Source organism: Centruroides vittatus, unplaced genomic scaffold, assembly GCF_030686945.1.
Source record: "Centruroides vittatus isolate TY-2023 unplaced genomic scaffold, ASM3068694v2 contig_1114, whole genome shotgun sequence".
Classification (NCBI taxonomy): domain Eukaryota; kingdom Metazoa; phylum Arthropoda; class Arachnida; order Scorpiones; family Buthidae; genus Centruroides; species Centruroides vittatus.
Genome location: NW_027120716.1, coordinates 92,207 through 236,385, shown reverse-complemented (window position 1 = coordinate 236,385; position 144,179 = coordinate 92,207). Strand labels below are relative to the sequence as shown.

Here is a 144,179-nt window from a genome sequence, read left to right as displayed (position 1 = left end):
CCACTATTCAAGTAAACAAATTGATCCCTTTTGTTCGTTAATAGCATTCATATAAGATTATTAATTATCCATATCTGAAAATGATAAAAATTAATGTGTCAATTCGGAAAAAGTTGAAGAAAATCATCGAATAGTGTTGCTTTATAGATAAATAAATGAACGTATCAGTTTCTGCGGGCAATTTTCTCGAAGAACATCAAATTCAATAAAGTACAAGCAAACTATTCCCAAACATCAGGTTCAATCAATCTATATTTCAATACAAAGCAGGTCACTGTAGACCTACAACAGCTTTTACAGATGCCGAGCGTGAACACTGTCAAGCCATGATATAACAATAGCTTTTAAATCTTATTAATTCTTAACTTTTTTTAAATTTCTTCTTTTTATCTTTCGTTTGATCGTGTTTTTGAAAAATATGGTTATGAGAAATGGTGTTTTTGAAAGAATAGTTGAAATTAATGAGTTTTCCATTAAGTCCAGAAATAAATGTCGCTGGATCGTTATTCGATATTGAAGTTTACATAAAAAAGTTTATTAATTATTATTGATTTTTTAGATGGAATCAATGGTACAAAAGCAAAAACAGAGTTTTCTTCTGTCGGATTTTATCGGAAAAAAATAAGAAATAATGAAGTGTTAAAAACTGATAATTAAATATCTAATATTCTATTGTTTGTCTCTTTAAAAATTAAGAAAAAAATTGATATTTTTTCGATCTAACTGAATATTTTAATTGACTTTACGGATATTTTATCGTAATTTTCTTATTTAAATATATTAAAAAATGATAAAAATAAATTTCTAAGTTTAATTTTTTTTAATTTTTAGATTATTTTTAAAGCATTAAAATTTATAATATATTAATTTAGCTTGAAGTATTCTCTTCCTAGTAATTTTCTATCTTGTCGAGTCTCTGAAGTAATTTCCTTTCTGAACTCTAAACAATGTAGCTGATCCATTGTAAATTTTATTATCACAAAACTTTTAATCGTATCTAAACTTTATATAATTTTTAAAAAGATCTCGTTTGTAAGTTTAATATAGTGTAAACTAGACGATATTTAAACTTTCTTCTTGTAATTCTCATAATTCATCATACTCCATATCAGTCAACAAAATGAAAATTAATGATTGTAATCTAAGCATATCAGTCTTATCATATCAGAAAACTCTCCTTATTACTACAAAAATGCCAACATTATTATAAGTAAAATATAAAAAAGACGAAGAAAAAAAGTGGCATCATTATTCAATCCTTCATCTAAAAATTTTAGTACCTTAAATTACTTGTAGCAGTTATTATTACTCGTATAATGAATACTTGTTCCTTATACTATTTTTATATTATTGAAAACATTCCGAAAATAATTACTCAATCGAATATTTCTCTTTCCATTACTTTCTTTCAAGGTAAGAAAAAAAGAAATTTGTGAATAGCTTACGTTTTCGAATTCAACTATCAATGTACTAAGAAGAAACTCATTAGTGAAGATTTAGCAGTTACTAGGCAATCAATCACAGAAGATTAATTAAAGAAGACAAGCCGCGTGACGTCGACAGCTTCATAAATAACGGTTTATTGAACCTAGCAAAAGGAGCAAAACAGTTACGTTCCGCAGTAACATTCTTCCACGTTTCTTATGACCAAGCTTTTGGTGCGCCAAGTAGATAACTCCATTCTTCCCCCTTTCGGTTGGGCCACATATCATTCTCTTGACTATAGACTGGCCATAAATTGTATTATATCTCTCCGCTAGGATTAACTGAGACCAACAATAGTTTCCTCCATTTTCTTTTCATCAAATGATTCCAGTACAAAAACTTGGTCTGGACATCTTCAGTCTTTGATCAAATTTTCACTTTGTACGCTTCTTACCTCTACGCAATCTCGTCTAACTTACAATAAAAAAATAAAATAAATAATCAACTATTAATCATCTTTTCAAATAAAAGTCAAATAAATCAACAAGCAATAATAAGTTCTTGCTCCACGTAATGATTACCTTTCTTAAAATATGAATTTTCTAATTTCAAAATGACTTTCTGGCTCACCGTAAATTAATTACTTTTTCTTTAAAATATTGGAAATTTTCATTAACTTCTGATTAAAAATACTCTACTCAGTAATATAGATAAGATTTTTTTTTAAAGGATTCACTTCATTTATTTTGCTTAACAAAATACAGTATACATATACACCAAATGTTTTAATTCTATTAAAATATTTAATAAGTTACTTCGTCCAAATGTCAGAAATGCAATTATAAACGGAATGAAAAATAATTATATTAAAAATTTAAGAAAAAAAGAATACATCCAAACTAATATAAACATTTTTCTTACAACATTTCGTTCCTTAAATCAAAATATTTTTCATCTTCATACAAAAATAAAATACATTTCTAGATTAAAAAGTAAATAATATTTTACATCTAAACGAAAATTATTCGCATTTTTTAAAGTTTAATTCCACTTATAAACTAATCTAACTTCGATTTTTAATTATTAAAAGAAGTAAAATGAATAATAAATAAAATTAACTACTTAAGCACACTTAAAATGTTTATCAATAATGAAAGATTAACTCTCACTATGACTTTTTAAAGCAGTTTTTCGACCTCTCAACTTTTCTCAATTGTAAACTACTCTTATATGCGAACGTGTAACAAAATTCGGTTGACTCTTTACGAGATTTTAAACGCGAGTAAATTATTCGAATCGATCTGAACTCACAAAAAACCTCACTTCAGACAACATTATTACTTGTCAACGAATACACGTCATATATATATATATATAGAGAGAGAGAGCCACGTGACTAAAGAGCGAGTAAGAAAAGAAAGTGCAATGTGTGGCTCATAACTCACGGAACAGACTCTAGTTACAACTGGCTATAAATCTCCAACCTATTGCCCTCGACGCCATCTGCGAACTGCAACCAAAGTGACGAGTGAATAATGCATTGGAAAAACAGTTTCAAATGTCTGATAGTTTGAGGGAGAGCAGTTACTGTCGATACTTTCAACCGGCCAAATCGAGTTAACTTCATTAAAAACAGTTTTTTTAAAAGCTCACACCTTATCGAAACTTGTTTCCAACCTTCAGAAGTGATTCGTGTTTGCAAAAATCCATTAATATGTATCACTGGCGAGGAGTGGAAACAAGTAAATAAGTATGCATGCCTTTCGATTTGTAAGGAGTTTTTTTTTTAATTTTTTTTAAAGAAATTAAAATTATTAATCATAAATTATTTATGTACTTTCAAACTAATTTTTTTAAAAAATTCGCTTCGATAGTAGATTATTTAAAAACATTAAAAAAATGCGGCTTAAAAAATGATATTTTGCATATTTAATTTCGACTTTATTATACACAAGAATAACGAGATGACAAATCTAATCTTTCAGAGAAATGTAAAATATTCTGAACTGTAAATAATCTGCATAAAAGTAATATTAAAACATATTGTTTTTCGGCTCTAGATTACTATAATAAAGTGAGAAAACTTGGAAAATTTCCAAGTAATTTATATTCTAACAATTTCATTAATGTAACATAGGCCTACATCACTCGTAAAATAAGGAAACACCGGGAAAAGTTTCTACTATGGGTCAAATTAAATATCTCTAATGAAATTTATAAGATATATTGTTTTTTTAAGTTTTATAAAAATAAATATAATAGGCTAATAACAGTATATTAATAACAAGAGAGCATAAATTTCATTTGTGTATGACAAACAGTCATTCGTCTTTAATAAAAATCGTAGAAGATATCAAAGAAAATATTAATTTAAGTTTATTTTTTCTTTTTCAAAAAGCAATAACTAAGTAAAATCTAGAAAGGAAAATATAATAAAGTACTTTTATCATACTCTGTAATTTTTTTATCATCGGGAAGATTACAAAAAGAAATGTTTTTCCGTTAAAAGCCTTTGAATGTAAGCTTTGTGTAGTTGGCTTTTTGATGACAAATATTTATAACTATGTTATCCTTTTATGACCCAACTTGGAATAACTCTAGCGTGGTTGCTAATGTTTCCCTTATTTTTATTTATTTTTTTTCCCCAGCAAAACACGCGTTTTGTGGCCGTGTAACAGAGGATAATAAAGCTGCGAAAGTAACTATTTCTCTTAGTGCAGTAACGTTAATTACGATACTAAGAACGAAACGTCCTTACCGAAAGATCATTCTGAACGTAACTCTTTTAAGTGACTCTTCTTATGGCTACTGTTTCGATATCGCTGTACTAAAAACTATAGTTATTTTACGATTCTTGTTTTGTCAGTAAAAATAAAGAAAATACGGTGTTATGAAGACGACGTAAATGCTCTTACTATTCTAAACATTTACAGTAAAGTCAATATACCGAACATACGTGAAGTGATCTATTTTCTTTTTACTTTCAAGGCTCTGTTATCTCTCTTATAACTGAGGGGAAAGTATAGCGATCGGTCAAACACTGATCCTTCCAAGACTTTTACATTTTTGAATTCAGGTGGACCTCGAGAAATGCAAACAAAAATCGGTTTTGTTTATCATCTTTGAAGCTTAATAACTCCTGTGCTTTTTGTCAAAAATTTCTGAAATTTTGCAGGAAGGTTTGTGTATTAGAGGGATTGATGCTGTTAAATTTTGGTAATTAAAGGTCGACGGGGTGGAGAGATAAAGTGGGTTATGTGTTGTATCTCGAGTAGGGTCAGGCATAATGACGATTTTACTCGTTATTAGCATTTACAATTTTTTTTTTTTTTTTGTTGTTTATATAAAATCCATCCCTACTTTCAAAAATTAAGCTTCTTGCTATTTTATAATAATTAAAAATATGAAAAGTTTGTAATAATAAAATATCATAACGGATGGCGCCACATACGCAGTTTTAAATGTTGCCGGGAAAGTTAAGCAACTCGTTGCTGGATTTTTAGAAATGCTCCTCTGTTGTTATTGCAATCTTCTTTTTAAATTTAATTACGTTTCGCTTCATATTTTTTTGCAATTAAGCACTAAAATAATTTTAAGATCATTTAAAAAATCACATCTTTTTTGTTGCATTTATGAGATTTTTTAAAATTTATGACTAAGTCTATTAACTGTTCTTCGGGGAGAATTTGATTAGTTTTGATCGTAAATTCGAGTAGGGATTTCGATACATAACTATGTCGTAATTCACAAAAGGAAGCGATATCAGTTGGTTTAAAGAAGACGTCTCGATTCTCCAGAGATCTTAAATGTCAACGATGTTCGGGTGAAGAAATAAAAAGAAAAAAACAAAACCAAAAAAAAAACATTGCTAGAATTATGGATCTGTAAACTAAAAAAATTTTGACACTTTTAATATTTACAGAAATTTATGATAATTATATGTAAAAAACTCGATGCAGTATTTATACATAAATTCTTTTTAAACTACTTTTTTGTGCACAGTTTCGTGAATAAATTTTTAAAAATTGATTTTTTTTTTTGTCTAATCTATATTTTTTAACATTATTTTATAATTTTTGGATTGTTATAATGCTTAATTGTTAATAAATATTTTTACAACAGCATTTACTGGTTTATTAAGTTAATTATAGTGAGAAAAAGTTTTAAATTACGTACGAGTATAACCTTGAAGCGATTTAAATTTCACAGCACTTAATGTAAAATTATTATAAAAAAAAACTTAAATTTTATACAGTTGAAAATTGTTTATATAATTAAACAATTTATAAATATACGCATTACTTTATTACTAAATATAAACGTTCAAACCTATATATCTAATTACAAGGATGCACTTGTATACAATTTATTTGTATCTGATATTTATATGGTACCTTAACGGCTATAGGCAAAACCTCGAAATTTATATATCCTATATACAGTAGTTTATACAACTACATCACTGCTGAAGACATCGATTAGTGTCAGTCAGTGAAGTATTCACGATTGATAGATACGAAGAGAAATCATGCCGAATTTTTAATAAGTATAAACTATGAATTTTGATAAAATTTCTCGTCTATTTACTTAGTTATTTCTATCTCTACTAGACATAAACAAATAAACATTATATACACGAATATATTAGTCTAATTGTTTAAATGAGATCAATAAAAATCAAAGCAAACTCTAAAAAATTAATTTTTTTTTCAAATGGAAATTATGAATCTTTATTTATTTACGAGACGTTTTCTGTTTGACTCTCAATCACTTAATTTTGTGTACACAAATGTCTACATTATCCTCAGGACAAATTTTTTATTTTATTTTATTCAATTTTATTAAGTAATTTTTTAGTGTTTTTTATTATAAAATTTTGTCCATTAAATTTTAATTTTTTGTGGAAAATAAGCATAAATTAAGCAAATTATTATTATTATTTTATTTATCATTATTTATATAAAAATATTTAGAAAATAAATTTTTAAATCCGTATAATTGACTGAGTTACCACCTGTAAGACAGTGATGAACATCCAAAGTATTTCTGACGGATGATTAATTATCTTGGTAGTTTTTATTTTCTGATTAATTAGAACGCATTCATGAAAGAGTAAAAGAGGAAGAGAAGAGAAAAAAGTAGAAGTTAGTGTATTTTTAGAATTACAAACTCCAAAGAATAGACTGGCTTCATTTTTTCTACGGTTTCAGCAAATTAAAAAAAAACCCTCTCGTTTCCCTTTGGTTTTGATGAAACTAGAAATCGAAATGTTTAATTGCAACTCCAATTATATATATAAAAAAACAACAAAAAACAAGAGATTCTTTTTCCTTAAGTTTGATTATCTTCAAAATAACGAATTAAACTCTTTGAAAAGTTTTTTCACTCACATAAACTCGATAAGTTTATAATTAATTTTAAAAAGAATTGAATTTCTAAGATATAAACGGTATAATTATTCTAATGTGCCTATTTATATTGTTTTTATATTATAATATAAAATATAAAAACATAATTTATATTATACTATACTGTATTTTTATAATTTAATAGTATAATACTTTATAATTAATATATAATTATTTAAAATATTTTGGAAAAACTATAAAAAAAAGACAGTAAATATATTAAGAAATTTTGAATAAGATATTGAAATTTAAAAGAAAAAGCCTATTGTAAAAATAAAATATTTAACAAATTATTAAAATCAACCTCCAAACAACCTCCTGTTTTATTTTAATCTTACTTGATATATATATATATATAGGCCTATATATATATATATTATTTAATGATTAAAAATATATTACTTATTATATAATTATTATTGTAATAATAAAAACTTTATATTAATTAAAGCTCCAATCTACTATTCGATATTTTCTTTTATAAAAAGGAAAAAGAAATCGAATGAACTGAATTAAAAACAAAAAAGATATCAGTTCATTTCCTCTTCATGCATCATTTACAAATATATATATATATATTTTTTGTTTCATTATTTATCGGAGTGAATTTTGATAACTTCTCCACTCACAAAAATAATTGAAGTTGTGCAATAATAATTCGCAAATAAAATTGTCAAGCGGGAGAAAGTTATTCACTTTAATGCCGAACAAATGATTTGTTGGCGAATGAATATTTCCAGAGCAATTTCAACAGATGAAAGTCGTTAATTAACGAATTGTCGTAGCGTGAACAATAACAGAACGAATCATTTTGCTTGTTGTCATTATGATAGATGCATTCACTTCCAAAATGACGTCCTGTTTTCCTCGTAAATATCATTTAAGTCGCGATACCTTTAACGATTTTTACCTTCGACTCGTATATCATAATAAACTCTTAATAAACAAAGCAGTATACATACAAAATTTTCTCATTTACTACACTTAAATTTCTTTTATAAGTTATATGTTTGTCAATTTTAACTTGTTTTCGTGTACGTTCAAATTACAAATTTTATTGGTTCCAATCTTACATTATATAACGAATATCTGCACAATACATCTTACGTTGTGTCTGACATGACACCATTGTGAAATTTTCTTAATATATAACATTATCTGCGTGTAGACTTATCATTCTATTTTTTCAATTTATATTTACATAGTGAAAATTAGTGTTTTTAAATCAATAGATCGCCACTCCTGGGAAATTTCAAACCGACTTCTTGAGTAATATCGCCGTCTTTATGTATGTAAAAACGTGTCAATAAGTAGAAAAAGATTAGTTTGATAGTTAGATTTTTTTCTGTTATCAGAATCTATAATCGAAAATTCCTATATTGTATTTTATTTATTCGTCTATTTAAATAGTTATATATTATTAGAAACTGTTTGCGTAACAGCAAATAAGTACGTTCTATACGTAATAATATCACCGGAAGCTTAAGGATTACAATGACATATTTACGTAACTACTATCGTTATTTAGTTACTTTTAAATATTTAGACATAGATTTCTTTCTTTTTTTTTATTCTTAATATTTACAGAACAAGCAAAGGATGTTCAATTTAATTACCTTACAGTAAACTCGATTTATTTATTTTATCCGATAAGCTGTTCTTTCAAGCTTGATATATCCACATATTTATGTCATACATATACTGTACTTTTACTAAAATCCTTTTTTAAAAAAGTTAATATTAAAGTTTAAACTTTTATTTTCTTCTGCTAGTTGATCTACCTAAAGAAGAATATCTTCCATCATTATCTAGGTTTTATTTAAAGCTCATTCAAACGACATTCAACAAAAATTGGCATTATTAAATAATAATATTTCATAATTCGTATTAGCGGCGTGCCTTTTATCTTTCCTTCAAATACGGTTATCAACTAACCTGGGGCAAAATCTGATATCCATTAGCATGATCCGGCGACAATATGGAGCTTTGGTCTTCCCAAGATAAATAAATGACGACAGCGCCTCGCGGCCATTTCTCGAACTATACAACCAAGGGACAATAATTACGTCAAGCGAGTCGATCGACTCTGGTTTCCAAGTTAACAAAAATCCTCATCGCTACCAAACAGAAAAATAGAATTGTTCTAAGTAAATATCGCTACGAAGGATTTTCTATAAAGAAATCGATTTTGCTTATTATCTTGCAAAAATCAATTTTTTTTCTTCTTCGCAAAATTATAACCAATCGACTATTTTTTGGTAGTTTCTTTTTTTTTCGATGTAAAACACTCCATTTATTTTTCTATTCTCTTGTTACTGTAGGATATTTTCTTCCAATTTCAGTATTTTTCCAATTTCTCAATAAGTATTTTCATCCTTTCTCTTTTGCGATTTTCGTTTCTTTAAAAAGGAAAAAAAAAAAAAAAATCCTCAGAAAACTAAATCCCGGTGAGAGAAAATTTGGCATTCTGAGTATCTACATGAGTGGCGGAAGATTTATAAAAATATCTAACGGGATTCTTTCGATGTTATTACAGAAATATACTAAAAAATATGCCAAATTATCTTTACAAATTGAAAATTTTAATGTTTATTTTTAAGTTTCGCCCATATTTTTCATATAGAAAATTATTTTAAATATTTGAAAAACGTCCTAAACAGTGAAAAGCAAATAAAACCGAGACGACTAGAAAGACGAAGAAATTTAATTTTGTTAGCTTTGTAACCGCAACACGTGCTTCTACTCTTATTAAAGCATCTCCCCATAACGGTCTCAGGGGGTGCAGTAACTGATCAACACTTGTCCACAGACACGCTACGTGAACAGAATAAATAACATACTAAGTACAGCATCCCCGATAAGCGAATGATATCACTCAAAAGTAAAAACTAAAATAATGTTTCCTATTGTAATATAATTCAATCAACAATTCTTTGTAATCTTCACGTGGTATATTAATTAAAAACAATTTCTAAATAACAATTTACCTTGTAATTTGAAGTATGTTAAGAAATTTTTATTCTACTTCAGTTAATTATAAAATTAAACATATCCATTTTCAATCCGTCTTTATATTCCGCCTACTTAAATATATTCCATTATAATGGAATATATTATATGTTTATATACTGTATATACATACAATAGAATCTGTAATCCCATTATATATAATGGCTTCTACATTAATATTTATATACATAATACATTTATACTATAATTGATAGTTATAAATCAAATTTAAAAACTATTTTAATGAGGAGAAGAAAGGTTGAAATATCCAAAAATGTTTTTTTTTTTTAATTATATTGTTATTTTAGTTTACAATATAAATCAATAAGAAAACTTTGAATATTTTAAAACTGATTATGACTACCGATTCTAAGATAAATAGAAGTATTATTAATACCTGTGGCGGATCTACTATGAAACGAATAAAGCTTAAGCTTCAGGACTCCTAATTCTGAAGAATCCCCGAAGCAAGTTTTTTTGGGTGTTGTCTTATTGTTGCTGGTTCCGAAAGGGGACCCATAACAGTTCGAGTTTCAGGGTAGCAAAAATGTAGATCCGCCTGATAGGTAATGAGGTAGTGAATAACATCTCTCATAATCCCAGTTTGTCCGGGACAATCTCGAATTCCTCTTGTTTTTAACCCTCAAAAATAGAATAAAATTTTAAATAGAACGACATTATGGATCTTCTAATGCGATATAAATAATTATTTAAAAAATAATCTGAGTTTAGCCATTTTTAGACTGATTTCTGTCCGGTTTGGGAGATAAACAACGTATTTATTCTACTCAATTCAATAAAACCGGATTCATATAATTCAAAATCTATTTATAAATTAATTTTTCGAAAAGAAAACGTGGAGACTAAATTATCTAGACTCAATTTTAAAGAAAAAACAATTCCCTTGAGACATAAGAAGAATAAACAACGATTTTTCAAAGTTAAATCGATGATAATGCTTAGCAAACAAAATTAATAAAAATCATCAATAACGGAATTTTATCAAAGTCGCGTTCAATTTTGTAAGCAAACAAGAATGAATGTTAATTTCAGAATGTAAACATACCATTAAAGTTCCATTAAACGAAACGTTTTATAAGCTATAAAACCGAAATGATTTGCTAACAACTTTTAAAATGGCATTTTTCAATTTATTCTTTTATTCTTTCGTGAGATATTTAAATTGTTTTATTGTAGCAATATTCAATATTATAATACACTAAACATAAATTTTATTTTACTCTAAATAAACAAATTAAATATACAATATACGGCCCGTTACGTTTTATTTATTTAAGCATTACAATAAGATGTATAAACATTTACAGAAGCAACTTAAAGTTTAAATGCCCGAATCCGTGTCATTGTTACAAATGTAATGAGATGGAATATTTATTAAAATTATGAAGTTTGTATAATAAGATAAAGCGTGTAATTCTTTACGTTTACGTATTATCTCTGATTCCGTAACGTTAGATAACGCCGATGTGTAAACAATATGAGATTTTCTTACTGTCCAACAGTATCGACAGTTATATATTTCCATTGTGGGAATATAACGAAATGAATATTTGTATTAGTTGTTGATTTAAGCAGTATTCGTTTCTAAGTACAGTTGTGGAACGAAGAGATTATGAAGGAGTGAGTGCTTCCTAATTTACATGCAAATAGAAATCTTATTTGATCCAATCCATCTTTATTCTTCTTCTATACTGATAAACGGTTGCTCTGTTATTTTATTCACGTTCAGAAGCTACTTCGAATCGAATGGAGATTTTTGTTTGGAAAACGACAATCCACTCAAATTTGAATTTCTCTTGCGTTTTTTCCATTATTTTGCCAAAAACCTCATTCCAGGTTTACATTTCTTTCTCTCTTTCTTCCTTCCACTCTTTTTTATTTATGTTTTTCCTTTTTATTCTTTTATTCCAACGACGACTTTTTCCCAACAACATCATTTCTCACGACTGAAACGTGCAATTGATTACTTTTATATATCTGTATAGGGTCTATCTGTGCACCATTTTAATAATAATAATAATAAAAGGTTATTTTTGAATTTTAATGATTGTTCTCGACGTAAGGCACGTAACTGATTGTCTCTTTACTCGATAAATTTTTCACGTAAAACTGATTACTTTGCAATTCTTGCAATTGTTTCACGAATAAACCTTTTGAAATTTCTAGAATAGAACAATCTATTGATTATTCAATGAATTTTTTTAAATAATTCATTCATACCATCGATAATCTCATTGTATTACAAGAGGATGAGCGCCTTTCGGGTTTCTACAATATTTTTTGTATCGATCTTTTGTTGGTTTAAATTTTAAAATGCAGTAATTCTGAATTACGTTACGTATTTTAAACATGCCAAACATCTTTATCATCCAATTTAAAAGTTAAATTTTGTGCGAGTCGTTTATAAACTTATATATTTTTCAACTAAACTCGTCGTAGCCGATTACAAGTTTATTCAATATTCAATCGATTCTAGCGAAATTAATTAAATTTACGGAATTAAAAAATAGTAAATGGTACCACATGCAAATATTTTATTCTTAATTTGTCTCGAATGAAGAATCAACCGTTTAAGTATTAATTAATGAATGACAGTAATTAAAATTAGTTTAGAAGAATGTCATTCTGGTAGCCATATTTAACAGACATGGCCTCTATGAAACGCTTTTAAAACGAATCTATGGTTAATTAACAATTCAGAGTTTTCGAACTAATCGTTGATTAAAATTAATTACGTCATTATATATGCTGTTACTACTAACTTGTAAGTTGGAAATTTATAGATTAATTTCCGGAACGATTCGGTTAGTTGTTTATCCGAACGGGCTCGATAATTCACCATAAAAATTCCTTAATTAGAAAAGAATGTTTGATTCTTTAACAAGACAGTAACAAATTATTCGAAATAAAACTGGCCTATAAAGTTTTACATATAAACAAAATTATATATTTACAGGAGTAATGCGTGATTCAATTTGAATCGGCGATAAATTAAATTACGGTTTAAAGCAATTTGATTTATTTTAATCAATTTTCCGTATAAAATCAATCAAATTTAGCTTCAAAAGTGAAAACTTTTAATTATCCCTATTTAAAATAACTTATAAACTGATTTATGTGAATTTTATTGATGAATTTTCTGCTTTGTTTATGGTAGCCATGTTGATTTCAGAGAACGAATGTCGAATCTTTCAGATCAACTTACATTATGGATACTTTCTAACGAATATAAGAAGCATAATACGTAAATATAAATATAGTATAACGATACGTTACCACAAATGTAACCATAATAAACATATATAACTTAAGCTGCAGCTTTCTAATGTTTCGCTTCTATTTTTTAATGATCCGAATACCATTTTACGTGTGAATGTCGGACGGTATTTTGCAATAAAAATATGGTAATAAATGTGTGAATATATAAAATTTTTAAGATTAAAACCTTATAAATAATAATAATTTTCATAAATTCGGGCGTTTAAGCGAGAATCTAAGTTTTTACTTTTTAAATTTTGAAAGCACAAAATGATTTCATGTTCATGAAATATAAAGCTAATACACTACAAAAATATAAATAAATTCATTAATAAATATAAAATATAAATAGTAGTTTAGTTATATAAAAGATGGTTTAATAAATTAGTCATAAATAAATTTGTTAATCAGTTAATAGCATCATAAATAACACACGTGCAACACAGGTACATTAAAGATACACTACTGTATTTAGACATCATGTAGAAACGTATTTGTGAAAATCTTTTGTTTTAAAGTTATAAGAGATGTTCGTTTTAATCTTTTAATAATGTGATGCAAATCGTGCAAAATAATTTTAATGTAATAGACAAAATTATTGTAAAAATTGTTTTCATTTAGTCACGAATGCATTGGCCGAAATGGCGTCAGTCTGAGGACTCCGGAATCATATCCAAGTGAGCAATCCCAAAAATTTCTTCCGGATTATCTGTCCCGAATACGTTAGGTCCCATCTCTCGCATCCATTTTAGTTTTAATGGGTCTGGATAAAGTAGTTCCCTCAGTGTCCATAGTGCAGATAGAGCAAAACCGAAAAAAATCGCGAATACATTTAATATACGATCAATTCGTGAAAAAAAAAATACGGCTAAAGCTGATGAATTGGATGAAATTAGGATTAACCTGCTAATATTAACTTTATGTTAAAACAAAAGAATAACAATTTATTAATTTTGAATTTTATTCTTATAAAACACACTAAGTCACAAGCGGATAAAGCTGACCATTATCCAAAAACAGATGGATGAAACAAAAACAAAACTTGATATATTTATTGATTTATGTTGGACAGAGCTAAATGTAGATGTTGCCTTTTTATCGTTATGAGTATTTTGTTTTGTTTTTTAGTCATTACGTAAATAATGGGCACCGATCAATGTTGCCTTGATCGAACACAAAATATTTTTAAAAGTTGAGGAAAGCCAAAAATTAAGATTTATTTGTTTTTTTTTCCATTCATTTTTACCTCTTTTCTCCCTCTGGGCATTAAGAGAGCCATTTTCCATGTCCATCATAAATTCGGGAAAGTTCACAACGTTGGCAACTGACTAGTGAAGGAAATAAATATATTTTTTTATTGTTTAGCCCACATCTTAACTGAATTGTTTCATTTAATTTTAATGATTTTTGTTTCAATATTTTAAAAAAAAATTTTTTTTACATTTTTTATAATTTTAGCACGAACATTTTTTCTATTGTTTTATCGGATTAATTTGATTAACCAATAAAAGAACAATTTCAAAAGTGCCTATTGGTAATTAGTTATTTTTAATCATTTACTCTATCTTAAATTCTTGCAAACATTTTTCATTATTTTTCAAAATAATTTAATTAAACCATATTATAATTTAATCGATGTTTTTAATGTTATTTTCATGAAAAACTGCCCAATTAAAAATCTTTAAACAGGTCCGTTACAAGTTCGGGAAACTAGAAATGGAGCACCCAAATGATTAAAGGAAAGGAAATCGGGTGTCTAAATTTGTAAATTCCAAGATTTTCGGGCCTTTAATTGTTAAGCTACATGAAAAAAATCGAGCGATCTTAACACTATATGACGTTGAATTTTATTGTCAATGTAATTTATAGTACTGTAATTTTAGCATTTCAATTATGCCATACTTGCCAAAACACAAGTTGATGTTGCTTTTTTATTTACATTTTTTAATTAATGGAATATTAATTATTAAATATTTTTAAAACTCTTTGTACCTTGTGGGCATTAAGACCGTTTTTTTTTACCAGGAACTTCTTAGGTTTGGCTCACAGTAAATGGTGTTTCTGGGAGCAAAAAATTTATTTCAAATATCATTTCGGTTTGAATCTTTTACAAATGAATTTTAACAGAATAAATATGAAGAAATATGAGTTCTAAGTTAGTTGTTCCCGCCATCATCTATAGATATTCAAAACCATCGTTTTATTACCTACTGTGACCGCTTGATAAATACTTATCTCAATTTTGTGCAGTAAAAATGTAAATTTTATAGTACGAAAACGATTTTATAAATTCGAAAATGCAGTTTAAGTCTTCAGATAATTAAGTTAACGTGGCAGCAAAATTGAAAGAAAAAATTTACTTCAAGATTCAGTAGTAGTTTGAAAAAAAATATTTCTTTTATATGAAAATGAAACATGTATTTTTATTCATTATAAAAATCCACAGAAGAAAGTTTGATTATTTAAACAAATTTTTAATAACAAATATCGCCAATATAACATATCTTCTAAAGTGTTATTTATGAGCTCATAACAAACAATTTAGTTTGCAGATGTCTTCGCGCCTATTTTTAAGAATCTTTTTAAAACAATTTTCAATGATCTTCTTAAACTTTATCCTGCGATATTGCCAAAAAGTATAGTGTTAAGTAGGAAAATTCTTTTGGTACTAGAAGTCATATCAATTCATCTGTAAATACCATCTAGTTCTAAAATTCTTATATATATATTTCAACTTTGTAGTATGTCTTTAAATTGATTCAGCCACGGACTAGGATAGTGTAATGTTATATTCCCAGAAAGAAATAATGTCTTAACGTTTTTAATAACAGATTGCTAACACGTGAATATGCTATACAATTGCTTATCGCACAAAATCTTTCGTTTCAAGTTTATATATTATTAATTAACAATCAGTCGTTAAAAATGTTATTGTCGCATGCAGACGTGCATTTGAACATTGTTTAAATGTTCCACACCCTAAAAAGATTTAATGATTGGAAAAAAATTCTATAAGAAAACTCTCTGTGTTCTGACATTGCATATTAGCACATTAAAGAATTGCAATAAGATTTCATTGATTTAAATCTTTTGGCACTTGGCTGTTATTACTTTTATTGTGCGCCTAGCCGAACCCACAACGGGCCTTAAAAATGGCTGATGGCTCTCTCATTGCCTAAAGGACGAAAAAAGCAATATATATATATATATATATATATATATATCGAAAATAAAGTTGATAAGCGAATCTCAGATTACAATAAGCAAAAGTTTTGTAATGCTATTTAATTTGTGTTTTGGGACATATTGATTCGGATAATATTAAACGACTGATAGCAATACCTCGATTACAATAAGCGGCATTTATTGTACCATCACAATAGAACCCCTATAACACGGTAGATAAGTTCCGTGTTATATGAGCCCGTGTTATGGGAGTCTACTGTATATTCTAAATATTAATATTTCGACATTTTCTATACGAATTAAAAACATCTAATTATATACAGTAATTATTTTACACATTTAATGTAAAATATTCTTAAATATTTATACTATGTATACCCGAATATTGAACGAAATATTTCAATTGATATATTTATTTCAAATATTGAACAATAATGACTTAAAATATATATATATTGCAATTGCAATAAAAAATACATTCAATATCTATTTCTATTTGCATTTTATACATATATATCCAATACAATAAAAAATAAACTTTCGCTGCCCTTTAATAAAAAAAGAAAAAATTGTTTTAATATCTTTTTGTAATATAAAATTGATTTAATGTTTTACTTTAAAGGTTCCTTTTAAACTTTTTTGCCTGTGGGCACTTTTTAGCAAGCCTATCGTGGGTTTTGCCAGGCCCAGAATGGAGCGGCCTGGCGGTGAAGGACGGGCACGACGTATCTAGGACGGACCATACCTCGAAGAATTCCTGGGGTTTTTGGATCTGTCTGGACTCGATCCTGGGTCCCCAGAACGGTAGAACCTTAACCACTCTGCCATTTAGCCCTGTAAATTGCTTTGAAGTAACGTATAAAGTATGTTTGATATGTTTAAGATAAAAGTTACCTTACGTCCATCAAATATATCGATAGTATCAGTTAGACGTACTGTACAAGATAATTGTGTTTGCTTTTTTCTACTTCTTTTTCGTTCTGAGCGCAGTTTAAAAAGTATCATATGCAAATTAGCAGGATATAGTTTATCTCCGGTAAAATCCAAATCTGGCAATCCTCTATAAAATATGACCCACTTCAATGGATGGACAGAAGGCCGAGATGTCTTAGGAATACACATACCGTTTTTTAGAGCCCAAGTTAGATACTCACGGAAAATTCATAAGCTGTTTGGCCGGAAATACGGTGCTCCCATCCCATAGTTTATAACTTTCACCTGTAGACGGTAAGACGACATTTTTTTATACTCATCGTGATTTAGTTAGGCTCACAATGGAGACGTCGAGCGCTGAGGGAACATGACATATTCATATCAAACCACCTACGAAATTTTCCGAGATTCGAATCTTGACAGCAGTCTGACACTTTAGCCATCTGGCTGTTCCCATCACGAGTATGGCCGAATCTATTTCAGCCTTGTTAAAAAAGATGAGTGTCAGCAGGATAGAGTTTAAAATTTTCAATATGTCTAGCTGAACGATAAAAAATTCTGATTATTAATTAGAAAAACTAATTTACAACTTAAGATAATTAATTCTCAAGCATCAAATTTATAATATATATAAATCAGCGTAAAATCAGCATAATAAGCCCCCCTAAAACTCTCTGTCTGCTCTATTCTCATACGAGTCAAACTCATATTCGTATTCACTACGAGTTTGGTCAGGTCACAATAGGACGATTGGGGGTGAGGGACAGAACCCGATGTGAGGTTGCCGACAGGGTGCCGACTATGTCAAGAGGGTCGAGCGGTCGCGAAGGGTCGTATGTGGGCGATCGGCACTGAGACAGACTCTACGGTTACAAGAAACCGTTTATTTGACACGAAAGAAGCTTACAAGATTTCCGCGATCTTGGAAGTTCTAGGTCGGCAGCAGCCTCTGGGTCTTCCTCTCCTTTCGAATATAGTCTCATTTTGAAGGAGTGTCCCTAGGTCGCGAATGGCCAGTTCCCTCGACGACTCCGCGACTCCAGGACGATGCGGTCGACTTCCGTTGATGGAAAGATGTCGATCCGAGGTCGGGAGACGGAGACGAAGATGGGCACCAGACACACACACAACAATAGATCCGTCACTTGGAACTTTCGGGAGAAGAAGCCGTCGCGTCCTTGAATTCTCAGGTTTTATCTGTTTTCCTCCGATTCCGCTTTCCGATTGATCTCTTCTCGTCAGCTGGTGACAATTCGAAACCTTTCGGGGGCGCGGGAGAGGTCAAAATCGAAGTTTAATTCGTTTCCCACTCGGAGATAGACGATCTACGTTTTCCCATTGTTCTATTGTTTAAAAGTTCGCGTCGTTTTCTTTAAGAAAAACTATTTCTAACTTCTATTTTTTTTTCCTCTAAAAATATAATTTTTTTCTAAAAATAAATGATTTTAACGCGAATTTCAGTGAGGTTCGGACCTATCCAGAGCCTCACACCGATGTAACCAGTTAAACCACTTATGAAGATTTCTAAATTCACGATCAATCTCGAAACTTTAGTATGACTGATTGACACTTTAAGCTTTGGTCACCCGGCTGACTGCCGAGACGGTTAATGTGTCAATCTTCCACCCTGGGAGACTCCGGGCGAGCAACCCCAGGAATTTTTTGAAGTGATCTGTCTTACAAGTTAGATATGTCGGACCTACTCCCTGCCTTAGGCCGGATGGCCGAGCGGTTACGGTGGCAGCCTACCGCTCTGGGAAACCCGGATCGAATCCGGACGGGTCGAGAAATCTCCAGGAATTTTTCGGGGAGTGGTCCGTCCTGATATCTCGATTTCCGTCCCTCACCACCCGGCCGTGCTGTTCTGAGCTTGCTAAAAGAGGCCCTCTTTGTGCCTACAGGACGGGGAAAAAAAAACACACGCAGCCAAATTGTGGGCCAAGCCGAACCCCCAAGACTAAAAAAAAATCCTTCAAACTGCCCACAAGGCTGAAAGTCAGAAAATAAAAGAAAAAGCTGTCGAGGCTTGACTTTTCCCGAACAAAATTATTTTATATTCATATAATTAGAAAAAAATCGGATAAAGATAAAAATGCTTAATAAATTTTTGTAATTATGAAAAAATAAATTTAAATACCAGTTAGCTAAAATTGATTTAAGTATAACAAATTTTTGATTTAGAAATTTATAACGGATATAGTGGCGCTGCGATCATTCTCTTCACAAGCATGGCGGACATCGTTGTCGATTCTGATCGCATAAAGTCGATAGGTGACGTATTAAATAACGTTAATGTACCTCTCAAAGCTCGATTTCGCGCCCTTTTTACTTTAAGGAATCTTGGAGGAAAAGGCGCTATAGATCAAATAGCAAAATGTTTGTTACAGGATCAATCTGTACTACTAAAACACGAATGCGCTTACTGTTTGGGACAGATGCAAGATAAGTATGCTATTCCAGTATTGGTAAAAGTGTTGGAAAATACTTCTGAAGCGCCTATGACGAGACACGAAGCAGGGGAAGCTTTAGGCGCTATTGGGTGCACACAAACCAAAGAAATACTGAAGAAATATACGAGTGATCCTGTTAAAGAAGTGGCAGAGACCTGTCAGCTTGCACTGGGAAGAATAGAATGGAAGAATAGAGATTCTCATGAAACTTTAATGCCTAATCCTTTTCAGTCTGTGGATCCGGCACCTCCGCATCCTCATACCGACGTTTCGGGACTGAAAGACATCCTCTTGGATGAAAATAAATCGTTATTCGAAAGATATAGAGCAATGTTTACCTTAAGAAATTTGGGAACTGATGATGCTATTTCTGCTTTGGGAGAAGGTTTGAAATGTGAAAGTGCATTGTTCAGACACGAAATTGCATTTGTACTGGGTCAGATCCAGAGTACGCTATCTGTCGGCTGCTTGACCGAAGCGTTAGAGAATAATAGGGAAAACGAAATGGTCCGTCACGAGTGTGCCGAAGCTCTGGGCTCCATAGCGACTTTGGAATGTTTAGAAATTCTTCGTAGATACTTGCAGGACGAGAAAAGAGTTGTTAGAGAAAGTTGTGAAGTCGCTTTGGACATTTTAGATTATGCTAATAGCGCAGAATTTCAGTATGCAAATGCTCTAAAACTGCAAGCTTGAAATTTTGAACATTTAAAATGTGAAATTATGCATTAATAAAAACAAACTTTGCTTTAAGTACACTAAAGTAATTTTGTATTTATATTTGTATTTCAAACACTTGTTACACTAAAAGTATTCTATTTCCCATTATTTAATCAACTTCATTTTTAATAATGAAATTTCTTTGTTATATTATTGTTATGTGATTTAAATATTGAAATCAAATAATTTTGTAAAAGACAACTAAAAATTAATAATGTAGATGAGCCTAAAACTTTAGTTTATATTTTAGATCAATTTTCAAATTTATTTACATAACCAATCAGGTTCCAGTCTATATGCAAATTTAATTAGAAAATCAGGAATTTAATAGTAAATTATTTCCTTAGGATTTCGATAAATCTTCAATCATTCTCCAGTTTCTAATGTTACTCATTCAAATATTATATATATATATTATTATATGTATATGTAATGTATTAGTGTTACCTGTACAGTGTGTAGATTGAAAATAATATGTTCAAAATCATTAGAATGTTTCAAGTAGACAAAAAGTAATTTTAAGGAGCTGCAGTCTTGACTGTAATAATACATAGTCAAAAACAGCCAAATGTAAATAGAGTATATTCTTGTTAATCCGGCTTCTCAGTTATCATCACCTATGCACCTCTATTTCCATGAAAAATAATCATGTCACATCTTATTTTCCTGCATATTGGGCAACAATTTGAAAAATATTGCAAACAAATTCCCACTGTCTGTTGTCTGTTCATATTTTTCCTTAATCTCGAGAACAGAGTTAGATGAAAGACAAGACCAAACATGGAAACTTATTAACTATAAGTTTCAAGACCAATTAACTATATATGAACTTCCTATGAAAACCAGAAGTCATGTTATTTTAATTCAAAATTTCCCTCAAAAGCAGTTAATACGTGACCAGCACGACTCCATTGACATGCCATATTATTTGCCCACCTGCCTCCAAAAAGAATCAGTACTGAAAGATAATGGGTCACATCATCCTTTAGACAGGCTTTAGGCCTGTACACTCTAATCTGTCACCCATCCATGCATGGAATGGCTGGATTAGCAAGAGTTTAGGGTACTAAATTCTGTTAAGCACACAAATTGAAATATTCATTGAAAAAATTTATATTAAATTATGGTTATAATATCACTTTTGTTTAAGTATTAGTTTGAACAGTAATAAATTATGATGAAAATTATTATTCAAAATTTATTTTGTATACTAGTACTTTTTTATATATTAACAGGACTTGTTATACTGGAAATTATGGATGCAGATATTTAGTCTTACAGATCAGACAATGTTTTTTATTTAGTTCACAGGTGAACTAAATAAAAAGATCTGTAAGACTAAATATCTGCATCCATAGTTTCCAGTATAATAAGTCCTGTTAATATATAAAAAAGTACTAGTATACAAAATAAATTTTGAATTATGATAGAAAGGACACAAAGGCATAATAATTAATAATTATTATTCATTGAAAATTTTTTGAAATTGAAATTGATTTTCACAAACTAATTGTGAAAATCAATTTCTCCAATTATACAAGTAAATATATTTTGTTAGTTTTTTCTAAAAGAAAAAACTTTCATTCATGGATTTTTGTTTTAATATACAATTGCAATCTGCATCAATTTTTGTTCTAAAGTCTAGATCAGTGGTTCCCAAAGTGGGTGGTGAGTAAATTTAGAAGGGCAAAAAGGAAGCAAGTAAACACTGGACGCAAGGTACTGAACGGTGACCATAGGTGAGGGTTGGAGTCACTGACCACCTTTCCCTTTCCTCTGTTAAAATGGATAAGATAAAACATTGCATGTAATGATTTCCAGATGTGGAAAACAATGTAAGATAAGGACACATATTATGTGGTTTGTAGAAAAGTTTTTCTAAGAATATTTCCAAGCCTTTCTCAAGAGAAAATTTTTGGGTTAGAAGGCATTGGGACACGGAGGTGTTGGGTATAAGTTTATGGCTTGAAAAGTTTGGGAATCACTAGTCTAGATAATTGAATATCATCATACAAATCTGTTTTTATTCAATACTTTGGAAACAAATATCGTATTTCTGAACACTATTTTGTACTATTGTCGACATCAATGAATTAATATTTTGATCAGCAAAATCAAGCCACTTCAGAATTTAAGAAATACTGTAATTTGAATATGAAAAATCATAGTGAAAGAGAAGTTTCCTTATGGATGTATCTGCTCTACAGAAATATCCATAAAGGAAAATTTCAATGAATACACATACTATCATAAAATAAATTTAATAATTGTTTATTAAAAAGGGTTTTTTTAATGATTTAAACCATTTCTGTATATTTGAAACAAAATACCTTTGAAATTTAATCTATACACTGGTATAAAAGCAAGGTTGCATTTATGCAGATACATTACAAGAAATTTATCTTTCCTCAAAGAAACTGAAAAAAAAAAAAATTATATATATATATTTTATTGGAATTTATTTCTAAAATATTTGAAGTGATTTTTATTGATATAATTGAAAGAATTTGATCAGTAACTTGATACCAGATTAGTTCCGATAAAAAATAATTTGCTTTAACCACAAATTGTAGTAGGATCCAGTCTATTATTCCATTGCACTAATTATTATTTTACAACTATAGAAACAAATCATTTGTTAACATTTATATTTATTTTTAGAATAGGACAGTTATGATTTTGTACTCTACTCCTTAGTTTTATTAGTGAAAAAATTTAAACAAGGTCAAAAATAATAGTTTGAATAAAATTATGATAAGCATCTCAAATTCATGTTATTTTATATACTAACTAATTGGCCAAACTACAAGTTTACAAGTTTAAAAATGTAAGTTCCAGTTTATAAAAAAAAATTAAATATTTCATATTTTTATCAGATGAAGTGATTAAATATAAATTTAAGCATTTTGACAAACAAATGGTTCATAATATACAAATTTAAACTTTTCTCCAAGAAATTTTCTTCATTCTAAGGTCTTAATTCAATTTTTTTTTTTTTTTGATATTCTGATTTGTTGAATGATAAATATTTATTATAATAGAATATTGAAACATTCAAATAATGAAGAAATATAATTGTTTGCAGCAGTGGAACAACGTTAGATTTAATAAATTTTAGTGATTTATCAAGGTATCTAAATGGACAACCAAAGTGGCAGATACATACCTTTGATCTTTTGCCACATAGCTGTGGCAAATGTGTCGTAGCCACGTGCCTGACACTCTAAGGAACTAATTTGAATCGAGATTGGATTCTCAAACTCTCATGTCAAAATGATATATCCAAATGAACAATATATGAGCTTGGCTATGGTCCACAATAGGGCTTTACTAAAAGACCCTTTTAATGCCCACAGATTTGAAAAAAATATTTACTGATTATAAATTTTGGTGTATGTGACCAATCTAATGAAATCTTATATTTTCATCTGGCTTCATTACAAAAGAACTAAATAGCACACAAACAAGGAACAAAATGAATGTTTGAGATGAAGTTTGAAAAGATTTAAAGAAAGGTTAAGTTCATATTTTGTATTTTTAGTTATATAACATTAAATTACAATTAAAATATATTTTAGAATATACAGTTGAACTTAACTAAAATAGACTGTATTTAAAAAAGGTCAAGAAAATGCTAATCTCTTGACATATAAAAGCATATAAATCAAGAATTTGGATTTGTAGAATCTTAATCTTTAATGACAACTAAATGAGAAATATTTTAACAATTTATAAACACACAGTACAGCAAAGTAAAATCGAACTGTGTTAAAAAGCTTGCTTAAATATAGAAATTAAAAAATGGTATATAACTGACAAGGTATATGGTTCAAAATGTTGCCAGTCTCATTAATTACTAGTTATTGAGTTTTTACCTAGAGCAGTGATTCTCAAAGTGTGGGTCGCGACCCCCAAGGGGGTCGTGAAAAATATTTGGGGGGTCGCTGAAAAATTGATGCCAGATCAATTTTTTCAAATATTTTATAAATTTACTATGGATTCATGTTTAGAAATAATAGAAATAAAAAATATATAAAATAATTTTTACTTAAATAAATTGCACATATAAATAATAAAAATAATATAAATATTTAAATACGAGCCTAACCCCCTCCCACCGGGATGTTTTTCAAAGGACTCCTGAACACTTATTCTTCGGGGGTCCTTTGAAATTTTTTAGTGCATAAGGGGGGTCGTGGTCCAAAAAGTTTGAGAAACACTGACCTAGAGTATATCATGTTATAAAATGATAATTTATAAAGTTGGTTTTGTCAATATCAGAAATGACAAGCAAGCTGTTAGTACCAGTGTTTGAAGCAGAGCAATTGTCAAATAGAAAAAGCACCCTTTGTAATCTTGACTAGAATGTGAGAAACTTTTCTTGTGATGATAAAATTTTCTACAACTAGACAAAAAATTAGAATATTCACCTAACTGAAAGTTTAGTGTACATTTTCTCACGAACGACACAAAATACAAAACTTTTTCGACACTACATAAACAATGTCTGTGTATATTTATTATACCCTTTAATCAGACAAATTAACTCAAACATGTTTTTGTTACAAAAGGAAATGAAATGACAAAAAAATAGAACAACAGTTTGACCATGACAAAAAATTAGATTAGCTAACTGTGGGTTAAATATAGGAAATACAACAAAATCTTATTATTTTGTGGCGTCACTATTTGCCATAATCACTGCTTGCAATCTGTAGCAGATTAATGCTGATTAATCACATTTGTTTTTAGTGATGCAGTTCCAAAATGTATTGAATGCAAGTCACTAGTTCTTCTTTAGAAGTTGGGTATTGTTCATTATTTATTTATTTATTTATTTATTTATTTAAGCATTCTGGTACAAAGACCCTGATGCAGGGATAGAACAAAACAAAAGTATACATAATCTTATAAAATAACAAAACATATTTCAGATATATTCATCAATTGTAATAACATTAATAATTTATAAATTTTGCAATTATCATTTTAAACTAAATCCAAATCAGAAAATAAAACTTAAAGAACTACTTGGGAGAACTATCCGAAAGAAATTAGCAACCAACAGAGCTAAAACTTACCTAGAAAAAGAAAAAAACAGCAATTCAAACCAATTGTTCAAAAGAAAATCGGATAGTCTCCCAAGCAGTCCAAGCAGCCACAGATTAAATAGTAGGCAGACCACGCCCCAAAACGTAATTTACATAAATAAGCACAGCTTTCGCTTTAAGCCTAAAAAAACAATGAAAAAGAAATCGAAAATCAAATATACAATAAACATTATGAAATAAACAATTTAACCCTCTTTATGAAAATAAATACCTTAAAGAATAAATCAAAATCAGAAATAACTTTTTTAAACTGATTAAATGAAAAATTGGGAACCCCAAAAGTCTCCTCACGTAATTTTGACAAAAAAGAACAAACAGCAATAATATGAAACGCATCCAATGGTAAGTCCGCCACACCACATATGCAAATGTCCCTTCTGTAATTACATAAAAAACTTAATGAATTACATCTTATTTGCATTAATACGGCCATAACATTAGAAGAAAAATTACTATTATAAATAGAACAATCAAAAAAAGGTTTATTCAAACTCTTATATACCATGATTCAACTTCAAAATATAATTATCAAAATTATTTAACTTTAGTAAATAAACACTATTAAAATCTTGTAACAGATTATCAAAATCAATTCCGTTCCTTGAACAACTAGCCCACCAATACTTCGACAAAGGCAACTGAACATGTTTCACAACATAACGCAAACAAATCTTACTAAGGCGTTCTTCATTTAAACTCAACGTTCTAAAAATCCAATTAACAGATTTGTTCAGGATCAAACAAGACAAAGGAATCAATGAACATTCCATAGACACTAGATAACTAGGAGTACACCTTGGAAGCCCGTACATTCTCTTAACAAAAGTAGTTAATACCGTATCCAAACTCTCCGCCTGAAACCCCCACACCTCCGAAGCATAAAGGAGAGATGAGCCCACCACGGCATTAAATAACCTTAACCGATCCTTCAAATTACACAACTTAGCAGACTGACACATATGAATAACTTTGTCCATTTTTATCTCAGCATTAACTTGACAAGACCTCACATGAGTATTAAAATAACCATTACTTTTAAAAATTACACCTAAATACTTATATTGAGATACAACCGAAATTGGAACACCTCGAAACCACCATTTGTCAGCCTTAGAAGCCTTACCACCATTTCGAAAGACCACAATTTTTGATTTAGCAAGATTCAATTGTAAACTATTATCGCTTAAATAAATATCCAGAAGGTCAATCGACCTCTGAAATGACCTCGGAGAATCCGCCACAATTACCACATCATCCGCGTACGCTAATACTTTAACAGACACACCACTGACAACTATACCATCTCCGCCGGAATCATCAATACAATTTAATAAATCATTTTAAAATAAACTAAAAAGAATAGGGCTTAAGATACAACCCTGTTTAACACCCTTATCAGAAAAGAAAGGCTGAGAACAAAAATTCCTCCATTTAATCCTAACATTCGAACCACTATATAACTCTGCCAATAAAGATACAAACTTAAAGCTTAATCCAAACTTTAATAATTTCCTCCATAATAAATCCCTATCAACAGAATCAAATGCTGATGCTAAATCTATAAAAAAAGCATAAACCTTACGCCGTTTCCTACTTAATGTCTTAGAGATAACAGTATACAGAATAAAAATATTATCAACAGTAGAGTAACCTGCACGGAAACCAGCCTGACTCTCTGACAGAATATCTCCCATACTCAACCAACTTATTAACCTGTAATACAAAACTCTACAAAAAATCTTAGAAACGCAGCACAACAACGAAATACCTCTGTAATTAGTAAGCACAGACCTTGAGCCACCCATAGGCACCGGAACCAATAAAGAACTCTTCCATTCATCTGGAATAACATCAGTTCTCAAAACCTTATTAAAATTATCTAATAAACAGAGAAAAGCACTATCAATTTTCCAAAATTCAGTAGGAATACCATCTATTCCAGGAGCACCGCCAACAGTCGACTTACTTAAAACGACTCTAAGTTCCTCCTCCGAGATGTAAGAATCCAATATTTCGTTTGACCAAGTCACACAATCATTAAAAACCACTAAATCAACATCATATGGACTTTCAGAGCCATAAAGGGAGAAAAAATAACTAAACCAATCAAATAAACTAATATTAACCTTAGCATAATTTCCCCTTGCTTTACATAAATTCCAAAATAATCTATTATTTTTATAAAAATTTTTAACATTTTGTAACCTTTTACAAAATTCTTTCTTCTTTGCTAAACATAATTTTTTTACCAAACTTCGGTATAACACAAAAACTCTCCTCTGAGCCGGCAAACCATTTTTCTTGAACTCTAACCAAGCTCTATTTCTGGCTCTAACCATTAATCGACAATCCAAGTCAAACCAATCATTAATTCCAACCATAGTCTTTTTCCTTTGAGTCAATCCCTTCACTTTGGCAAAATCCAATATCACCTTACTTAGCTCCAACAAAGATAAATTGGGGGTCTGCTCCAAGCAACGCCACAAATCAGCGGACAACGACTCCAGCTGACCACTGTCCCAGAAAATCCTCTGGTAACAAGTACCAGAACCGCCCAAAGAATCTATGGCACGATCTTCCAAATAAAGTACTATCGGGCAGTGATCAGACCAAAAACAACTCTCTACTCTAAAACATTTAATACAGTTCCACACAGAAGGAGTAACTATTCCCAAATCAATTACTGAGGACCCTCGGTTGAAAACAAAAGTAAACTCTCCCGCTTCATCACCAGAAGCATGACCATTTAAAATTATTAGATCATTATCTGCACAATACTCAAGAACTTTCCATCCTCTCACATTCATATTTACATCTTTGGAGGCTCTACTTCTCTTATTAACAGCAATACCACTACTATCACATATATTTGTCGAAATCACATTATCGTTACCAGTCCGTGCATTAAAATCACCCAACCAAATCCAATTCGATTCGTCGACCTCAAACCTGGACAGTACATCAAAAATTTCTTGCCACCTTTGTTCCTGCATATAAACAAAACCAATATTAAACTCTCCTAATGGTAGCAGAATATTAATCAATACAATATACAAGGTTGTTCAATAAGTTTTGACGTTCAATAAGAGATGGCGCTATTAGGTTTGTCGTTTTATTACTCTAAAAATAGTACTACTTTTTTATAAACACCTGTGAAGTTTCATGTAGATCTGTCAACTCATTTCTATATTTGCAGCTGTTCAAAGTTGACGTGTCAGTGTATTTTTTTACAATGGAAAAAATTGAATATCGTGCAGTGATAAAATTCTTATTTTTGGAAGGTGTAGCACCAAAACAAATTTATGAACGATTGGTAAAAGTGTATAAGGACTCTTCACCTTCAATTAGAACAGTAGAAAGATGGGTTGCTGAATTTAAACGTGGCCGTACAAGTCTCGAAGACGATCCATGTGAAGGACGTCCAAAAAGTGCATCAACACCAGAAATCGTAGCAAAAATACAGCATATGGTTTTGGAAGATCGTCGATTAACTGAGAGAGATTTAGTAGAAGCCCTAGGGATCTCATTAGGCAGTGTGAGCAATATTTTGGCTGATGTTTTGGGTTACAGAAAGCTGTGTGCACAATGGGTGCCACATTCGCTAACTATGGAACAAAAACACATTCGAATGCAACTTTCTCAGCAACATTTGGAGCGTTTTAGAAAAAATAAAAAGGATTTTGTGCATCGTTTCATTACTATGGATGAGACTTGGGTCTACCATCATGATCCTGAATCAAAACAAGAGGCTAAGGAGTGGTGTGAACCCGGTACTTCGGCTCTGAAGCGAGTTAGGGTCCAGAAATCAGCCAAGAAGGTGTTAGCATCAGTTTTTTGGGATGCAAAAGGAATTTTGTTCGTGGATTATCTCCAAACTGGTAAAACAATAAACTCAAGACTATTATTGTAATCTTTTGGACCAGCTGGATGTAAAAATTCGTGAGAAAAGACCTGGTTTACAGAAGAAAAAAATCATTTTTCATCAAGATAACGCACCCTCTCATACAGCTCAAAAAACCATCGCGAAAATCAGTGAATTAAAATACGAATTGTTGCAACATCCTCCCTATTCGCCAGATTTAGCTCCCTCTGACTTCTGGCTGTTCTCACATCTCAAAAAATTCATGCGTGGGAAACGATTTTCATCGAACGAAGAGGTAATAGTAGCCGTGGAAGCGTATTTCGACAGTCTTCCAGATTCTCACTTCAGGGATGGAATCCATAAATTAGAAGATCACTGGAACAAGTGTATTGAAGTTCAGGGAAATTATATTGAATAATAAAATGTATTTCAAACCATAAAATTGTGTTTTTTTTATCGAACGACAAAACTTATTGAACAACCTGGTAACTATCCCTATAAATAATATTAAATTTCAAAGATGATTTAATACAAAGCAACCAACCAGCCATAGGTCTACCCCTACTGTAAGCCCTCAAAGAATCACCAACAATACAATGATATTCTCTTAATTCCTCCCAATAGCATCTGCTCCCACCCTTAATAAACCAAGTTTCCGATAAAAAGACCACATCATACTTCAATAAATAACTCCAAAAAGACCGCGGTTTATTACCAATCCCAGCACAATTCCACGCCATAATAGAAAACACAGAAGACATTACTGGTTGCTATGAGATCGGCACCACCTTAGCTGATACTTCATCGACTTTATACTGAACTCCATCTACCAGTAACTTATCATAACTTAACCGAACACTTCTTGCTCCTTTTTCCCTTTTTTTCTTCCCAAATACCCTTAGGTTGTATCTAATATCCCGCAAACGTTTAGAAAAATCATCATACACAGAAACATTAAGATTCCGATTCTCAAATACAGTCTTTTTAAACCTCAATTTATCACTAAAAGACCCAAATTGGCAGATCACTGGTCTGGGTTTATCTCCAACTCTCTTCCCAACCCGATACGCGTTTACAATATGCAGCGAAGATAAATTTAATGTATTAACCGCAAAAGAATTAACAGTGTCAAATATTTCCAAAGACGTCTCCTCTTTCCTCTCTTCCAATCCGTGGATAACAACATTGTTCATCCTTCTCTGATTATCCATAACATCCAGTTCTCTCTCAAAAAAAGAAAATTTTGTGAAAATTTTATCCATATCCAACGAATACCCAACACCAGTTACCTCCCCTCCAACCTTTGACTCAACCTCCCCCAACCTCATCTCGAAGTCAATCAACGCCTCATCTACATTCTGAAGCCACTCTGTCAGATGATCCAGTCTTCTGATAAATTCATCAACCTTACCGTTCAGCGAAACATGCAATCGCAATAAAAGCCTAACTCCCTCTGCCACATCAAAATTTGAGTCCTGTAATAAGTTCGCAATATCCTCTTCACCAGAAGAAGTCTCACCCCTAAACCTAGCTGTTGATCTTTCAGGAACGGTTGGAGAAAAGGTCTTCCTCTTCCGAGCTTGGGACATAATTATAAACTAGACTTACCTAGAAAAAGAAAAAAACAGCAATTCAAACCAATTGTTCAAAAGAAAATCGGATAGTCTCCCAAGCAGTCCAAGCAGCCACAGATTAAATAGTAGGCAGACCATGCCCCAAAACGTAATTTACATAAATAAGCACAGCTTTCGCTTTAAGCCTTAAAGAATAAATCAAAATCAGAAATAACTTTTTTAAACTGATTAAATGAAAAATTGGGAACCCCAAAAGTCTCCTCACGTAATTTTGACAAAAAAGAACAAACAGCAATAATATGAAATGCATCCAATGGTAAGTCCGCCACACCACATATGCAAATGTCCCTTCTAGAAAAAGAAAAAAACAGCAATTCAAACCAATTGTTCAAAAGAAAATCGGATAGTCTCCCCGGGTATTGTTCATTAAGTTGTTGTTTCATGATTCCCGACAAATTTTCAATGGGGTTTAACTCTGGGGAATTGCTTGGCCAATGCAGGATTGCAATCTATTGTTCTTGTAACCAACTTTGTGGTATGAGAGGATGCTCCATCTTGTTGATATAGAAATGTTTCCTCAACTAAATCCTCTGTTGATGGTATCATAAATGTGTCTAAGATGTCTTGATATGTCTGTACATTGGCACGTTCCCGAAGAATGTACAGTTGTCCTACACCGTTACACTCGTGGATCTCCAGGTCATGACAGACAATGCAAACTTCAAGGATCTCTTCACACAGTCTTTTTCAAAGGCCTCTTTGGTTGCTCTCTGTACACATGGGCCTCGGTCATCACAGGAGAGACAAAACAGGGATTTGTCATCGACGAGAACGTTGTTCCAGTCGTCTTCTCTCACGAGCCTCTCTCTGCACCATCTGACACCCACTTGTTGCTTTTTTGTTAGAGATGGCTTTGTTTTGGGAACACAGCAGTTGAAATGCAAGTTGTGCAACCTTTGGCATGTGGTTTGGCTTCTAACGTTCATTCCAATTGTTCTGCATTGTGCATGCAAGTTGTTTAACGCTTTTACAGTAGTTTCGCACATCAATCCTTCTCAAGTTTCTCTCATCTCTTGCAGTCGTTGGTCGTTTATGTCCACATTTCTAGCATGTGTTAGTTAAAATTTGAACAGGCTTTTGTTGTTTCAGTTACTCAAGACTATTGGCTGTGAGCACTTTACATAATTTGCAATTTCTTTTTGTGTTCTTCCTGCTCTGTGCAAGGCTAACATAGTATCTTTAGTTCTGTTACTGATGCTGCACTTATACTCCATGTTGTACTGTTATACTGTGCTGCTTAGCAATATGCAAATTTGCATCACAATTTAGTTATTTATGGCTGTTTTTCTGGTTAATTTTGCTAATATTTTAATATTTTGTCATGGTCAAACTGTTATTCTAGTTTTTTGTCATTTCATTTCCATTTGTAACAAAACATGTGGAGTTAATTTGTCTGATTAATGGGTATAATAAATATACATAGACATTGTTTATGTAATGACAAAAAAAGTTTTGTATTCTGTGTTGTTCACGAGAAAATGTACACTAAACTTTCAGTTAGGTGAGTATTCTAATTTTTTGTCTAGGAGTTGTATACACAAGTGTATTAAGCTTAATAATAGTAATCTATGTCTGGGAAATCTAAAAACAACCCTCCTATTGGCTATTATCTTTTTGTTTCCTGGTTGAAGATTGTTAAATGAAAACAATCATAGTGTTTTTAAGTTCTTACATTAAGTTCATTTGTTTTCTGATTGTGGTGAATTTAACACATTGACAGAAATGCATTATTGAGTTAATCTAAATATATAAAATTACTTGACCTGACTGACTGACTGACTGATTCATCATTCCCCAGAGCAAACCACTGAACATAGAGGTGAAATTTGGTACACAGGGTACGTCATGAAAACGCACACTAAGAAGGAATTTTTGGAAATTTCTCCGCAGGGGGAGAGGGAGAGGATTAAGGCTTAACCTGAAGAACAGCTTCTACTGTACTATTTTATATGTGATATTTGTTTTCAACAACGTTTAGTCTTCATTGAGTACTTAGGCATATTAAATTGATAACATTTCAGACATTGTTATGAATATTTTTATATATTTTGATTTTTTAACCAAATGTTTGAACTGTTTTAAATTCGAATTTGTTATTGCATATTGGTTCGATTATAGAACAATTGAAAATGTTCCAGAAAATTAATCAAATTGAAAAAAGTTTGTTTGATTCTCGGCAATTCTCATCATTCTCAGCGGTAGGTGTTATATAACAATTACTATGGTTGTTGAAATACTGAATATAAATGGTGTTTGCTTGCAAAATCCGCGTGGGCGAAGTCGCGGGTAACAGCTAGTTATGTATAAAACGACAATGTAAAATGGATATGTTTCCCATTGTAATTTATATGAAGAGTAGATAGAAATAAAAACAAACATTTGTTCACAATTACAGATTGAAATAATTTCTAAGTTTGCTTTCATCGTTCTGTTAAATTTTGATTTCTACAAATTTGACAAAATATTTTCTCTTCACTGGAAAAACAGCAAACATAACTTTCAAATAACATGTAAAATCAGCTTAAGTAGACAAAACCATAACAATTTAAACATAACCAAACTTTGCACTCCCAAATTAAAAGATAAAACTTGTTGTCATTTTCTCTCATTTCTATTTTGTTTATAAGGTGATCAGAGTTGACTTTTCATCAATAAATTTTTGCCATGCCTCAACATTAGAAGTGCATACCAAGAATTTGACAAACATATAGTTTAATTCTGTATATAATACCTTTCTTGCATTTATCAAAAGTAAATAATATTTTACTCAAAAAATGCACTAATTGTTACATATTCTGCATTCACCTTTCCATGTAAGAAGTGTCATTTTATCATCTTGTCCGACACATTTACATGCTTAGCATCAATCAGGGGCTGATGCTAAGCTTTGATATGCTTCACAAGACATACATCTGTTCAAGGATGTGTTTAAGGGGTGACATACCTTCAAATTATGAACCTGATTAAATGAACTTTTAATAAGATTTCAAAGATATAAGAAAAAGATTTAGAAAGAAAATTAATATCCTAATGCTAGTTTGACTTGTTTTTGTATTCTGGAATTCAAATTAAATTGATAACTATTTTTATAAATACTATTTATAATATTCTCTCTAGCTTTGGTTTTAATATGTGAGTGTCTGCCATAAAAATTTTAAATTTTATCTTGAATCAATTGTATGAAGTATATTTAAAACATTTAGGGAGCTTGGAATATATCATGGTGTTGTAATCAAAATCATCATGATGACAAGTACTGTACATTAAGCAGTAATTTTCTCTGTCTTAGCATTATGAAGCATTGACAATACTGTAAGTGATTCACACATTTAACAAGAATTTCTGGGAAGAATTCAAAATTAAATAAAACAAGACCCATTTCATATAATTATTTTCATCTAATAATATATGCTAACAAGATATTAATGAAATTATTTTATTGTAGTAGAATTTATATTATGAATTATTATTCAAATACTTAAAGTTCCACTAGAATATCACCAATAACTTAATTTTAGTCCATTTAATGCTACTAATAAATGTTAGTTATGTTAAATACACATTTTTATTTCTGAGTTTTTTAATCAATTTAGATATATTTTTAAAAATTGATGTGTGTGTTACATATATACACACACACACTTTTGCTGCTGATTGACATGATTTTAAATTGTTATATCATCCCAATATACAATAATGTGATTTTGCATCATTCAGATGCTGGAAGTTTTTAGTAAATTATGCAAACATTTTCTGAATGTCATTTATTACTACCTGGTAGGGCAAGAAACATTTTAGAGATTTTATTGCATGGTTTCTTACTTTTCCAAAACACAGAATGGTTTTTTATCATGTTGTCCTCTGTTATGTGTTGGTGACTCAATTTTGCATCAACACAATTCCATAAAGATTGCAGAAATGAAAACATTTTTTAATTTGTGTATAACAGTGACATACTTTATGAAAATAAATAAATAAATTGGTATATTCAGTGCAACTTTTTTCAATGACAGCAGCAAAAGTGTTAACTGAAAAATAAATATAATTAACAAAGCATGCAGAAAAAATCATTTTTTTTTTATTTTAAGATACTAGTCTACATGTGGCAAAAAGATTTGTGCTTTTTATATTTCACAGAATTATTTAAAAAAAGCAAAATAATTCTCTACTGCAAATTATTATGATGTTTTAAAACAGTAAAATTAATAATGAACACAACTGAATTATATATTTAATCTAAACCATAATTTCTAAGTACCTAAACAAGTACATGAACTATCTGGCAATATAAATTGATTTGAGTACTTTGTCTTATTCATGTTTATGTTTCTTACAATTTCAACCAAAATGCAAAGCTTTTTTCTTATTTCATCTTTCCACAAATATTGAAAGACAAAATATTAACTGCAAATTATTGACTAGATCACTTTAATAAAATATAAGTACTTCATTGGTATTTGTAAGTTACCCATATAAAACTAGTTCATGTTACAATATTAAATATTTCTATATGAATTTGGGTTAATGTTTTTGATTTCTAATAATTAAAATTACCTAATATGAAATTTTTTGGACAACATTTTATAAATTTTAAGTTCAAACAAACAGTAATTTACATATCTATTTCATTAATCTTATTTATATAATTAATCTTAGAATTTAATATTAACAGTTAAAATTTTTTGTTTGCAAGATTTTTACTCTATATGAAAACTGAAGTTTTCAACTAAATATTTTGTTACATATAAATGCTATATTCTTATTTCCATATCAATAAATTTCTATAATAACAATGATTTTTAGACTAGAAATTCTAATGGCACAGTTTCATTTCATTCAAGAAATTAGGCAGTTTCACAATCTAATGATTTAGTTTTTAATGATGTTTAATGATCAAGAATTCTCAAATTTCCAGAAACTATCTTGTTTTCTAGTATTGCACCTGGAGGGATGTCAATTCTATCTCCATGATTGGCAATAATAATAACAGTACCCTATAAAAAGGAAAAAAATATATATATTACATTCATTATTAAATTTTAAACTTAGTATAATTATTAATATAAAATTGTGCAGTAGACTGTAGGTTCTCTCTAAAATACTGCATTTAAATGAATTTTTAAATTTTCTAACACCCAATAAAAATAAAACTATATTGTTACAAGTTCTTTTACACTCCTCAAAAGTGAAATTGCATGTAGCCATGTGCAAATTGCAGGACTGGTAGAAGTGATTGAGAAATACAAATGATTAAAAAAAAACAAACAAAGATATGCAACAGACACCTGTTTAATTTGGTAATGAATATGGCCCATGGGCAGCTTTAGACTGCTATAAGGCAAGGAATACTATCAATGATGCACTTAATGATTACCTGAAGCATCCCTTGACAAGCTGCGTTCACTGCACAGGTCATCTACAGTATGTGGTGGTGGTCCCTGGTGCACCTCTCATCAGATGAGGTTCCATAGGTGTTCAATGGGAAAGAGATCCAGCTGGCCAGGAAAGGATATGAATTCCATTCAGGTTGGTGAGAGTTTGCCATGCAATGTGCAGTCGGGCATTGTCTTGCTGGAATACTGTGTCAAGTGCAGTCTGCATCAGTGACTGAACCACAGGCCTCACAATTTGTATGACATACTGATCTGCTGTCAAAGTACTGGAAATGTGCACCAAGGCTGTCTGCTGATCAAACATGATGCCTCCCAAACCGTGATACTTAGTGAAAAGGGCTGGAATGTAATGTTTCCTCGGATACCACCATACCCATCTGTGGCTGTCATTCCTCCGCAGACAGAAGTGAGATTCATCTGTAAACAATACCCAATGCTATTCAGTGGTCCAGTTATGACGATGACAACACCACACAATTCAGTCATGTCAAGCAGTTAATGACATCCGTGTTGCTGGTTGCTATGCATGCAGCACAACTTCATGCAACCTGTTGCAAATGGTTTGATTGGTCACAGATGCCCCCACTGTCAATGGGTGCATCTGTGACCAATCAAACCAGCTGTGACAGGCAGCTTCAGAGATGTAATGTGACATGGCAAATGGGTCCCAACAGGACCAGTCAGTAAATCTACCAGTCTATCAGACTGTTGTGTGCCAGCGAGATTTACTCCATCTGACATATTTGCAGATTTTCCTGTGTCCACCATGTCACAAACCTCTGGATGATACGCAAGTCATTCCCAACACACGTGGCAACTATGTACATTAACAAATCAAGATCACGCAGCTCCAGGATAAGGTCTCATTCCCCAGCCATTAACTGGTGGTATTCAGCTCATGATGGTACTCATCTCCGAGACATTTTCTGCGCTTCTTTGAAAGTTCAACTGCTGCAAACAGTCTTTGATAGCATTTACAACCCAAGCCAGCTGCTGGTCTTTAAAGCCCAAACTGGGTACCATATGACTCAACGTGTATGCAAACTTAATCATTTGCATATCTGTCACATCTATCAGTCCTGCAATTTGCACATGGCTACATGCATTCCTTTACGGTGTTGAAATTTCACTTTTAAAGTGCATATATAAATTAATTAAATGAATTAATTTATTCTACTTTTGATTTTGGGAGGCACTATTATATAAAATGCTACAGGTGTATGTTTTTGTGAGTACTATGGTTTACAAATATGCCTGGAATACCAATAATACTTTAAATTTTACTTACAACTGGAAGTTAACAATAAAAATATCTACAATCTATTCAACTAGAAAAAATGAAATAATTTAGCCTGAAAGTTTATATGAAACAGCATGTTAATAATGAAGATAGTCTTCATGTAAATGGAAGAGAACATTTAATAATAATATATTTAAAAACAACAAGTAAATTATACAAAATGAAATTCTACAATAAAAGTTTACCTTTAAAGAAACTCCTTTTCCAAATGTTACATCTCCAGAAACAGTTAAATGATCTAATTCCAACATATCTGGGATACTAGCAAATCTTCTCAAGAATTCTCTTACCTATAAATATATCATATACACAAAATATATACATAAAAAATTTTGTTTTTTGTTTGTTTATAAATGTTTTAAAATTAATGAAATAAAATTTTTACTGATTTCATCATCAACATTTTTATATGAAAAGGAAATTTTTTAACAGTGAAATCACAAAAGATTGTTTCCTCAAAACACTATCAGATAAGTAAGGAAAATTTGCTATTGTAAAGAAATATAAATGAAAGATTATCCAGGAATCAAATGAATTAAATATTGTCTAGAATAGTGTTATCTGAAAAGTAGATTAAACTATATGAATTAAAAATGGCATGTTGGAGTATTAATAGATGGAAAATGAAACAGATAAAGAATATTGAAATTTTTTTTGTTTCATATATTCAGTTTGGTTTCAAATGTTTTCAAACAAATTTGAATTGCAGATAATCTTTTGATTTTATGTTTTATATATATATATATATAACATCAATTTATATATAAATTTTTTCATTTTATCTATATATATGATCTTATTCGTTAATAGACCATCAAATAATGTGTTTATGCTGTTAACATAAATATAGAACTTACGGGAGAAAAAAATATTTATGTACAAGTGGAATTTTATATTTAAAGAAATTTTAGTTCCAAACAGTTTATTTGAATAAATCTAAATATTAGTGATGATTTTAATGAAAAAAATAGAAAAGATTAAATGTGATAGATATTGAAGGTAATATTAGTTATTTATAAAATTATAAAATAAGAAATTCAAAAGATGAAAAAGTATCAAGATTGAAAAAAATATATTTATTTGTGAGAAGAGGATTTTATATAATAAATGGAAGAAAATCTGGAGATAGAATATGTATTATCCAATGATGTCAGTTAGTGAATATAATATAGTTTCAGAATTTATAAATTTCAGATAACATGAAAATATTGAAGGAAGTTCTTTGAAAATTACTAAAGTTGTCATCAATTTTTTTAATATTGATATTAATTACAATGTAGGAAATTAAGATATATTGAAAGATGCAAATCTTAGGAAAGTAATATATTAAGATGAAATTACAATAGACTATTGAAAATATGCAGCAGTAATGGAAGAGAAGTTAGTGATTATTTTTAATAAGATACTACAGCATAGCAATTATCTAAAATTATCCATTCTGAATTGACGGTCTTTCTTAATATCACATCTCTTTTTTTTTCTCTTAATATTTCCTCTACTTTATTCTGTGATCTAAATTTAACATAATTCCACTTAGAATTATGTTATACTTAAGACAGGTAACTGTTTAGACATCATTTTTTAAACACCAGCTACTGCATCAGAGTTTATAGTAAGCCATTTTCTGTATCTTTTCATTGAAAATCTAACAATATCACACACACTACAAATTAACTACTTTTAGGGCTTTGATAAAGCCAAACTTTTATCCATTCTTCATTATTAGTGCTTAGAATAGATAGCATTACTCCAAAATTGTTTTCCCCAGTAATGTCATTTCTGGCTTAATGTAAAATTACATACTAAAACTCTCACATCAGCATTACATTAAATGCTTGCTACAGAAAAACTTGTGTTATCATAGGCCAATTTTCTGTCAGAATTTTAAGACTTTCACACCCAGTATCAAAGCAATTTTAGGTGACAAGAATAAACAACATTAAAAATAAAAAAATGGAAAATTCAACAAAAAATATTTCATAGAATCAAATAAAGCACACACATACAAAACAGTCCTAGAAATTAAATAAGAATCTTTACATGTGCATTCAAATGCAGTAAATGAAATACTACTATAATTAAATATTTCACATACACATACAAACATTAACCTTAATTTAACACCAGTACACTTTAATACAACTTTCACAAATGTTTTCAATCTAATAATAGGTCTGCTTAAATATTTCACTGGAAAACTATGAAACCAAGCAATAAAATATCTCAAGAATGTTTCTCACACTTCCAGATAGTAATAAACATCATATGAAAAATAATGTGCACACCATTTATTAAAAAATTCAAGCTCATAGATGACACAAACTTGCATCATTTGCACATTGTAACAAAGATCACATGAAGCAAAAATTACATCAACTAGCAGCAAATGTGTTGATTTCTATTGACTATTGAGAAATAATATCTTAAAATTCTATTTAACTTACTTTTGAAAAATGATTATCACCTAATTTAACTAGTGGAACAGTAGGAAATGCACGCAAAGAATTCATTGTCAATGAACCATAACTCATATGATATAAATTACTCATTACTAAAAGAAGATCAGAAGTTTTTTTAACCGGAAGAAAACGACTTCTTGGAACATTTATACCTGAAATATAAAAAAAGGTTAATTATTTTAATTATTAAACTTACTATTAAACTGTTTATTTCAATTTTTAAATATGAAGTATTGTGCATATTGTAATTCAGACTAATAAAATATTTAATTGATATTTTTTAAAAGGTTTTATTAAAATGAACAATGCTGTTATATAAAATCAGTAACAAATACATTTCTGGGATTGTTACTTTATCTTCAGTAAAAAAAATAGTACAGTGGTACCTTGGTACTCAAACATAATCCGTTCCAGAAAGAGGTTCGAGTACCAATATGTTCGGACTCCAAATCATTTTTTCCCATTACAAATAATGTAAAATGGATTAATGCGTTCCAATCCCCAGTTGATTCGCTAGTATTTTTTTATTGTTTCTTTATTCTTTAAAATAGTCGATATCGTCGACTTAGCCATAGAATATTGGACAGCGAGATCCGAAACACGCACTCCATTTTCGTGTTTAGCAATGATTTCTTTTTTCAGTTCGATTGTTGTTCTCACTGTTTTCCTTTTCACTTGACCACTTTCACTTTTATTCTTCTTGGGACCCATGTTTAAGGGCTAATAAATCAAAAGAAAAGGATGCTAATCCAAAAAATATAGCACAGCGTAAGTTAATGTGCATGCGAAACAATGACTGTCTCATAAAGATTAACAACTGCCATATTATCGGGCTAGCAAATGGCTATAGTAATATTAATAATTTAAGATAATTTGGTACTAGAGTTAGGCGTTAGGAGCCATCTCTTGCTAAATTTAATAATTTAAATAAATTTAGGCCTAACTGGACTGTCTCGTAACTGACGCCGCAGCCGTGGCGTCGGCGTCGACTTAGCGGGCTTTTCTGTTCGAGTACCAAAATTTTGTTCGGAAACAGGGGCATTTTTTTTCGAAATTTTTGGTTGGGTACCGATTTGTTCGGGCTTCGAAACGTTCGAGTACCGAGGTATGACTGTACAAATAATTTACATAACTAATTTTTAATGTTTTGAATACTTAAAACAATAAAAACTATCCTGTCTTAAAATAAAAAATACAAACTACTATAATAAAATATCAAGACTCAACTGTGATTAAGAATTATTATGAACTATTATACAGTATATAAATTTCTTAACTGTAAAAATAAAAACCAATAATAATTAATACATAAAACAAAATCTTTATATTACTGTAAGATTAAACTTTTCAGAAAAAGGATCAGAGTCAAAATATATCAAAAACATTTTATTTTTATTATTATAAATATTGGGTTGTTCGGAAAGTTCGTAGCGATTTTTAAGAGAAATAAAAGAAATTGTTTTAATACTAAAAATATACTTTTATTCCACTATGTATGCGCCATTGTTTTTAATGACGTGTTGCCATCTATGGGGCAGCTTCATGATACCCTCTTCGTAGAACTTTCCAGTTTTTTCCGCGAAAAACTGATCCACGTGGTTTTTGCAAGCTTCCAAACTATCAAAGTTTTTATCATGAAGGGAATTTTGTAGAGAACGGAACAAATGGTAGTCCGACGGGGCAAGGTCGGGTGAGTAAGGGGGGTGGGGTAAAACATCCCAGCCTAGTTCCAATAATTTTTGGCGTGTTCGTAAAGACGTGTGAGGTCTGGCATTATCTTGGTGAAACACAATGCCTTTTCTATTGGCCAGTTCCGGACATTTTTCTTTAATTGCCATGTTCAGCTTATCCAATTGGGAACAATACTTATCAGAATCAATTGTTTGATTCTGTGGAAGCAGCTCATAGTACAGGATTCCTTTCCAATCCCACCAGACAGTGAGCATGACCTTCTTTGGATGAAGACCGGCCTTTGGAGTTTTTAATGGTGATTCATTTTTCTTACCCCACGATCGTTTTCGGCTGATGTTGTTATAAATGATCCACTTTTCATCACCTGTCACTAAACGCTTCAAAAAAGGGTCATTTTCATTTCGTTTTTCAAGAGAATCACAAATGGAGATGCGATCCAGTAAGTTTTTTTCCGTTAAGTCGTGAGGTATCCAAATGTCATAACGATTCACGTATCCGAGCTTCTTTAGATGTTGAAATACAGTACTGTTTGATGACTTCACTATGTCTGCAATCTCTCGAGTTGTGTAATGAGGGTTTTCATCCAATAATGCTTTGATTTGGTCCTCTTCAATAACAGGAGGTCTTCCTGAGCGAGGAGCATCTTCAAGGCTGAAATTACCCGTTTTAAATTTTGCAAACCACTTTCGAACAGTTGATTCTGATACAGCACTCTCACCATAAACATCACATATCTTTTTTGCTGTTTGTACAGCATTTTTGCGTTTACGAAAAAAGAAAAGAAACAAGTGTCGATAATGCACGTTGTTCGCATCCATTTTTGCAATGAGCCAAATTAAACGCTATTTGAATAATCTTAACGGTTTTTTTGTAACGGACGCGTCTCAAGGTCATTTATCGTAATATTCATTGGTTTGTACAATTCTAATCATTTTCGCGTCAATCGGTGTCTCAACTGTCGGCTATCAAAAATCGCTACGAACTTTCCGAACAACCCAATAAATTACAAACAAATCTGGCATTAAAAATAATGTATCATCTTATAACAATAATTAAACAAAAATTCTAAAATTGTTCAAAATTAAAGATACATTATTCTTCATAATACTAATCAAGAGTATGTACTGTACATAGTGTAACTGTAGACCTATCGTGACATTCAACCAGTCTTAGCTTATTATGAATTCAACCTACATTGAATGCCTCCACTGATTATGCCAAATTTGTTGTTGTCTATATAAAGGAAGTTATTTACACAATCTGCTTAGCTCAAATTTAGTACATTTGTAAAAAATTATTTTATAATTTTGCTAATTCTGAATATTTTACATTCTTTTATCTGTTGTCATGATAATACGTTAAAATCTTATTCCCCAAGATTTTATATAAACAAACATCTCTCAAACCTGATAAATTTGTATTACACCAAACTACTGGATTCCATTAGGCTATTTATCTGCATTTTAAATTTAATTAATTTCTAAATAATTTGTCCTAGAGGTAGGCATTAGGTGCCATCTTTTATTAAATTTAGTAATTATAATTAAATTAAACAATTTTTGAAATGTTCTGGAAGAAAATCTGTTCAGAGTGGGACTTGAACCTGCAACTCCTGCTTACCTTGTGAATGCATTGCCAGTTACGCTACCCGGACTTCCAGGTATATTTAACTATGATATAACCACTAACTCTCTCTGGTTACTTACTGTTCTGATTGGGGACACCTTCAGCACCCTCGCCTATAAATAATATAAATTTATCAAGTTTGAGAGGTGTGTACATACATACATATATATATATATATATATATATATATATCAGGCCAGGGCTGTATGATGGCTGATTAAGTGCCTTGAGTAAGAGTTTATAGAACAAGGGCACTGAAGGCATCCCTGGTCGGCATCATAAGTAACCAGGATGATTATATCATAGTTACATATACCTGGAAGAGGAGATCGGACTGGAAGTCCAGGTAATGTAACTGGCAATGCATCCACACGGTAAATGGGAGTTGCAAGTTTGATTCCAACTCTGAACTGATTCTTTTCTTCCAGAATATTCTAAAAATTATACTAATTCTAAAATTTAATAATTTAATCATAATTACTAAATTATTAATATGGGATGGCACTTAATGCCTCCCTCTAGGACAAATTATTTAGAAATTAATTTAATTTAAAATGCAGATAAATAGCCCAATGGAATCTAGTAGTTGTTTTCTGAGATTTCATGCAAGAACTAAGATTCAACTAAAATTCATATAAGAAAAAAGAACAGTATTGTTTGCTAAATAGAAATAAAAGTGCCATGGAATTTTAATGAGTGCAATGTAAATTTAAATGAGTATTTTAGTTGGTTTTTTCCCTGTAAAAAACATTCACTTTTACTTTTAGTTTTAGCAAATAGGAGATGAAACCAGGGCTACTCAAAGGTATTGCCTGAGGTGAAAATGGAGAAGAAAGATGATTTAGAGGAAGAGGCTGAATGTGAAATTATAAGAGAGGATAGGAAAAGGGATGAAATGGAAGTCCCAAGGGCAGTTGCATCACTTTTATTTAAAATAAAATTTCAAATTTACATTCAGTTGTCGAACAGTAGTTAAGAATTACAGAAATGCAGTAAGTGATGGGCACGCAAACATAACATATTTACAATACCCATTGTACTTGCAATGGAGAGACTGGCAAAGTTTCTTATGACAAGACAAACTATATATACAAACACAGAATAGATGTCCATGTTACAGAAATGTCATAAGCGAGGGACACTTGCGAAGTGAATAGACAAAACATTGAGACTTACAATAGGAGACTGACAAGACCATTAACACAGGGCATAAAATGAACATATTGTGAAAAACATTCAAAATGAATGCAATATAGTTCAAAATAAAATCAGTTCTATGATAAAAATAGCTATGTGCTACATAGATTTTTCTTTAATTTGAAGCCAAATGTTCTCAATTCAGTCTTGAAAATATATATCCATTAGAAGATCCAATAAAGTACATTTCATTTCTCTTTTATTGTGATACAGTACTTTTTAATTTTACTTTTTATTATTAAGATAGGATTAAAAAGTAATGTATCACAATTAAGAGGTATGAAATTACTTTATTGGATCTTTCCTGGATATATATTTCAACCTATCCAAATAACAGAACTGCATCATAATCCAGTCAACACTTACTCTTGTTATTGTGTACACAAATAAAAACAACCATAAGCTTATAATTTAGCTAAAGCCAAATTATATCAAACATTCCAGGTATTTTAACATTTTTAAATTGATTATCCCTATATTAAAATTTATATTAAATTGATTAAATATTACATATTAAATTTATATTTATATATTAAATTGATTATCCCTATATTATCCCTATTTTAATATTCTTAAATTGATTATCCCTTTTCTCTCGACATTTCAAAAGTTAACTAAAAAACTTAATTATTATGGGATGGCAATATTCATACCTATAGTAATATATTCGTTCAACTTATAATTTGCTTAAAATAATGAAATTAAAAGTGACAGTATGATTAAATTACAACAAAGATATAATCTGGGGTTTATCTAACATATCTAATATTAGTCTATACAACTAAGCATTAAAAAAACTTTAACTGTGATTTAAAATTATTGATAAAATGTACAATAAAATACTTCATATGTAAATGTGTAAGGGATCTAGTTAGTTAGTTATTATTAGAATTCAATTATATTTTTTGGCATACGAAATTAACACTTTTAGAAATTTTGAAAATTATTAGCATACACAATTGGAGGGGAAAAAAGCAATAAACTAACAAAATTAATAAATCTAAAAAAGCAATAATGATGCTTAACTCTAATGCTTAAAACCAAATACCCTTAAACCTTGGTTGTAGGCTACAGCCTATACAAGGTTACAAACTTATTGGCAAAATTCATCATGTCATCAAAATTGCTTCAAAAGTGATGCTGTTCCTTTCCTATTGGTTTTTTTTAAATCTAGAGTCATACCTTCAAACATTGCTATAAACTGCAGTCTATATATGAGATCATCTTATCCATGAAGAACTTAACATTCCTGTACAAGTTTTGCTTCTGTGGCTTATGCACAATGGCAGCCTATAACTAAGGTTTTAGGGTAATTGCACATACCCAGAGATATAACTACTGTATACAAAAGACTAGAGAAACTAGATAAATTAAATATGTCTACTCTAATAAACTTAAATAGCTTCGCAAAGTATAGTTATCCACAAATGTTTTTGGTCTCTTAGGACCTTCTTCAGGTGGGATCTGAGTAGAGAGTGACCCTACGTTCTAAACTCCCGTTACAGATGCGTTCCAACCCCCACTCCAGATGTGTACTATAAACAAACACTGTTGCGCATGCGTCGGCAGCTATAACGCCAAGTCATACATCGCTTGCCACGCCTTTGAAAGTTGCTTTTCATCTTTAAAGTTGATAGAAAGGCCCAGGCAATCTGCTTTAAAGATCTCTAGCGCCTCCAAATACTTGAGGTGGTGTACCTGCCTGGTTCTCCGTATCAAGGTTGCGTGCTGCAGCCCGGGCGTAATGCCGTTTTCACTGGCATATACAGCCAAGGCAGTATTGGTCTTTTTCTTCTCGATGTCCGTTTTATGCTCTCGGATGTGTTGCCAGAGGGATCTTTTTGTGGAACCGATATACACCAGATCCCTATCGAATCTATCGTCTCGGAGCAGAATTCTATATACACCCGGCGCCCTCTCAACGTCCACCGGATCCTTCCCGTTCCTAAGCAGGGTGAAGACGTTCGGTTTACGCTTGTAGGCTATTTTTGTATTAGTATATGCACCAATCTCACAGTATAAGGAGTGCAGATGCCGTTCATATGTAATAATAATAGGACGGGGAGACACACCTTGCCGCCGATTATTCTCCGGAACCGCATCGAACCGGTTTACAGGGTTGCATTCCTGTTCGTCTGCTATTCTAAGTATAAGCTTCTTGTTATAGCCATGGTTTTCGGCTATTTCTGCTATTCTCCCTATCTCCTTCCGCTTGCCGCTCTCCATATTACAGTGTGTGTGTGGGCTCTTCTAGTAAGTGCTCTAAAGGCTGCCAGTTCGTAACTATATGGATCATTGGAGTTGTCCGGGATGTATATCGGGATAGAAATATATACAAATGCAGAAATATATACGAGACACAGAATGTGAGGAAATAGGGAAGGGCTTCGTCAATAAGATCCAATCTAGGGTCCTCAGATTTACGCGTACTAGCTTGGCAAGGAAGTTACAGCTAGACAACGCAACTGTAGCCTCACCAGTAGTTCTGAGACTCTTCGCCTATGCCAAAACGCATAAACAGGGGATAGAGCTTAGACCGATTTTAGATAAAGCCAATGCGCCCACCAGAATGATAGAACGTAAACTGATAACCTTCTAGATGTTTAGCTAGGAGCAATTTGCTTCTAGCTAAACATCTAGAAGGTTATCAGTTTACGATCTCAGACACAACGCAGGTGATTGAGGCTATACGTAATTGCCGGCCGTCTGTGGGTTCCTAAATTACTATTCTGGACTTTAAGGCGATATACCCATCAATTAAGCTGGAGCCCTGCTTCTGCAGTTTACAGGATTAGCTTATAAGTGTAATAACATGCAATGCTGACCACAAGCAGATACTAGAACTTTCTCATATTCTTTGCTACATCTCGTGCTTCCAGCTAGATGGGAAGGTGTACTGTACCTTCAAAAAAGAGGAGTATCTATGGGTAGCCCCTTATCTGGGGACTTGGCAGAAATTGTGGTTCGTCGCTTGGAGGTTAAAGTCATCCCCGAGTTCCTCAATAACATCGACCTATATTAAAGGTACAGTACATTGATGACATCTGCATCATCTGGAAGACAAAACTGGACATCGACAAATTCGTGCGTTGTATGAATGACAACCCATATGGTCTTTTGATCGAGTTAGAGCAAATGAGCGACGAAGCGGCTCATTTTTTGGACATTAATATTACCTTCAACGGTGGGGGTTACAACACTAATGTATACCAGAAACCGAACGCTATCCCGATATACATCCCGGCCGACTCCAATGATCCATATAGCTACGAACTGGCAGCCTTTAGAGCACTTACTAGAAGAGCCCACACACACACTGTAATATGGAGAAGGGCAAGCGGAAGGAGATAGGGAGAATAGCAGAAATAGCCGAAAACCATGGCTATAACAAGAAGCTTATACTTAGAATAGCAGACGAACAGGAATGCAACCCTGTAAACCGGTTCGATGCGGTTCCGGAGAATAATCGGCGGCAAGGTGTGTCTCCCCGTCCTATTATTATTATATATGAACGGCATCTGCACTCCTTATACTGTGAGATTGGTGCATATACTAATACAAAAATAGCCTACAAGCATAAACCGAACGTCTTCACCCTGCTTAGGAACGGGAAGGATCCGGTGGACGTTGAGAGGGCGCCGGGTGTATATAGAATTCCGCTCCGAGACGATAGATTCGATAGGGATCTGGTGTATATCGGTTCCACAAAAAGATCCCTCTGGCAACACATCCGAGAGCATAAAACGGACATCGAGAAGAAAAAGACCAATACTGCCTTGGCTGTATATGCCAGTGAAAACGGCATTACGCCCGGGCTGCAGCACGCAACCTTGATACGGAGAACCAGGCAGGTACACCACCTCAAGTATTTGGAGGCGCTAGAGATCTTTAAAGCAGATTGCCTGGGCCTTTCTATCAACTTTAAAGATGAAAAGCAACTTTCAAAGGCGTGGCAAGCGATGTATGACCCGGCGTTATAGCCGCCAACGCATGCGCAACAGTGTTTGTTTATAGTATACATCTGGAGTGGGGGTTAGAATGCATCTGTAACGGGAGTTAAGAACGTAGGGTCACTCTCTACTCAGATTCCACCTGAAGAAGGTCCTAAGAGACCAAAAACATTTGTGGATAACTATACTTTGCAAAGCTATTTAAGGTTATTAGAGTAGACATATTTGTTATTGCTTCATTTCTTAAGATGGATTTTGTAGATAAATTAAATTAATAATTACCAATGGCTCCTTCAAAATCTTTCATAGCTGAACCAGCTGCTCTTTCCAATTGAACAACATTCAAACCATGCTCTAAATGCTGAATAAATAAAATAAAAAGTTATTACCTTAGAATTTCTTTGCAATAAATTATTAAATAATAATTCCATACAATAATTTAATTAACAATACTTGAAAATTATTAAATTTTTAATAAATTTTTTATAAATCTATATCTGTAGAATTCATGAATTTATTAACTTTGCTTAGAATTAAAAAAGTGACTTATAACTGGAAAAATTACTACTACTGAAATTTTGGCTTAATCAGACATGACCTAATTATTAATTTTCTAATATTTTTAAAAATAATAAATAAATTTTTTTTTATATTCAGCCAACATTAAGATAAGATTATTTTCAGAAAATAATCTAACTGCTGAAATTAACCAGACTTTAATGCTTACAAGTCATAGCAACAGTAATTGCTAATTTAGTGATATTTTGTGGTACATTTCCCAAATAGAATTCTCCTGACCACTGATTTCATTTTATATTGTATATGTATATAATTATATATCATATATTATATATACACATTTCATTCACTAAATATTAAAAATAGGGTTTATCAAACGAGATCCTGGTTGTTTTTTCAACCCGGGAAATTCTTCTCATCCTGGGAAATCCTGCAAATTTCTTAAAAGTTCACTTTTTTCTTATTTTATGTTAAGGTTGTGGAAATTTTGCCAATAGAAAGTATGATTAACTCAAACTGTCAGAATACATTTGTGAGATAAGCAGAGGGTCAGGGGTTAATCCTCGCTGACCACTTACACTGCACAAGTTGGCGAAACCTGATCGACATTGCTTCGGATGGCTAGGAGGGCAAAAACAAGTGAGAGAGTGCATCAGTAAGTGAACAGGTGCCCTTAAATTGACAGAAGACAGGTGTTAACAAATAAAACATTTATTGATTAACTAGATTAACAACAAAATTGGTTACAAGGCTATGCATCTAAGATACTACTCAATAAAATGCGATTAAATATAAGTTTCCAATTTTAATAAGGACGGCTATGCCTAAAGCTTAATTCTGTCTTTGGGGAGAGAAAGTTACAGAGTTCTAACAGTTACCTCTATGCGAGATCGGATGGTAAACTGAAGTATGCCGGTCGTATGTCTTCTCTGACAGGGTTCCGTTCCTTGACATGGAGATCGATGGGCATATATATACGAATAACTTTCATGTGCGGATGCGTGCCAAGTTCCAGCTGTGCGAGCTTTTATAGCATTAGTGTGGGAAAGCCGTCCATTGTTGACGATGACTTGCAGTTCTTGACAGCTAAGTGTCAACTTTCCCACCCATAACTGTTGATAGTTGAAGGAGGATGTTTACAATAATTTCCAATCCAAATAAATGAAAGTTTCCTTTTTATTTTACAAAAATTTTCCCGTCAAATCTGCAGTCTCACACATTTGTATTTATTAATTTTAAATCTATCAGTTTTTTTAATTTTTCCTCGTTATGGCATGTCACAAATGGTCAATAATCAATATGTCACTTATTTGTGCCAGGACTCTGAAAATTCTTTACTTGTCAGAACCTGTAATATCTGGAATATTTGTTGGACTATGAACCCAAAGTAATAAAGTTACAAATTTGTAACTTTATTACTTTCGGATTCTCAACTAAATAAAGATGGAAAAAAACCAAGTGTTTATCTTAAAACTCAACTTTGGGTTCATAGTCCAACAAATTCATCAAACATGGTTTCAAAGAGAAGATGGAATATTTGTGCTTATGTTGTCTTAATTTTTAACCATGCCCAGTAGCTTCAATAACTGCATAACACCAGGTTGTGCAAATTGGGCAAGGATACAAATGAGTATGAAGTCTGCAAGTATAAAGTTTTTCTTCATAAACCTGATTATTAAAGACAAATGAACTGCTGAATTATCGGGCTATAAGCTTGATGTTTCTATTGAAACAGCCAAGATAAACAAATCAAGAATACTAGACAGCAAAAGTACTACTACAATCTCGAAAATGAACTAGAAATCTTCCAGGCTACAGGTGAAAAAACACAACACCTGTCTTCTCTTAAATGCATTAAAAACGATTCCATCCACATCAATTGAATTGGAAAGGGTTGTTCGACTTGAAACTTGGTAGCAAGACTTTTCATTAGTTAAATAAGAACCAGATCGAGTGATTGAAATACTGACCATCTTTGCTTTTTAAAATCTTATAAAAATTTACAATAATATTTTGTATTATGTTTTATTTAAAAAACAAAAATTACCTTTTAGGTTAGAAGTTTGATCTAAGTTCATTTTCTTTTCAAATTTTCAACTCAATTCAAAGCATTTTGTTGTTGTATGCAGTTTCCAGCAAACTTTAATAAATTTTTTCTATTTGTAAAAATTTCTATGTAATTCAAAGGTAATTTTTAATATATATATTATACAGCATTATTAATATGATTTTGGAGGTTGCAAATGTATTAAATTATTTTAAGAAATGAAAATTATATAATTTGATTTCAAGATATTTTGTATATCTTAAAAATAATTAATTCTATCCCAGGATTTCCCAAGAAACAGTTCACCTTTATGCTGAGACAAGCAAAAGACTGGGAAATGAGAAACCTTAATTAAAAACTTGCTCTGAAAAAATTGAAACTAAAAAATAAAGTACATTTATTTTGTGGATTAAACTAATATGCAAACCAGAACAAGGATAGTTTTATTTCTGCTACAAAAATAAGACCTGTAAAGTTACATATCTCATATTTAACCCAGTGGAATAGCGTGGGTGTCAGCCGCCCCCTTATTTAAGTACAGTAGAACCTAGATTATCCAGACCTCTATTATCCAGATTTTCGATTATCTGGATTGTTCAAAATAAACAAAAATTCTACGAATTTGCTGATTTGCACTTGGCGAATTGCGACACTATTTATGTACGTACGTGATAGAATGCACGAAACAAAATTTTGAAAAGACCGTTAGTAAATTCCAGTAACAGTAGAAAGTGGTATAGAAGACATTGTGGAAGCAATAGCACAAATTTCAATATGTGTTGAATGTGACGAAGAAGATGTAACAGAGTGGTTAAATTGCGATTCGAACGATCCTGGATTCCAAATTTTGAATGATGAGGAAATAATTAAAGAAATATCTGCCTCAGATGAACAAGATCGAGAAGACAAAGAGATTTGCGAAGTAAGAGATATTGGTCCTACATATTCTGAAGCTTTTCAGTGCTTAGATGTCGCCATGAAGTGGTTTGAGAGCTAAGATGAGTGTAACTCAGGACAACTTATAAGTCTTAAAAGTATCCACGATTTAGCAGCTTCAAAAAGAACAGCTAGCTTTAAACAAAAATTGTTAATTGAATTTCTTAATAAAAAATAATTTAATATTGAAGCTATATGTAAATCTAGACAAAAAAAATTATTCATACTATATGCACTGTCAATTATTATTTTTTTCGATTATCTGGATTTTTCCTTATCCGCGCTACCTTCATCCCCAATTAGTCCGGATAATAGAGGTTCTACTGTATCTCATTTAAAAGACTAAAATATACAGTAATTCTAAAGAACTTTTTGGCAAAAACAATCACCATTATTGTGTATTGTATTATTACAGTAGAGCATCGATTATCCGACCCCCGATCAACCGTCACATCGGTTAACCGACCGCGTTCTAGTCGGCAAATTCAAATGTCCGCTAGTGGTGTGCGCTACAATATTTGGCTGTGTCTTGGCTACTTTAATATTATTTTTGTTAAATTTTTGCATGTTTTAGCTGGCAACACTGGCTCGACCATGAAAGGAGGCCAGTATTTAAACGAGGCTGAATTTTTCTATTTTTATTTTGTGCAAAATAAAGAAATAACTTTTAACGATGCAATAGCGACGATTATTATTTTTTAAAAAAATTTGTTAGGCTTAACATCGATGAAAATTCAACGCAAAGAAGGTTACTAGCAATATACTAATATAGTATACTAATAATGTATTTTTTCATACTTTTCGGTTATCGTTTTTTCAGTTATCCGACCAACCCCAGTCCCCAATTGAGTCGGATAATCGATGCTCTACTGTATTTTTTATTGTGAAATTTTGCCGCCCCCACTATGCTACGCCACTGATTTAACCCAATTTATTTTATATTGGAATGATATTTGTAATTTTATATTAATATAGATTTAGTTATGCTAAACCATCAACTCAAAACTTAGTTTTTCTTAATGATTCAAATATAAATTTCTCAATGTTCAACAAACAGTGCTTTTAACAATTTAAAAAGTATTTTATTCAAAATCAAATACCTTATGATTGACTATTATCTCCATATCAAGTCTCCCTTCTTTCACTAATGTTGATACGCTTTGCAAATTTATCCATAGATTATTTGTATTAAAAATTCTGTAAATATATATATTTTATTTATTTTGGTTATATGTTATCAGATGAATATTATGTATGTTCATAAACAAACCCTCAAAAACTGGTTATACTTAATAAAAAATGGCAAAATAAACAAATATGCAGCACAAAAATGTAAGACAGCTAATGTTTTCACCTGTGTTAAACAGGCATCTTCAAGCTAACTGACCACTGCAGCTGTTAAAACAACAGGCATTGCCATACACATGTTAAGAGGGGAAGGGAAGAGGGATGTAAGATTACAGCTTTTAGATTAATTTCCATGCGATTACGAAAATTTATAGTGGCATTTATTCTGGCAGCTTTGTATATCTTCAACTGCCTTACATATACAAGGTCATCACAGAAAAAATGCCACTATAAATTTTCATGATGTAAAATCCTTCCCCTTGCATGGAAGTTGATTTAAAAGCTGTAATCTTACACCCATCTTCCTCACATCACCCCTCTTAACACGTATATGGCAATCCCTATTATTTTAACAGTAGCATTGGTCAATTAGCCTGAAGATGCCTGTTTAACACAAGTGAAAATGTAGCTGCTTTACATTTTTATGCTGGATATTGGTTTATTTCACAATTTTTAATGTATGCATGTTAATTTACATATATCACATATACATAAAATATTTTTTACAATATGAAATTTACTTCTATTATATTCAATATAAAATATTTTAATGAAATTATTTTACATGCATTGTTGCTATCATTTTAATTTTTTATTAGATTCTAAACTGCCAAGTAATTTTATGTACAGTACATACATGCAATGAATATTAATATCAGGAACATCTTTATATTCATAAAAAATCTTTAATGTGTATTTTATGGGCAAATTAAATGATCTAATATGCATAGCGTTAAAAATTTGAAATAACTTTTCATTATATCAAAAAGTCATTTCACTAATGACTCTTCATTCATTTCAATCAACAAAATATATTTTAACAAAAGTGTAGTTGTTCTAATACCCCGTTTCCCCGAAAATAAGACAGTGTCTTATATTAATTTTTGCTCCCAAAGATGTGCTAGGTCTTATTTTCAGAGGATGTCTTATTTTTTGTATGGTATGGCAGCTTCTGGCCACCAAGGGGAGCTCACCACAGCACATTCATACAGCACAACAGGGACAGTGTACAGAATCGCGGCAGGCAACAGGCCTCTTGATGCCTTGCCTACATATTTACAAGTGTAACTGTAAATATGTAGGCTGTCGAAGGGAACATCAGGGTTGGCAATAGGTGACAGTCTTCACGTCCTGCATGCAGCTGCTCTGCAACGGACAGTGAAGGTAAGGGGCAACGGAAGTGGGCTAAAACAAATCACAGCTGCATGATCTGGTGTTCTGTTCGGTGGGCATGCTTTCAAATGAAAATTTTGCTAGGTCTTACTTTCAGAAAGGCCTTATATTTAGCAATTCAGCACAACCTCTACTAGGTCTTATTTTTGGGGAAATGCAGTAGTAAAATATAGATTTTAGATTTATACACAGTTACCAAATGAAATGAAAAATAACAATTACAAATTAAAGACTGACTACAAATAAAAATTTGAAGTCTTACAACTATTCTTCACAACCACAAAAATGCAATCCAATATAAGAGTGGCACTTTCATCATAAGATCACCTCCACCCACACATGAAAAATAAACACAACTCCTCCTCTAAGGTTGAATGATGTTCCTGTAGTTGTATTTTTGTAATATTGTCATATTTAATTATTCATTACTAAAATATACAGTGAACCCCCGTGTAATGCAGTGATATATACTGCATTACAGAAAACCATATTATATGAACCACATGTTATGTATGAACTGTTATTGTGGCATTATGGCAGAATAGCCATAAAGTTAAAGAATACATTTTATGAATACTGCCCTGTATAACACATTGGAGTACACATTATAGAGAGTCCACTGTATTTAATCAAAATATATTCAATGTACTGTACAATTTATTTAAATTTTTTCACTTAGTTTTTTTACAACTTCTATCCATTGTTAATTCATTTCATTTTTTAAATAAAGAGTTATTGTTGGAATATTAAAGCATTTTATTCCATAACTTACATTTTAAAATAATTACATTTGTCATTTTAACAAAAACAAAAACAAACATCTTACAAACCCAATATTTAGATTAAAGCCAAACCCAATGTAATCCAGCAATCATTTGGGTTTGTAAGATGTATATATTTGCATATATACCCCATGCCAGGATAAAGTAATAGCTGGATGAGTGCAATAGTGAAGAGTTACGAGACCATTGTTATTCAAGGCCTAGTTGTAACCCCCGTTAAAAAATTGTGATGTCAAACTACTGGTCATTTACAGTTTTACTGGACAACGTGATGTTGGATATATTGAAGCTTGTCTTTCCAGTTCATTTTATAAGTTTATCAAATTGGATATTATTTAGATATTTATGTTCATATAGTTTATCAAAGGCAAGACATTTTTTGATTATTAATTATATAAAAGTAAGAAAATTAGGGGTATTTTAAGTACATAACTAATTATGTACTTAAAATACCCGTAATTATTATGTAGGCCATTTTTAAACATTTCCAAATTAATTCATAAATATACTTTAAAAGGAAAGACATTTTAGTTATACATTATATTTTTTCATGAATAAAATCAGTTTGATTTATATATTGGATATTATAAGTAATGATAAGATTTTCTTGTTGGCAATTCAATATAAGACTTTGACAATTGCTACAATCTGTGATTTATACAAGTTATCTAAGTTGCCCCATTTATCAAAATAATTTCTTATAATTCTATGTGAAATGAATAAACTAATTTAATTAGGATAAAATTGGGAAAAAACTATATAACAAAAGTTAATAATATATTGGATTGTCTATAGTAGATATGGGTGAGAATATGTTACTAATTATTTTACATTATAACTAAAAAGAATTTAAATATGTGTATTCACTTAATAGATGCCTCAAAGATGCTGTGTGACAGGCTGTAAAAGCAATTACTCAGAGTACACAACAGTTCTCTCTTTTCCCAAAAGTCCAGAAATGATTAGTAAATGGATTAAAGCTATACCATGTAATGACTTTTCTCCTTCTATAAACAGTGTTGTGTGTATTAAACATTTTGATGAAAAATTTATCATCAAAGAAGATAAAGTAAAAAGAGATGATGGGTCATGGTTAATAGTTCCTAGATTAAGACCAAAACTAACTGAAGATGTCTATTCTTCTATATTTCCAAATTGTCCAGCTTACCTTTCACATAAGCCTCCTGCCAAAAGAAAAACCAGTGATGACATAGGAAAAGAATTAATTGAACATGATAATCAACAGTTTTGTGAATGATGCCAAAAAGATATCATTAAATCCTTTGCAGACTTGAATGATGATATTTCCAATCATGTTGCAAATTCTTGGTTGTATTTATTTGATACAGAATATGTTTTATTATATAAAATTACAGTATCAGATATTCCACAAGTAACCCATGCTGTTAAGTTGTTTCAAAATTTTTATATATGCATATATTTTAATGAAACCCAATTAGATAACTTTAAATGGCTGATAGGATCAGAAAAAAAGTGTGATCGATGGTCAAATTTGAGGCATTATTGAGTCTTTTACAAGGCTACAATAAAACAGAAGTAAAAAATGAAAGATAAACTGCATCAAGCTGCACAAATAATCTCAAAATGTTTAAGCACCCAAGAATGAGGATCCTTTTGAATTTTCAAATACAAAACTATCATTTCTCTGTGAACAGATAAATTTGTTTAGTTCAAAACAACCAAGATACAGTTCTGAGATTTTAATATGGGCTTCCATGTTATTTTTTCATTCTCCAAGTGCTTATAGGCTCATTAGAAATATTAATGTTTTGACATTACCACATACATCCTATTTGAGGAATTTTACTAGTTGCATTACTAATGATATTGATCCAAATACTGAACATATCTTAAAGAAAAAGTTCAATGCCTTAACTCAAAAGATAAAATAGTTATACTACAATTAGATTAAATACATGTAAAACAAGTCATTATACAAAGGTGGTAGAATTTATGAATTAGCAGTAAATGAAAAAAGTCAGAAGCTAAATGTGTTTTGGCATTTCTAGTGGCATCATTACTTTCTAAAGAAAAAAATATTATTGCATTATATCCAGTTTGCAGTCTTAAAGCTTCCAGTTTGCAGTCTGAGCAGTTAGAATTAATAAAACAAGTGTTGAAAGTTCTAGCGAGCATTGGTTATCAAGTTATTTCCATGGTTGCCAATAACAACAGAATAAATTGTAAAATGTTTACTCTTTTTTATAGTGGTGAATTAAAGTATCTGTGAAGAATCCATTCTCAGAGGAATTGATTTTCATACTATTTGATTCTGTGCACTTATTAAAATCAATTTAAAATAATTGGATAAATCAATACCATACTAACCAGACATTTTTTTTATCCTGACATACAATAGGAAACAAAATGTGTTGCTAGTTTGGTTCATCTAAAAGAGATATTAAGAGCAGAAGGCAGCAAAATTGTTAAATTTGCACCATCTTTGTCTCCAAAGGTTTTATATCCTTCATCATTGGAAAGACCAAATGTTTCATACACACAACCTTTGATAAAACTTGTGAAACTTTGATAAAAAAAAAGTAGCTGCAGCTCTGCAGGTATTTGCATAAAATGCAGATTATATCCAGACAAAAGATTTTATTGAAAGAATTGCAACATGGTGGAATGTAATAAATGTAAAACATCCAGAGAAGGGGAAATGATTAAGAGATCTTTACTGCAGACCAATATATACTAAAGATGATGAGCAAATTAAATTTTTGAATTGTTTTATAGAATTTTTAGATGCATGGGAGAAATTTAACTTGAAGCAACAGCCTGGAAGATTGTCAGATGAAACACATTTTGCTTTAAAACATACAACTTATGCTACGATTCATTTTATTGAATATTTATTTAAAAAATTTTCATTGAAGTTTGTACTTTTAGGAAAATTTCAAACAGATAATCTTAATGCTAGATTTGGACAATATCACCAAATGTGTGGTGGTAGTTATCATGTTAGTGTTGTGCAGGTTTCAGAATGTGAAAAAAAAATTAAAAATTTTAAATTTACTAAAATTGAAATCAGAGAATAGGGAATTTCAATATTAAAGATTTGATGTCAGCTCAAAAAGAAACTTTTATGCAAGATTCCTTTAAATCACAGATGGATATTTGTTTTGAATGTTTTGATGATGTTCCTATTGAATGTGAAATGATAACAGTTCCTTTGTCTACCATTAAAATTTTAGTTTTTATTGCTGGTTATGGTGTTCATAAATTATTACAAAAGATTTCATAGTTTAAATATTCTTGAAACCGTGTTTTATTATATGTTGAGCACTAAACACAAGACCATGTTATTTATCAAACACTTGGCTTTATTCCACCTCTATTAGTTGATGTAATCTCACCTTGTGTCCTGTCGATGTACGCAGTATCCATTTTGTTATGTTGATAAATAACACGGTCTTGTGTTTAGTGCTCAACATATAATAAAACATGGTTTCAAGAATATTTAACTTATAAGTTTTTGTCATAGAAACGGCAAATTCCATCAAGAAAGAAAAAATTCGCACGTACAGCATAACAAAATGGATACTGCGTACATCGACAGGACGCAAAGTGAGATTACATCAACTAATAGAGGTGAAATAAAGCAAAGTGTTTGATAAATAACACGATCTTGTGTTTAGTGCTCAAAAGATTTCATGTGAAAAGTGTAAATCGATAATATCTTGTTTAGATAAAGAAAGGAAATTACAAGTTTACAATAAATCTGTAAATTAATTAGTTTAAATACTTTACTTACACATTTCCACTCACTTGCACTTATTCTCATAATAGTAATAAATATTTATATATTAAGTTAGATTTCTCTGTTTTATTGTATATAATATATAATAAGTTTTTGTAAAAACATTTACAGAAGTAATATGTAATAATAAATACAGATTTTTTAAAAATGAATTACTATTTTTTGTAAGATAAAAATTAATAATTGTAAGTCTTGATATTTTTATTTGTTTAAAAAGTTCATATAATAAATTTAAAAGTTAATCATACAGTGTTGTTCTTTATTTCTGAAACTTTTTTACTTAAAAAATTATTTAAAATATTTAAATATTACATCGATAAATCAAAAGAATTATTTTTAAAATTAATTTAACATAAATGATCAGCAATGCTTTGATGATCAGCTAAGGAAATGTCCAATACTGTGACATCATAACACTTACAACCAGGCCTTGAATAATGATGGCCTCGGTTACAGGCCATGGATGCTGAATCATCCTCAGTTGGCACTATAATTAACAGTATGGTTATATCTAAATTAATAGTTCTGGAGGCAAAAATCAGACAGAGGTCCAGGTAGCATAACTGATAACACAATGCATGGTAAGTGGAAATTGTGAATTTGAATTTGGGCTAATTCTTTTTCCAGAAACTTCTAAATTAATTATTAAGTATTAATTTAATTATAGTTATCATATTTACCAAGACATGGCACCTGTAGGCCAAATTTTTTGAGATTTATTAGCAGAAAATTATGCAAAGATAGTGGAAATATTCCATGTCACCAGAGAGCAAAAAAGTTTAAGGTGACACCATTGGTTGGGAAGGTAATGTTGACAGTTTTCTGGGATTGCCAAGACATACTGCTTACTGCATTCCAGCCTCATGGAGAGATTAACAGTCAAATCCTACACCAACATTCTCAAAAAACTGTGCTGTCATTTGATGAAAGCAAGCAAGACTCCTTACAAAAGTCATGTTACTGCTGCATGACAACATACATCCTCATATTGCCATTAGGACTACAGAGACTCAGACATTTTGTTATTTACATTTGTCTTTGTTTTAGGGACCATCGGAAGTAGAAAAAGAAACAGCCCTCATAATAAAATTTTAAACAGCATCAGTTTATTTTTTATGATATATCTTTTCTATTTTATGTTCTCTTGCAACTAGTATTTTAGTTCATTTTTTTCATAGTATATTTACATTGCAAGATAGATTACAGTAGAGCATCATTTATCTGAGAGCCGGTCAACTGAAACGTCGGTTAACCAAAAGCTTTCTAGTTGGACTGTGTGGTGCTGAATCAAACGTTTTCGATACTAGATTAACTTCTAAAGTATAATTTTTTTGTTTTTATATTTTTCAATATATTCATTTTGTTTGTACAAAATAAAGAAATAATTTTTAACAATACAATAGCCTCGATTATTATTATAAAAATTTTTGTTAGGCTTAAAATCAACGAAAATTCAACACAAAGCGACATGCAACGGAGAAAAATTTCAACATCGGATAGGTTAATATATTTTTTCGTACATAATCGGTTATCCAAAAAATCAGTTATCCGAACAACCCCAGTCCCCAATTGATTTGGATAAACGACACTCTACTGTATTTAAATTAAACTGAATATATTATATCATATAACAAGCTCATTTACTTTTTTCTCTCGTTTTTTTTTTTAATTTGTAAATCTGTTTTCAAAAAATAATAATGGATTCACTAATGGTTTTTCATTGAGTACTACATATTATAAAAAAAATAAATATAAAAGAAAAGTAAAACAACAAAGAGAATGTCAATTAGAATATGTCTGCATATGACTAATATTTTAAGATTGGTATAATAAATCATCTGAAAATTGTCTATGACATACAACTATAAATTTTGCTAAAGGTTTAAAATTTACAGTAAAGGTTATTTTTGGCTAGTGTTTTTGCAATTATCAGAATAATTTTAATGCATTAAAAGATTAATAATAATGCAACTACTTGCATTATTGTATTTGTATATTAGTTTAGTTTGTAATGTATATGTAATGATTTTTGTATTCCCTGCATCATGAATTCTTCCAAGTATGACTAAATAAATAAAATAAATAAATAAATAATAATGGCAAAAATAATATAAAGAAATCATACTTTATTCTAAAAAGATTTTTATAATAAAATATTTTTTTAATACTATATTAAGCATCATTTATTGTTAAATCATTAATTATAAATTACCCTGATGTTTATGAAAATATTGACTATGATCTCTATGAATTGTTGACATGTTAAATTGACTTCGGTTCAAATTGACTTCAATGAGACGTGGCATTGAATCCACAAAAATAGTGAAAAGTGAAATAAGTGAATATCAATCTATTCCTACAACAAGATATTTTCATTTATGAAAAAATATTGTTGAAAATTAGTTTATCCTAGAGATCCTAAATTGGATTAAGATCCGGAAATAATGTTAAGGAAGCAAGAGAAAGGTTTAAAATACTCAAGCCATCATTCTTTGATATATCTAACTTAGTGATTAGATAATTAGATATTTTCAGGCTGACAGTGCATTTTCCATTGGAATAGACATGTAGTACTGCTGTGTTACTTTATTAGAAAATAACATTCAAGTATGCTTTAAATTTCAAATGAATTATCTTAATGATATTCAGAGACCAGTTATTTACATATATCACTATTCCTCTTCCATTAATCTTCACTCTCAATATACAACATAAAATGAAGGAAACCAAAAGTACTAATATATATGTGTTTAGTAAACCAAACAATTGCCATAATTAATTGAGCTATTTTTCACTACTATTAATAATTAGATATTAAGTAATTTGGTATTAGTAATTACACATTAGATGTCATTTCTAGGTCTAATGTCTACCTCTAATACCAAATTACTTAATATATAATTATATAATTATTAACAGTAGCAAAAAGTAGCCTGATTAATTATGGCAATCATTTAGTTTATTATTATTTTTCATTCTAGCAATGATGTGGTATGAAGTTATTAATACATCATGCTTGCTTAGCAAGCCTGATGTATTAACTTTTCCTGATGATTTAATATTTCTACACAAATGCATGGCACGCATGTGTGTAGAAAAGTTAAACCAGCTTATAGTTATAGTAGGGGGGATGTAATCTGATATAATCTCCGTGCTATCAATATTCAACTCATGCCATGTAATATAAATAAATATTTTAAAAATTAATATTTTTATTTATATTACATGGCACAAATTGAATATTGATTGATGGAGCAAAATATGGCACTTCTAATTAGTATGGAATTTCAAAACTACATTTTTTTCATTTTATGTAGGAGAATAAGGCGCATCAAATGCAAGTCTTGACCTAGGCAGTGTGAAGTGCGCAAATACCGTACACAAAGAAACTGAAAATTTTAAAATCAGAATCTTTAATTTGCGTAACAGGATACAGAAAATTTTGTGGGATGCCAGCTATAAAATCTCTATCCCTGACAGGTATATATATTAGTATAGTTACCGACAATATAAAGAGAATACTGACATAAGCTTAAATCTCGCAATGATTCTTTTCTTTTTTTACAAAATAACCAGTCTACTAAAAGTAATTAAAATATATGTATATCTTACAACTAAACTTATAATTAATTATAATTAATGTAGGACGATGGATAAACATAGAATAATAAAGTAAAGAATAGAAAGAAAAAGAAAGGGGTACCCAAATATTTCGGCGTTATTCACAGTGTGATATATATATATTAGACGGATCACTTCATAATCACAAAAAATGTTAATTTCTTCTCTAAAACGTGGATTGCTTAACAGACTTGGATGAAAAAATACTCTTGAACGTTTTTACGATCAGGATTTTCCGTCTTTCCCTCGCACCTCTTTGTAGTCTCCACGTGGTTCCAAAAGCGTGGTGGAGAGCTACTTTTTGCATGTCTTTCCTCGTCCAATCCTCTCCAAAGAATGAACACTTGGTCCCCATTCTACCCTGAGGGCCGCATACCATCCCATTGTCCTTAAGAGACCACCTGCTGTTATGCTGTTAAGCACCAGTTGGGAGAAAATTCCAGGAAGAGAAGATAATAGTAATAGGAAGAAGAAAGAAAGGAAAATATATATTCTAATATAAAATTAAATACAACTGTACAATAATGGCATTTAGCCACAGCAGCATAAACTCTAGTGCTGGCTCTGTAAGTAATGATGATCTTACATTAAAAGAGTTAATCAGTTTTGTTGCTTGCAACAATTAGACTTAACCTGCTCTAAATATTGGGTACTCCATTCTGTAACCTTACTTTTTTGACTGAATTGCATCATCTTACAGATGTAAATGAAACCACCTCTCTAGTAACACCAGCTGCATATACTAATAAATCATTTGTCTTTGAAAATCCATTAAATTTATGCATTTCTCTATTATTGATGAAATAAAATAAGCAACGCTAAGATCACATGCCTTTACAGAAAGTGTGGCATTATTTACTTTCAAATATTAGTGTAAGTACAATTTTGCATATCTTGACTGTAAAAAGTTTGTAAACTGAAATAAAATCACTATATGAAAACTTAGTTTGTTACTGACTGATGTTGTAAGCAATATCAAAAGATTTTATCATCAGATCAAAAAGCATTTTATATTGATATAATTACAGACATAAATAAATGTCATAATTCAATTTAAATAAAATATAAAAGTCAAATTTTAAAATAATAATACTTTATTATATAATTTATAATTAATAAAAACAATACATACTTGAATTTTTTTACACTTTTAAACTCATCTACCTAAAAATATAAAAATTAAGACTTTTGTATTATACTTCTTTGGATACTGCATTTGTATTAAATAACCATATCGTGATAGAAACGTTAAAATGCAGTGATATTTATATAGTATAATAAGATAAATATAATTTAAATATTATATTTGTCAGAAAGACATTTATGTTCCATTCATTTCAAACAAAATTTGTAATTCAAATCATCATTTCATCCTGAAGACGGTTAATAAAGAAAAAAAAAAAAAAGCCAAAATTGTTTGAAAATTAAAAATATGACTGCATTTTAAGGTTTCTATGTGGTGTGGTTATTTTGTATTATAATTATTTGTTCAATATATACTGTATATATAAGCATACATGCTTTAATGATAATTTATATTACTTACATGATCTTTTGGTACTTGTGCTATTTCAAGTAACCTTAATTTTCTTTCATAATTTATGAGAGTACCTCCCTGTAATATACAAAAGTATTTTAAAATATTTTCAAATAGCACTTTTTACAATAATAAAAAGAGTATTTAAAATAATACATTTATTATACTAAAATAAAATATAATTAATTAATAATAATCTACCTAAAATCCACAGCAGCAATTTTTCAATGACTAAAAAGACACTTGTAATTTGCCCAAATTCACATTGTTTTCTTGGTAGATTAGCAGTGAAATGATACAATTTGCAAAGGCATTTAATAATTAAAAAAGTAAAAACATCTCCAATTTATGAGTAACTATAGTTATGATGACTAAACATAGCACATTAAAAATTATTTGAGTCAAATTTGTTGCACTCACTAATCACCCATAGAATTAAATGTAAAATGTAATGTTGTTATATAGTGTTTATTTAATTCAATTTTTATTGCTAAAACATGAAAAAAATTTCATCAAAATGTTTAAATGTCAAAATTAGATTAAATTTTTACTTTTCTAGCTGCCAATAACATGCTAATCTAAAAATAATTGAATTTTTAACTATGCTATATTAACAAAGAAAAGTTTAAAAAAATGAATACATTTTATTTTAAACTTCAATTTAGTAATATTAAAACATTTAGCAATAATGAACAATCACACATTGTATGCCATGTCAATACGTTAGTTATGTATTAGAAATAAGTTAATTTTTAGATTTGACTGTAAACATCAAATAGTAAATTTTAGTTTTCAACGTTCTCACAACTAAATTTAACATTCTAAATAAAAGCTGATATATAATGTCAAGTCTAAGTCTTCTACAATACTGAGTTTAACTGTTATGTGCTAATTTACTAGAAGCTTCCTGTCCTTTAAATTTTGTATTTCTAAATCACATAGTACATGATACTTCAAGGACTTATCATACATTTCCTGTATGATAAGTCCTTGAATTATCATGTATTATATTATGTGCTATTATCCAAGTAGGCTAATTTTAAAACCAAGAAACATTAAATATCACAAATATGATTATTTTTTCAATATTTTTTGACAGTTCTGTATCATTAAAATTTTTGTCATGCAAAGAACATATTTCCAATTAGTTACATATTTCATATCTAAAACAAACTAACAAAATATTCAACTAGTTCTTTATTAATCACTATCCATGTATATTATATTAATCAATACCTACTCAGCTAACTTTTCTACATTAACAGAAGAATATTAAAATAACAGAGTAATGATTATATCAATTAATCCAATATTGGTAACAACTTTGAAACTTAAATGTAAGAAATAATAATAATAATACATTGTCAACAAAACATTTTTCTTACTTTTACATCTGCATTTGTTTTGTCAGTTACTTCCATCAGAAATTCCGGATGTGGTTCTTTTGTAGGATTTAACAAAAAGTTTAATATATCTATTAATTCATTAAGAAATTTTTATCTTATCTATTAATGTCTTATATGCTAAAAATTTGATTATATAAGTAATGTAGATGATCCCTTTGCAAAACACACATTTTTAGTGTAAATAACACATCTCATGCCATCTGCCATTAATATAACAATATTTAAAATGACTAATAGTTTAAATGCTAAAAAGGATCCCATACAATCCTTATGGGTTTTGGTCTCAAGAAATTGACTAAAATTTTAGTGTTATAGTTCTTGACTAACTGATGGAAAGTCAACAGGCACAAGCTTGAAAATGGCTAATTCTCTTGCTACAGCTGTTTGAATCTATTGAGGTGGTAACAAGGGTCTACCAATTATTTTAAAAAATAATAGAGCAATCACTGTAGATGGAAAAAACTAAGTACTATTATCTTTTAATATATTCCATAATATGAAGAAGGATCCTGACACAGACTTAAATATGACAGGAAAATTCTTCATTTTAAAATACACGGTAATAGTAACATATTGCTGCATAATATGAATGTGATGCAGAAGTGGTTGACTGTGCAGTTAAGTTTAGATTAGCAGTGACATGGTGATTAAGTTAGCACTGTTTTATTTAATGACATTTTGATATTCTCTACTACATTGAATCATTTTCATACCATATCATTGCTAACATATATATACATATATATATATACATACATACATACATTCTTTCTTACATTACATTCTTCTATTCATACATTCTTCTTGTATATATGTATATATACATATATATACATTCTTCTTTAACTGCACTAATTAATATACCCAATCTACTAGTCTGACTACCGGTTTATTTAATCCCTAAACTCTTCTCTAACCTTTGTATCAGGTACTTCCTTTACTGTCCAAAAACAAACGTTTTCGGCCTCACTTGAAGTCTGCTTCAGGTTAATCAAACAAAAGAACAAACGAGAACTGGCTTCCAAATTATTTGAATTAATCCTCGAGGATTAATTCAAATAATTTGGAAGCCAGTTCTCGTTTGTTCTTTTGTTTGATTAACCTGAAGCAGACTTCAAGTGAGGCCGAAAACGTTTGTTTTTGGACAGTAAAGGAAGTACCTGATACAAAGGTTAGAGAAGAGTTTAAGGACTAATTAATATTTCCGTCTCGACACCTATCAACCTTTAAAATGCAGACTTCTAATTCCAAACATTTTCGGTCTTTTCAAAAGGCAGCCTTTGGGAATACAAATCGAAACGATTCTTTCTTTAACTGACTGTTTGTTCTGGAACGTTATAAATTTTAACTTTAAATTTAACTTTAGATTTAACTGTGCAGGCTCGTATATAAATACCTATAAACGATGATGTTACTCGCACCAATATACATAATAATATATGAATAAATAATTAGCCACTCGTCTCTTAATTATTATTCAAAATTATGCTTGCTCTCCAAGCGGCTGATATTTTACTGGACTCTCTAAAATTTATTGTGAGTCCTTCTTGGTACGTCTTATATATCTGCCATGCCTCCACATATTTCAAGTGCCTCTTGTCATGGATCTTTTGTATTACAGTAGAGAGTCACGTATCTGAATCAATTGGGGACTAGGGTTGTTTGGATAACTGATTATGTACGAAAAAATATATTAACCCATCTGATGTTGAAATTTTTCTCTGTTGCATGTGGCTTCGTGTTGAATTTTCATCGATTTTAAGCCTAACGAAAATTTCTATAATAATAATTGAGGTTATTGTATCGTTAAAATTTATTTTTTTAATTTGTACAAACAAAATAAATATATTGAAAAATATAAAAACATAAAAATTATACTTTAAAAGTAAATCTAATATCAAAAAAGTTCGATTCAGCACGACACAGTCCACTTACTCATCTATCTTTAAATTTAATAGAATTACATACATGCAACATAGAGGAGTAGCAATGGGAAGCCCTATTGCAGGAGCTTTATGCGAGATGGTCGTTCGAACTTTATAAAAAGAAATATTACCGAAATAAGCAACACATTTGGTATTATGCACGCTACGTTGATGACGTATTGATTATTTGGGATAAAAAACCAGACATGCAACAAATTATCAAGGATGTCAATTCCAACAAATTTGGCCTAGAACTGGAACTATAGCAAGAGGACAGCAAAAGTGTGCACTTTCTAAACATAGAAATAGAATTTGAGAAAGGAGGAGAGGTCATAACAAAAGTGTACAGAAAGACGACATATAACCTGCTATTTATACCATGGAACTCACATAACCCAGCACCTTATAAAATAGCAGTGTTCTGGGCATTAATAAAGAGAGCCTACACACACTGCAGCAAACCACAAGACAGAATGAAAGAATTAGAGTATGTGAAAGAGCTAGGCCAGGCAGTGCAGCTACCAAAATACAATAAGACCCATCATTAACAAAACAAGAATAGACGATATAGATAAGGTTGAGTGGGAAATAATGAATGAATACACGGTTATGGACTACATGGCTCCTTTAATAATATTTACAATGAAATAGGAACAGCAACAAACAAGAAAGTAATTTTTAAAAGAAATCCCACAGTTTACCAAATACTACGCAATGACAAGGAAGAATTAGACCAGAGCTCAATTCCAGGGGTATATAGGATTCTGGTTCACGATGCAAGGAGACATGCAGAGCTACACTACATTGGGGCAATAGGAAGATCGTTAAAAGAAAGACTGAAAGAGCATGAAAAAAACGTGCGTAATGAGCAACTGGTCACGGCCCTAGCTAAGTATGCTATTGCAGACCCGGAGGAAGTCACTGTGGATTGGCAAAGGGCTAAAATAATACAAAAGATCCATGACAAGAGGCACTTGAAATATGCGGAGGCATGGCAGATATATAAGACGTACCAAGAAGGACTCACAATAAATTTTAGAGAGTCCAGTAAAATATCAGCCGCTTGGAGAGCAAGCATAATTTTGAATAATAATTAAGAGACGAGTGGCTAATTATTTATTCATATATTATTATGTATATTGGTGCGAGTAACATCATCGTTTATAGGTATTTATATACGAGCCTGCACAGTTAAATTTAAAGTTAAAATTTATAATGTTCCAAAACAAACAGTCAGTTAAAGAAAGAATCATTTCGATTTGTATTCCTGAAGAAGACTTTTAAAAAGACCGAAAACGTTTGGAATTAGAATTAGAAGGTTGCATTTTACAGGTTGATAGGTGTCGAGACGGAAATATTGCTAACATAACTACACATTCAATCACACCCATATTGCAATCGTGTTGTGCATTGAAACATTTTCCTGTCATGTTTAGCAGTCAGTCCCAGGATCCTACTTTACATTTTGGAATACATTAAAAGATGATTAAATGTAGTTTTTCATCTACAGTGATTGCCTGTTACTTTTTAAAATAATTGGCTGGAAAGAGACTTGTTACTACCTTGTATATACACTTTTCATATATTCAAATGACTAAGATAAGAACTAATGATTTTCAATCGGTGCGCCCAATAAGATTTTTCATCAGTTAGTCAAAAATTATAACAAACTAAAATTTCAGTCAATTTCACAAAAGGTCAAAATTCATAAAGATTGTGCAAGGCCCTTTGTTGAAAATTGAAAAGATAAATTATTTTATTTTGTATTTTATTACCTTTAAATTCTTAATATTGTTACTTGAAGACAAATACAGAAATATATAATACACATTGTATAATTAATACATAATGTGTATTATACATTTCTGTATTTACACATTGTTATAAAAACTAGGAGCTTGTAATGGTCTGATTTTATGACACTTCCACTATGTATCTTCACTACAGTCTCTCAGTCATATTTCAATTATATTTTTCATATATTCTAAAGTACAATTATACTATACCTTTACATTAATAATAATAATAATAATTAGTGATAAAAAAAGGATACTTATATCAACTGTAGCACCTAAATTATCAATATTAGAAACGAAACAAAATTGTCTTCCTTCATCAATGAAATGTTGAAGTAAACCAGAATTATGAAATGCATCATAAAAATCTCCATGTCCTGGTGGATACCATCTATGAAAGAATAAAACTTACATCTTTCATCAAATTATACAAAGTTTCTTCAAAATTCTTCATATTACTAAGATATTTCTTTATTATCCATTATACCAGCATTTCTTAATCTTTTTTGACTCTCAGCACACTTCTACAATCATGCAAGTTCCATATCTAATAATAAGGTGATACATGATTGTATCACCTTATTATTAGATATGGAACTTGTCAACAGGTTGATTGTAATGGACTTATTGACAGTCTCATAATATTTGATTGTTTCTTTCAATAAACTTTTTGTTGATTGAAATTACTTTCATTCAAAATCAAGATCTTGTTCATTATACTATCAATGTTATTGTACAAGTGAGAGCTTTTAAGCCAAACACACGGAGCTAAAAAGGTCCATTGTGCACCCAATGAGAAAGAACTTCAGAAGTCTGATCTCTTTAAAGCAAAGACAATAAATCTCTGAATCAGAATTTTCCAACCTATGGTACAGTACTTTCAAGGAGTACTCAAAGAAATTTGTAATAGTTGCCAAATTTAATTTCATATTAGAATTTTATTCAATTTATACTTAGGTGCAGAAAATTTTAAATCACCTAAATCTTTAAAAACCGTTAACTTTAATTTTTCTTAAATATTTCACAATATACCAAATGACTGCTGGATTAAATTGCTACTTTACTGCTATTATTTTAAATTAAATTCTAAATTCCAGCTTCAGGCTGATTCTTTTCTTCCAGAATATAAATATTAATTATAATTATTAAATTTAATGAGAAATGACACCTAAGGCCTACATCTAGTACTGAATCATTTAAAATTTAATTAAAAATAACCTGATTTAATCTAGCAATCATCTAAAATATAACTAAAATATCAGGCTTTGGGATATTTATATTTATTTTACAATATTTTATATATTTGTGAGGGGCTGGTTTCAGTTACTTTAATTTGATTCTTTATATATCAGTTACTTTAATGTCTATATAGTAGCCTGATATTAATGTTAATCCATGATTTGGGAAATCTCCCTTTTTATTTAAATATTTTATCACATTTCACACTTTAAGCTTAAATGCCTTGATTTCATAAGTTTATCAATTGTTTCAGTTAATGTTAAAATTCATAGTAAAAACAAGCATTTCCTATATTTTCTCTTTATTTGGGAATGCTTTACCACACAAGTACTCTCATGTAAGTTACTTTTTCCTCATTTGTTTATAATTTATGGGTAATTAGCAGTCACATAATGTAGATTAAACTTTAATTGTCTAATTATAAATTATTTACATTTAATTATGCAAAATAACATATTTTCAATATCATCATCACATGCTTTACACAATTACTGAACAAAAATGATCTATCCATTTTCTTGTAAAGAAAATCTTATTATATAAAAAGTTAAAAATATATTTGAACTGATTAGAAATTCTTGGAAGTTATTGCAAATTAATTTTAAAATAAGTTGACAATTAACAGGAAGTTACAAAGGAAGGAATAATCATGCAATCAAAAGAGCATTTACTGGGATTCCTCCAAATTCTTATTGAAATCATGTACAGAACACAATTTGTCTGCATATATAGTGAAACCTGTCTAAAACAGGTTTAAAGCATCTAAAATATGCTAAATAAAGCATAGAAATATATTTTATTTTTTTACATATTTTAAAATTTGTCATTTTAGTTTAATTCATCTTGCAGCATACTAGCTGGAAATCACTGTATTAATTAGAGGAAGGAAACAGATTTTAAGATATTAGATTTGCAAACATATTTTGACTTCAAAAAATCTTTTTTAGTGTAGAATAAGTTTTCAGACTAATAATCAAATACAGACTATTTACATTGACACAATCAAACAACATAATATCTAATAATAAAAAATAAACGGGAGATTAACGCTCTTATTGATAAATTTTGTAACCCAACAAATAAACATCCTACTACCACCAGCCAAGACCGAAAAGTAGTTCTCAACTATATTCCTTTCCTACATTCCATCTTTAAGAAAATAGCTCGCAAGAACAATGTTAAAATGATCTATCGACGTAATCCTACGATTTACAGAATTCTACGGAACGATAAGTTGAAACTAAATCGAAACAACACATCAGGAGTATATTCAATCCCATTAACTGACTACCGTTTTAATTCAGAGTTAGTTTATGTTGGTGCTACCATGAGGTCTTTAAAACAGAGGTTGCAGGAGCATAAATATTCAATTACTAAACACTTGGACAGTACTGTACTAGCAGCCTTTGCAAAAGAACAAGATATCAATATTTATTGGGATAAAGCTTCCATAATTAAGACTGCCACTAACAAACATTTTATTAAATACATTGAAAAACTCGAGATTTACAAGGCACATAATACCAAAGGTTGCATCAACCATAGAGATGCTGATAGTCTATCTAGTGCATGGAAATCTTTTTACTACATTTAATTATATTAATACTTTGTTTTATTTTACTGTTTAATTTGTACTATTTTTATGTTACTTTTATTTCATGTTATTTTTATTTTATTTTTTAAATTTAAATTATGTTATTGCTGGCATTCTATTTTTTGTTCTAATTCTGTTTAAAGAATTGTTCCATTTTCAATTTAAAGAGTAACTGAAGAGGACTATTAAAAATAGTCGAAAACGTTTTTATTTTATTAAATTTTACTTGTTTGCTGGAAATACCAAGGTGTTTTGTTTTCATTCCATAATATCTAAAGAGATTGCATACAAATTATTACATACCAAAGTACCATATTACAAATATATATTGCAAATAATCTTAGATACTTAGATATCACACACAAAATATATTAAGACCAAGTCATGATCAAAAAAAGAGAGAGAGAGAGAAATTCATCATCATAAACTAGACATAATATTCATTAACAAACAAAAATTACTTACATCATAGACATACCTGTTCCAAACACCTAACAAAATAAACACCAAAAAATTTTAGTAAATACTCAAAACTCATCCATAAAATAAAATGCCTGTGGAAAATAAGATGCCTATCATGCCTATAGTCATCTCTTACACAGGCATCTTACCACATACCACAGAAAACTCTAGAAACATTATGTCTTAACAACAGTGCATATATCACATTACAGAAAGTAGTTATATTAAAAATGTTAGTCAAGAAATTCATAAATACAGATACATATGTACATAAACAAAACAACAGTCTGTTTTGTTAGCTATGCCTTAACCTAAGCCCAGAATAGTACTAGGCACCAGTATGAACTCATTGAGATACAATCCATCAATAATAATAATATAGAGTAACAAGATAATCTGATGATAAAATTATATCAGTCTAATTAATCAAACCATTCACTCTATATTATTATTATTGATGGATTGTATCTTAATAAGTTCATACTGGTGCCTAGTACTATGCTGGGCTTAGGTTAAGGCATAGCTAACAAAACTGACTGTTGTTTTGTTTATGTACATATGTATCTGTATTTATGAGTAACAAGATAATCTGATGATAAAATTACAGTCAAACCTGTTTTTGTGCGGTCTTTTTCTGTGCAATTTTTATTTGTGCGATTTGTTTTGTGCGTTATATGAAAATTTCAATCAAATTGGAACATAATTGACTCCTGTAAAATTTTTAAAAACTCTATTGGTTCTTTTCTATGACATCAGCAGGTTTTTTCATTTTTTATTCAGAAAAATTTTTTTCTCATACATTTATTTCGGTCCTCTCTTATTTTAATAGCATAAAAACCATAAATATTATGTTATATTTGAACAGATGCTGTAAGTTAGCTCCCCTCCAGCTTTAGACTGCAGGTGTAAAATTTCATGCCTTGTTAAATGAAATAACACTTCCTGCAGCTGTATTTATCAAATAAAATCATTATTTAATGATTATTTTTAACTTTTTAATGTTAGATTCCTATTTAAGTGGAAATATTTAATTAATATAAAAATTAAAATTCTTAGAGGATTTTTTTCCCCATTAGGTGTTGCAGAAAAAGGCCCAAGGAGTTAAAAAAGCAATTCCTAGTTATTTCGTACGGTTTCGAGTTATTTTCTACGTGAGACTTTTTTTATGCGGTCCCTATTCACCACATAAAAAAAATATATTTTTAATTGTGTTGCAAAAACAATTTTTTATAGCCACTCGTGAAGTTTTGCGCGATTTTTTTTTAATGCATTTTCCTTTATGCGGTCCCTATCCCCCGCACAAAAACAGGTTTGACTGTATATCAGTCTAATTAATCAAACTATTCACTCACTAATGAAATGTGAGTTGCAGCAGACCTTTTATAGCAAAAAAAGGTACAGTCAAAGAATATCAAATATGTTACCAGAAAAATCTGAAAATCTCCAAGTAAAATATTGTGCACTTCACAATATTAAAATTCAACTATTACATCTCTTAGAAGTGTGTTCAAATAGTCTAAGCATGAGCAGCTTATTTTTTAAGGATGATTAAAATAATATAGAGCAAAATAATAAATGATAGCATTTTCTTTTGTCTTACTATCAAGTTTTTATTATTATTAAAATATTATTTCACTTATTTAACATTTTGACTGTCATCAAATCATTGGATGAAATTTTCTCAAATTTATTCAATCATTTTATTATATTCAATATTCAATTTACAACATTACTTGTCAATCAACTTTTAAACAGAACCTCATATTTGTCAAAAAACACGATATAAATTCCTCTACAAAGGAGAAAAAAAATCATTAAAATGTTTGATTGAAAAATAAAATTCAAAATGCAGCAAAGAGAATTAGGAGTGGAGATGAATTTTATTATTTAGAAGCTATACCACTCAAAGAAAAACTGCATAATCAAGCTATGTCCAGTATACAAAAATAAAACTGCCACAAACTACATTGACCAGTCTGTTGAGCTGCAAAGGTAGTCAAATGAAGCACTGCTATTATTTACATAAACTTATTACATTTTAATTTTTCAAAACATATCAAAAATTTTATGAACAGTAATTCAAAAATTCTGTTTAAAATTTACTATTTTTACAGAATGTAATTTAAAATCTTGAACAGGGAAAAAGAATAATAAGATTTTCTTAAAACTAATTATAATAAAATTATGGAATATAATTTCTTACGCTTCAAGATCTGAGTCATCTAAAGATGTTGCAATAGGCAAAAGACTCTCTCTATTGATTCGTGGATACCTGAAAAATATTTCAATGAGTTTATTAAAATTTTACAGTTTCATCTAATATATGAATTTTAATTTTTGAAGTTTAATGTTCATCATGTTTGAAAATAATAACAACTATAATAATAGTATAAATAAAGTATAACAAATATTTAAACGTAAACTATGCAATTGCACTATAAATTAAAAAAAGAAATATTACAGAAAATACAATGTGTGTGTGTGTGTGTGTGTGTGTGTGTGTCAATTAACTATAAATATATAGTAGTATAATGTGGTATATTATAATACTATGGTAGTATTGTAAATTATAACATTTATGGTTTAAATTATTATTTATGATTAAACAATGTTTCATGTATTTAAAATTACACATATTTTCCTTATATAGTAAATAAAATTTATTTTCTTATTCATACCATGCAAATCCTAAATGAAAATATTTACAAGAATATTAGAATTTGAAGAGGTTTAGTGGTCAGAAGATGTTTCAACTTCCAGCAAAACATGTAAAATATATCAATTCACAAACGTTTTCAGAATCCATGTGATTCCAGCTTCAGGTTTGTAGTATAGCTCAGTGCATGTCTTATATTGGCCTATTCAAATTTGAATTCTACACATGCATACTATTCAAAACGAACTCTTTGAACATGAAGCTGGAATTAGGTGGATTCTGAAAATGTTTGTGAATTGATATATTTTGTGTGAATTGATATATTTTGTGTGTTTTGCTAGAAACTAATGAGATTCAGTGGTCTGAAGATTATCATGTTTCCAGTGCTAGAGAAATACATTTTGTTAAAATTTTAAAGAAATCTGTATCAACTAACAAGGAATGGCATGATATTGGAGGTCACCAATTTTGATTAAACTCAGTGAGGCTATAGAGCATCCCAATAGTTGGCATGTGTCAAGCAGTAAGGCACACTATTCAAAATTAAACAAGAAAACTGAGATTGAAAATTGCATAATCACTCAAAATCTTCAGCATTTCTATCATTTATAGAATGATTGCTGACTGTGTGAATGCACCAGTTTCATAATCACTAAGTTGATGCTTCAATCTAAGGGTTATCAATGGATTATTTCCCCTCTAAAACCATCACTCACTTTATTCTTGATATATTTAAATTTATTTAAAAATTTTAAAGTTATAAATTAAAAAATGTCATGCAACATTTATTTTTATCGACAAATTAAAAACTTTATAAAACTGCAGAACTGTTCACAATTAATAAAGCAGCACCATGAAATTTCATCTCAAGAAGATGCAATAAAATTACAATCTATAATACATCACCAATTTAGCAGACTGATATTTGAAAATATTATATGGTACACATGGTCTCTTCCAAATTAGTTGATGACAAATATTTTTGAACATTAATCACATTTGTTTTTCCAGTGTCATATGTAAATCTTATTCAATGCACACATTGAAGAAATGTATAGTAATGCATGTTTCTATGACAATTATCATCCATAAAGTTGTTCTCCTGAAGACACACAAATTGAATAATGTTGATAAACGTAAAAATGTAATAAAAATGAACAAAATTATTTTGTTTATATCTTATTGTCTTCTCAAATAAATTATAAATAAATTGTAAACTTTTAAAGATTAAAAACACTTATTTTGCTGAAAAAAATTGTTTTCTGTAAATATAATTTTAAAATGTTTCAGATAATCCAAATATCATGAAATTTAACTCACTTTAAATTAAATATTCTGAGTAGCAAATATGCTTTGTACTTAAATTCATTAAAATAAAATCATACATCTAACCTAATGCTATATGAAGATGTAATATAGAGTTTGGTTGAAAATAGATATTGTAAATATTAAGCAATATTTATACTGGAATATTTTTAATTAAAATTTTATCTTCTGCATTTGCATTTTAGATAATTTTAATTTAATATTTTAGCAGTATTAAGTTTTAATTAGTAGTGTTAAGCACTACTAATTTAAAATTTTTTATAATTATTTAAATTTTAAATTATCTAAAATATTAACTATGATAAATTACTAATTAATTTTACCTGCTTTGCATAAAAGTATATATCTTTATATTAAATCCCTTATATTTTCTTAAAACCTTTTGTGTTTCTTCTTCTGTATTAAAGGAATTCATCAAAACTAAAGGCACTTCAGCATTATAGGTCTTATTAAGATACTAAAAAAGAAAAAAAAAACACCAAAATTTTTAAAGCTATTTTTAATATAATATAGTTTCTTAAAATTTACTACCATAATTTTCTGCATGTAATCCACACACTCATATATTCTGCAAAAATTGCTAAAATGAAAATAAAAAGATATACACAAATTGTCTAAAAAGAAACCAAACTTCTGCTCTAGAAATGTAACTAGATAGCACAACTAGTTTTAATAGTCAAATTCAAAATTTTAAACGTTATATTATCAATCATGTGCAATTACATTTGAATTGGTTCAGAACAATCCTTTGTGTGTTGTGAAACATAAGGATCTATTTTGTGATCCTCAACAGAAAATTGCAGGGAAGAACTGTGCCAACATCAAGTTCTGCATAAAACTAAAGAAAACTTTTACCGAAACAAGTATATGGGGATGATTGCCCAAGCCAAACACACATTTATGACTGATTGTCAATTCAAAGATGGCCAGGAGTCAACTGAAAATGATCCGAAAAGTGGTTGTCTGAAGATGTCGACTACAGACAGTAACATTAATAAAGTGTGACAAATATTAGGAAAGGATCCAAATATGACATGTAGAAGTTGTCAGAGGAGTTGGGAGTGTCAAAGGTCTCTGTCCACATAATTCCACATAATCATTTGATCAAATGTAAGGTCTGTTCCTGCTTTGTTCTGCACTCACTCACTGAGAAACAAAAGCAGGCACTCATTCATCACATTCAGGACATCATCAAGATGGCTCGCCGCAATCCAAATTTTCTCAAAAATATTGTCATGGGTGATGAGACGTGGTACTACCAATACAACATGCCAAAGTTCCATCAGATGAGCCCACAATGAAATAACTTTGTTTCCAATAATTGTGGGTCAAGACCATGCTCCTCTGTTTTTATTATTCCAAAGGCATTGTGTACAAAGAATTCGTCCCAAATGGCCAGAATGTTACTGAAGATTATTATTTGAATATTTTTGAACGTCTCTGGAAGCGAATTTTACACATATGGCCAGAGTATCGTGCTCAAGGAAGCTGGACACTGTTGCATGACAATGCACCCTCACACAAGAGTACCATCGTTTGTGAATTTTTGGCTCAAAAAAGGTATTGTAACCCTAGACCAGTGATTCTCAACCACCATGCTGTGGCACTTTAGCGTCGAGAGATTTTTGGAGTGTGCCGTCACTGCAAATATCCATACATAAATGACATCAGACAAATACTTTAATTGATTCTACTTTTCTAGGGTATGTTTGGAAATTGTAACTGGTGTTATTAGTAACTGCCAGTAGTTACTAAGACGTTTAGAAAATGTGACCTAAATAACAAACTGCATTTAAAAGTCGCTGTTATGACATCACCGGTTGTCCTGCGGAACTTACTGAGGTAACCGTGTGTGCTGCCAAATTTTTAATTATTAAAAGTGTACCGTGATGAAAAAGAAAGGTAGAGAATCACTGCCCAAGACTGTCCACCATATTCTCCCGATCTTTCTTGGGACTATTTTCTGTTCCCAAAACTTAAAATTCCAATGAAAAGGACTTGTTACAAGGACATTCACAAGATTGAGGCTGCAGTGACTTCAATACTGAACGAAGTGCCAAAATAGGAGCTGAAAAAGTCCTTTGAAATGCTAATTACTCATTCTGAACATTGTGTTGATGCAGAGGGATCTTATTTCAAATAAATAAACATATTTATAAATTTTTTTTCATTTTTCTTCCTAGAGCAAAAGTTTGGTTTCTCTTTAGACAACCTGTGTATACTATAGAATGGTGTGGATTATGTAATCTCCAAAGTTGCCATCAAAAATGTCACAACCCACATGAAATTCTGATAATATTGTCCCAGTCATTTAATTTTTTTTCTCCCATTTTACTTTTGTTATAATTGCATTCATTTATTTTAGAAATTTACTGTAAAGTAAAAAACGAAATATTTGAAATGAAAAACTCAACTGCATTTTGGTGAAAATACAAAATAAAGCCAAATAATTGTTTTTTTATTGCTTTGTTTCATTTGTTTTATTTATCAAATAATAAATTATATGATGATAAATACTTTAAAACAAAGTATACTACAAATGTTATTGATATTAATGTTTAGGGTCATCTCAGGTCAAGATGAATCTGGAGTAGCAAAGTGGAAGTGTTATTTTCAGCAGGAATGATTATATCTTAAAGCAAAGTAAATCAGCAGTAATAATTTCCATCACTATCATTATTAATTTTATTAAGAAAGTTGCATGTAGATATGGGTTTACAGGTGCAAGAATCTACATGTCTTTATTTGCAAAAAATATATCTATATTGTCTGACAACAAATAAAACATTTTCGATTCAAAATTTTCTTACGTATTTTATTTAAACATAATATTTTAATAATTTACATACATTTCTCTAATAATTTACTTATCAAAATTATATGAAAACAATCAAGCATCAATATTTTATTCTGACTGTGGCCCTGTAGAGTTTGTGCTGGTTCCCCAAAAGTTGATTTTTGGCCTAAAGCTCCCTTGAAATGTTTTGTAGTCACATTAGGGCCACAGAACTTTCATCATATTTGGTACTCAAAAAAAAATATGTTTCAAATACAAATACCAGTATTTGGTGTTTGAAATTCTTTTTTTTTTTTATTATATTGCCAGTTCTGCTGTTGATGACGTGTTGTTTTGGAACTCTGACAGTGCACATGTGCATTCTCCAACACTGACATTGTGTTCTAATCATCCAAGTACAACAATCCACTATGTAATGAATAAGATTGACATATCTAAGAAAATGTTCAAATATGCACAACATTCAGTTTATTTTGACTCATACTGTGTATATAATATAAACACATTTAATTTGCATTTAATAAATAAAAATATAAATAGGACTTTTTCACACTGGTAAACACCTTACTCTAGTCCTTCTTTTTTGCCGTTACACCATCAGCAATCCTTAAAATGCACAAAGTTACGGAGACAACCTTCCTTTTTAGGCTACTGCCTTCACAAAAAATGTACCTGTGTGAAAAAGTCGTATTTATATTTTTATTTATTAAATGCAAACAACACCGGCCATGTTCCTTTTATTTTTTACTTAACATTTAATTTAGTTTAATAGTCAATTTTTATGTTTAGTTACTTAACAGTAATCACTAGAAACAAAAAAAAAAAATCTTATCGCACTTGGTTAAATACATTTTAATTTCATTTATCTATGTATTTTTTAATCATAAATGTTACTGTTAAATATCAATTTGACATAATTAAGATAAAATTTGGTTATATTATTTATAAAATTAAATAATACCTGTATCTGTTGTACTGTTAAATCAAGAAATGTAAGATCATTTCTAACAGGAATAATGGATTTTGGTCCAGTACATCCCATACTTGTTCCTAAACCACCATTAAGTTTTACAACTACAAGCTTATTTAGCATTTCTTTGATATTATCACTGTGTGGTTCTTCAAGACTAGAATAATCATGAACCTGTTAAATAATAAAATTTATTAATAAAATATAATGTTGAATAAATAAAATTTTGATAATTCAGAACAATTAAAATGTCAAATACTCATTAATATAGGAAAGATTTCAATAATAATAAAATTATACAGAAAATTTACTCAAAATAACCAGTTTTCATATCAATTGGACACATTAAAAATTTTATAAAATTTTCAATATAAACAAGAAACATAATAATACAACATCTTATTTAGAAACAAAATTTAAATTCTTATCTTAGTTTATCTTTTAATGGATATACACATACATTTACTAAAACATTTGTGATGACCAACAAATACTTTCTAAAATCCATCAGATTGTTGAGACAGATCTCACTTGCCAAATGCAAGTGTTTTCCTTTAAAAATACTTTATTTTAGCTGGTTTATGTAAAGTATAGGTCAGTTGCAGTTTCATTTTCATCCCTCTTTACCTTGTCACTCTGCATAACTTTGATTCCTCCAAAGACAGCTAAGTTGCACAGATAATAAAATTTCTTTAATAGGCTTTTGATCATTTTTGCTCATTCCACCAGCTATAATTGAATAGCAGATTAGCCAATGATTAGAGTCTGGATTAAAACTGATGAATGGCATAACATGTCCATATATATTTGTCAAGCAAGTACCAAAATTGTGGAGACAAAATTCTTCCAATCCCAATTCCTCCCATGTCATTAATGGTGTGTGGTATTTTGGGTATCAAAAACCACAATCATCAAAATGATCATCAAGATCAGTGATGATAGTATTCCAATCAAGTTCACCCTTCAATAATTCATTATAAATTTTAAATATGACAGCTTGCTTCTTCAATTCAGGATTAGTCTTCCAGAATAGAACCAGATCATTATAATACTCCTCACTAATTCATACAAGTGCAGGATGGCTGAAAAGTTACTGTGCAGTAGAAAAGATTTAAGCTAATATTAAAGTAAAGTTTTACATACAATATTGCAGTTTCTCCAATGGCAAATGCTGAAAATGTCTCCCAGAGACTCAAAGACACGTCTGAACACAACACTGTCTATTGTCAAACACATTCTGTACGGTGGCAAGAGTGATCTGGTCTGTGTTGGGTAATTGCTATCTTCAGCTCTTCCAGAGTTGTGAATTGTTCTTATAAACTCATCTCTTCAGAGATAAAAATCTGAGGAGTGATGAGATCTTAGATCTCATATGCAATACTATATGTATAACTTTAATGTCATAACAAATTTCTCACTGCAGAATGCAACTTTTCAGACAACTTGTATTTATAGATAATGGTCATAATTTTATCATTATGTGATATTAAAAATCCATATTTGATAGACTTTAGAACTTGACTTTTCCCTAAATGGCATTGTACAGTTGGTAAATTATATTGCCATCATAATTTTCCACAGTTGTTTTAATGCTCTTCTAGCATATCATACAGAGAACTACTGCTAGCAAATACTTTCCCATTCAGTGTACTAAAAAAATCTGTACATCATAAATGTCTCTTGGTGACTGCTACTCAAACAATATTAACATACTCTTTTATAATGATATTTGAAGAAGTAAATCACGATGGATGGTTTAGAGTGGATCAGCTGCAATTCATTTATTTTTAAATTATTATTACAAATTGCATTTAAATCAATTCTTAATGTCTGTATTATTCAAATTTACTTTTTAGCATTAATTAATTACTTCTAGTGATTAATTACATATTTTTGTCATGATAATTTATTAATTAAATACATTAGACCTCCATATAACACGGTAGATATGTTCCAAGTTATATGAATCCGTGTTGTACAAGTCACTTAGATTTTACAAATACATGAGCAGTTCACAATCCAAAGTGATTAACTTACTTGTTATATTTAAAATAACTTTCTTTAGTAATCAGGCTTAAGGCACTACATGACAACAATTTCTATGGCCACTGAATAATAAATGTTTTTTTCCACAAGAAAACACGACTTTCCTGCCTAAACTGTCCGTATATATGAGTGCCACTGGACGGCAGTCATCCAATCAGTGTCCTCGCTATGCTGGTAGCTCTGAAGTAGGTCCACTGCTCATCCACTATTCAACCAATCTTGTCGAGACACAAGTCGGCCATGACAATCAGTCTCATTCTTTTACCGTGTTATATGAGCCTCTTTTAGCATGTTATATGAACACGATCATAATTTTTCTGCCATGTTATATAAATCCGTTTTATATGAACCTGTGTTATAGGAGGTCTACTGTATGTCAATTCCATTTCAGTATTAGTTTTTATTTTCCTTGATAGACGGCACTGTGATGCATGATATTATGTAAACTCATTCATGCTTATTAATATTGTCAAAGTCATGATCACAGCATAGATTAACCTAATGATGTGTTATAATAAACATGTTACATCATGTTAGATTAATTGTTCATGCCTTAACAAAGATAAAAAACTTTGTATTCTGTCTTTCCTTTTTGCCGTTTTCACCATCTGTAGTCGTTTAGCACTTCACAAAATTTCAGAGATGACCTTTCCTTTGAGGCTACTGCCTCCGCAAAAAAATGTAAAACCAGGTAAAACGTCCTCTGGTGTTGATACCACAATCACAAAATCACATTTTAAAGTAAAAATTAATACAATATTATTTATTAATAATATTTATTTTTAATCTTATTGAATGTGAATAACGCCAGCCACGTAAATTGTATTAATTTTTACTTTAAAATGTTCATGCCTATTAAAATGTGACATACCTATTAAAGAATAAACTATCAAATGTTAGGTTATGCCAGAACATTGTAACACAATTAAATGAATGTTCTCTAGATAATTTCTATTTAATTACCGTATTTTACGGACTATAAGACGCACCTGAATTTTGGAGGCAATTTTTCGAAGAAAAAAGTGCGTCTTATAGTCCGTAAAATACAGTATTTATGATGGAAAAAATGATAGCATTTATATTTACACACAGCTATAGAAATATTTTCCAAGATTACTAGTGTACAATAATTGTTCTTATGGAATTTTTTACGAAATATACACATTGCTGACATATGTATAATAGTAGTGAGGAATTGATACACTGTATCACTTGCATATGATTGGTTGAAACATACAACATGATTTAAATGGCAGTCTTAATTGGTTGATTTGAAAAATGTGTCATGTAATCAGTTACAGTCAGTCAGGATTGATGATGATATAATCCAATATGGCATCCCTCATGCAATGGTTATAATGTCATTATGACAAGTATGGACATGAACAGTTAACACTTACCATGGACATATTACGTTAACACTTACCGTGCTAGTAACGTAATAGCTCGTTTCTCAATATATCCTGTAATTTCTAGCTTCAAAACATAATACATTTTCAGCAATGAAAATTTGATTTCTTTGTGTATTTTAGTGTGTCTGTTACAGGGTGACAATAATTAACCAGTACAAAGTTTGTAGCAATGCTGCACTTGAACTTTTTTACTGTCACCAATTTACATACTATTGTTTAATTCTCCATGATTTCCTGCCCGTGTAGATGTACTTTCGATGTAATAAGGGTTAGTTCTTTATTTTTTTTAATGGTGTCAAACAAATGTTGTGCAATTTTGGAGCTATTGCGGCAAGGAAAGCATCAATGTGAAATTGTTCGTCTGCTCAGTGTTCCAAAATGACAGTCTCAGATGCAGTTCGGCGATTCAAGGAGCTTGGCCACAATGGTGACCGTCCCGGACGTGGAAGAAAGTGCACTGTCAACACGTCTAGGAACCGCAAGATCATCACAAAGCAAGTTGACTGACGCGAAAGTCTCCATGAGAAAAATTGCTCGTGAGATCAGAATCAATCGCGAATTGGTGCGGTTAATGGCGAAAAAGGAACTCGTACTCAAGCCCTACAAGTTCCAGAAGGTTCAGCTCCTCACCGATGAAAACAAGTGCATGAGACTCCAAAGATCCCATTAACTCAAGCGTCGGGCCGCAGGTCGACAATGGGAGTACATTCTCTTCACAGACGAAAAGCTTTTCTCCGTACAACCATCAAAACGACAGGAACTGGTCCGCGGGGGCTCCCGGACGCTCAGCCGTCATCGAATATCACAAAATCCAATGTTAGTCATGGTTTGGGATGGAATTTGTGCGAGCGGCAAGACACTCCTTATTTTCGTCGATCAAGGGGCCAAAATTAATCAAGATGTGTACCACCATGACATTCTTGAGGCTGTGGTACTTCTGTGGGCTCAGCAGCATTTTGGCAGTGCGAAATGGACGTTTCAGCAGGACTCGGTGCCGACACACAGGGCGAAAAAGACTCGGGAGTGTGCAAGGCTCATTTTCCCGATTTCATCTCGTCTGCGGAATGGCCACCATACTCGCCGAATCTGAACCCAATAGACTACAGTGTGTGGTCCATTTTGGAGGCCAGGGCCTGTTCTAAGCGCCATGAAAGTTTGGAGTCGCTGAAGCAATCCTTGCGCTGGGAGTGAGACAAACTGTCTCCAGAAGAGCACGGCCCATCGCTGAGAATTTCAAAACACGTTTGGGGCTCTGCATCAAATCAAAAGGAGGCCACTTTGAAACTGGCTGAATATCTGATTAATACGTAAAGTATTGTCACTGTTATATGCTGTTGTTTTGCTAATTTTCATTTCTTTAATAAATTTACGATACAAAAAACTTGTACGGGTTAATTATTGTCACCCTGTAATAAATAGTGTGCACTATTTATTCAGAAATTTGAAATATAAGCGATTTTGTTCAATCACGATCATCGTCTGATTCGGAGTTTCGTCACCATATTTTGGAACCGAATATCGAGTTGTTTTATTTTTTATATATAAGTTAAATTTAGATATGTCGCATTAACGTATTAACTAATAATTGTTCAAATTCAGTAATAAAAAAGTCAACAAATATAGTGCTGATTATATTGATTTATCTGATAAAAATGTTGTGATTATGAATTAGGCCTAACTAAGATCAAAAAAATATAAATAAGCCACGTAACTTTGTTATTATTTTAAGCCTGTATAGTTTATATGATATTACATAATTTATATACTTTTTAGATATTATCAATACAAAAGTCGAATTCCTATATTTCTGATAGTGCTAATGCCATCTTATGTACATTTGCCAAACAGACTCAATTATGAAAAACAGCTAGTCAGAAAAAAAGTCTACTAATAATATTGATACAGTATATCGTTATTACGAATAAATTGTACTATATATATGTACTATATATTTCATACATAAAAAAACGAATTTAAAACTATATTGTAATTTTTAATTTTTTTTTCATTGTATCTTTATCTCTAAAACACTCCAAACAACATTAAAGCCTAATATATAAAAATAAAGTTCACACACGTCAAAATTGGGTATTGTACAGATAAAGGTTTCCAATATCAGAAACTGTTTTTATTTTTTACCTAGCTTTAGTCAATCGTTTTTTATTTTCAGTAGAAAATACTGTAAAATTGCTTAAATCAGTCAGCACACAGGTAAGAAACTAGGTCAACTGGACCAGAATAGTAAGTTTTAACTTTAACACGAATTATATTTATAATTTGTTCTTTTTGAATTTTAAAAAGTTATTTTGTTTTTAATTTCTTATGTTAGATAAAAATTATATTTCCATTAAAATACACATATAGTTTTACGAATAACTTACAGCATCTTTAGGTAAAGATTCAACTTTATCCCATTCAATTGATGGTCCAGTACCTTGAAGATACTTCGCAAATAATCTTTGAAAGCCTTCAAACTCAGCTATTACCTTCTAAAAGTATTAAAAATTTAAAAAGTTAATATTTAAGATATTAAAATATATTTTAAATCTCTAAACATATTTTGCTAGATTAAATATTTATTTAAAAAATTTCAAACCAAGTTTTTAAAATGCAAATATTTCTATGAAAAATAAATGTAAGAATAGTGAAATGGAACCTAATATTTTATATCAATTTAGTTTGTTATTATGACTAAACTAACTGAAAATATATTTCAAAATAAATTTAATAAAATATAAATGTACTGCATTCTAATAAATCATTTCAGAACAAATTTTATAAAACCAACACACAAACACCATAAAAATTCAGCAAAATGAGCCAAACATTTTACCAGCTTGGAAGTCGTCCTCTGAAATAACTTAATGTTGCTTAACTCCACTTCTCCCATCATGGACAATTGTCTCAGTGTATGCAAGGTATACACTGAAACCCAAACTTTTCTAAATTTGTTGTGTGTGAAATTGCAACAAATTTTTTATTCCTCTTTCTTCTCTTGACAGAAGCATGTTGTGACATTCTAGTAATACTACTGCATATCAATTTAGTATAAAAGAGTAAAGATCGCCTTTCTACATGCTTTTAGTCTTGCTCTCGAGTAATATCAAAGCTTTAGCCATTGATCCATTTTGGCACCTTTGCAGAGTGTCAAACAGATTAGTAATCATCCTCCCAGGATTTCAAGTATGTGATCCCATAAACTATTTGATTCCATATCTGTTATGTATGGACGTCAAGTAATATGACTATTTTCATGTAAACTCTCTCTCAGAATAGAATTTGAGGTTTGGATTTGATATCCTCATATAATTGATTGTTGAGTTTATCCTGTATGTGTATCATAGTAACATTTATATGTACTTACCTTTAATTATAATATAGTATAATAAATGTGTAGTTATATTCTAATCCATACATTTGATTAAGTTAGTGCCCAACTCCATCATCGGCTCACATTACAGTAGAAACATTCGAATACAATACCCTCCTATAATTCCAGTCAAGTTTAAACTATATCTTTATTCACTCAAAGAATAGACTCATTGCGAGTTAGGACGCAACCAATTTTAATCCTAACTGGTGTCAGGACCCTGACTAAGAGAGGTCTTATCAATCTTTCTTTAAACCTTTATATTTATGATCCTGAAAGTGAGGAGGAGTTAGACTAGACAACACCCATCTCACAATAATAATTAATAATAAATACAATGGCCAGGACAATAATAAAATTCAAAAATATTCACAAATTAGAAAAAATCATAAATGTCTTCATATTTTGTCCTTTTTCAACACCTCAGGAACACAACAGTCTTTACAGATAGAGTTAACCTTATATTTGAGGCAAAATATAAAGACATTTATGGTTTCTTCTAATTTGTGAATATTTTTTTTATTAGTGATGGGATGATTAATTGGAATCAGAAAAATTAGGCATTTTCTGATAATCAGAATCAAGCAAATTTCATCATGATTTCTGATTCTTAAAACGATTCTTCTACATTTAATAAGAAAATTAATTATTTGTTTCAGTTGAAGATTATATGTTTTTAAAATTACAATATTAACAATTAAGTGTTAGTTTACTGAAAATTTTTATGTTGACAAAACAGAGTACACGATGCCCCATACATGAGTTGATGTCTGTTCTTTTCTGTAGTCAAAGTGATGAGAAATTATACTTGGTCAGTAATGTCCCCATTTTAGGGGAGATCGAGTGACATTATGGTTGCCATCCTGCTGGCATTGGACCGGCTAAACTGTCAACCTGTATTCTGTACAGATATATAAAAGCAAAATGTTCAGTCACTGCCACACACAAATAACAAATTTAAAAATTAATTTGATTTACATATATCGATTTACTATAACCAAATAACCAGAATGTTTACGTTCTATTATTGCAAACGTTTTTGATAGCCCTTCTGGGCTCTTCCTCAGGGTTCAACAAATATTCATTACAAGCTGGCTGTTAAATTTTAAACTCTATTTGAAAGGCAGGGCCGGCCATCGGGGGGGGGTGCGGCGGATGCTACGCACCGGGGCCCCGCGATTGAGGGGGCCCCAACATTATCAAGAATGCACACGAAAACTTGACAATATTCCTATCGTTATCAGTATGACGAAAAGTACATTTTATCGTAAACATTATTATTGTAGATCTCTGAATTTCGACAATCTTTAAACTAATTCTCGATGATGCGAATGTTTAGTTTTTGTTATTTGATTCGGGGAACTCCCGAGGATCCCCACCTAAATTCGACTTTTTAAAAAAAATTTCAAAACCATATAGCCCGCGTTAAGAAATGAAAATAATACTGTGGCTGTCGGCCATATAAAATTATACGATTTATGTATTCGTTTGTCATAAAAATTTGTCTTTCCACTTTTTTCCCAATACTACAAATATTCGAGTAGAAAGTAACCGGTTTCGACTTATTTCTACTTAAGAAGTAGTTAAATAATTAAGCGATTAGGGAATTGGGGACATAAACAAAACCCCGATGAAAGAGCCGGAATATTACTTAAACAAAAGCTTAACCGAACCAATATACAGCCGAGTATAGTGGGGACTGATTTCTTCGAAATATTGTATTAGATGTAATAAAGACAAATTTTTCCAATTCGACGAGAGTGACCGAAAAGTTGTAAATTTTGGAAATTTCCGTGGACAACACCTGGTCCTAAAACGAATTAGTTAGAAAACAAATGACTTTTAAGTTTAACATATTTAGATTTTTACGGCTATGGTGAGAAACGTTTAAAATTTACAACAGCCCTGTCGCGTCCTTTGAGATATACTAGTGATGCGACAAAAGAGGTATTTGACATTGACCGGTATCAGCACCCTGGGGATTTGGCAGTCCTCTGCAACCGTCTTCGATTCCATCCATTAGCCACTGGTAGGGAGCTATTTGACTAAGTACATTGTTTTAAAATTTTAAAAGTAAAGAATATTTTATATCTTTATGTACTGTACGTTTCTTTGCAAAGCTATATTTAATTATAATTTTCTTTAAAAGTATATTCATATAATTGAAGAATATTTTGTATGTACCAGTACATCCACCACATATTTTATTTCACCGAGTAAGTTTTTATTATTTTACTTTTAATTGTAGCCCTTATATCGTGGCTAGCGATTCGGAATGTAATCGTGATATTAAAAATGCATTTAGAGAAGTCTACGGTTTTTACTGGCTTATCGAATAAACGATACGAATGGAGCCTAGACCATCACTGACGCGCAATTGACTGATTGCCCCTGGATGTCGGCTTCTTACAGAAACACAGCTTCCCTATCATCAAATGTCACGGCACGCCCCTGGTATATAATCGTAGTTTTAATGTTTCTTTTATAATTTCTTCTATCTTTTTTTGTCTGTCTTATTTCTGGAACTTTCGGTCTGACTACAGCCTACAGGTGGGTCCTATTGACAAAGCCGGCGCTTCCTTTGTTTTCCCTCTGTAAGGTGTTGACCTTACAAGTGGTATTACCCGACCGCACGTGGGTCCAATTGACAAGGTCGCGCTTCTTTTGTTCCCACTCTGCTAAAAGATCAATACTTTACAAGGAGCCTCCGAGAAGTTGTGAGAGTTCGAGTTCAGCACGAGAAAGAAAGACGTGTCATACTACAAAACGTTTAATTATTGTTACATCTAATCATGTCCATGCCAAGGAAATATCCCTCTGGGTGTCAAAAAAGAAAATTAGCAGAAAAGAAAAAAGTAGAAAAGCTAAATTTCAAGAAATCACAAGTAGATCTGTTTTCTTGGCTACGAAGTAATTCCAGCAATGAAATTGTTTCGACTTCAGAAGTTACAGTTCAAGCTTCAACTGGAGAAGAAAGTTCCGCACAAACTACACAGTCTTGCAATGAAAATGTTGAAACTGTGAAATTCGTTGAAGAACCGCATGTTTATACAAATATGATCGAATCAGAAAATAACGTCGAAAATGACAATAACGAATATGATCAAATGAACATAAGTGATCCAGATTTATGGCCAAGTATTATAACTGATAAGTTTCGAATGTTTTGTGTTAAAACCGGACCTGTACAACACAAAGGAGTTTTTGCTAAGAATGATGAAGGTAGGTCATTTTCCACTACGTACTACTTTAAAAAAATGCCAAATGGTGAAACCCAGCTTCGCAGCTGGTTAATTTATTCAAAAACGCAAGACTCGGTATTTTGTTTTTGTTGTATACTATTTTCTAAAAGAAGAGGAAATGAACAATCTACACGGTTTATAGGTGGCTATAGTAACTGGAGAAAGCTGTCAACTGTAATTCAAGATCATGAGCGTTCTATTTGTCACTTTAATTCGTTTATTGCTTGGAAAGAATTACTAAAACGACTAAATTTATGTTCGACTATTGATGAAACTAATCAAGTTAATATAAATAAGGAAACGGAACGACTTAAATTACTATTTCAAAGAATTGTAGATGTGATTCTATTTTTAGCATGTAATAATCTTCCACTTCGAGGAACCCATGAAATAATAGGAACGCCTAATAATGGAAATTTTTTAAGTTTAATCGAATTTTTAAGTAAATACGACTCTGTGTTAATGGATCATATAAACAGAATAAAAAATTCGAAAAATAGAATTGTGCATCATTTAGCACATAGATCACAAGAACAAATTATTTCTGCGTTAGGAGATGAAGTCCTTAACAAAATTAAAAACGATATAAAAGCAGCCACATACTATAGTGTCCAAATGGATTGTACTCCTGATATTTCCCATAAGGAACAAACTTCAGTTATTATTAGGTATGTAAATTTTGAAGAGAAAAGATTAATTATAAATGAGTCATTTATAAGGTTTATTGAAGCAACTGATGTGACTGGAGAAGGACTAGCAAAAACTCTATTGAAAACATTAAGTGAGCTTGATTTAGATATTATGAATTGCAGAGGGCAGGGATACGACAACGGTAGCAACATGAAAGGGAAATATAAAGGTGTACAATCTAGAATAATTGCTCTAAACCCTCATGCAATATATGTGCCTTGCCTATCACACTCTTTTAATTTATTAATTTGTGATGCCGCTTCCAGCAGTATATATTGTAAAAATTTTTTTGGGATATTGCAACGTTTATATTGCTTATTTTCTGCATCTACAAAGAGATGGGAAATTCTACAAAAACATTTAAACATTACTCTTAAACCATTATGTGACACTCGTTGGGAAGCCAAAATAGATTCGGTTAAAGCAGTGTATACACAGTTTGAACAAACTTGTAATGCCCTAGAAGAATTTATTTATGTAAGTAACGATAATACAGCGGTATCCGAAGCTAAAAGTCTATTGGATTCAATACAAGAAATGCCATTTATTTTATGTTTAGTAGTATGGTTTGCAATGTTGTCTAAAATCAACGCAATCAATATACTATTTCAAGCAAAAACAATTATTCTTGAGTCGGCTTTTAATTTAGTCAATAAAATTAAAACTGAAATCCAAAATTTAAGAACAAAATTTAACACATTTTTAGACGAAGCAAAAGTGCTAGCACGTAATTTAAATATTTCAGAACATTTTCCTGAAAAACGAATACGAAAAAGAAAAAGGTTATATTCCGAAATAGCAGAAGATGAAGTTATAGAAAACCCGGTAGAGGAATTTAGATGTTATTTTTTTTAACACTCTAATTGATACGGTTATTGTACAAATAGAAGATAGATTTAAAAGTATACCAAATATTATTTCTGATTTCAAATTAATCACTGATATGAAAACCTTAGAAAAACATGAATTAGAAAAATGTTCCAAAAACTTTGTAAATTTTTATAACAAAGATGTAGATGAAAACCTAATCCAGGAAATTGGTTTGCTACGGGATTTGATTTTGAATGAAAGGGATGTAAATAACGCACAAGATATATTGCAATACATACTAAATAATAATTATAATGAGTTATTTCTAAATGTATTAACTGTATTAAAACTTTTCTTTACGTTGCCAGTTACTATAGCAAGTGCTGAGCGCTCTTTCAGCAAATTAAAATTAATAAAGAATTATCTTCGATCCAGCATGTGTGCAGAACGCTTAAATGCACTTGCTATATTAAGCATCGAAAAAGAAATTGCAAAAAATTGTAATTTTTCTGAAGTAATTAATGTATTAGCAAGAACAAAATCACGCTTTAAATAAACATGCATTAATATATGTTCGTGTTTGTAAATTTTTTTATTTTAGAAAAACATTTGGGCCCAAATAGTTTCTTGCACCCGGGCCCCTTTATCGAGAAGGCCGGCCCTGTTGAAAGGTATTCAATTCAGGACACCAAATACGCATGCGTTCCAAGACATTCAAATATGGATGGGCAATATAGTGTACAGGAGATGCCCATCCATTTTCGACATACTATGTAATGGAAAAGACCACCTTAACCCTGATAGACTACAAGGCATTTATAGCATCCCTATCAGACAGCAGATGGGATAAAGAAATAGTATATGTTGGCTCCACCAAACATTCATTGGGGGTAAGGATAAAAAAACATAAATCCAACATACAACATAATAACTGTGCAACAGCCCTCCTGAACCAAATATCTTTCAAATAAAGTCCGAAATTTAGTAGCCAGCTTGTAATGAATATACATAGAAGCCCGAGAATGAGCCCAGAAGAGGTGTCGAAAATGTTTGCAATAATAGAAAACTCTGGTTATCTGGTTAAAGTAAGTCGATATATATTCAACCCGGTGTGTTGGGAAATCAAGAATTTGATTTACAATTTGACAATTTCAAAACAACTTTTAAACAGTTTTAAAAACATTGTTTTAATTTTCAATTGATTTGATTTTAATTAATTCTTAGTTTTTATTTTTAGTTTCAAAACCAAAGTTTTAATTATTATTTATTACTATTAAATTTAATTAATATTTTTAGTTTTAATTTAGTTTTATTAATTTTTATTTATTTAATTCTGCATTCTTTAATACATACAAGGCATGTTTTTCAAGTAAATATCATTTTGATATTCAAAAAAACAAAGTGCAATTTTTTTTAACAATTTTATTCTTACATGAAAGCCTGCACCTTAATCTACTTTTCAACATAATTTCATCCAATATTAAGGCACTTATCATATTGTACAACCAACTTCTGAATTCTATCTTCATAGAAACCTGGCATCTGATTTGTCAACCACTGCATTATGGCCATTTTAACATGATGATCATAGCGCTGACCGCCTAGATGCATTTTCAAGTGGAAGAACAAGTGGTAGTCACTAGGCACTAGATCAGGACTATATGGAGGGTAATCAAGTTGCTACCAGGTTCATTGAGCTACGTGTGGATGGGCATTGTCACAAAACAAAACAATCCCCTTACTGAGCTTGCCACACCTTTGTTTTGGATGATAAAATCATAAAGTGTCTATTTTCTCAAACTTTTGTATCAACTTTCTGCATCAAGTTGTAAGGAACCAAGTCCGAGCGTTATTTTTATTTTACTTTTATTTTGCTTATTATTCTATTTTTGGTTTGGGGCTTATGTTTTGTTAGGACGAAGGTTTCCTCACCAATCACCTTAAGTATTTAAAAAAAGAAGAAATAAAACCCAACTCACCGACGGAAGAAAAGCACCATAGGACTCGCGCACATTTGCGCTTCCCGAGCGGCAAAGAATAAGTCTGTACCGAGAAAGAGGGGGGAGACCCCACAAGCATGAGATAGACTCGCTAGACCTTAAGTAATAAAAACGTCCCGGAAAATTGTAAAAACAAATAATGTAAAAGGTTAGTGAGTAATTGTCGGAAAATAGGCTGCCAGACAACGAAAAAAGTTCTTGTTAGCACTAAGTATGTAAATGAGGGGAGTGATCGCATTCAGACTTGTGACGTCACCTCACACTATAAATCCCGAATCTCAAGTGAAGACGGAGAGGTGAATTCCGGATAGCAACGAGCTTGGTGAGCTTCGTAGCAGTAAGCGAGAGAGGTGTCCGATAGGATCGAATAGTTCCAAGGTGATTTTGAAGTGATTCGAATATTGGATCGACGATAGGAAGTCTTGAGAGTTGAGAAAATAGGTTCCGAGTATATTGAGGTGACGATTAGGATCTATAGTTTATAAGAATTATTGTTATAAGTTAAGGCTTTGGTTTTGTCAGATTCCCAAGGGGAATAGAATTAAGTTAGAGATAGATTGAATTGAGTATTGTCGGGTTGATTTTGTTGCATTTCATTGAATAAATTATTGTTTGATTTTTTACTAAAGATTGTATATAGTTATTACTAGACGACTAATTAAATCTTTGCTTTTGTTGTTGACAAATCTTGTCATTATTTAATTCAGTGCACGCTTAAAGTCCAGGCCTGGCACGTTAATGCGAATCCGCGTAAAGTACCCGGTAGGTTAACGGTTATTTCTGGCACACGGTAGAGTCGATAATCGTTGTAAACTAAAATAGTACTTTACAAAGTCATCAGTAATGACAAACGGTTGCCCACTATGTTCCTCATCATAGACATTAGTATGGTCATCTTTAAATGTTCTAACCCATTTTCTTACCATTCCATCACTCATAATGTTTTTCCCATACACCTCACTAATCTGCTGATGAATGTCAATCACTTTCACATCTTTTGCATTAATAAAACAAATCACCATGCATACTTAACAGTCAGCAGAATTTTCAATTGTCTGTGTGTGTGTTTAAAATGCCTGAAACATAAAATGAACAAATGCTTCCGTAATGGCGTCTGTGGCTACCCGACAGAGTAGATATTCAGCATGCATTCATGGAACACCAACCGCAGTACTGCAGCGGCCCTATTTTAAAACGGTACTTACTTTAAAAAAACATGCTATGTAATTATAATTTTTTTAATTTCAACTTTTTTCTTTTTCAACAAAACTGTAAAAATTATTTTAGCATTGTTTTGCACAAAAGATAATCAAATTTTAATTTTTTTTAGAAATTTAGTAATTAAATTAATTTTTGTTTTATAAATTTGCCTGCTTTTTAAAATTTTAATTATAAGCAAGTTAACATTGATCAAACGTCAGGCTATCTAGTTTTAAATCAAGGCCAGTGGTCAGCAAAAATATTTAAGTGTTGGAAAAAACAGTTTAAAATATAAACAAAATTATATTTTGATTGAAAACATTTTATATAAAATTATATTTATTATTTAGTGTGTTTACTTATATGATAAAATGACTTTCTCATTATAATTATAAATGTTTCTGTTATGATTCATAGATGATGCTGTAATATGTTCAAATGCAATTCTCATGACTAAGTAAAAAATACTTGTTCAAGCTAAGTTTTCTGCTGTTTTGAGTTTTAAAAATTGATTTTTCAAGATGAGTCTGTCTAGACATTCATGGCTCAAATAAATGAATTCAAACATTGGTTAACTCATGATGATGATGATATTTGTTCATCTCATTGATTCATTTGCCAAACATCATTTTGTGTTAAATATGATGGAATTAAAACATTTATAAGGCATACCAATTTCAAGAAGCAAAGAAAAAAGTACATCTCATTTACCTTCCCCCTACCTCAGATATCACATCAGCAATGAAGCAGTTTCCAAAGATGGCAAACCTAGATGACATGATGGAATAGTTCTTTGAGTAAAAGGAATTAGTTGTAATTTCTTTGAGGGTAGAGTTGTAATAACAACTTTATCTGAAATAAGATTACAAATTTATTTTGTAGTACACAATAGAACCATGCATATCCACATGTAAATGGGAATTTTCAGGTTTCTTTCGAAAGATTGATACTGGATTTTCCATTCTTAAGCTTCATGTTTATTAATTAATGAATGTACTATGCTCATAATGCAAATAATACATTTTTCTAAACTGAAATAAACTTTAGAAACTATTCAAAAGAATTGGAATCATATCAGAATCAGGAGTTTTCAGCAGAATCGTAATTGAGAGAAATTCTGATATCATCCCATCACTAATTTTTCTACAATTACTATCAATATCTTTATTATATTAGCAACGTAAATATTTTAAATTTCCTGAAAATCAGATATTTTAAGATTAAAGTCTTTAAATGTAGTGTTTAAATATTCTTGCTTCCAGTTGTAATTTCAAAATTATATAATACTTTTAAGATGAGCATAAATATTCAATAATATCTGTATATTTTTTCTTAAGAGTAAATAGACTGAAAAAAAACATTAAAAATAATTCAATTGAAATTCAGTTAAATTCATTAAAAATTTTACTAAAACATTTCTAAAAATTTAGTAATTTTAGTAATCTAAAAAGTGGCTTTGATATTAAAGAAATATTATTTTGTACTTTAACAAGAAATGTCTTAATCATAATTTAGAAATGAAATTTTTGTACACAAATGGAATAATATAAAATTATCAACTATTAAAATTTTTATTAACTTTTGATTTGTTTAATTGTAAACTTATTAATTACATTATAAAATTTTATAAACTGCATATGTATTTTAACAATACCTGTTTTTCTACACTTGGTGCAGTTTTCAATAATTTTTCTAACTCTTGTGCAAGTTGAGCTTGAGCATCCTTTTTTGTTATTTCTTTGAATTCTGAAGTGGCACTTAATTTTCTTTGCTTTCCAAACAACTATAAAAGTCAAAACAAAAAGTTCTAATTAAAAATTAATATTAATAAAATATACTTTTGAACAAAGAATAAATGCAATAACACACAAACTAACCTACAAATGCAAAAAACTTTAAATAATAAAATGTGATATGTCCATTTTGAACAATAAATAGTAATGAGTAAAATAGGCATTATAACAACATAAATCATTTGTTTCTTGAATTATATATTTTTTCCTGAGATATATTGATTTCATTTTATAAAACAATTGTACAAACAGCTGTACAAAATCTATCAAATCATCATGTGATCTGTTCCAAGCTAACAAGACATCATCCATGTAATGGAGTTACAAGACTAGATACTGTACTATAAGGAAAAGTAAACACCCTAAATTCTATTGTAATTAATTCAGCTAGGATGGCTGTCAAAGGAAAGCCTTGTTTTTGCAAGTAATATTGATTGTATTGATATTGATCAATATTACTTGCAAAAACAAGGATATCAGTTGGATATTAGTTTATGCTTACAGCACCCTAATAAGAATTCTAACAACAGATGTTCTTTAAGCTATTGCTTTCTAATCTTAATCAATAATAAGTGATTGCAGTTTGCATGAGTTACCAAATTCAAAACCACATTTGACACCAAAAATTTTCACAATAAATCAATTTCATTTTTTAGAAACATAATTGAAAGTTCTTGTAACAAGAGACCTTCTTATTTCTTCAATGTACTGATCAGAAAATTTTATACATATTAAGCATGGAGAGCCCAGTTAATAATCTGTAACGTGCCTATTTTTGACCTCCCAGAAGTCTACAATGATAAATCCAATATTTATCCCAATTTCTCAGAATATATTTTAAAATTTGATTTCTAATTTTATACTTAATGTATACTGCTAGAATGCAAAAATAATGTTCAGGAAATATAAAAATAATTTAAATTTTAAATGTTAAATTTATGTACATTAAGATTTTCAAAATGTTCTCTTTTTAAAATCTTTGTTCAGAAATTGTGAATTCAAAGTTCCATTTCAAATATATTAGCAAGGTTGAGGCCGAAGTTTTAAACGTGAAAACATGTACATTGGACTTCAGTGCTACTTTCCTGTAAGCCTAGAAGTTTGACAATGGTGTTTGGAAAGTCAGTGGAATCATGCTCGACATTCCAAACGCCAATGTCAGACTTGTAGGCTTACAGGAAAGCGGCACTGAACATCCAACGTACACATTTTCACATTTAAAACTTCGGCCTCAATCTCGCTATTGTCTGAGAAAGATGGTAATATTTCGTCTAAAGTACTGGCATTTCTTTTTTGTAAATAAATTTAATTTTAATGCTGAAAGACAATTGTTCAATTCATTTTATTCTAACCTACTGCTGACAGTTTTTCTCCATTTAGCAAAAAAACAAGATTCAGAAGTTTGTGGAATGTTAGACTTTGTATTTAATATCTGAAAAAAAATTTGGTTGCATTTAGTTCTGATGGAACAAGTGATGAAATTTGGTAATAAAGCTGGCGAGAACATTGGATTTTCAAAAGATTTATTTTGCATTATTTATTTCACATATACACGAACATTTATTTTGTATTATAAATAATTAATAAATTATTATAAGTTACAACTGTTATGTTTTTATATTTTTTACTATAGGAATAGATTGTCATTTAATATTTTGTACAACTTTTATGCTTTTAATTGCAAGTATGATATTTTTATAAGTTCATCTACCTGACTACAAAACATGCCTTGCATTCTTCAAGATCATTCAAAAGAGGAGGAGCAAAATGCCAAAACTACTATACAAGATGAAAGTAAAGACAACCTAAGTGAGGAAAAAATTTTAGAAAATAATCATGAAAGTAAATCTCAATATGTGATTCCCATGACAATGACTTGAATAGTGCTGAAAGTAGTGATATGTTATATTGTATTTTTCCCTATTTTCCTTATTGCTTTGTATTGTCTTTTTGTGGTTATATTATTTTTTTCAAATAAATAATTATAACATATGATAATGAAGAAAAACAATGATAAATATTTTTTAATCTTAAAGTAAAAACTGTCCATCCTGAGGATGGTTGAGCCTGATCGTTTTAAGAGAGATATTGTGTCTGACAAAAGATTAAGAATTGCTTCCCATCTTTGCAATAAATGTTTACAAAAAAATTTAGCAGTAATGACAGATTTATTGTAAGGAATTTCTTTATTTTCTTCTTCTCTTCAAATCAAAAACAAATTTAATAAAAGTCAAAAATTTAAAAAGTCTATTAGAGTACTTGAAATTTTAAAGTCAAGGAAATTTTGAAAAGTTTTACAACTGTAACTTCTGACATTTAAAAATATTACACTTATAGAAAATAAAAGATGCAGCAGCTTTCCTTGACAAAAACTACTGGGTGTAATTATTAAAATATAAAATTCAGATTGAAAAATTATGACCAAAAAGTCAAAGAATAATGCACAAAATAACGACATTAGAATTTAATGAATGGAAAACAATTTACCATAAATCTGATTTATAATTATTATTATTATTATAAATTTTACATTTATGAATATAATAAAACACAGTTGAAAAATAGTAACCTTCCAAAACAAAAATAATAAAATTTATTATTATTAATTACTGGTTACAATAAAAACATTTAAACACATAAAAGGGAAATTCATTAATTATATTAGTTTCTAAGCAACTTTTGACCACTTCCCTCCATGTTGCATACAATATAGATTTGGCAAACCCCTCCCTTTTAATTGCATGTACAATAGTTCACAGATCTCTTATTATTGAAGAAATGGATTTCAAAAGTTCTGGAAATACTTTCTGATAGTTTATTCACATAATTAACAAGTAGGCTTATGACAACAAATTCATATGCCACTGATACCTCCATAAAAAGTCCATGTAGACAATGCCCCAACTCCAACCCCTTCTCTCCCAATTATGTACAATGATGTACTGTACAGTTCACAACCACCTCTCTCCCTTGAACTGTACACTTAATTACTGGATGACCCCAACTAACACACAAATGTTTTTATTGTAATAGTTCTAAGTATATAGAACAAGACCAAAAAAACCACAGCTTAAACATGATGAATGGAATATTCAAGTTGTTATAGCTTCAATTTGAATATCAATAGAAAATAATATACTGTATATTTCTGCAGATAAGACAATAGTTGAATCATAAAAAAAACTCCCCAAAATCCAGAGTTGTCTTATAGGACAGATACAAAAATATTAGATTGAAATTTATATAAATTAAAACCATTATAAAAAAAATGGACAAACCGTAATTATTTACTAGTAGAGAGTAGGGCATGTTCACAAAATAGAATAACCCATACGTTTTTGTGAATAGTCAAGGTCATTACCTGAATGCCTGAATCAGTGTGAATGTTTGCAACAATAGCAAGGCAGAAAATAAAATTTGTTCATTTGAAAAATTATGAATAGGACATAATTCCGTATATGCTATACAGTACAGTAATACCCCAAACATACACGATAGGTGGGACTGAGTGATAAAGGCAAATTCGCATAAGTTGGGGTATAATTTCACATATAAATACATACAAATTATTTTTAATTGAGGCCAGAGACTATAGAAAACAATAATTTAGAAAAAAATGTTTAATAAAATCTTAGATAATACATATGTATGACAAATTATATTATTAAAATTGTAAACCTAAGTTATTTTGATGTAGAAGGCTTCATAAAATCTAACAAATTCATCTGACAGTTCAAAGATTGTTTTTTTTCTCCTGCAAAATTTCCTCATAGCATGCTGATAATTTTTTTATTTCTCGTTTTGGTAGAAGAAATGCACTCTTCATTGAAGTCTATATTTTATAAAATTTGTAACCCCTTTCATTTTTGTATCGAAGTCTTTAATAATGTTAACTTTACATTCCAAAGATAAAGTTTTTCTTTTCTTGTTTGATGCAGAAGAATCTACTTTGTTTGGATGACATAGTAGAGTCCCTCAAGTCTCCGTAGACATAACAAACACAGAAATAAATAACACAAAATAAATTGTAGCGATGCGTCGATTCTGCATGACACATCCGAACATGTAAGCTGAACAATAGTGTGGGGGGAGTGAGTAATCAAGAGTTATGTGGTGCTCAAACAAAAGATGAATCGATGAAATTTAAAAATTGCATAACTCCGGGTTCGCGTAAGTCGGGGTAGTGTAAGCCAAGGTATTACTGTATTATTATCCAGATGATGATTGCTGATCTAAACTAAATTCATAGGCCATTGATAATTTGGGGGTCGTCTTAGGACAGATATATGCTAAAACTATAAAACTTTGACGAAAATTTATACCTCGTCTTATTTGAAGGTCGTCTTATCTGCAGAAATATATGGTAGCTGCTGACACTACATATAGTAAAGCATGGAAAAATTGATGATAATCAACTTTGTTTAGAAATACTTAAAGTTAAATATATTATTTCAGCTATTACAAATTATATGTTTTATAATGCTGTTTTGTAAAAACATAAGCAAATAGTAGGTAGGATAGGAGAGTGAAAACTGGCTGCTAAAAGTTTTGGATACCATCACTATTCTCCTCCATATTTTATAAATAATTATTTTGAATATTTATACCATTTTTTGTATGAACAAAGTTCAAATACCTGTATTTTAGTTTTGTTCTTAACAGCAAAAACTATAAATCTACAAGTACAGAACTTCAAATTTAAATTCAATAAAATTCTCTGAATAATTTTATTCATAATTATCATTTTTACTTTATTAATTCCATACTTTCATCATAGTGGCCTTAAATAATATTTAACTTAATTTTGAATAGAACAAACATTTTTCATATCTGGAAATTCAAAATGCATTACACTAAAAATGAACAATTTTTCTAATATACTGTACTTTCTAAATGCAATACTCTATTTAGCATTTATAAAACTAATTTAAATACTAAATACATTTTAAAATTTTAACTTAACATTCAAACACTTGTTTTTGTTGTATAATAAAATGTTGCTGAAAAAGTATTTAAGTTGTTCAATCTAAATTAGTCTTACTTTTGTTAGAAGTGTTTTTTATAGTAAATTAAATTATATATTGTAAAAACTTCTTAAACATATTGATAAGGAATTTAAAAATAGATGTTAAATAATAAATATTTAATATAAAATTATGACTTACTGGTACATATAATAATTGTGGATTTTGTTTTAACATTGTTTTAATTTATGCAATGTGACTGGATAGTAGTAAAAAAGCTATACTAATTTTTACAGTAAGTTCTCACTCCCTTAGATTATTTAATTGCTTTTTCTGATAAGATAACACTATAATAAACAATTTAAAAGATATTTTTCAGTTAATCATTTATCACTTTAAATGTGCATAGTAGTAATAGTTTAAAATTAGATTCGAATGATACATTTTTATGTTGAAACATCTTGATACTGTAAGTATTCTATTATTTATCATCAATTTACAATTCAGAAATCTCTGAAAATTAACATATTTATATATAAATTTTAAAATGTAAATTATTATAAATAAATTGTTTGTAAAATATTGAAGTAAAAAACATATGTTTTTGTTATTCTCATATCAGACTTTTATATACTGTACATTAAATATCACATTTAGAAAATGCTTAAATATCTTATCTTCATTGTTGGAAGTCAAATACATTATCAAGGTTTTAAAATATAAAGTAAATAATAATTCAACATACCGAGTTAAATTAATAAAAACATCTAGAATACAGTGTTTATATTCTTAATATTTCTTTGTATTATTTATATTTCGAAAATAACTATTTAAGATATCCTGTTTATTTTCCTAGTTTGCATATTTCCCTTCTAATAAACTTACAGATACCTCCCACACTTATTCCAGTAGATAAATTTATTGAAAAGAACAAACATTTTTGATCACTTTCAGAAACGTTCATCAGGTTGTTTCCAAAAATCAAACACAATTAATTGAAAAATTTTTAAAAGAAGCATTCTACAGTATATTTTATTATTTATTATATTATTTTCTAGCTTTTAGAGGTTTTATTTCCATTCTATTTCTCATAGCTGATAAATTGTCTAAATCAGCTATAAAAAATAGCATGGATATATAGTAAAAAGTTAATATAATAGTAGTTTAAATACAATTTAATCCAATAAAAAAAATTATGCACGATAGTTATAAGTTAATCATGCTTGTTGTAGCAAAAAGCAATTTGAAACAATATGGATAAAAGAATTTGTAACTAAAATTATTGTTCTTAATTATATTTAATTGTAGTAGTAATAAATTACATATAAGACAAGACATTTTTCAAGACGGATTCATTAAGTCCACTTTGGTTTTGTCTGTCCATAAACCCACTGACCGATAACTTAGAAAATATTAAATACAGATATGTCAAACATAATAGAACAACAATACACCAGTGGCGTGCCATGATATTTGATGATAGGGAAGCTGTGCTGGCCCTGGATAGAATCATTGGAAGAATTATACGATATTTTGGTGTATAGCATCCACAAGCTAAACCGCATGAGGTTGGTGCTCTGTAAAGTGCATGTGCAAATGCATATAATCTGGCTGCTTTATATGATTCAAATATTTTTGCCATGGAAGCTATCCCGTATTTGACAATACAGCGCTTCCATTGGGAATATGCATATACAAATTTATGTTCGAATATACAATAACTTTGTATATTCGAACTTTCTTATCATTTTTTTTTTCACATTTAGTATAGAAATTTGTAATAAGATACATAATGAGGTTATAATAAAATAATTTTAATTAATTCAAAGTACGTTAAAATATATGTTTTTTTTTTATGAAAATAATCACACAATATGTATTTATATTTTAGAAAATACAAAGGAAGTGGCACTTCCACAGACAGCACTCCACTGCAATTCACATATCTCGTATCATGATGACAAAAAACTATATATCCATGCAAGTACAATTAAAATCATCTATTAGAAGTTACACATACATACTCCATTGAAATTAAATGGCATTTGACTTAAACATATGTAGAACACTTCACATAAAAAAAAGAGGAATCCTGAAAAAAGATTCTGTACTCTAAAATGGAGACATTGAATCTATGGATGAGGTTGAAGACTACACTTACTTAATTCCAACAAGATAAACTCACAGAACACACATAAAGACTGACAAAAAGAATACAATAGCAGATTAAACTCACTACTAAACAACATCTAAATGTAAAACACATTTCAAACAATCAATACATACATCATTCCAGTACTCACATATTTAGGAATTATACATTTGACACACACACACACATACACACACAACTGGAACTCATTCACAAGAAAAACAAACATTAACAAAACAAGCACTATCCTAAATCATCCATTCATGCATAGAAATGTATAGATTGCATGTTTAATTTTGTAAATGTTATGTTACATTATATAATATAAAATTTATTTATTATTATTATTATATTTTCTAGCTCCAGTTTTGACATTTTTCTACCCATGTTGCTATGAAAATATTAATTGTATAATGCTTTAAAAAATTGTGTTTGATATAATTAATGCACCAAATACATAAATATTGACAATCAGATGACTAACACAGTAAGGGTTGTTGCACTGGAAGACTCTGATTTGAATCTAGGTTGGCTTAAATTTTGGGTAGGTTGATCAGATGTGTTGGAACCTCTCTCTCATCACTCAGCCATTCTTACTATGGGTCTGATCGAACCCATAAAGGAAACAAAAAAAAGGAGGTACAGAAGACGTTAACTACATAAGAGTGAGAAAAACAAAAAAATATCATAAACAAAGAACTTTTTAAACAAATTTTTTACTTTCCTGGCTGTTATATATAACAGAGGGAAGTTACGATAATCAGTCAAAACTCCCCAACTCTCCTCAACATTTTTGCATTTTTGGGCTCAAGACACCTTAAAACATTGAGAAATGGAAAAAAATTCAGGGTTTTTTTCTGTATGTATGATGGATGTTAATGTACGGGGGACACAATTTTGTTTACCCTCTTTGAAGCTTAATAACTCCTGTGCTTTTTGTCAAAAATTTCTGAAATTTTACAGGAAGGTTTGTTTATCAGAAGAACTGTTGTTAAATTTTGGTGATTAAAAGTCAAGAGGGTGGGGAGATATACGGAATCATGCATATTTCCAGTAGGGTCAGACTTAATGATGATTTTAGTTAACATTTACAACTTTTTACAAAACCTATCCCCTCTTATAAAATGGAAAAATTAAGCTTTTTGCCATTAAGTCTCAAGCCTTAAGCTGTGGTCAACACCTTGCAATTTTCAGCCATGCAGGAAACTGCGATGTTTGTTTCCAATAACTAATAAACTTCCTCCAAAAACTGGCATGACAGCAACCACAACTAGAAACAAAAAGTTTGTTCTATTGCACCGATTATAAATGCGCATCCAATCAGGAAATGTCTTTGTGCTTTTCATCATACAGTGACAACTTTGAAAATAGTTCATTATCATGGAGAAAGTGAGAGGTCCAGTGCAGCTTTTACAAAATTGAGATTGATTGAGCTTATTCAGGCTCACAAATGCTTGTGAAATTTTAATTCATTTTATCAAAGAAAAGATAAAACAGTGCAGGCATAGCATGGGATAAGTGAAAGTCTCAGCATTGATTGTATCATTTTTAAATTTTTGGATATAAAATGTTAATTGTTTTTAGTTTAGTAATGACATAGTTCTTTAGCCATATTTGAAATAATAATGTAAAAAGTACTATCATTTGCAAATGACATTCCTTCTCATAAAAGAAAAAGTAGAAGATAGCAGGCAAAGTTGATGTTTGTTTATTATAAGATCATGTGTTTCCAAGTTGCAATGCCAATGAACAATGTGACCATGATAAGATGTGCACAACTCATGCTCATTGCAGTTGAAGATGTCTGCATGGCTAGAGATTGCCAGGTGTGACCAGCTGCTTGAAAGTTACAGAATCATTCTTTTTTTTTCTGAAATGTTGCACAATGAACCACACTGTCTATTTATGTTTATGTCATACTGCTTTGTATGTTATATGTATAAATAAAATAATTTAATGTTCAGTACTCAATGCTGTATATAATTTATTAGTACAATTAAGGGCAAGTAATCAAGGATATAGGAAATTTTGGGGGTGGGTGTGTGCAACAACATTATTGAGGTGGGATGGTAGATGAAAGTATAAAAATAACATTATATAATTAAAGCAGTGAGATGAAAAAGGAAACTTGTATTCTTCTCAAAAATACAAAACCATGACAAAAACTTCACCAATCTTATTATTACCGGAAATAAAATTTTACTTTCATTATTAGCAAAATACATTCAATGTAGCTTATCTGTGAATAATTCATTTGAATCATGGATAAATTGTCTTTAAAATGACAATTACAACTGCTAGAAAGCCTCCTTTTTGATCTCTTTAGAAGTTTTGAAATAAATTAAAAATTTCAAATAATACACATTTAGTAAGTGGTATATAAAGTTAGAAAATTACTAAACTTCCTTTCTTATATTTATGTAATCACAAATACAGTAAAGAACAGTAAGAATAAATAACTCATAGATAAATCATAGCATTAGTCTGGACCTGTTTTACCATTACACAAACCTACTATTAAACATTAATTAACTATCTTTGTTAATTAATAAAAGTTTTTTAGAGAATGTTAAGAATGATGTTATTTTTATAAATATCCACATGTGTGGATTTATGTGTATGAAAGTATTAAATATAATATATATATATACATAATGTATGGGCACCTAAATGTTTTGTGCTTAGGGGAATCAACTACTCTTGTGCTGGACCTGATATTGGCACATTGTGATTTATAACATACATTAATGCTGAAATATATTCCTCATCTATGCTTGTTTTCTTCACTATTACTACTATCCAATAACTTTCAGCCTAAACCTTTTTGAGCCAATTCACCTGCATCACTGAACCTGTTTACAATGAAATTGTAAGACAAGTTGAACATAAGTGCAAAAGCCCGATAAGGCACAAGTCTTTTCTATAACTTCATTTTCAGGGTCACCTATACTGCTGATAATCTTATTTTATCATCAAATGGTGTAAGTTTGTTCAATATAAATTTTACATACACAAACATGCATTGGTCTTAACTTTTATAAATCAAAATCATTGACATATGACAAATCTCCTTTTTGATCTCACTGTTTTAATTTATAGACTGTTTCTTAAATGATGTCTGAAATATGTTTGAAGGACAGATTAACATGTGCCATGGATTGGATTTGGCTGAGAGATCGTAGTTTGGTCATCACTGTGGTATTTCCTAACAAAATTTAACTGTTTACCATATATGCATTATATATGAATACTGTCTAGTCAACAATTTAGAAAAATCTTTAAAAATATCCATTTTTGGGTGTGTCTAGCTAAATCAGAAGGAATATCATGAGATATTTAGCTGGAAAAAAAAATTTTTTTTTGTTATATAGGAATGACCTACAACCCTAACCGTGCTAATAACATCAACTAGAAAAAGTCTTGCCAATATTCTTATAAATTATTTTTGTTTTATGTATTATAAACGACTCAACTGACCAGATAATATAATACAAATAACTCTTTATTAACACAACTAAAACACTTCTACATCCAGCTGATTCTCTCAAGCGACTCTCGCTCTGTTTTTTTCTCCCCTCCTTTTCGTTCCGCCACCTCGGCACCTACACGATTACATTTCGTTTATCTGAATTATCAACAATATATTACATTACATTTAATGTTTATCAAATCATCAACATATATTACATTTTACTTATTTTAAAATGTAGAAAAATCTTCCAAGATCCATAGAGGCACAGAAGATCGGGGGTTCCCTCTACATAATTTTACAACAAACTAATATCTAATTATAGCCAGGGGCCAATACAGGAGTGAGAAAGACGGGCAGCTGCCCAGGGAGACTGCTAGAAGTGACAAAATTGGTGAAAGGAAATAAAAATAATAAAACGTTCTTAATTTCAGATAATTATTTTACTTCTTGAAAATGATTTAGTAGTTAAATGTGTGAGGACGAAGCCCTCAGATCTTTTGATTAAAATTACACTATAACTATTTAAAAAGGGGTGGCAAACAACTATCTTGCCCAGGGTGACATAATTGCTAGATTGACCATGATTGTAGCTATAGAATTATTTGTAAATTATGATATACAATTGAAGTGGTAAAATTGCCTTATTTCTTTTTCCATTTCCAGACCCAAGCCCCTAGACATGTGCCAGGCATGTCTGGTGGATAATCCGGCAAAGAATATGGTTACATTCACGTTTGTCGGTTCTAAAAATAAATATCCAATTTCATTTACTGTAAGAAAAATATATAATTGAAAAAAAGTCATTATATCAATGTTTTTTGAGTTATTATAGTAAACATTTGTACAGTTTTATACAATATTTTGTTTAAATTAAAGGTATTATACAATTTCGAATGAATTCTTCTGAAATGTAAAAATGTAAATTAATAATTTCAACACGTCTCCTTTTATTTTATAATTTACACGATTACTTTTATATAAAATAAACACTTACGGCTAGTTTTTCTGCATGAGTTGTCATTTTGTTAAGTGGTAATTTGTGTAAACTTATCGCAACGGCACAAATTATAATTACTTGGAAGTATAACAAATTTCTATCTCTTTCATTTTCTCCTTGCAGACGACAGCCAAGGACTCCGTTTAATTACCGATTTAACCGGCAGATGGCAAGTCTGCCGGTTAAATCGGCAAGTCTATTGTAGCATGAAATGAAGCAAATAAAATATTTGTTTAATATTTTTTGATAAAATTCTAATTTTTCACCATTTAATTAATTGTGATCTATATCGTCAATAAAAAAATCAATTAAAAGAATGAAGCCTAATCATGAATTTCAGAAGGATTAAACAAAATTAACATTCAGAGTATTCTGGTCAAGCGTACAAATATAAAAATAATACACGAAATAAAAATGTAAAAGCCTGAGATAGAAACAAATATAAATTACAAATGAACTGAACAGCAAAATAGTATATATAGAACAGCAAAATATATATTTAAATACAGTGGCGCATTTTCCTATGAGAAAAAAAGGGCAATTGGGCCCACCAGTGGCCAAGCGGTTCCGTTCCCTGAACACTTGGAGTTCGGTTGTGGGTTCGCGCCTCGCACGGTAGGGCTGGCCACGTGGAGTTTTCCGGGTTTTTCCCATGTCTGTAACACCTGAATAGGGGCCAGTTACCCTTAACAGACTTCCCGGAAGGCATTCTCCCGCGCGTAACATCCTTCCTAACGAATGTAACCAACTATTAATACTAGTTAATGAAATTACAGCGAATATAGCCAGAGAAACTGATGCTCAATTTGCTATAAACAAACAAACAAAGGACAATTGTTTGGGGACTTCAACAACAGGGTGCGCCAAACAAATCTTTTATAAGAGAATATTTCCTCAAAATCTTTCCCCCGGAAAAAAAAAAAAAATGTCTGAAGTCACCATTATACATGGGTTCCCTAATTCAAATTTGTCTGGGCCCCATGAAGTTATAACGCGCAAAATGATTAAATATATTTTTTTTAAATTCTGTTTAATACTTAAGATATGTATTTTTAAAAAATACATATAAAATTATTTTGTTAGAAATATTTTTTAAAATTATCTAAAATAATAATACTGTATATTAGTTCTAAACGATTCGGTAGCTTAATACAATGCTTTTTTTAAAATCTCAAGTTACAAAGTTTCTGAAAAATAAACTTGGCTTACACTTTTATAAACACATACACGCATAAAACTTTTATACAATATTTATATTCCCCTGTAGAACAAAACAAAAAAACTTTTTGTAGTTATAACATTTAATAGAAACAAAATTTCTCAATAAATTACTAATAAAAAGTACATATTTCTTTATATTTTATTTTACAAAAGAAAGAATTGTTTTCAAGAACATTTTATACAGTAATTCAATTTATGAAATAATAGAAAATAAGTTATTTCAATTTTTACTATGCAATATTTGAATGAGTGTATTGTTATTTTCTTCACGAATAAATTCATATATAAAAAATTATTACAATGTAAATGATATTAACCTTATAATATTAACATTAAATTGGAGACAGCCAAATAGCTGAGTTGATAATGACACTATTGTTTTGTGTTTTTATTTTTCACTTTTTCCGTCATGTGCTTTATTTCACTCGATTCACCTTGAGGTCAGTAAGGGGGTCTTTTCATCAGGCCCACCTTGGGTTTGGCCAAGCCCATAAAGGAGCGGCGGGATGGGGAGGAACTGATCCCGCATATCTGAAACGGACCAACCTCGAAAAATTCATGGAGTTTTTCACTCTGTCTGAATTCTTTCCCGGGTTTCCCGGAGCGGCAGGTTCACAACTAAACCTTTAAAATAGCAATTAAAAATAGTCGCCAAGAGTTTTTTTGTACTTTTCTAATAAAACGTCAACATCTGAATTTTATAGTATTCTTGCCATAAGCGTTTATTAAAATAAGCGGATTTGATGTAATAGATAACAATAAGCATAACTTCAATCGATATTAGGAAGGGGTCGAATTAGAAGTGAAAGCTTTGGATATAGCGTGGCTACTAGCTATGTGAATGAACTTATACATTGTATACACACGTATGTAAGCGCGTTCGCCATATTCAAATCTTCCTTGTACTTATTTTATTTATTTAATATTTATAAAAGAAAGGTAGCCCGAGCATCCTGGACCACTCCCTAGTTACAATACTGATTAGTAATAATAATAAATACGGCATCGCTTTTAAACGCTCCAGTTTTATTTGAATTTTAAACTGTTAGGTCACGTAATGAGAATGATCTGTATGTATAAAGGCTGACATAATAACATAATTAAAGATTATTATACAAAATAGTAATTATAAAGCCAATTTTACTCTACACATAAATTATATTTGATGATAATTTTGATAATTTTGAAAATCTAATCATATTTATAAAAATTAATTTAATCAAGTAACAATTTTTTAAATGAAAACACAACATTTTAAAGCATAAAATCTATTTATCACATCTTTTTTTTCATTTCATAAATTTTAACTAGTGTTTTAATTAAATAACATATATAAACATAAAAAAGTCTACAAATACTATGAACGAAATTAATTATATTTTAGATTTTTTTCCTGTTTGCTTTGTATTATCATTATTAAAGCAGTGACATACATAATAATATACCTTTTTTAGTATTTTTAGTATCTTTTACTATACTAAAAGAAGTATATTATACTATTTATTGTAAAAATACTAAAAACAATAAGATAATAATCTGACATTTTATTGTTATAAATTCAATTACACTTTTTATAGTATAAAAATATTCCTAAATTCGGAAATCTTTCTTCACAGAGATTGAAACGAATAAATTTCATTTAAATTTTGATCCATTTTTTTAAATTTCATATTTATAAACATGAGTTTTCAGCGAATTAAAATGAAAAACTGTTAGCTTTATCAATTAGGATTTTCAAAAATAGTAAAATAAAGAGATTTGAATTTTACAGACTAATTTTAGAAACCTGAAACCACATTAAAATTTATAAAGATTGGCCAAAAATTCAAAAATCTCTGCAAAATTTTGTAAAAAAAGAGGAGAGTGAAATTTAAACTGAAATTTGTATTTGAATTATTTGCATTTCAAAAGACCCATATGACAATTAAATTATTTTTATGCAATTGTCTGCACTTATTTTTTGTCTTAAATTTTAAATTATTCTTTGTTTCTGTTCTTCGGTCTTTATTTTATATTATAGTATAGTATAGAAAATATAGTTTATATTTTTTGTTTTTATGCATCATATAATAAAATATATATTATATAATTATGGATAAATACCCATTTTTATGGATCTATTTAAATACTGTAATAGTGATTTCAAATGTTCACAAGAGTCTAAATTCTCTAAGGTTGATTATATTACAATAGTTTTATGGTATATGTAATATTTTGATTCCTTAATTACTCAAATATATGTTTTAATTTTAGTAAAAGTAAAGATCTTAGTTATAATACAGTAACGTTATAGATGTAAAAATAATATATTAATCTAGTTCAAAAAAGCTAATTTAAATTTGATACCTAAAAGATATGGGCTAAAATACAAAAACAAACTCGTGTACAACCCATATAATATAGGGCTACATAGGAAGTTGCAAAATAAATTAACCAAATGTTTTTAGCTAATTATTATCTTAAAATTGTTTTTGAGATAGTACTTACCATTTTAAATAACACGACAGATAAACCTAAACGTAACGGTTACGTCGCAACGATTCTCGTTTTAAAAATTTGCCTGTTTAAACTGCTTTTCTAATTAGAAGTACCAATCATCTGTTTACTATGATAAACGGAAATACTTTCATTAAAAACAGCAGCGTAACGGAGTTACAGATGAAAAAAAAAAAAAAAAAAAAAAACACGTAGACTATTGATACTTGATACTTAATAAGCTGATTATTCAGTATTTGCTCCAAAATTAATTTATTTTACTTACTCACGAATTTATTAGAATTAATTTAGTTATTAGTTTGCCATATTCAACGTCAAACAAAATATATGAGTTATTATTTAAAGTCGTCTACGTGGACGTTATTATATGAGTAATTCAAAAAATATACAAAATATACAACATTCAAGAATACTGTATATTAGTTATATCAAAAACTAAATAGCCTAAATCTTTATTTAATTTTTGACCTAACATATTAATCATATTAATATTTATTTACATATAGCAAAATGTGCTCCTAACACTTTTCCAATAGACCTAGATTAAAAGAGAATGACAGAATAAAATACAATGAACTAAAATAATATCAAGAGAAAATAATACAATTTGTAACGAAGAAATTAGAGTATTTCGAAAAAGTATATTTTATGCAGATTGTTAACTTTATTGCAAAACTAATGCTTTCTTGTTAACAAATAGTAGTCTATGCATACGCTATACGTTTTAAACATGTAAATGGGAAATAGTCAAGGATAAATTTAATATAATATCTTAGACCATTGTTTATGAAGGTAAAAAGTCTGTTTTAATTTTAAAATCAAGTTAAAAGATGTAAAAAAGACGATCGAATTAAAAATTTCGGATATGACTATGGCAAAATGATGCGTCATTAATAAAAAATTAAAAGGCAAAACTGAAGAAAACAATCTTTTAATTATTTAAAACAAATATCATATTACATATTATTGTAAAACAAAAATTAATTAAAAATTAAATTAAGAACAAATTTATTTACATGTCATAAAATTAAAAAGTTAAGCATAATGATGAACTAATGAATTTATAAAAACTGAATCATAAGGATATTGTTCCAGTATTATTTATGCTATTTATTACGTTAAATCAATAATCATAAATTAAAGAATATTATACTATAATTAACAGATGGCAGAATTTCATATTTATTTTTCTTTAGAAAAGATAAATTTCTTCTATATCAAGAAATTCTATTTATACAATGTAAAAGTTAATATAGTTTATTTATATTTAACGTATTAATAAAAGGAACTTAATGTAGTTTATCTCAACTAAACTAAACAAACTTTTAATGCATTTAATATTTAAACACTATTTTCCGCTATCTGCATTTTTTCATATGAGCCGCAAATAACTATACTTTCATTATATAGAACGACTGATGTTTAGAAGCCAATATTTATTCAATATGACTTAAGCGATTAAATGAAAAATTAAATTAAAAAGATGCACAACTGAATGTTTTATAAATTAGATAGTAAACAATCACAAAATATTTAAAAAAACAACTCACGAATTTGAAAAGACTGTAATCGAAGAATGATGACATCTTGCAAGATACCAGACGTATAGAATTGTATTCATAGAACATGCTTTTCTGACTTTTTCATTGTCAAGAATACATTAAAGAAATAAAAATATGGTTGTATACATTAGATATTTCAAATTGCTTACAGCGGAGATTAGTATTCTGCGAATTAAAATAAAACATGTTGCAACGATGCAAATGCCTCTTGTATATGATTATATGAATGTCCTACTGTTCTACTAAATGACGTAGTTTCTATAGGAAAATTAATTATTCTAAATTGCCTGTAATTTCTATAGGCAAATTATTTATTCTGGTTTGAAGTAGTTATAAGATGCTGATGCCCCTCACACTTCAAAATTTTCGTGACAAAGACTGCAAGTCCAGAAACCTTATTGTAAAGATTACTGTTGTGGTACTAACAAAAATAATGATTTTTCATTTCCTTTTTATTTAATGTTTGCCTAAAAATTCTAGTATTATATCAAGAAACCTGAAAAACTGTTTGGAGTAGGACTGGCACTAGGTATTACAGTGAACTAGGGCAAAAGTGGATTTTAGCGCCATATCTGGTTTACGTTCAATGAAAATTCTAAGAACGTGTTTGAATAGGAACAATTCACCTGAATAGATACAGATTAAAACATTTTATTGATATTTAACAATTTTATAAAAACCTACTTCGATTTCAAATTTAAAATAATCACTGTTCTTGCTTTGATTTCAGCAAACGTTGAAATTAGTACACGTGTTCTCAAGAACATTTTTGTAATTTCCTTATTTTAAATTTTATTATTTTCCGCTTTCTGTTAGTTTTATGTTTGTTTTTTTTTTCATTTTGCGTTTTATTTTTGGTTCCTGAGCAATGCGATCCGCTTGCTCAGCTGGCTCTGGTTTTGAGAATATATCGATTAGTAAAGAAAAATTTATTTTAAATAACTTTTATGGGAATAAAATTCAGACTTTATTTAAGATAATTTACTGGAATAAACTTCATTAATTAACCTACATAAAATGGTAACATAAATTTAGTTTAAAAAATTGTATTTATTTATGCATGTCTGTTTTCTGCAGATGTTACTGAATCATATGACATCTGTTGGCTTCCCATATACAAATATAGTCGATTTACTTAATATTTACTGCTGCAAATCGTTAAATATTTTACTAGTTTTTAATCGGTGTAGGATTATAATTTTTACACAGATATAAAATTAAAAAGTTTATAAAATAATTAGCAGGTAAGCCCGGCGTTTCCCGGGCAAAAGATAAAAACAAACTTTAGCGAGGTTGAGGCCGAAGTTTTAAACGCGAAAACGTGTATGTACTGTACGTCGGACGTTCAGCGCCGCTTTCCTGTAAGCCTAGAAGTTTGACAATGGTGTTTGGAAAGTCAGTGGAATCGTGCTCGACATTCCAAACGCCATTGTTAAACTTCTAGGCTTACAGAAAAGCGGCGCTGAACGTCCGACGTACACGTTTTCGCGTTTAAAACTTCTGCCTCAATCTCGCTATTAAGATTATTTCGAACTTCTAACCGTTATATTATATTATTTGATTTATATAACTAGAAAGGTTATCTTACGTAAGGATTTATAACTCCAAGTGAACAATCTAACACATTTAAAAATTTCTTTAAATTGTGTACAGTAGAGGAATAAAAAAATTTTAATTTATAATGTGTTAAATCGGTCACTCTGTGTGATAAACCCTTAGGTAAGATAACCTTTCTTGGGTTTTATTAAATGCTCACACCAGAAAACAAATACATCAAAGTCAACAGCGCCATCTGTGTCGTAAAAATTGATTATAAACGAAAGAACACGAATTATTTTGAATTTGTTTCCGAATTAATATATATTTTTATATGAAAAATGAAATGGAATTATGTAAATATCTATAATAACCGTTGTATTACATATAGGTATGTATGGTACGGTATTAGAAAATCACGAGAAGTTTTAAGCTTAAATAATCAATTTCATAAGTAAAAGTCACGTTTAATTGTATTTTACGTATATAAATGAATTGAATGACCTAAAAGTTAGGTCATTCAATTTTACATTCTAATTGGAATGGTCCAATAGATATTAATAATAATATGAAATTATACATGTATTATTATTTTTATTGTTAGGTGGTTTGAATGTAAATAAGAATAAACTGTTTATGCACTAAGAAAATAACAATTATAATCAATTATTTTATCTAATTACAGGAAGTTATTAAGAGTGTATCAGTATTTTAAGACAAATCTGTAGGAATTTGGGTAGAAATGTTGAAGGATAAAGTTTTCAATCCATTTGTTAAGAATCATTCAAAGAAAAGAGGAATAATTAATTATAAATATCCAATTTAACCAGATTTAAATCAAATCAATTTAATGCATAAAAAATAACTACATAGAAAAACTACATAAATAGCTACATAAAAAAATTGTTAAAATTTTTTCTGAATATACAAAATTTTCTGTGGTTTTTGTTGCATTTATAAAAAAGAAATGCAGTTTTTAAAGTTTGGATATAACTCACTTATGAAAATTAAAAATTTCTTGTTAAATATTTAGAAAAGAAAGTGAGAAACTATAAAATGAGTAAAATTTTCATTTCTTTTAGACGGGTTATCAGATATGATGTGACAAAAATAGGTTTAAAAGTCCTCATTTTTTTTTCTTCCAATTAATAATGTAGTACCCTGAAGTTGTCTCTAATAATAATTTTTCATTTACGACAGTTCTTAATTTGTAATGAGAATTTAATACATAAAATATTACGTTTATAAAATTTGAAAATGAATATGTTAAGTTCAATTTAAATTTAGGTACTTTTATTTATTTTTTCTTACTATTAATAATAAATTACTGGCTAATCATTCTTGTTTAATTATTAAAATATTAACAAAAAAGTAAACATATGATTTAATTAATTTAGGAAGCTGAAAGTTATAATTGAGTTTTAGACGGGATTAATATTGTGCATGTCAGTTTTAATTGTTAAGTTTTATATCTAAAATAAATTTCATATATTACTAAAATTTTTAATTGCAAGAAGAGAAAATTAGAAATGACACAATTAATTTAAAAATATATAGTTTATATAATATATATAAATATATATTAAGTACAAGTACATATGTTTAATATGTACTGGTACTTAATAAAACAGTTGTATAAAGAAAGTAAAGTATTTATTTGAAAAATTTTAATTTTAAAAACTTTTAATATTGTTACTAAACTTATCAGATGACTTAATCTAGTCTATGCCAGGAAAATATCTATTTTTACTATTCGGTTAAATGTCAACAAAGTTAGATCAAGAAATGTCATGTTTGTTTTTTATTTTTGTTTTCTATACTTCCTTTTTAATATAACTGAATTCGATTGTACAATACAATACAATAAAGTTTTTAAATAGATTTATATTTAATAATTTTAGCATTTTTTAATTTTTTAAGTTTGCATTTTATGCTTGTTTATTTTTTTATTTATGTTTTAGCAATTTTACATTTATCAAATATTTATTAGTAATAGCATCAAATTTATATAGAATGTGTCTCATTGTATTATAATGATATAAAAATGAATAAATTTTTAACCCATTAGTAATACAATTTAATTAAAAAAAAATCATTCACCTGTTTTGATTTATTTTTGAAGAGGTTCATAGATCTGTGCTGGGATCTCTTATCCTTTACAAATGAAAAATCAGAAGATCTGACTTCATAATTGACTCAGAAACAGCAGGAACAAGAACAGACTGATTATGATCTGTAGAAAACTGTGATCTGCAGGAATTCTGGCTGGGATTAATACTGTCTTCATCAATTAGGCAAAATTGATCCTGACCAGGAATGCAACTATTAAAATAGGAATTGTCACAGTAAATCCAATCTTACTACTATATTCTGTATGAGAAAAATATTCAACCAAATGCTCCTTTTTTATTTTGTAAAGAAATCTGAAGCACCACCAGTTAATTCAAAAGGCAGTAGATAATGTTTCAGTTAATTCTAATGATTCATAACAGAATTTTTTTTTTCTCATCAGTAATATATATTTAGTTATAGTTCATTATAGAATATGATATAAATCTATATATATCATGTTTATGTTTAATATATAAATATTTTGTATTATCAAAAAGAATCTAAATTTTGTTTACTTAGAACACATTTCATTGAAATACATTACAACTCATCTTTTATATACTGTTTGATGTATGACAGCACTATAATCCTATTGTATAATTAGGCCTATTGTATTATAACAAACAGTACATGCATGAAATTATGGTCTTGCATAATTACAGATGTCTGCTTTACATTTTTTTAATGTTAATTAAAATTAAAATGAATTAATTGTAATTTTTGTTAATAAATTATTAAATAATTATTTATATTACATGAAACAGTTATTTTCATCATGGTACATGAAACAACAGAATATCGTAGAAAGTATCGTTGGAATTCGCCTCAAAAGCGACATCAAATTTGGAAAGAAAATTGGAATTTTCGAAAGGCAAGGAAATTGTTAGAATTTCAGCATGAACCATTTGATTCATGGAATGAAGACCAGTCCAGTGAATCATCTGTAACAGATGAAATTGCTAATGAGTTTCTCCCTCCTTCTAAATTAAAACAAAAATATTTAGAAGTAATAAAAGAAACTACTAATCACTCAAGAATTCATATGGTAGATAGAGGTAAGTATTTTAAAATATTAAATTAACTGTGATTGTTCCAATGAAATTTAACAAAACTAACTGGATTTAAAGTGATGTACTATATTTCTTATTTCAGGAAGTAAATTTTAGAGATTCAATATTAAATATTAATTTTTCAGTAGAAAAGATTTGATTTTTGTATAATAAAATATAATAAAATTTTTGTGTAATACAAATCAAATAAGCATTAAAGCATTATTTGATTTTTATAATTTTGGCTATGTTGAAGATTATTATTTTCTCAATAGATGAATAAATCAAAACAGTGTATCAAAAGGTCCAAAATAGCTCCAAATCAAATTTTTAATGTTTGGATTTAGGAATTCAAAAACTTTTATTGTTTAAATTGTACCAGTATCTAATTACAATTTATCACGAGATTATAATAATATTACTCATGAATTCATGCTTCAAGTTAATTTACTCATACTTGTTAATGTAAGAATGTTTTATGTTTATGCAAATACAAAAGAGTTATTTATGATGTGCATAAAAAAGAAATTTGTGAGTTTATTTTTTATACCTATTACTAGTTTTTATGTTTTTGAAGTATATACTTGTTTAAGTTTTAATAGAGAGAAACTACTTGCTTTACATTTGTTCTAGTTTGTTACATTATATATGTAAACTCTATAGACTCATGAATCTAAAATGCTATAAATTTGTTTCATAGTTCTTTTAATTGTCTGATCATAAGAGCATGGTCTACTCATTTTAAAAGAAACTTTTTTGCTAGATTTGAGATTATTGAGTTTTTATTGAATTATTATTTGAAAATAAATATATAAAACTGAGATAGAGATTCAAAATTAAAGTTACAAGAGTGTTTTTATTTTTTTAATAATAATTTAGACAATCTTGAAAATTAATAATACTGATATTCAATTTATTTATTGATTTTATAACAAATTTAATTTATAAAATATTGGAAAATATTTTAATTTTATTGAATTTGATTTATTTATTTGTAAACTTTATACATATTTATAAATTTTAGTGGCTCTTTGAAATAATAAAATAAAATAAAATAAAAATAAATAGTATCATAAATTTTATTAGATATCTAAATAGAATGAAATTGGTTTTTTACTTTAATGCAAAAAGTTTTCTATTGGGTTGGCCCGTAAGTTCTGACGTTTTCTTTTAAGTTTAGGTTTTCACAAAAATAAACAAGAAATGAACAACAAATCAATCAATAATGTATTCTCCATTGTTGTTTACAACTTCTTCACAACATTCAACAAGCTGTTCAGTGCCTAGACAGTAGAAATCACCTGGTTTCGACTTGAAGAAATCATCCAGCCAATATAATAGCCTTTAATTCCATGTCATTATTGAACAAAACACCACACAATGCATTCAAGAAGGATTGGAACAGATGAAAATCCAAAGGCACCAAGCCAGGAGAATACAGAGGATGTGGCAGCACTTCCCAGCCAAGTGTTTGAATGGCTTCCTTGGTCATATTGGCGATGTGAGGGTGGGTGTTGTGTTGCAGAAGAACGCCATGTCGCTGATCAGTTGTTTTTGCTGGATAGCATTATTGAGTCATTGCATTTATTGGACGTAAAGTTCTGCATTCACTGTTTAGTTTCAAGCAAGCAATTCGTAGTGGACCATGCTTTCCCAGTCCCACCATACACACATCATCATTTTGCATGGGTGAAGATCTTGTTTTGCTTGCAGTGTCACCTGTTTGTCGGGGCTAAGCCATTCTTTGCACTGCTTCATATTGATGTACAGGCACCATTTTTCATTACTGGTAACAATTTGGTAGAGGAATTGCTGCTTGTGTCCATGAGTTGACCAATGGCAGGCAAGCAAACTGGTGGAGATCGTGACTCGTTGATTTTTGTTGTTGTCGTTCAAAGCATGCAGAATCCATGACCCAACTGTTGAACATTTCCCATTGAATGAAGGTGACGCTCTATGGTACTGTGGGAGCATTCCATCTTTGAATTGCTTAAACCAATTTTGAGCCGTCCTAAGAGGCATCGCTTTTTTGCCATACACTTCACAAATCTCTCGAGCAGCTACTATGGCTTGTTTATGAATATTTTCTTAGAATTGTTAAAATATTTATAAATCAGTTTGTTGTTTTTATTTTTACAGCTACATCTCCAGAATATTGTTCTTCTTTATCTGAATCTCTGCTTTCTGAAAAAAATAAATGTGATGTTGGTGTTCAGACACCAAACTGGGATGATCTTATAGATGAATCTGATAAAGATTCTGATAGAGAGATGCACATAGAAAATGATTTATTAGAAATTGCTAGAAGATTAAAAGAAGGAGTAATGTGCAATGTGAATACTTTGGATTTTATTAATCAAGTTATTAACAGAGGTAAGAATGTAGATTTATTGATGTATTTTAAATTAAAATTTTCTGTAATTGCCTTATCAGACAAGATATAATCCATACTCTCATTGAAGTACTGTACAATGTGACACTAATTTACAATTAATCAATGTATGAGAATTTGATACAACGAACTAATTTTTGTAATTTTTCTTCCATATTTACAAGACAAAATATTTAATATAACAAGCATCAATCAGTATTTACAAGAAAATTATTCTAATCATAAGTGCGACAAAATTGAAATTTCTGCACACTCCAATTAAGTGTTTCATAAGTTCCTTTCTCCATTTTCTGTTTTATTCACAAAATGTATTTGTTTGTTATATGTAGTGCCATTCATTCTGATGCAGTTGTGCAGTTTAGTAAGATTTACATCTGCATTAGAAACTCTTCTGTCACTGATTTACAATTTTGTTTGAAAAAAATAAATTTATTTTATTGTTTGTTTTCTTATTATTAAGTATAAAAATGTCTGACAACTTATATTTGCTCATATTGTATTCACTTTTCTCATTTCATATTAGTTTCTTTTATATCAGCAAATATCATAATTGGCAATTATATTTTATTTTACTTTATTTCATGTCATTTAGAATTATTGGTTGATGGCAGTGCCATAATGGAAAACCCTCTGCAAATTTTTTGAAGAGCCACCTTTTACTTGTTACATGAGCAGATCTCAATATTAATATAAAATTTCCTTTTTTATTATAGACATTCTGTTAGAAAAATCTCATATAAATCTATATACTGTAGTTGAGTTATATTAGGCCTATTAAACTTAATGAATGTTTTGTCTGCATTGCAGTAAAACCACCATGGGCAAACACTTGTTTCATTTAGATAGTTAAGGAATACAAGTCTCCTGGGACTTACTTACTTGAAGACAAAAGAAAATCGTCTGTTGTAAGAACAGTTTAAGGTTTATAAGAAATGTAGAAAATAAAATTCTTTGTCAAAATTTTTTGTTAAGTCTTCCATATGTTTTATTATGAACTTAAAAATTTCTCCTAGTTTTTAACCCCAAACATACTGGGCCACCCTACATTATATGGTTTGTGGGGACAATTGTTACATCCCTGGTTGATAGGTAAATAGGTGTTTTGTAGCACTTTAATATTATTTGGAGAACATGGTTAAGGTGACTGGGTTATGCAGGAACAATGTACAAATTTAGAGAATATGACATAAACAGAGACAAGATTTTCCTTTATGAGATTTTGATTTATGACAGGTTTCAGAAATGAGATATGCTCATAAATTTAGGTTATAATATTAATTTAATTTTTTCTATTATGTATACTTTGAAAACAAGTAACTTTTTAAATTTTAAACTAGTTTTAATAAGTAATTTTTAAATCAAAATTATCAAATAAGTATGACAATTCTGCCCAAAAATGAGGAAGATGAAACAATTTAAATTTGTTTCAATGATTAGTCAGTAATTAATTTATGTGGGTTAATTAATCTAATAGTGGTTTGTCTTTCTAAATAAAAATTACCTATATAAAATTCCTGAAAAGATATTTATTATTGTATTTTGTTTTTCTTACATAACTTTAAGAAAGAAATGAGGTACTGTGCAGTGAAATGTAATTGGATTGGACATAAAATAACCAAATTTGGTTTATTGGCATTATACAATGCCAATTAAATATTGCATTATATCATTAAACACTGATTTTAATGCATTCTTTTTGTGTTCAAAATTACATCCTTATTCTACTATAAACAGGTAAAAAGTAAAAAAAGATAAAAAAAAAAGTAAAACAGATAAAAGTAAGAATTTTGTGAAATATAATTGAATTGGACATAAAATAAACCAATTTTGAACACACCAAGAATGCAGTAAAATCAGTGTTTAATGATATAATGCAATATTTTTAATGCATTATATTATTAAATGTAAAAATATGATGTAATCATTGAGTTTTCATCTAATGAATTTCTTTGTTTTTTAACAAAACAGATTCAAATAAAAAATTATTTAATTTTAGTTATTAAATTGTTTGATTAAAATAAACATTTTAAAATAATTTTATTTATAATATCAATATTATGTTCTTTCTAATTATAATTATTGCAATTATTATAATAGTAAATACAGTATTACTATAATTACTCAACTGTGAATGAATCTTATAAATTTATATTAAACTTTGCACTTAAACTTTTAGAACTACTTTAATTAAAATACTTGAAAAACTATTGGGTATTTAAAAAAAAATATAATTTATTGATTTGTTTAGAAAAATAAATTTTATTATTATTAATGTTGATTTTTTTTAAATTATCAAATTTTAAAAAAATTAATTTTTAATGTTTACTTTTATAATTTGATTTATCAAGCCTATTTACTTCTATCTTTAATAACAAAATATTACAATTTTTCATTTAAAGCAAGATCATCAAGTCCTCCTAGGAAGAAAGATACTAGAGATAGTTACAGTCATTTACTTAGAGATAAACATCAGACTCATCAATCAAAATCTCCTATAAGTTTATGTAGTCAAATAAATAAACAAAAGGATAATGCAGATAAAAAGACATATAATGTTAAGATATCAAAAAAAGTGAGTATGACAATTCTATTATTAAAAAAATTTATCAATATAGATTGTTTGGTTTAATAAACAGCTTCATTATTGAAATATTTTATTTGATTATATTACTACAATATTATTAATTTTTATTCTAATTATATAATTAAGTTTTTGTTGGTATGATCTAATTAACAATGAAATAGTTATTTTATCATATTTTTAATTAAAGAATTTTATAAATGATATTACAAAAATAATTTTAAATGATTCATCAAAGAAATAGTCATTGCAATCAAACTTGGTTCTAATGAACACAGATATAATGAGTTCATGATTATAAGCAAAATGCCATAACAATTTTAATTTACATGTATTTTCATATATTTTCTCATGGTTATAATGAGTGAATTTTGCAGATAAACCAAGCAAATTTTTGGCAGCTATGCATACATATAAACATTCTGAATTGTTCAAGTAGTAAAAAATGCAATACTGAATTCTTGGAAGAGATAAAACTGAAAGAGTTACTTAGTTTTATGACTGGCATTGATTACACTATTGATTGGCCCTACTTATCCCAACTCTTTTTTTGAAAGACCATCCCTCACTTTGTTGACTAACTTCTGGCCTTGCTTTGCTTACTTACCTAATTATTGCTATGATTGTAAAGTTACCATATACTAGAATTAAATTAGAAATGAATCCTTCCATAAGAAATATGTCTATGAAGAAAAGAATGAAGAAACTATGAAGAAACTAAAAATCCACTTTTAGTACCATGTTCTAACTCAAGAAATTATTCTTGAGTTAGAACATGGTACTAAAAATGTCAGTGTGTAGAAAGTTTTCTTTGTCTTCTTGGACAGTATCAACATAATGGAAAAAGAAAGCAATCATCAATTTTAAGAATTGTAGATAAAAAGACTAACTGAAATTGAGCATATTATTAATTAGTATTATCTTTAATTACAAAAAAAAATTTGTTTAATATTAATTATATTGTAGTTTATATAATTATTAATAAAAAAAATACAGTATTGCCCAAGTGTAGCTACAAATTTTGCTGCCCATGGTGCACCACCTACATGTTTTTTCACCCGAAGTAGCCACCCCTTTTCCCTATAGTTACATAACAGTCTTCATGGATATAATGAGGAAAATTTGCTGGTCCCCTAGTGCTTGTTAAAACTATAACTAAATTCGACTGTATTTTATATCTATGATAACTTAGTCCCAGCTGCTCTTCAAAATATATATATAAATTTTATTTTCTTTTGAATTTATAAATATAATGGCCTACAAAAAATTTTGTGAATCAGATAAAGTTTAGGATAACTGGCTAATGATAACTTCAACCAAGTCTTTTGATTAAAGCAAGTAATAATTTATTGGGCTGCAGTTTTAAAATTGCAAACCTATAAATTTCCACTGGCATTCGTCTGTCTGTCTGTTTATCCTTCCTTAATCTCAAGAATGGAGTTAGATAGATGAAGTCAAGATCAAATATGGAAAGCCTAGGGACAAGAGTCCCTGAATAACTATATTTGGATCAGAAGTCATGTTATTTCAGTTCAAAATTTTCTCCAGAAAAGAATTAAATAGATGACTGGCATGACTCTTTTGTTAACAGGAAAAGTGTGATGTACTGTACAGAGACAGGACTCTACTGAAATCAGTAGTATTGTGCATCAAAATCTAAAAAATTGCAGACTGGAATTTTGACAATGTTACAACAAATAATTGCTTGTTCATTTTGAACTTTATCCATATAAAGTATGTTTTATACAAGTTATAAGCAGATAAAGCTGACATTAGCAAAAGATGCTTGAATGAAGCAAGAAAAAAATGTAAAATTCAACCTTTATCTGGATAATGTAGTCTCTCTTTATTGTTATTTGGATAGAAATGAATATATATTTTATATGGGTGTGAGCATTGTGTTTTTTTAACCATTATGTGGATAGTGGGAACAGAGAAATGTTGCCAGGTCTGGTAATTTAATGCCAGATTTCAAGCCAATTGGCAATACGATGATGATTCTTTCAATCTAGTGATTTTTTTTCATATCTAAGATAAACTTTTTAAAAAACAGTGTAAACTCCAGGATTACATTATATTAATAAATACAATTAAAGACAAACACAAAAATAGATGTTTTAAAAGTCCTTTTTAAACCCATCTAAGATTATATAAAATTTGCTTGGACACTTTTTATTTGAGGCTTTATCCCCATTTTCAATTGTATTTATTTCTATGATCAACTTGTGGTATGTTTCATTTAAAGTCTATGTACAGTACATATTGGTAGTCTATAAGTCAAAGTACTTCATTTTGATACTTTAAAGCTAAATCTACAATTTTTAGCTTTAAAATTATGGTTTTTTTTGCTAATTATGGTGCCATTTTGGTGAAATGACTGGCAATATTTATTTTCATTCACTTCATTCTTATGCAATAGAGAAATGATAAATTTTAGTTGCTTTAAAATCAAAATTTCTTCTGTATTCATTTAACTTGAATTTGAAAAAAAAATAGATTATCTGGCTAAAAGGAAAAACTTAAATTTTATTTTCACTTTATTTAAAATGGGTTGGATAAAGTTCAGTTTTTAAGCTTTGTTCTTGCTTTATTCATTTTTGGATGTCAATTTTATGCTCATATGACTTGGATAAAATGTGCTTTATATGGATAAAGTTCAAAATGAATAAATTGTTACTTTAACCAAAAGACTTGGATAAAATTAGCATTAGCTTGTTAATCCTAGCTTTATCTGATTCATGGGCTTTAGCCATAACATATTTATATTACTAGGTGTTACTTATATCAATTAGCTTTATATAAATTACTATATTTAGGAATTTTAATTAAGAATCATATTTTTCAGTTATTATTTTCATAATCGTCATCTCATTATGTAAATAAAAACATTCAGTTTTGCACAAAATTTAGAAAATTTTACAGTAATAGCTATATATTTCTATTGAGGTATCAAGTTACATCAGATTATAAAATCAGATTTTAAAAAAAAACATTTTCCATAAAAGTATTTATGTTTGAATTTGAAAGTTAATGTATATATAGATGATACATTTCTTATAATCTATATATATAAAATTACTTGTTTTGACTGACTGACTGATTCATCGCCGCCCAGAGCAAACCACTGAACCTAAAGTGATAAAATTTGGTACACAGTTAGGATACGTTATGGAAACGCACACTAAGAAGGAATTTTTTGAAATTCTCTCAGGGGGGAGAGAGAGAGCATTAAGGCTTAACCAGAAGAATGGCTTCTACTCTACTATTTTAGATGCGATTTTTTGTTTTTAACTGCGTTTTAGTAGGGTACGCCATGGGAATGCACACTAAAAAGTGACTTTTCGAAATTCTCCCACGAAGGGAGAGCATTAAGACTTAACCAGAAGAACAGCTTCTACTCTACTATTTTAGATGCGATTTTTTGTTTGAATTGCTGAAAATCAAACAAACTGTTTTCAATTTGATCAATTTTCCAGAAAATTGATCAAATTGAAAACAGTTTGTTTGATTTTCAGCAATTCTCAGTGGTAGGTGTTATATAATAATTACTATTGTTGTTGAAATACTGCATATAAATGTTTGCTTGCATAATCCATGCAGCAAAGTCGTGGGTAACAGCTAGTAATCTATAAAGATTTATAAGAAAAACAAAAATACATTTTTCATTCCTAGATTTTAAAGGTATGGAATGGGAAGCAAATTCAGTATGAATTAGGACTTTATTCCATGCACTATATTAAATCACAAGTTATATATACAGTTGAACCTGTCTATCTCAAATCCCATGGGAATGAGGAAAAAATTTCAGATAAACAAGTTTTAAGATTTACTGTTTACTGTGTAGGAACCTCTATTAGTTTAATAGGTTTGATTGGAGGTATGGTATTTTATTAAAACAATAGCAAGTACAGTACAAATTTGTAAAACATTTTTGACATACCTTAACAGAAATACCAATAGGTTCTAATGCCTGACTTTCTTTAACCAATAAGACATAAGCCGAATTTGTAGCAGCTTCAGAGAAAAGCAGCTTTAGTTGCAACTACATTGCAAGAAATTTTTTTTAATTACGATTTATTCTATCAAAATGTAGTTGGTGAGCTTTGAATTTGTAATTGACACTTCAGTCCATAATTTGAGATAGAAGTTTTGGAAGAAAATTAGTTGGGATAAACATGGAAAATATATTGAATTCAGGCTGAAAATGCAGGAGAAAAAATAAATTTTAAGATAGGGGTGTTTGAAATAGAGAAGTTCAACTGTATATATTGTAGAGGCTTTGTAAAACTGATTTTATTTACAAATTTTTAAAGTGAATGTAGATTGAAAGGTATTGCAAGATTTAAAAAAAAAAAAAATCAAATCAGGAATATATTTTTTACAAATCAATTGCTTACAGAAATTATCAAAGGCTTATGAAATAGTCTTTAATAATACATAACATTGCATTATTAGTATATTTTTTTTATTTCAATAGAGAAACATACCTTGATATTCTAGCAAACTGACTTTATTTCATTGAACAAATGTTTTTGGCCATTATTTAAGATCACATATCCAAGATTTTGAGGTTGCTGTACTTTCTGCTTAATTTTAAATCATGTCAAATAGTAAAGATGAATTATTTATGTTTTTAATTTTATTTTCAGATACATAGTTCAACTTTGAAAACTCAGAGACAGAAGTTAGTTGATACATCAAAACTTTCACGACAAAAACTGCCTGAAACAAAAGAAATTCCATACAAACGTGAAGGGCATCGTGTTATCAATGACTTGAAAAATTATGTAGAGAGTGCTACAAAATGGCTTTGTGAATATGACAACAGATATCAGTATGGACCACGTCACACTAGAATTTAAATATACAAAATTTTCTTCTTTTAATGTGAACCTACCTAATGCAATATTTCATAAAAAACAAGAAACAAAATATTTTAGTTAAACTCATTATTAATTATACTAAACTAGTTCCAAATTAAAATAAGTATTATTTACAATTATAAGAGTGTAATTTTACAATTTTAATGTATTATATAAATGAGCCTATTCATTTTATATATTTATCTTTAATCTAGTTTTTAAAGTTTTGCACATTGAAAAATGGATAGGTAATAAAAATTATGGTTCCAAAATCAAACAAAATCACTGCCACTCCACTGTGTCTTATTTTTTATACATTTACTATATATATATATAAATGCATTTATGTATATATTTGTATTTAATGTTTATCAGTCAATCTCAAAATCTGTAAATTAAAATGGACTAATCTTTGTTAAATTTGATCAATTAAAATGTTTAATTAAAGTAAACATAATTGATGTTTTAATTGATAATTGTAATTTTGTCACTTTTGAAATATTTGAATATGCTTGTTTATTTAATTCTTAATCCTTGGAGGAAATAATTTTTGAATAGTAATATAGTGTATTATTATAATATTTTATTTTTGTTATCATATTTTAATTTGTGATTATTTATGTATTGTTTTATAAAATTTGAAAACATAAAATGTGTATTAAAAAGTTTAAAATGAATTTATGGGATTCTATGTTCCTTCTGAGAATTCCATAGAATTCATAAATAAATATAGCCAAAATTGGACACTTTGATCTGGTCTTAAGTTATCTAATCACTTTTTTATATATTTACATAGCAAATAAAATAGTAACTTATAATATATTAAGAATTTATCAGTGTTTTTACAATATTGTCTTTCTCATTATATTCATCAACATTGTTATACTTTTTTCTTGCTTTCTAAGAAAAATACACAAAATTATTGATAAGATACTTTTAAATCAAACAAAGAGTAAAGCAAACTTATGTAATTATGTGGATTAGAGGGGGAAAATTTTACTCCCTTGTTCAGGATGGTCTAGGACCCTCGCATATGTGAGTGTCAATGATGGAGGCAAAATAAAACAAGTGTTGACATAAAACTGTTTATTTGGATGAAAATTATGCTTACATCAGGAATGTAAAGTCCCCATGACAAGTTGAAGTCTTGTAGTTTGTCTTGATCCGTTCAATTTGATGCTCAGTTGGTGCAGAGTCCGAAACAAGTGAGTTTAGGATCAAGGTGTTAACAGGATGTGAGCACAGGAGGAAATGACGATTTCAGAATGTTCCTACGGAAGAAGTTGAAGACAATGATGAGGATGAGAACGAACTTTTCTCTTTCCACTCGGAGAGTTTTTATACCTTCCTCCTTTTTTTTCTTTTCATTCGTCAGGCTTCCCCTTCCTCATTCCCCTATTGATCTCTTACTTGTCTCCAGGTGGAATTTGACAGTTTGGGTCGCGAGAAAAGGCTGCCAGAGATGGTTTATCTGACACCATCCTTTCTACGCTAATTGCAATTTACCGATCACTAATACACCTGCACTCATATTTTATCTTGTCATTTCCTTTTTGCGTTTTAAGTTTTAAACAATCCCCTTTTTTCTATTTCTTTTGTTTATTAATTCATCTCATTTTCTCTATTATATATGAGCGATGATGTCGAAGTCTGGACACTTTGGTTATTTGTTTTCTCATTGCATTAATAATTTATTAAAACATACCCTTTTTTTTTCTTTTTAAATGTGAACTATTTCACATTTAAAAAGAAACAGGGGCTTCACACTTAGAATGTTTCCATTTTTTGTTAGGTTTTATCTAAATGTAATCAATTTTTTTAAAGCTTTAACAAAAGCAATATAGTGGAACCCTGTTAATCCAGATCCCCAGTTTATTTGGAATAAGAAATATAGACATATGGAAAACCTATATATGCGAAAAAAATTCAAAGAACTAACTTGTAAGTACTACATTCTTGCCTGAGTATAATGTTGCAGCTGTGTTTTTCCTTGGCTCAATGCTAACACCTGCGACTTTGGTTAGGTTAAGTTAGGTTAGGTTGAAAAATGTCCTAAAGAGAAATTCTAATCCATAGAAATGGTCAAGAAACTTATGTAATGTACAGTACTACATTATATTTTATTTATTGCACATTATATATACTTTTACAAAAATATTAACAGTATAAAGCAAAAGACATATATACATAGAAAACAACAAACTGATACTGTATCAGTTGGTACAGTAGTACATCTAAACTGTGTTATGTGATTAATGAATCTTCCAGATTTTCGATATACAGATTGGGCCCAGTCCTGTTTGAGCCGGATAAACGGTTCTACTGTACAGAAAAATTTTCGTATTTAAATTAAAAATTATAATTTACAATTATGTAATAAGTAATAAAGTATCTAAAAAGTATATTTAAAAAAATGCTTGGATTATAAAATTAAATGTACTGTACATTTAAGTTTGCTTTGCAAGCATGGATTTTAAAATTATAGCAGTAAAATAGAATTGTATACTAGTCTACTGGAACAAGGTTTCTGTTATAGCTCTGCTTATTTATTTATTACATCACAAGTAGGATGTGCGAGTTGGCTATTGATCTCCACTCCCCATTTAAACTATTCCCCAAAATCATATATATATTGCACATGCTGTGCTTTCATTGTTCCAGCTTAGATACTGAAGTTTTGCGCTCTACAACCATCTTTAAACAGTTATGTAAAATATGAGAAGTACTGAACATTCTGTATAAATTATTTTTTCTCTTAACTAGCTTGAATGTAATGCTAAACAGCATGTTTTCCTGCTCTGTGAATACAGTCGAAAATAATGTTTATATTGTCAGTACTACAGAATATGGTTTGAATACCACTATTCTAAGATAATTAATTGGCAATTCCTACTGTATTATCACAATGATTATTTACATTAGTGGCTAAAAGTATTGCAAGAAACAATTTAATTACTTGTTGTAAAATAGCATTCAAATTTGTTTTTCTACATGCTTAGGATAATACACTAGAATAAACAATTGTCTTATTCATTCATTAACATTATGATTTCAGAAAATCTTTATTAACTCGCACTAAAAACTCGTCATGGCTCAAAAAATTGCAGCGTTAATAAAGACAGAAATGGGCACATTGATTATGAATTAATTTGTATCTATGTAATTGGTGTATAAATCCTTTTTTCGGTAATAATGTGATTAGTACTTATCTCACTTGTATTTGGTATAAACTATATGATGTTGATTTGCAATTCTATTCCATAACTCAAAACCAAGTTACAAAAAAAATTTTCTTATAATACGTTTTGGCCACTAGTGTAATACAATTTTATGTCCGAAGCAATGAAATCAAAATCCGGAGTAATTTTGTGAAGTCAAGAGCCAATAAAAATGTACAAACTTTAGCCTTCATATAACAATCATAAAATTCTATTTTAAAATTTTTATACTGAGTGATTTTCTCTTAATAAGAATAATATTAAATACATATGGTAATTTCTATCATAACCAATATTGACTTTATATTATTGTAACACAAAATATGGAAAATAAAAAAATAATAGAGAGATTGCCGCAGAAGTTTTCATCCCTAAAACGTGAACGTTGAACGACGTGCGCCGCTAACTTGTGAGCGGCGCTCGTCGTTCAACGCTCACATTTTAAAGATGAAAACTCGCTAAAAAGTATCTTATGTATATTTAGCTATCTTGAAAACTAGCGTAGGCAGAGGTTTTGTGTGCTTACTCGACAATCCTGATTGTATTCATATACATACGGTGTGCATAGGGTATACACTATATATATATGCATGTCACTGATGAAATCAAGATACAAATGAGATAACAAATTTAGACTACGTATCTGACATACGAAGCCGAAAAGACGATTACGCTTGTCAAACTCTTTCAGATAGGCAAAAGTTAAAAATATATTTATTTTTAACAAGTTCTTTTATCTATATTTTTTAAAAGTTTCATCTTTTGGTTTAATTAAAACCTTCAAACATGGCGCCCCCATACTTCGCTCCCTGTCTTAGCAAAAAGCTAGCGCTCAGCAACCTCGCTAATGTTGGAAGGTATGGCCGACAACGGCCATACCTTCCAACATAAACCCACGAACAAGAACAAGAACAAGATGACGCTGAAAACGAGCGAAAATATGAAACGAGTTTTGTCACTGCGCTGACGTCTCGCTGAATAACGGAAAACGTGATATATATTTGTTTGTGTGCATTGTAGATCGATAAAAATATAGCTCAATGCAACATTATATTGCCGGTAAAATTTAAACTAATGAGTCACCAACGTTCCTAGTACTGTACGTGAATATACAGCATAGAATTTTAAAGATTGAGATATTTAAAAGTAAAAATAGAAACATCAAGAGATGTATTTAAAAAAGTGCCTTGAGGTATAACTGTATTTTAAGTATAACAGTTAAAATCATAACTGAGAGGCATACAAATGTAAGTAACATTCTTATGATCAATCAAATAACCCTGAAATGTAAAAGAATTTGTATAAAATATTGTCAGATTATAAAAACTAAATCTCGAAACGAACTCAATTCTACGACAAAAAACAGAAAGTAAAATTTACAGAGTGTGATCTAAAAGGATTAAGTTTACTTCAACAATATATATCTGTACTTTTACTTTCCAGGCTCTCTTATATATAAGTGAAAAGTATGCCGTATGGTCAAAATATGACCCGCCCAAAACTTTTTTATATTTTTTGCGTCATGAAACCTTGTAACGTCGCAACATGCAAAATATTCGGGTACTTTTCTGTATGTGTGAGTGGGAGAGAACGATTTTTTCATTCATTTACTTAAAAGTATAAAAAGTCCTGTACCTTTTGTTCAAAATTTGTGAAATTTGGCAGAGAGGTTTGTAGTGTATTAGGTGAATTAATGCTGTTAAATTTTGGTGGTTAAAGGTCGAGGGGTGGGGAGATATAGTAATGTTGTTCGTCGTATCTCGAGTGGGTCCGGTGTAATAAAGGTTTTACTCTTTATTAGCATGTATTGTTTTTTGGTCAAACATTTGTCTAACTTCGAAATTAAGCTTTCTCCCATTTTATAATAATTAAAAGTATTAAAAGATTTTTAGGAAAGTATCGTAACATATTTAAAACAAATATGTTTTTTATTATTACAATGAAAGGGTTATTACACTCAGGAAACAATGTTTTATATATCTTCTAAAATGCATTTCGACCCCGGTGTCAATAGCCCTCGTCAGTTAAGTGAGCACCTGTCAAATATAAGGCAAAAAATTGTCTTAAAGAATTTATTACAAGAGTCGGGCCTACCAGTGGCCAAGCGGTTCCGTTCCCAGAACACTGGGAGTTCGGTCGTGGGTTCGCCAAGACGGGCTGGTCACGTGGAGTTTTCCGGATTTTTTCCACCTCTGTAACGCCTGAATAGAGACCAGTTACCCTTAAAAAGACCTCTCAGAAGGCATCCCCCTAGACAGATCGCCAAGTGTTGCGTTGCCGTAACTTAACAACCAAAGAAACACATTACAGAACGATAAAATGATAAAACTATTAACCATCAAATATTTAAAAAACCGTACACTTGGCCGTCGACAACTTTACAATTGTGCTGTGAACATCTTAACAATATATTACGCCATACAGTGGGTTATATAAAAGGGGTGTTGTTGTCAAAGGGCTTTATGGATATTTTACTTCTCATACTTCGCCGAACCCTAACTACCTCTTCCAAAGGCTCATATACAGTCTCCCTTATCGCATCTTGACCTTTTCCCATTTCGAGTTTTGTATTGAACTTTAATGCTTGCACAAACGCACAATATATCTCAGTATCACCATTTTAGTCGCTCCATGCGCAAGTTTTTCAGCAATCGTATTCTTATTGATTATTACCATGTCAAATTCGCTTATACCGTAATCCCATGAACTATGCTGACCCATATGTACTTGGTTTCTTGATTGGTTATCTATAATAAAGAGACTAATGGCTTATTGTTAAATGGGTAAAAGTATCATAACAGGTGGCGTCACACGCAATTTTAAATATAGTTAACGGGAAAGTTAAGCAACTCGTTTTAAAAAGTTCATTGGTTTTATGTGTAACAATATTCAAACTGAAAAAAGAACTAAAGTTCAGAAATGCATTTCAATTAATCGTAATAATTGTAGTATTTAAATTATAGCGTTTTTGCGATAACCAAAGCTTAATAAGTGCTTTAGATATTTGCTTGCTAGTGTATGATAAGTCCTGACGTATTGTTTACGACTCTTTTGTTGTTGTAAAAACAACAAATTTTTTCAAATTTGCAGGACGAATCAACTGTGTAATCCTCATAAAAGAGTCTTAACGCTCCCGCTGAATTAACAGATTGCCAAAGAATTGTTTTATTGTGAGAAAGACTACTATTTTCTGTATTTTCGCCAATTGTAACTTCGTGCACGGAGTCGAAAAGTTTTCCGGAGAACACATTCCAGGAAAATACATCCATTCCAGAAATTTCATATCTTAATGGCAGGTCGAAGGGAACCGTATCCCACCTGCTGACAAGTGAGATAAGTGGATTTAGCCGCAAGGGGATTATCAATACGAGAAAGAATAGCGAAAAATGCATTTTAAAATGAATAAAAATAGTCTTTGTTCATGGGTGTCTGTAAAGAAAGCAAATTACTTTCGAAATCGAATAAACAATTTTACAAATTTACTTTCACGTCATAAATACAGATCAATATCTAGGAACAAAAACTCCTCGGATATTTTAATAACATATTTTTTTAAATTCATAATATATTCTATGTAATGTTCTTATCTGTACAAAATATCTCCATGATATTTTAAGGCTTTTAAGTGTAATAATAATTTCAATCGGGCTTTTAACACATTAATTATGTTAAATTTGGAGGATAAAACTTATTTTCGACAAAATTTGATTCCATACTCATTAGTTAATTTCTAACTTTCCTCTGTATACAGCTTGATTCAAAGCTAAAGATATTCATGTATATCGCCTCACCCTACGAAGGTTATAGATCAATTAAGGCCTCGTGCGTTTAAGTATATTATTATTTAGTGGAAAAGAAAAGGCCATTTAATTAAACACATTTCTACTTGTGCGTATTTTTAGCTCCAGGTGTTTTGCTTAAGGGGTCTTTAGTTCGTTTAACTGACTAAAAGTAAGAATTACCCGGGGCACACTTTTGCACACGGTACCAAGAGGCTTTGTCTCGAGCCTCTACAATAACTTTTTGACACCAGGTGGCATTGTCTGTCTTTCAAGAGAAGTGACGTTTGTCAGACGTTGGTCAGTTGAGAGCCAGAATCTACGGAGTTCACTTCGATAGTTGTCTGATCGAAGAAGTTTTTTAAAATATCTTTTAATCTGTTATTTGGAAGCTAAATATGGATGGAAAGATGGCACGTTGGGATCTACGGGCAGAAGACCAGGAGAAAAGTTTATCGCAGAAGGTAAGTGGTTAAAAACAAACTTAAAAAATAAATCAATTAATTTCTTTAAATAAATTAGTAAGATTGACAAAAAATTAGGAACATTATTATATTTTTTAATTATATTTTACAGATTGAAAGTATAAAGATCAAATCTGCAAATGACTTGGTACCCACGGTAAACATTGCAGCAAAAAGTTTTACTGAAAATTCAGTTGTTAGCGGCGAACCCAATGAACCTGGTACGATGAATTTTATTGTTATCGCTTAAAAATTAGCAATGAACTGGTTTAAACCCATTAAATTTCTTTGTTTTTTCTAAATTCTTGCAATTTTTCAGATATTAATGCTAAAGTGATTAACCGTATTATACGAATATTATTTTATTGAAGAAATTGAATATGTTTAGACTTATTTTCCTTATGTTTTTAGAAATTTCCCTTGGGGAGGCATCGTTAATGAGAAAATTTTTACATACGAAACTTGTTCGTACTTCTGAAAATCTGGAAGTTGAGAGAAAGAATCCAAATTCTCCTTTATTTTCCGTCAAATCTTTCGAAGAATTAAACTTGTAAGTGTAATTTTTAACATTTTAAAATAAATATTATGTTCGATCCCATATTTAAGTGAAAAGTGTTATTCGTTATAGTATTAATTGACATGGCTATATATTTATGTTTAAAACAGTATAATTTTAGATGAGTTTTTCAATTCTTTATTGGATATTTCTGTAAATAAATATAACACGCGAAGAAAATGACTTTAAAACGTAAACAAAATATAGTAAACAATTAGAAATTTCAACGTATTTTGACTATAAATTGAATAAAATATCTCATCAATTGTTATTTTTACAATTATTTTGTTATATTTTAGTAACATAATAAAACAAGTTACACATTTCTATTCATATGTGCAGGCGTCCAGAACTTCTGAGAGGTGTTTACGAAATGGGATTCAATGCGCCATCTAAAATACAAGAAACAACAGTTCCAACGTTACTTGCGGATCCGTAAGTACATTTACTTTCCTACTTTATTTGTATATGTGCAGTTTGCAATTATAAAGTATGTAATTGCGATAATTTTTGTCATAAAACAGAGCTCAAAATCTGATCGCTCAGTCTCAGAGTGGGACAGGAAAAACTGCCGCTTTTTTGCTGGCCGGTTTGAACAGAGTGGATCCACATAAGAGATTTCCACAGGTAATCTTTTATGTTAATTTTATTTAATATAAGAAACTTGTCAAAACATTGAATTTAGAAAGCAAATAGAAACTTTAAGAGTAAAAAAGGTTTGTAAATTGAATTCATTTTATTTCGAATTTAGTTATTAATTCTGTCACCAACCTACGAGTTAGCAGAACAGACCGGATGTGTTGCAAAGCAAATGACAAAATTCTGTCCGAAAATTGGAATTCGTCTTGCAGTAAAAGGACAAACACGTAAGTCTTGTTTTAAAATATTATCGTCTTTCTGTCTGAGTAACGATCCATCCGACAGCCTCTTACTCACCAATATTCCTGCTTCACTGATGAGTATTGGATAACGAGAAGGGGCGGAATCGGTCTAGAATTGCCACTCGAATCTTTACATTTATGAAGTTTAAGTTTACAAAAGTAATCATAATAATTGCTTATTTTTTGCCTTTAGTGGTCAGAGGTGAAAAGATATCGGAGCAAGTTATCATTGGAACCCCCGGAAAAGTTTTAGATTGGAGCAGGAGATTCAAAATGTTCGACCTTAAGAAAATTAAGGTGTTTGTACTGGACGAAGCCGATATCATGATCGCCACCCAAGGTCATCACGATCAATCAATCCGAATTCACAAGTAAGTTAAAGCGCATCTTGACCTTTTTTAATGAAATCCTGTTTAAAATTAAAAAGAGAGTCTTCGCCCAGGACATTAACAAGACATATTTCTATAATTATAATCTATAAAGTTATTTTTAGCTTTTATATGTCCTGCGAGTGGTTGATGAGAGAATTAACGGTTTATGTCTTTAACAGTCAACTTTCACCCGAGTGCCAGATGATGATGTTTTCTGCCACTTATACCGAAGAAATTATGGCTTTTGCCAAATTAACTGTGCCTAATGCAGTTGTTATACGGCTGAAGAAAGAAGACGAGAGCCTGAACAACATCAAACAGTATTACGTGTTTTGCCGGAATATTGAGGAGAAATTTGATGCAATATCGAATATATACGGAGTTTTATCCATTGGCCAGGCAATTATATTTTGCCAGGTAAGTTTTATTTATTTGTGTATATTGTAAACTAGTAATTGCGAATTAATTAAAATGATTAATTATGGAAAATTAGACGGAAATTAAGTTCTTATTTAAAATGTTTTTGTAAGAAATTAGTAACATTGTTAATACGCCATTGAATATCATTTATAATTAAGGCAAAAGTTTGCGTAATAAGCAGAGAAATGAGAAAATACTCATTAAATATTTCATTTCCTATAATAAAAACTTGAAATATTTTAAATTAATATTGCAGACAAGACGTGCCGCCGCTTGGTTGTCCGAAAAAATGAGAAAAGAGGGACACGCAGTTGCCCTTTTATCTGGTGATTTGTCCATCGAGCAACGAATTGCTGTTATCAAGATGTTTAGAGATGCAAAAGTGAAGGTCCTCATTACAACCAACGTTTGTGCGAGAGGTATGCGAGTTTTTATTATTGTTAAATGAATGGAAATTGCATTCACTTCGACATAATATTAATAAGATGCAATTTTTTCCATAGGTATTGATATCGAACAAGTTACTTTAGTGGTAAACTTTGATTTGCCCGTCGATCAGAATGGTAACGTGGATTGCCAGACCTACCTTCATAGAATTGGGCGTACAGGGAGGTTCGGAAAATCTGGAATTGCCATAAATATGATAGATGGAAAAAGAACAATGGACATGTTAGAAAAAATTGAAGATTGCTTCAGTAAGTGAAACGTGATAATTATACTGGTTTTTATGTTTTCTTTAACACGTAAATGTGTGCAGAAAAACAAATATTTTAATTGTTATACTGCACACTCAAAAATATTTTTCATTTTTAGACTTTTGTTAAATTAATTTAAACAAATACTATTTAAAATAAGTGTAATGTAGAAAGTAATTGCAAGTACAATTCTTTGGCCGAAACTTTAGCAAATTCCTAGTAAATTTTTGAACTTTTAATTTAGTAGTTAGATGATTTTTAAGTTTGAACACGAATGAAAATTTTAAACGTGACGAATTTTCTGTTTCAGAGCGCAAGATCACCCGATTGGATGCGGAAGACGTGGACCAAATCGAAAAACTGGAACATGATTGAGTCCTAGAATACGACTTGTGCCGTAAAATTTTGCATATTTTGTCAACTTTGTAAAAAGAATATCATTTAAAAAATAGAAATTTCCACGTATGGAATATAGCTGTGTAAAATAGACACGAAGGATAATCCTGAAGCTTTTTATATTAAGTGCATTTTTGTAAATTTCGCAAGTTGGCATTTTATACACATAAGCACATTTTACGGATTCTTCTGAAATTATATTTCTATGTTTGATGTGACGAAAGCATACCGAGTTTTAATTTGTATGTGATTGTCGGTAAACAGATAATCTAAAATAATCAATGTTATTGTTTTAATACACTTTTCCGTGAGAAGGTCGCCTTACAGATGCTGTATAGTGCTTTTTTACTGGCAAAGATTTTTAGTTGTAAATAAAATTATTGACTTTGATGATAATTGTGGCTTAAGTTTTCTTATTTGTTAATTTTTCGATATTTATTTAGTGCAAAACAGAATAGGGCGCAACTTCTACATCTGCATCTAAATCAGTAATGTGGGTAGCAGTTGGAGGCCGTCTTCTTTTCCATTTTCTTCTTTTCATTCCATATTGTGGATCCTTAAATTTCTAAATACTTTTTAACCTAATAACAATTATTTCCATAACAACACTTAACCTGTTTCGCAATTTACGTGCAATTTTTTATTTATATCGCTTGTTCTGGTAACTTAATTTGTTTTCTCAATTTATTAATTTCAAAATGAAAATACTTAAAAGTAAATCTAAATGCGTTGTGATGTTTTCTGTGACGGGTGAATCTTTAAGCGGTGACGTCACATATTCGGTTACTATAATGAATTTTTTTTTCATCATTTGAGGAAAATGAATTGAGTTTCGGGAACTTTTCTAAGAATTTCGATGTACCACCACCGTAAAAGAGCATATAAATAAAAACAAAATAAATAATAATTTTATCGAAAATACGAAATTTTACTACAACGCATCAAATCCAAAGCGTTTGCAAATGGCTCCTTTATAATTGGTACAGCACCGAAACAAATAAAAGTTACATTTTGTTTATAAGATTCAAAGTTTCTGATCACAGAAAATATAATTTTGAATAATTAAATAATTTTTTGTTATTATATGAATGAAAACATTTCCTAATTACCAATATAATAAATATCTGATTAATTAATAAACACAATATCAATTGTGAATAATATATATCATAGCTCCTTTTTAAATGAAAACTACAATAATTAATATTTAAAATAAAACAAAAAATAGATATGGGATTAACATGGATAAACTCCAAACATACTCTAAATCCAAAATCACACTGTACATTTTAAGCGGGATTAAGATTTAAGCAGAATTAAGTTAAGTCGCATTGTCGAAAACAAGATTAACTACTCGTTCACACTAGGTAATTAAAGCGAATTATTCGCTTAGCCCTCAAGTGGGTGTACTCAATATTACATTTTAAATAAAATCAAAGTTTTGCTTATTTTTCGTAAATCATCTACATCAGCGATTCTCAAAGTGGGGGTCGCGACCCCCAAGGGGGTCGTGAAAAATTGATGCCAGATCAATTTTTTCAAATATTTTATAAATTTACTATGGATTCATGTTTAGAAATAATAGAAATAAAAAATATATAAAATAATTTTTACTTAAATAAATTGCACATATAAATAATAAAAATAATATAAATATTTAAATACGAGCCTAACCCCCTCCCACCGGGATGTTTTTTCACACATACTTATTCTTCGGGGGTCCTTTGAAATTTTTAAGTGCAGAAAGGGGGTCGCGGTTCAAAAAGTTTGAGAAACACTGATCTACATAATGAAAAATATCTACATAATTTCAGTAGCATATATAGAATAACACGTCTGAAAAATCATTTACGTAAATATATTCTATCAATAATGAATAAACAGAATATATTTAATATTTACGATTTTGCATGCGATGTTGCCGATAACGATATTAGATACGAATGTTGGAAATGATTCGACTAAGAATGTGATAAAGTGTTTAAAAAATCAAATTGTATTAACTGTAATGAACGTACAATAAGCACTCTTGTATCTCGTCCCATGTATAAATGGATAAATGAAGCAGACGTGTACCGTACTGTTTATTATTGGGCTGAGACGAAAGTAAACAAAACAACCGATCTGCGAACAATTATGGAACCATATCTACCGAAAACCAGATTTCTAGCAATACGACCGGAATGCTTTCAACGTTACGTTTTGTCACTTCTGAAAAAGTATTGACGGACGAAAAAATTCAACTAATAAGAAAATCATCGTCATCCACGTCTACATCTAATTCCCCTGATATTATTTGCTGAAGTAGAGAAGAGAGAAGAAATATACAGGGTGGGCCAGCGAAAACGAAACGGCAGAGTGATCGTGTTCGTCCAAGCAAAGCGCTCGGACAGGTCGATTTTACTCTCGAGGGGACATCTTTTGCAATAAAGTTTTTGCGATTCTGAATATTAACTAAACAATCATTTTTTTCGAAATAAATGCTTTTTTAGTTAATACAAAATAAATGAGTTTTTAAAATTTTTTGTTGTCTGTTGTATTCAAAATCGCAAAAACTTTATTGCAAAAGATGTCCCCTCGAGAGTAAAATCGACCTGTCCGAGCGCTTTGCTTGGACGAACACGAACACTCTGCCGTTTCGTTTTCGCTGGCCCACCCTGTATATTACGAACTTGTTTTTGTAATAGGCCTATATATTTCTTCTCTCTTCTCTGTAATTGTATTTCTTATGTTATATGTATTTCTTATGTATTGCTATATAAACCGAAGTTCTATGAAAACTGATGAAGATATTCTCGTTACTAGTAATACCCGATTTACATGTGAAATAATTACAAAACACGATTTCTTCGTTACTGACATTCTTCTTCCGATATGACATTGCAAAGAAGGAAATATTTCAGTTTTTGTAGATGCTGTTGATGTTATAAGCGGGAAAAATGTACTTTCACGACGATTTCCTCGTGATGCTAAAGGACGTACGAAATACGTGCGTTATATATTTTTGAATGAAAATATGTTATATCAATTTTCTGCTCGGATTAAAGAGAATCATATTCATCCAGAGAACAAAATACGAGTGATAAAGAACAGCCATTATTTTGTTTGTCCTGAAGAACAGGATAAAACTACAAGTGAGAAGAACAGTAAATATGTAAAATAAAAAATCAAAATTTTTATTTCGACGCTATTCTTTACTTTTAAAACAGAAAGAGACAAATAAAATACATTATTTGTAAACTTAAATTTTGATATTTTGCATTTTTTGAGACTTTTCTGGCCAGCCAAGAACCGATGCAGGAATGGCCAAGCCGCCCAGCGGGCCCACTGCTGGCGGCAGATTGCTAGGGACTGCAAGACTGATCGAAAAAAATGAAAAAGAATAACAAAACATTCTTAATTTCAGATAATCAAATATTTTACTTTTGAAAATAATCTCCGGTTATGTATTAACGGCACCGGTTATGTACTGTACCTATGGTATCTTTTTAATTAAATAACTGAACTGAATAAACTTTTGAAAATAATTAAATGTAAGGTCCGAGCCCTCACTTATTATGTAATAAAATTAAACTAAACTAAAGTAAACAAAACTAATAAATAAGAAATAAAAGAGTAATAAAATGTAATCAGTAAGCATTTAAGCGGAAAATGTCTTGGATAAATTGGAGTCGTTCGTTAAAAGCATCCACGTTCGAAATTTTGTCCAGTCTCCACTGAGGGACTTCTGAAACATAACGTTGGCGAGTTGCTTGACACGACTAAAAATATATATATATTTGAAATAGTTACAAAAAAGTTAACAATTTTCGGTGGGATAAGAGGAAGGAGTTAAGCCGATCCAACCTGGAGCAGGATCAGTAGCTCGCATTCAGGATCTGCCTCAGACAGGTTCGATACATCCCGCTAATGGGACGTATTCTCACCCCGTCTGGAAAATCCGAATCTCCCGAGCGAAAAGCAAAATTTTTGTCTCCACCAATACTAGGCCTGCACGACATTAGTGTGCGTGAAAAATCCCTAGGAATTTTTCGGATGTGGTCCGTCCAGATATGTCGGACCCCGTTCCTCATCACCCGGCCGCCTCATTGCTGGCCTGGCCGAACTCATAATGCACTAGCTAAAAGTGGCCCCCAGGGAGGAGAGTTTAAAAAAAAACATAAACACATTAGTGTAGGTAGTGTTGACATATTCACTGAAAATCCCTAAAATATATAAAATATTGCTAAATTCCTTTTCTGCTACCGTCTCAATTAAGCGAAAAGTTGTCCCAATTAACCGTGTAAAAAATGACGGCCGGATGGCCGAGCGGTCGAGGCCGAGCAGCCTACCGCTCTGGGGGACCCGGGATCGAATCCGAACGGGTCGAAAATCCCCAGGAATTTTTCGGGGGGTGGTCCGTTCGGATATGTCGGGCCCCGTCCCTCACCACCCGGTCGCCCCATTGTGGGCCTGGCCGAACCCATAATGGGCCTTCTAAAAGAGGCCCTCTTAGTGCCCACAGGGCGGAAAAAGTTAAAAAAAACCGTGTAAATTATGTATTAGTTTATTAGTTTGGTTTCTGGTTTTTGAGATTTGACCGGAAAAAGCGGCTGCCCCAATTAACCAGTGGACCAATTAAACGGAATCGACTGTATTTTAGTATAAAAATTAAATCAAAAGGTCCGCATTGTTCCAGAAGCTTCTCGTTATTAGATCTATGCAATTGAAGAGCTAAGTAACGTGATGCCATCTAGTGGGAATGAGAGACTTAAATTTATTTCTTTTTCCTAGAAATAACTTTTCTGTAATTCAACCGAAATTCACTAATCTATGGGAAAATATCAAGCAACTGTGTTGCTTTATATTCCAAAAAGAAAAACAGCACCCAAAAATGTGGAAATGATTTTTTTGTT

General features: G+C 30.0%; 5 protein-coding genes and 1 long non-coding RNA gene across 7 annotated transcripts; 4 read left to right on the top strand and 2 right to left on the bottom strand.

Annotated features, from left to right (window-relative positions):
- Positions 1-19,449: 19,449 nt before the first annotated feature.
- nero (deoxyhypusine hydroxylase nero) lies at positions 19,450-20,450 on the top strand. The gene has a single exon (XM_067272998.1). It carries the CDS (start codon positions 19,469-19,471, stop codon positions 20,381-20,383), a length of 915 nt encoding a protein of 304 aa, XP_067129099.1. The 5' UTR covers positions 19,450-19,468; the 3' UTR covers positions 20,384-20,450.
- Positions 20,451-25,581: 5,131 nt separating this feature from the next.
- LOC136977757 (uncharacterized) lies at positions 25,582-28,511 on the bottom strand. Its single transcript, XM_067273309.1, has 3 exons — positions 27,724-28,511; positions 25,730-25,895; positions 25,582-25,639 (listed from the first exon to the last, which is right to left on the bottom strand). Exons 1-3 carry the CDS (start codon positions 28,509-28,511, stop codon positions 25,634-25,636), a joined length of 960 nt encoding a protein of 319 aa, XP_067129410.1. The 3' UTR covers positions 25,582-25,633.
- A 6,563-nt stretch (positions 28,512-35,074) lies between these two features.
- LOC136977511 (UTP--glucose-1-phosphate uridylyltransferase-like) lies at positions 35,075-108,861 on the bottom strand. 2 transcript variants are annotated; one of them, XM_067273010.1, is made up of 15 exons: positions 108,691-108,861; positions 96,970-97,098; positions 86,385-86,492; positions 80,537-80,719; positions 77,102-77,235; positions 75,000-75,068; positions 69,759-69,892; positions 65,760-65,848; positions 64,384-64,452; positions 63,970-64,001; positions 53,234-53,330; positions 48,914-48,992; positions 40,152-40,318; positions 37,893-37,997; positions 35,075-36,008 (listed from the first exon to the last, which is right to left on the bottom strand). In XM_067273010.1, the coding sequence occupies exons 1-15, from the start codon at positions 108,715-108,717 to the stop codon at positions 35,901-35,903; spliced, it is 1,530 nt and encodes a 509-aa protein (XP_067129111.1). In that variant the 5' UTR covers positions 108,718-108,861; the 3' UTR covers positions 35,075-35,900. The 2 variants fall into 2 exon arrangements, with proteins under 2 accessions (XP_067129111.1, XP_067129103.1); XM_067273002.1 differs by lacking the exon at positions 108,691-108,861 and adding an exon at positions 102,274-102,390.
- On the top strand, positions 88,840-89,845 carry LOC136977523 (uncharacterized). The gene is made up of 2 exons (XR_010881103.1): positions 88,840-89,446; positions 89,523-89,845. It is a non-coding gene; the product is annotated as an uncharacterized lncRNA (long non-coding RNA).
- A 6,892-nt stretch (positions 108,862-115,753) lies between the features above and the next one.
- On the top strand, positions 115,754-129,256 carry LOC136977424 (uncharacterized). The gene is made up of 5 exons (XM_067272909.1): positions 115,754-115,899; positions 118,385-118,675; positions 120,809-121,042; positions 123,461-123,633; positions 128,292-129,256. Exons 2-5 carry the CDS (start codon positions 118,396-118,398, stop codon positions 128,502-128,504), a joined length of 900 nt encoding a protein of 299 aa, XP_067129010.1. The 5' UTR covers positions 115,754-115,899; positions 118,385-118,395; the 3' UTR covers positions 128,505-129,256.
- Positions 129,257-135,858: 6,602 nt separating this feature from the next.
- LOC136977419 (DEAD-box helicase Dbp80-like) lies at positions 135,859-139,335 on the top strand. Its single transcript, XM_067272895.1, has 11 exons — positions 135,859-135,965; positions 136,078-136,186; positions 136,377-136,515; positions 136,864-136,956; positions 137,046-137,148; positions 137,273-137,387; positions 137,596-137,773; positions 137,953-138,190; positions 138,450-138,612; positions 138,697-138,888; positions 139,199-139,335. Exons 1-11 carry the CDS (start codon positions 135,900-135,902, stop codon positions 139,261-139,263), a joined length of 1,461 nt encoding a protein of 486 aa, XP_067128996.1. The 5' UTR covers positions 135,859-135,899; the 3' UTR covers positions 139,264-139,335.
- Positions 139,336-144,179: the final 4,844 nt, after the last annotated feature.

Coding starts and splice junctions, on each gene's coding strand:
- LOC136977419 (XM_067272895.1), top strand. CDS start 135,900: ATGGATGGAAAGATGGCACGTTGGGATCTACGGGCAGAAGACCAGGAG. Junction 136,516..136,863: donor TCTTTCGAAGAATTAAACTT/GTAAGTGTAATT, acceptor TCATATGTGCAG/GCGTCCAGAACTTCTGAGAG. Junction 137,774..137,952: donor CAATCAATCCGAATTCACAA/GTAAGTTAAAGC, acceptor TGTCTTTAACAG/TCAACTTTCACCCGAGTGCC.
- nero (XM_067272998.1), top strand. CDS start 19,469: ATGGCGGACATCGTTGTCGATTCTGATCGCATAAAGTCGATAGGTGAC.
- LOC136977424 (XM_067272909.1), top strand. CDS start 118,396: ATGGTACATGAAACAACAGAATATCGTAGAAAGTATCGTTGGAATTCG. Junction 121,043..123,460: donor TAATCAAGTTATTAACAGAG/GTAAGAATGTAG, acceptor TTTCATTTAAAG/CAAGATCATCAAGTCCTCCT. Junction 123,634..128,291: donor ATGTTAAGATATCAAAAAAA/GTGAGTATGACA, acceptor TTTTATTTTCAG/ATACATAGTTCAACTTTGAA.
- LOC136977757 (XM_067273309.1), bottom strand. CDS start 28,511: ATGCAGGAACAAAGGTGGCAAGAAATTTTTGATGTACTGTCCAGGTTT. Junction 25,896..27,723: donor AAGAAAGAATTTTGTAAAAG/GTTACAAAATGT, acceptor ATGTAATTACAG/AAGGGACATTTGCATATGTG.
- LOC136977511 (XM_067273002.1), bottom strand. CDS start 102,309: ATGTTAAAACAAAATCCACAATTATTATATGTACCA. Junction 75,069..77,101: donor TATACTTTTATGCAAAGCAG/GTAAAATTAATT, acceptor AATATTTTTCAG/GTATCCACGAATCAATAGAG. Junction 48,993..53,233: donor AGATAATAGTCAATCATAAG/GTATTTGATTTT, acceptor TTATTTATTCAG/CATTTAGAGCATGGTTTGAA.